The sequence below is a fragment of the Mytilus galloprovincialis genome, chromosome 6, assembly GCF_965363235.1.
Source record: "Mytilus galloprovincialis chromosome 6, xbMytGall1.hap1.1, whole genome shotgun sequence".
Classification (NCBI taxonomy): Eukaryota; Metazoa; Mollusca; class Bivalvia; order Mytilida; family Mytilidae; genus Mytilus; species Mytilus galloprovincialis.
This window is the reverse complement of record NC_134843.1, coordinates 62,746,782-62,874,197: the sequence shown is the minus strand read 5'-3', so window position 1 is coordinate 62,874,197 and position 127,416 is coordinate 62,746,782. Positions and strand designations below refer to the sequence as shown.

Sequence of the window (127,416 nt, the reverse complement as noted above, 5' to 3'; positions counted from 1 at the left end):
CATAAGAATATGATTAATTTATGATTAGCCCCCCCTTTTTATATTTTAAGTATTTAGAAATTTCAAGAATCCTATCCTTTAGGCACTTTTGTGATAGGTTGAATTCAGGCTTTTTATGGAAATGAAAATGTTCTATGATTTTTTACTGAAGAGAAGAACATTTGTGTAAGGGTATATTTTTTTTAATTGTGTGTTGAATATAAAATCTCTTATCGGCCATCAGGTTTAATTTTTTTGGGGTGGGGGGATGGCAACCTGCCTCACTACCTTATGTTTTATTTAAGAGGACATGCAAGCATTAAACATTTAGAGAGGTTTTTTTTGTTGTGTGGATTGCTTGATAGTATCTGAAGGCAATTTTTAAATGTAACCTTTTGGCTAAAAGGGGTACTCTACTGGAGACCCATTTGTTTTAACCAAAAATATGTTGAGCAAAGATTCTAAAAATAGAGTCGTTTCAGGAAACTAAGGCATTGTAACCAAGGGTCCGGAAACGGTCATATATGCCAGACATGACCGATTTGGAAACTCAAAAGTCCTAAATCATTTATTGAGATTTAGGTCAAATTTTATTTTTCAACAGAAATAATTTCGGTCATTTCGTTGAGATTGAGTTTCAAATCGCCATTTTAAACATATTTTTGTTTTGTTATCGATTTTATGTACTGCCACTCCAGTAAAGTGTTATAATCCTGAGGGCTCTCCTAATAGCTATATTACTGCCTCGGGGAACTATTGGCTAATGATCGCTAATCTCTTTACCTGTGTTTTTAATTCACACCTGGCTATTAATCACAAGCTCCGAACTAATATTATTAAGAAATTAAAATTCAATACCAACTGTCTTCATTATTTAATTACTTTTCAGCTAAGACAATTGTCAATTATGATTTAAAATTAAATTAAAACTTGATTTAATTTACGTAGAAAAAAGATTTTTTTCACTACTAACACACGTGCTTTGTTTACTATAATACGCATGCCTAAAATTCTCTTCCGCTGATTTGACACTAAATCGTAAATTTAAAATGATTTCTTGCTAAATAAAGCAAGTGCAACTATTTTCATTAATATTCTTACACTATTAAAGGTAAAATATTTAAAAAAAAACGATGTTTTCCTGTGAATTTGATAAACAAAACTAATCCCGGGAATAAGTCCGGAATTGTTCGTTTTAGTATTGTCGCATTACATCCGGTTTGAATTTCGACTTCAGAATCGAAAGAAACGTAAGCGATGACTGAGAAAATTACGATTTTGAGTCATTAAAATCATTTTATTCTTAAACTGTTGCCTTCCCTTAATTGCTCTTGATCGATTTTAGGAAAATGGTAGGATAAATCATGAAGTAAACGCGATGCAACAGTTAAACAAGTTCGTTGATGCTACGAGTAGGAGTATACTCATGCAGTAATGAGATTTTGACAATCTGTTTTTGAAAAGGGGCACCAACTTTTAAGTTATATGAAAATGACCGAAATTAGGTGAAAAAATTTCCGGATCCTTGATTGTAACATTAATTTATTTGTCGTTACTAACAATCTAGTTTGAATATTGATAACTATGTTCTTTAAAATGTTTGTTGACAAAAAATTAATGATGTTCTAAAAAAACGTTTTGAATAAAAGTTAAAACCTAACTGTGTGTTTTGTACCATGCCAACAAAAAAATTGAGAATGTTGGTACATTGTAATACTTTTCATGTGGTTGCACCAGCAAAAATAATTGCGAAATTTTTTTATACTTTATTCCCACTTCATCTTTATATGACTTTCTTTGTAAAATAGGCTTCATTGATCTAAATGTTTTAGCATTTGGTGAATTTTGAGTAATGAGAAATAAATCTGGAGTACAAGTCAACTAGGTACGGTAGTGTTTTATCTGAAGCAATTTTTCTCTTGTTTCCTGAAGCCATGCCTGTTTTTTGGAAGCCATGCACTTTTCTTCTAAAAAAAAAATAGACACCATGTGCTCTTTTGCGTTATTGGAATCAAGATCAGTCTAGTAGACGGTAACCTTTCAACAAAATATTACCTTAATAATAATCTTCAGATCTGCACAAAAACCATAAGAAAGGCAATAAATATTACATATAATAATTTCTTAATTGTGCCGAGTCCTGGCTAGTTGGAAAAAAAATGTTCTGAGATCCATTATGAGATCCTTGGCTTTAAAATCAATGATGCAAAATTCATCAACTTATTTTACAAATGGGGTTTATAGATATCAAGAATCAATATGGAACTTTTAACCAAGGATTTTTCAGGTAAAGAACACTACTGACACTGAGATATACTTCACTTGTCTGCAGAAAATAAAATAAAAAGATAATCTGTAGGAGTACAAAACACTGCCCATTTATTCCAAGTTTGACATTGGGGGCAGGGCAACAAAATAATCTTCAAACTGACATGTACTAAAAGTCATGCAACTTTAAAGAAAATATCATTGATCTATCACAAGTAATTCATTTCAAACTAACCCAAGCAGAAATCTTGCATTGAAATTCAGTCACTGGACTATCACCTATGAGGTAGGGCCTACAAATAGTAATCAAACTGATATGTACTGATACTAATGTGACTTTATACAAAATGACGTTGATTTACATGCATCACAAGGAATTCCTAGTACATTGAATTAGGCATAGGAGTAATAATTAAAAAAAAGCACTGCTGGAAAAGCACAACCTTAGCCTTGCTGTTCAGTATGAAAATTTCGCAATTTTTGTCACAGGTGAGGTGAAAATGGGAAGACTTCTAGACAACTGAACATTACAAAGTACAACTCAATAGCTGAATAATGAGCAATAATGACCTCCGACATTTTAAATTGAGAAATCAGGTATCATGGAAGTGTGATTTATTGCCTTTCACTTTGCTTCAGTTGTCATACTTAACACTCCTCTGACATCATAATTAAATTATATCTCAACATTAATTCATAAATAAGATCAGATAACTGTGACTAAACAAGATTTCAACTGGATACTGGTTGAGAGGGAAATATTTGAAAAAGAAAACCATGCTTTGATATATAATTGTTAACCTTAAACACATCGACTTGGATGGAAAGTTGTCTGGGAATGTCTTATTGGCACTCATACCACATCTTCTTATAAGTCTCCTACCGACTAAGCGGAAGTGGACTTTAGATTTGTACACAGTCTCACGGTTTGTCTTAAAAGAAACTTGTCCCTCTGTCTGTTCATCTGTCATTACAGCAAATCAGTTTTCCAAATTTTTTTCTTTGTGCTTGAGTATATAGATTTGATATTTCGTGTATTGTTTTATCAGGACATTACAGATCAAATTTTGAATTTTGTTCTGGTCTGATGATTTTGTGCAGTCATGGTCCTTGGACTTTAAAAAATTTAATTAAATAATCAGTTTTAAATAACCAGTTTTCCAAATTTTTTCTGTCATGCTTTGAAGATATAAAAAAGAAGATGTGGTATGATTGCCAAGATGTTGACTTGATACTGAATTTAAAAGTTTATACAATAAAAAATTAAAGATAGGTTAGCATGGTGTTCTAGTACAATGAATTTTTAACTGGTAGAGAACTATGCATTGTAATGCACTACGCTTAAGGTTGCACTTTATAAAAACAGCTGTTTCTCAAACCACGCCTCTTTAGGAGTGATATATAATATTCATAGATAATTAATTCTGTTTACATACTGGTTCCCAGATATGATCTCTATGTTTCATTTCGTAGAAACATAACTAAGGAATGTTACCAGTAAATAAGCATATGCATTTTAATCTAATTGAAATCTAAGGGAATCCTTAAGTCAAGGTTGGGGTTGTAAAGAATTTTAGTGTAAGTTTAAACTCTTAGAAGTTTGGGGCATGTAAATGTTGAATATATCTTCTTCTTCCGAATACGGGAGTAGACTCCTAGGTAGGAGTGTAAAACTTCCCGGAATATGCCGCACAGCCCTATATTTTGACCTTTGAAAAAAATAGTAGCGCATATATAAACTATCCATTCTAGGATATAATTTTTTCAAAACCTCATAGTAACAGTGGTACAGTTTAAGCCGTAAAAGGAGTTCAAATGGGAAATTGCATTGTAGATATTAACAGAAATGCAACCTGTAACAATAAAAGCGCTGTTCCATTGCTTTTTGGGTGAATTTTTTGTTTGTGTATTAACTGATTTTGTGTCATGGATGAATACTTCATATCCTTTGTTTTTCTATTGTATGATATACATTAAAAACTTATGAATATATTTTTTCTTATGATTCACAGGTCAAATGATGATACAAGTTTTGTCCAGGTCAATACATAGTGGAAAGTACATAAAGTATTATTTATTTATTTATTAAAATCTAAATTTGTCCTCCTCTTCAAAGTAAACATTGTATTTCTTCCACTTCCAAGTTGATCTTTGACTTCTCCTAGGATGGCCCTCTGGAAACTGATATTCTGATAACAAACCTATAAAATGAACAAAAAGATTTATTTTCCTATGTTTATAAAGCAATTTTTAAATTGTTGTATATCTTATTATATTAAAACAAATTTTACGTATGCACCACAGGATTTGTCTATGGATCAGGCCATACCCCTTTCATTTCATTTATTGTTAAGGATTATGTACCCTTGTGTTGATTCAATGCTAAACATATGGAAATTTTATAGAAAATTCACAGCCTTTACCCTTGTACTCTCATATTTGGCAATTAGATGACTGATAAATATAGGATTATTGCATGCAGTGCTAGCATTGATTTCCTTGAAACAAGTTTATTAATGTAGGTCATGTAGTTATTGGTTAAAACAAATAAAAATATGGACCAAATCAAGTACACCTTTTAGGGTGCACTCGCCTTTAGTGACTCAACACGAGGTATTTTGGAATTTACAGGTTGGTTAGAGCTTTTTGTAAAATATAAACACTAAAATTGAGAATGGAAATGGGGAATGTGCCAAAGAGACAACAACCCGACCATAGAAAAAAACAAAAGCAGAAGGTCACCAACAGGTCTTCAATGTAGCGAGAAATTCCCGCACCCGGAGGCGTTCTTCAACTGGCCCCTAAACAAATATATACTAGTTCAGTGATAATGAAACTAGCACATCATAGAAAAGCAAGTGAGTAATCTATGTTTCAAATTTTATAACAAAAATCTTGGTTTATTTGCCACAAAGTACTCTTTTTCTATTAAATGCAATGAAACAGTAAATAATAATGCTTTTCGTCACAAGTTTTCCCTTGGTATATGTACAAAATGGCCTATCTCTTTTATCATTATATCTGTAGCTTTGATACAATTGAAGTTTGAAAAGTGCGTACAAAAATGGCTACAGAAGGGGTCATAAACCTTAATATCCTTTTAACAGTTAAGATCCCCACCCCTAAACCATATATATCCTTTATTGTCATAACAAGAAATTTACAGTGTACCATAAATATAATTCTTATGTAAGCTTCCTGCTATCAAATGTCTCAATTTGGAAAGCTATGACTGAAACTGTGGATTAATTATTATTCATTAGAAAATTCTAAACAGAGAATGTAATTCATCATACCAAATAGAAAATACAGACACAAATGTAATTCTATCATATAAGTATATTTGAAATGTAAATGTGGATTAGTAGGTAATATGAATATCTAGCATATCAGCACTATTTCAACAAGATCTATGTCTGAAGATTTTGAGTAAAATTTTTACCACCTCATAATTTCATAAGATAATTATTTCTAAATATGTCTGCAATAGCTGATAAGTTTGTCCAAAATGCATTGTGTAGACATGGACTACACTGTCCATACCATAATTTTTTTATAGGCCTAATAGGTCATCAGAGGTTTGATCTCCAGCTACATGTAGGAAAGACCAAAAACTTTACAATTGGTGTCTGCTGCTTCTGCCAAGCATAGGTCATTTCAGGTGAACAAATATTTATTAGGCTATTAGTTATTCCTTTGAATTGTTTTACATTTGTGATTTTGGACCTTATATAGCTGACTATGAAGTTTGGGCTTTGTTCATTGTTAAAGGCCAGACAGTGACCTATACTAGCTGTTAATTTCTGTGTTATTTGGTCTCTTGTGGAGAGTTGTTTTGTTGGCAATCATACCCAATCTTCTTTGTTTATCTAATAATATATATGTACCTGCTCTATAAGCTTGTCGTACTAAGTTTTTAACTTCTCTATGCTGTTTATAACATAGTCCAGATATTTTCTTTGGTAACTGTTCTCCCTCTGGGGTCAGGAACTGTCTTAGTATTAACACATCCTAAATTGTAAAGACAGAATTATTAATAGTATCAAAACTATAATTTTACAAACATGTCTGTATGTGGTTTAAATAATTCCAAAAAATTACAGGATGATTATTTAGGGGAGGGGGGCAGGTTTCATCTGTTGCTGGGCCAGCTTTATATTTATTTTTGACAGGAACTTTCATCCTTTCTTTGGCAAGATAATTTGTTTCAGTTCTTTTTATGTCATGTACAATGTACTACAACCAGCAAGAAAATCAATCCCCAAAAATTCGTCTGGCTCCTCCCAGGAAATCGATTCATTCAATGGTTGTTCTCCCTATCACAACCTTTAATTGTTTAACAAAAGAAAAAAATATTTAATTAAGTTAATTTTATTAGTTCAAGTTATCTGTAGATGATTTTGATAACTTAGTAGTGTTTATAATATATATGACTGTGTGCCTTAATTTCTGGATTAAATAAGAATGCAACCATTATTGTCCTTAGAATACCCCCACAAATTCAAATATTGGAAAAGAAGTTTAACAAATCAAAGAGAACTTTGCTGTCACTGTTATGACTGTCAAGCTGCTGACCAAACACAAAGTCATTCATGGTATTAAAGTCATAAGAAACGAGTGACCGGTGAAAAATAAAGTTCTTCCAATTCTTGAACCAATGCATACAAACATCATAAACTTAGTCTTCTGTGCACGAATTTATCATTTTTTTTGTGTAAATTTTGTATAACCGTTAAATTTTTTTTTTCAATCGATCAGTGTTGTTTTGAAAATATGGCAGGTAATTAAAGTTCGTGTTTTGAAGCTGAAGTTTAACGATTGTCACTTGTTTGTCAACAATCGACAAAAAATAAACAAAAAAGCATGGAAATTGAGCACATGTTTAATATGTAAATTCAGATAATAGTTTATTTTAAGGACATCCATGTGTATTGTGATCACCGGATTTTAACGAGATGGGTCACACTGAGGTCACTTTGCATACGGAAAATATGTCGGGAGAATTGCTTCCTGGAATTAAAATAAAGTAAACTTCTTCTAAATATGAATAAATTAAAGAATTTTCTTCAGAAAAAAGTATATGTACATAAGTTTTATAATGAAAACTATCCATTGAGTTATAAAAAAACGTATGCATCCTTTTTTTTTTGATTTGAGGTTTCTTATGACTTTAATGGAGAAATGTGTGACTAAAATTTTTCAAATTTCATTGTATTGAAAACTTCACAGCAGATGTCTGACACATTACAGCTGATCACTGCCAAGCTTAACCAGATATGAAGTAATTCTGTTACACTAGTTGAGAAAAGTGCAATGGAAATATGTGTTGGTTGAATGCACAAACAAGGTGAATGAATTACAATACCTCACTCCTAGATTTGGATTTAAAGCTATGTGCCAATTTTTTACCTAAGTTTAATTGATTAAAGATCCAGTAACAACATGGCTGCTAAACAGACTGAAAACTATGGAAGTGTTCCTATTCACTGTCATAGGAGGATAATAGACTTTATAAACTAATTTTTTAATTATACAATGTATGAGGGCAAAATCTACTCACACTGAAAAATTGCATCTTTATTATTTGATTTGAAATTATTCAAGATAAATGAATAAGTTGAAAGGTTTACATCTTCTTTATTTAAAAGGCTAGTAACTTCCAAGGAAAGTTTTTCTATGTTATTACTTTGACATGCATGCAACTGCAACCTATTGTGTATGAACCAGGGGAAAAGTTTAGCAGGGGCCTAGAAGCCAATGCTACTGAACATTGGGTTGGGCCCATAAAACTTTTATGAAAAATTCAAAATGCCCATAGGGCTTTACCGGTAGCTAGTACATACATTTTCATATTGTGGTAGGTTGGACCCCTAGTCAGAACTATGAGTCTTATTTCCTGGTAACCATTGTAACTAACTAAACAGAATTCTCCCTATTTGTTCAAACATTTATTGAAGTTATACAGTACTTACTGTATATTTGAGTTTAGGATGTAAATCTAATCTACATAAGGGACAGGCTACTGCATTTCCTTCTACAGTTTGTGGTTTCAGGAGTTTACTGTGATCTACTGGAATTATGTTTCCTTCAATCTGTGAAAAGAGTTCAATTTTTTTTTAATTCATGGATCAATTTATATGCTTTATCTATTATACTGTCATGACTGTAGATTCATGGATATTTTATTTCATGGTTTTGCCAAAGAAGGCATATATATCTATAGAAAATTTCCAATTCTTAAATATCTGAATTCTTGGATCAACTGTACCGTCCCATGAAATCCAGAAAATTGTTATCTATAAATGTATAATAATGAATCCACAGTATTGATTCATTTCTAATCCTCAATATGTTTCCCACAAAAATGTTCTAAACCTTCAATATATGGAACATATGCCTTGTAGATTGTTCTTGTTGTGTTTTCTGTGTCAATTTCTCATAATTTCCAGATAAATCATTTTTACATTTACACTGAAAGAATAAACCATTTATAAATTAATTAGATTTGTTCTATTTATTAAATCTGTAAAGAATGTGGTATGAGCTTTCTTCATTGTTGAAGGCTGTACGGTGACCTATAGTTCATGTGTAGTTGTTAACTTCTGTGTCATTTTGGTCTCTTGTGGAGAGTTGTCTCATTTGCAATCATACCACATCTTCTTTTTATATTAAACAATTTTTCAACATGGTTTTACATGTTCCATTAACATGATTAACCATTGTAGAACTTTTATAAGCCACATGATAGCTATAGGCTATGAGGGATACATTGCACTCTTTCATTTTTCATCCCCAAGGCCTTTTAGCATCATGGTAATGCAATGCTATATTTCTTGAAAGTGATACTATCTGAATTGGTTTTCTTATAGATTGTGTTATTGATGTGATGCTATAATTTTTAGAAACAAGATGGTATCTCAAATTTCCTGTTAAGCAGGATGCTAAATGAAATATCTGGAGAGAACACTGACTTCTATGACCATTTTAATCATTTGTGCATTTATTTATTGTACATTCCCAAAAGGAATTCTATTAAATCATACTTACAACAGTGGTATTGCCCTCTGTTTTCTCTATAACTGTAATATGAAAAAATATATTTTTACTAACCATGCTAAAAATTAAAATTAAAAAGATAAATAGATTCTAATCCAGAACAAAGTAATACGGAAGATAGACCACTCCTGTATGTAATCAGTTCAAAAAAATAAAATTCATCAGCCATATTGTCAACCTTTTAGTATAATGTTACTGTACCTGTCCTTCTTTTTCAGAACTCTTATTTACATGTTCATCAAATGAGGAGACATGGTATGATTGCCATATATTCATAAACATTTAATCTAAAGAATCAGATATGAAAAATTACAATTCACTGTTTTAGTAGTTTACAAACTTTATGATGTTTATACATAATTCTCAGTGGCGGATCCAGAAATTTTCATAAGTGGGGGCCCACTGACTGACCTAAGAGGGGGACCGCTCCAGTCACGCTTTAGTGATTGGCGATATAAGCAACCAATTTTTTTCTCAAAAAGGGGGGACCCAGGATCCCTGGGCCCCCCTAAATCCGCCTCTGATTCTTTGTTTTTTTCTCACTTGTTTGTACATCATGTACATTGCAATGCTTTTTAATTTGATTATCATTTAATTTAAAGTTTACAACACGGTTCATACTTTTTGTACTAATTGGGAGAATTTTCTCATTTAATTCACAATTTCTTCCAGATTCAATGATTTTAAATTATAAAATCTGATGTAGATATGCATAGCCTACAAACATGACAAAGGCAGATACATGTATGATACGCCTCATACCTAATTTCGGTCATTTTGAGATAACTTAAAACATTTAAAAGTTGGTGCCCTTTCAAAAAAAAATTGTCAAAATCACATTACTGAGTATGCTCATACTCATAGCCTCAACGAACTTGCTGTTGCTTGAATCACATTTATTAAAAGGGATAGTAGCTACGATTTTGACAAAATTATGAACAAGTTTTAAAAATGAAATGATTTTAATGACTCAAAACGATAAATTTCTCAGACAAGGCTTACATTTCTTTCGATTTAGAAGACAAAATTGAAACCTGATGTTTTGGGAAATTCTAAAACAAGCAATTCTGGACTCATTTCCGAGTTAAGTCTTGTTTATCAAAATCGCAAGAAATCATTGGCTTTTTAATTTTTTACCTTTGATAGTGTTTGAATATGAATGATAATACTTGCACTTGCTTTTAAATAGCATGAAATTATTTTAAATTTACGATTTAGTGTCTAATCTGTAAAAGAGGATTTCGACATGTGTATACCATAGTAACAAAGCATGTGTGTTAGTAGTGACAAAATACTTTTTTCTACGTAAATTAAATCAAGTTTTAATTTAATTTTAAATCAGAATTGACAATTGTCTTAGCTTAAAAGTAATCTAATAACATGAATAAGGTAGACAGTTGTTATGGAATTTTAATTTCTAAATAATATTAGTTCTGACATGTCTGAGCTTGTGATCAATAGCCAGGTGTGAATTAAAATCACAGGTAAAGAGATTAGCCATCATTAGCCAATACTTCCCAGAGGCATTAATATAGTTATTAGGGCAGCAGTCCTTTTGCGCAAATTATTGTTTTTCAGAGGTATCATTTGCCCCAAATTTTGGTTTCCAAATATATCAATTGCGCCAATATTCGGAACTCATTTGCGCCAATTTACCTGTACACATATCTATCATAAGTATTAATGATTAGTATATATTTATTCTTATTTTTGGCTTTAAAAGTATCATAACTTATGTTCAGAGATATTTCACCATGAAGATGAGCATCCGGCTAGAAATGACTTAAAATGAATTGACAGTCTATGTATTGAGAGGGAAGAAAAACTGTTACTTTGCTGGTTATTTAATAAAAGATATGTCAAAGGAGAAGCAAATAGAAGCATTTGCTGATTATGTTTTAGTCACACAGGTTGATGACACAGTGCTTTGTTTCCACCATTTGTATGGGCTAAAACTCTCTACCGCAAGACGTACCAGTAAAGGGGCAGAAGCATTCCATGGGCATTATAATGAACTGTTTTATGCATTTCATCCTTCAATGTTTGTGTTTTTGGACAATAAAGTGAAGTTACAAGCTACTATCTACATTAAAGTACCCATGCAGCAGCAGTAAGAAGATATGTTTCAGAAAAGGAAACATTTGCCATGTAAACTGTCAGTTCCAAGTCCGAAAAAAGGAGCAGGGAAGTCATTTTTCTTCTGATTGGCGCAATCGTATGTTTAATTTTTTGCGCAAATGATACCATGTAATTTTAAAACAGGTGGCGCAAAAGTAGCATTGGAGAAAAAAAGTTGTGGCGCAAAAGGACGCATTTTTGGTGCAAACGGATTTTTCCCGTTATTAGAAGGGCCCTCAGGATTATAACACTTTACTGGAGTGGCAGTTTTATAACAGGAAAGGGATAACAAAACAAAAACAAATTCAAAATGGCGATTTAGAAACTCAATCTCAATGAAATGACCGAAATTATTTCTGTTGAAAAATAAAATTTGTCCTAAATCCCAATTCCACGTTTAGGACAAACACTTTCAGTTTTAGGACATGACTGACAAATATGACTGTTCCCGGACCCTTGTTCGATATATACATGTACATTTGTATGTCATCATGCCTAATGACGTTACATTTAGGACAGTAGGAGCCTTTAAAGAAAAATATTTCACTGTTTAACATTCACTATTTTATTCGAAAGAGATACAGAAATGATAAGAAATTTGCATAAATTAAAACATGGATACGTGTCCCTCTCGTACAGTGTGGAAACATGTGTCCCTCCAGAAGCAGTCTACACCTTCCCTGAACCATCATGAACAATTTGTTTACATTTATTTTAATTATCATATTTATGGTGTATCATAGAGGGAAAAAAATCAAAGACGAATAGGTAGGCTCCATAGTTTAAAAGGTATTAATGTCAAATACAGGGTCTCACTAATTAGCGACAACAAGCGTCAACAAGCGACAACAAGCGTCAACAAGCGTCAAGAAGCGACAACAAGAATTATTTTAGCGACAACAAGACTATTTAGCGACAAGAAAACATTTTTTTTTTATTAGATATAAAGAAATTTGTATTTAATGGTTTTTTTTAAATATACGAGCAGATATGTCTAATTAAAATGTTTTATTATATATATAGATAGACGAAGAAATGAAACATTTGTGAGGAAGAAAGAGATTGTGAACATTCACATTTCAATTTTCTTTTCCTCCTGTTTGATTTCAGTTCTTTGTATTTCACAATTTGTGTCAATATTTTCAGGACAATGATGCACAAATAATTCATTTTGAGAGCTTAATATATATTGCACGAAAAGAGTTTTAAAAAACAAATTATAAGATAAATAATATGCTCTAAAACACAAAGAAAAGTAATCTCATATGGGCTATTTCAAAAAAATGATGCCTTTCCTTTAAACCTTTGTCAGTCTCTTGTATGATACTATATCTGTAATGTTTTTAGGTCAGATAATGTATTATGATTAGTTGGTCCTAACTACCAAAGATAATAGCAGTATGTGCTCTGTTTAAAAAATATTGTCCAAAATTGTACCTCAAAATGTCAGGAGTGTAACGCTTTTAGTGTGACATTTAGAAGAAAGCATGTGCATTCATTGATGATATAGAATAAATAAGGGCAGATACAATACCAAACAATATCTTTCATCCAACTATTATATCTTGACTATGATTTCTTGTTCAATTCTTCCATATATTTACATTTTTATGAGCCTCATAAGGTAAGTCAAATAAGTTTGTGTAAAAAAAAAAAATGTTAGTAAAAGTCAATATGCTGCCAGAAAATGTCTTTGTAGGTGAAATAACATGTTTCTGTACATCTTGCACGGTTTATTTTTTTTGTTTAGTATCATAGCTTGGCACAGGTGCATCCAGTTGACCCTGAAGTTCTACTACTGGAATATTATGGTTACAATAAGAGGACTACCCAGGTCTGTCAGGAGTGTAACAACTGGGTTAAGATGTTGTTTTTTTTTAGAAACAATGTTGTTATAGTTGTTGTTTTTTCTTGAATTTCAGTGAACATTACCTGTTACAGTTTATCAGTAACAAACATGCCATTATTATGGCCTTCATTGCTTTTGTATGCTCAATACTTCAATGTCAGGAGTGTAACACAAAAAAATGCCTTATTTCAATCTTATTAACAAAGGTAAGTTATTGGAAGAAAAACAAGCTGACAATTATTATAAAATGACATTTCTACACCTCAGCTTAACACAGAATACAAGTCTACATCATTACTTTTGAAATTTTTGAACTAAAATTGCAATTGAACTAGCTTGTTTAAATGTGTTACAGTCCTGACATACAAGTATTGAGCATAAACAAGCAATAAAGGCCATAATAATGGCATGTTTGTTACTGAAAATACGCAACAGATGGTGTTCACACTCAAATTCCAGAAAAGAAAACCAATAATAACAACATTGTTTCTATAAAAAATAATATGAATGTTACACTTAAACATTTTAAATCGTTACACTCCTGACATTTTTGGGTACATTTTTGGACAATTTTTAATATACAGAGCACATACTGCTACCATCTTTGGTAGTATGAACAAACTTATCATAATACATTATCTGACATAAAAACAGAATATATATAGTATCAAACAAGAGACTGAACAAGGTTTAAAGGAAAGCCATCTTTTTTTTTAAATAGACAATTAGCAAAATTTGTAAATATGTAAGAAGTATATAATTTTTTTTAACCTGTTCTTAATTTGCACTAAAATAATATGTGAAATATAAAGACTCTACATGATTTCAGGTCAGTCTCAGGTTAAAATATGGTAGCAATAAATTATGGTCAGGAGTGTAACATTTGTTACACTCCTGACAAGTTTCTGATGTAGCTTATCTATAACAAAATTCTATTAAAATAATTGTAACATCTTTACAATGTAATGAGAAAGCCAATCTGTCTTGTAAAAGAAATTTTTCTGCACACTATTCACCAAAGATTCTTAAAAATTAAAGTGTAATTCTCATTAAACATGTTAAAAGTTTGCTCTTTGCTCAGAAATTAAAAAAATATGTAATCAAATATCTAATAAATTTATTTATTTGTGAGATTGTAAATTTAAAATAGATATCATTACTGATTTTCTAACATTCCATTAAAAAACAGTCTTACAGTTACTGAAAAAATATGTCAGGAGTGTAACAAAAGGATAAAAAACACCTGTTTGTATTTTTTAAATGAAGAAAACTTAGAATTGACTGAAGCAATTGTTGTGAAATTTTCAGAGGATGTAATTAGATCATATATGTTTGCTTCCTTATACTTTTTATATAAAATTAAAGCTTTTGCAAAGAGATATAAAAACTTTTGAAATAAGATATTAAAGAATACACTAAAAATTGGTGAAATTTACATATTTGAAAAAAAAAATGTTTATAAGTAAAAAAAAATTGCAGGAAAATCATTTAGTACCTTTATTGCAACAAACAAAAAAAAATACATTGATATTTATATTCTTATTTATGTTTGTCAGTTGATATTATAATTTTGTTGTTTCCTTTGAAAAGTGGATGAATTCTTATGAGTAAAATGTTGTTAAAATTTTTGTTTTTATTATTTTGCATTAACCCTTGGTAGTTTTGTAAACTTGAATGTCTCTGGATTAAAGAAAAATGATAGAAAAAAGATTACCAATGACTTAATTTTTTACCATGTTTGTCACACTTTGGCATCATTTTTTTTGAAATAGCCCATAATTTATAAAAAATACAATAATTAAACGTAATACTGGCTGTTATTCATAATAGATGATAAATTATTATGTAAATAATGTTTCATTTTTTTCTATCAATTTTAACTTTCTTGTCGCTAAAATTAAATTCTTTTGCATATTCTTTTAATATTTATTGCAATAATTAATTTTAATTAAAAAAAATGTTTTCTTGTCGCTAAATAGTTTCTTGTCGCTTGTTGTCGCTAAAATAATTCTTGTTGTCGCTTCTTGTCGCTTGTTGACGCTTGTTGTCGCTAAAATTCTTGTTGTCGCTAATTAGTGAGACCGCAAATACAAAATGAGCAGACAGTTCTCAGACTCTCAGTAGCCCTACAAATATTTGTACAAGTTCACTTGCTTTCTCTTCTGTGTTTAGTTGTTGACGTTGTAAAATGTCTGTAAGAGGAGATGCATGTATATCTTAACAATTGCTGAACTGGTCTAGAAATGCTGTATATTTGTTGAATGACATTCATTGTCATTTGAGGACAACAACAAGACAAAATCACTTTTCAATATTTCTTGTCGTGATCTCAATGCAACATAAAATGTGACCTGTTAACTTCGTTGTTCTAAACATTTAACTGACTCGATACCAATTTCTAATACAACTACAATCTTCGGTTCGTGTTCGTCCAGATTCCGTATTTACCCAGCAGTAAAACTCGATTTTTGATAAACGTTTACATTTAATAATATATCAATGTACAATAAAAGATATTATAAAAAAAGAAATGAATAGAATTGAATCGAATACACTTTTTCTTTCAAAAAAGTATACACAAAGATGTTGTTATTGCAACATATGTTGTTTTATTCATTAATCTCTACTTAGGTACAATGTAGTCCAAATAATTATGACGTCTGGTAAGGCTATTTGATTTTTTTTCTGGGACGCCTTCCTACGAAAAAATTAAAATAGCCTTGCCAGACGTCATAATTATTTGGACTAGGTACAATGTACCAGGTAAATTACCTGTGGAAATTAAAGAAAAATAATTATTTATATGAAATTTGATTAAGAATAATTTTGTTTATATAGTTGGAAAACACGTATTAAGTATTATAATTAAGTGTTCCGAATAAAGAATTTCTAGGAAAAAAAATCATTTTAAAGGAACAGATTGTAAAAAAACCCAGTATTCTTGATTTTTTTTTTTTAAGAATAACTTGATTATTAAAAGGCATTTAAAATAGATATAAGAAGATGTGGTGTGAGTACCAATGAGATAGCTCTCCATCCAAATAACAATTTAAAAGTCTAGAACAAACTGTTTAAAAGGAAACCGAGTTTAAGCATTTAATATATGGGTCATTTTCAAAAAATGTCGAATTTTGGAATTGAAAAATTTATTAAAAGTTACTTATCAAAACAACCCTCTACATAAGCAAATCAAAACAAACAGTACTGTAAGAACAACATATTAAAAGATGCAAATCTTGAAACATTTTTTGATCGGTGGTACAATATTTTGTCTATCCTGTTACCATTTTCAAAAGAAATTTTGGGTTATTGAGAAAAGGTTTAGATAAAATGTTAAGCTTGTTTTACGTTACCAATTAGATGGTTTTCAAGAGAATAAACTTATGTATATATTCATTCTGTAAAATAATAGATTATTTGCCAATTTTCTAGGTTGTACTGAAAAATGGCTCTAAAAATTGGTTTTCAAAGGTTGTAAAAATTACCACCAGTAATGCAAGTCTAAGATAGCAATTTATATTGTTCGGCCTTTTTTCACCCTTTCAAATAAACCCAACAAGTAAATCCCTCATAAGTTAATCTACTTTTCTCTTTATTTCGTTGGTAACAGGAACGTACGTTTCTGATATATATCACTATATATATAAAAGTCTATCCTGTTACCTTTTTGTCTATCCTGTTACTGATATCAATATTGTACCTGCAAATGCTTAATTGGGAAGATTAAGACGTTATAACCTTAAGATGAGTTCAAACAATGAAATATTTCATTCGTTTTCCACCTACATGTTAAGATAAAAAAATTTAACGACGTTTTTGTCTATAATTGTCTATCCTGTTACTGTAACCATAGCAACCATAGTAACAGGATAGACAACTGATTTCTTCGTTTTTGATTGCTGTTGTGAAGTAACTATACTCCCTTTGGTGAAGTGATTATGGTTTTCTATTGTGAATTTGGTTTCCAACACGTTATTGCACTTTTTACAACCATACTGTTAGTGTAATTAATCAAAATGGTTGGTAACAGCATAGACATGAAAAAAAGTACGCTCTATTTTTTTCACTAAATATCTTGAAATTTCTTTTCTCTACACTGTCGTTCAAGAAACGAGCCGTTTTAAATGTAAAGATTACTTTTCATTTTTGAAATCAACACTGACTAGTCTGATTCAATATTCATAGGGAGAATAATTTAACGACTGATTTAAGTAGCGGTAACAGGAAAGACATGAACCTCCTGTACGCTGATTGAATTTAGTTTGTAGATAATCTGTTACATACAATGATTAAGAAGCTACGATTGTTCGTTAGAATTATAATTAACGTTCTTAAAAAGTCCCTTTTGCAGATATCAAGGCGATCAGAAAATCGGAAAAAAAATCATTTGAAATGTGTTTTTCTGACAATGTACGCACACAAATACCCCAAAAATCGGACTTAAATGTAGTTTAATCTTATCAAAATAGATGTTATAGGTGTGTTTATTATTAATGTTCTGAATCACAAATCCGACAAGCTTTCATTTAAACCATTACAACTGAAATTTCCATTAGAAATAAAAAATTTAGCATAGGTGTACTGAAAATTCGACATTTTTTAAAAATGACCCATATAGTACCCAACAATTTCAACTTGAGCTTCAAAGATTTAATTGATTTCATTACTTGAATAAATAATGAGTTTTTTAAATAACAACACAAGGTCCACAACAAATCATTTAGAAGGTTGACATAGTAACTAAAGAAGTTAGTCAATGCACCACACCCAAACATCTTCAGCATGATGAAGTTGTTGAGACAAGAAAAAGCCTTCCGTGCTCTCACACGTAGTAATACAGAACTGGTGGTAAACATGGTTCGAGAAAGAGAAATTATACAGGGAAATAGATAACAGAGTTTGTGACGTCTTTTTTCTAAGGATGTTGGATATGTACAGCTTGATATTTTAGTCTGAGAAGCACGACATTTTTTATAAGTTGTTATTGGCTTTGAACTAGCCGACAGTAACTGCATTTCAGGGCCTTTTTAAGCTGACTATACGGTATGGAATTTGTTTATAGTTGAAGGCCATCCGGTGACCTATAGTTGTTAATTTCTGTGTAATTTTGGTCTCTTGTGGAGAGTAGTCGCATATGAAAACATACCACATTTTCTTATTTTTGTATTTAAACACTGAAAACAAGGTCACAGAATGATGAACTTGTGCCAATCTAGTATGTAGATGTTGCTTCTCATCTACCTAACATTGATTCAGGCTTTCAGTTTGTATTCACTCTTGTGTGTTTAATTAAGTGAAATCTATTACTGTAAAAGTGTTCTGAATTAATGCCAGTTTAATGTACTTTGGTGCTTTATTTCAATGAAAATGTAGTGTAACTCAAAATTTAGTGCTTTGTTTCAAAGAAAAATTACCACAATATATTTATATGTCAATTGATATCATTTACTTGTATATATATATATTAATGTGTTTTTTTTTCACCTAAATAATTTCAATGCCTATAAATTCATTTCGTATTTTTGAATATTAATTTTGCTTTTTAAATTGAAATTATTCGTTTTCTTTATTTTCAACAAGATTTACCTGGGTAGATTAAATTAAACTTGGTTTATTAGTTTAATCAAGGATTTGTATATACAAATCCTTGGTTTAATGTTGTTACAACAAATCCTACATATTCCCATTGTTTACATACAAATTCTGGGAACTCCTACATAAAATTTTACTATTTTACCTATAAAATTCAAAATGTAGGAATAGCCAGAATTAACCGTTCAGCCACATATAATCGGACAAATCCATGAAACAAACCGGGATATCACTTTGCTATGAATTAAACTAATGAATGGAGAAAAGGATTTGTGTAGTCCGATCTCTCAGAGTAAAACTGTCAAAAGTGTGTAAATCCAACAAAAGAGGTTTATTACAACGACATCGTCTTCGACATCTAACGCATGTTCCAGCGGATAGATATTTTATTTTTCAAGTTAAAACAAAAAAAATAATAAAATTTATAGTAAAATTAAAAATAACAATAAAAAATAACAATTTGGTTGAAACGGTATGGGGTTTACGCATTGTTGAAGGCCTTACGCATGTTGTCGCAGTGATAAACATACCACTTCTTCTTATTTGTATATCTTCTCAGTTAGAACATCTACTAGTTATTGAAATCATGTTATCACTGTGACAAAGTGTGATTTAAAAAAAATCAATCCCATAAAGTTTAATAGAGAAAAAAACGACAAGGAACTCTGGTAAAATCGGCCCCGAGTATGGTCATACACACTGTCGATACTTGATCATACTTATGTTAATTTTGGCATCGTGTTTTTACAAGTTCTAACTTTTCGTAGACATCTTTATACTAAAATCAGTTGAATGTGTTCTGAATGATATTTAAGTGTTGAAAACAACATTATTTGTTTAGTGGTTGTCATTGACTTTAGACTAGCATATCACTTAGATAATACTTTGTATCTTTTGTCTTTTTGTCCTGTTGTTATAGTTGTCACGTTTGTGTGATTTGTGTCGATCCGAAGAGTCATGCCTTTCCTGCCTTCATTTATACGCCTCTGTTTAATGTGTGCACGATGGATTAATGCTCTTACAAACATATTAACCACTACCACATTCTTTATCTAAATGACCGGCATGGATTTTTATTCAGTATTGAAGGCCGCGTATGCATGGTAACCTTTAGTTGCTTCCACCAACGTCCTATGTTTTCTGATGGATAGTTGACCCAATGGCAATATCTAATCATACCAAATGCTCTTATTTTTATAACAAGTTCAGGATAGCTATATTATAAAATGCAATTCTAAACAAATCAGCTATATACATGATTAAACGTTTGCATTTTTATAGTATAAAAAATGCCAATCTAATTAAAACCCGATCTCTCATCGCTCCTGTTTCTGATATGTCGCGTGGGCGCGACATATCAGAAACAGGAGCGATGAGAGATCGGTTTTTAATTAGATTGAAAAAATGCAAACGTTTAATCATATTAGCACACCAAATCAAGCAAAAAGATTAATATTTTGTATTTACAACCCTCCCCCCCCCAAAAAAAAAAACAAACCAACAACATTGGCAATCATACCACATCTTCTTTTTTTATATAAACTAAACTGAAACTAAAATCAAAATTACAACAAAAAAATAGCCAACAAAAAAAAACCCAAACAAAATAAAAACTAAAGAACCAAACAAAACAAAACAAGCGAATGGAAATACTAAAAGAGAACCTGCAAAGTGTGTGACTGATATCAACCAGAAATTATGGATTTGTATAACTTAAAGATCAGACTGAGTAAATTAACTAGTAGGATGTGAACATTCCTAATTTAGCCTTCCACGGCCGTGGAAATACACATCGGATCACGTTTGCCGAATACACATGCAAAAAATATGTAGCATAAAAGCATACGAAATTTCTTGTCCATAATAAAGCGATGATGAAAGGGTTAACAATATTATTCTATGTATATGGGCGTTTTTCAATAAAAGCGTAACTTTCAGACCTATAAAAAAAATGGAAAATCAACTTGTCTAAAATTTAATTTCAAGAGTTATTTTGAATACCTCTATAATAGACCTGTTTGTAAACAAAAAGTGCAATCTTAAATATTCTTTAAAATGATATTATTTTCATAATTTGTGTACTGTTTCGTAAAAGTCCCCTACGAAATTTCTTCTAAACACACATATTTTTTGCAATTTTAAATGTTTCCTATAGACATTCCAGTTTGTTTACTTTAAATACTAGGAAAATATCATTTTTCTGAATTGGAAAACCATGTTTATCGATAAAGATTAGACAGTACTTCACATATGAAGGTTCAACTCATGTTACGTAGTGGACATTTTGGTGCGTTTCGTAGTGGACAAAACCGTTTCGTAGTGGACAAAAAGTTTCGTAGTTGACATCAACCCTATTATATGTTAATAAAAACATAATAAAAATTACATGAAACTAGCCCTTGTTATTTGTTTTGCACGAATATAATTGAAAAAAGATTAAAAAAAGACTCCATGGTAGTGGTAGTGTCCACTACGAAACGTTTTTCTCCCATACTTGTTTCGTAGGGGACCGTTTCGTAAGGGACGTATTCGCATGTTTTATTTTTTCCCCACAATACCTATATTGCAATAGTAACAAGACTGATTGTATTCATCAAAGCATTTATCAAGCTGTACACTGATATTTTTTTCATAATTTTAAAACCAGATACTGAAGGAGATTTGACCCGTTTCGTAGGGGACATTATCAAAAATACGGTATCACTCTGGTCCATTTGATGTGCTCAATTTTTCTTACCAACAATTTAATTGCCGTTATAAAAGCATCACTTCTTTTGTAAGACCCTAATGTATATATCTCTTGCAAACAAAAAATTGATTTTATAAAACTGTTTATTGGCAAATTTTAATGACTACGTTTCGTAGTGGACATTTTGTGAGGGACACACCTTCTGAAATTAAAAAACCTATATTGAAATGTGTTTATTAGAATATGTTGGCTCTGAACATACTTTTGAATTATTAAAGAACTTATGTAAAGTAAAAACAACATTTATTTCTTCATTTTTTTACGATATTTTAGAGTATGAATGTTAAACAGGCGGTCCAGGGACATGCCATTTTGGTTGTTTTGGACCATTCAGGAGTCAATATCTTATCAATCCCTCCAAAAATAAACTGTTTCTTTGCTTAAAAATGTTAAATCTAATTCAATATACTGACTGCTCAAAAAATTACTTGCAAAGATAAAACACATTTTTTTTAAAGTGGATAGGACAAGAAAATACGTTTTTATTGAAAAACGCCCATATATGTTCTTTGCCACTCGCCAATATTGTAGAATAGAATATGATTCAAGACTTAAATTCCTTGTTATTAATTTTGTTTTGTTCATCATTTTTATGTTAACACTTTCTCTATATTTACTATTATAATAGTTTTTTTGCCAAAAAAAAATATAAAAAAGAAAATGGGTAAAACATTATCATTCAAGGGGAAACACTCGTATTAGAAGATAACTGACAATTTAGGTCATTTGACTTACTAAAAGATCTTTTCTTACCGACCACCCTTTTTCTGTTTAAATCTTTTCTTTATCTATAATATTTTAAGATAATAGGCAAAGATGAGAAAAGTGTAAAAAAATTGTCATTTAAAGTCAACAACTCTTAGAAGGGGTATTTGACATTTTTTGTCAAAGTTGACAAAACATGTACCTTTAGAGGTGTCACTAAGGCAACGTTAGGCCAGTGTGGGACTTGTGAAATATCTTTGCATTACCATCTATATATTACAGATTTTTAAAAAGCATTGGGCGTCCACCCACTAAATCCACCTTAGCAGTCCAAACGCTACAATAGCCAGAGAAATAAAATGAGAAACACCACAAAGTGAATTCGTTTAAATTTAACATTATAGACTTTTTAATACATTTTTTTTTTACTATATATCTTTTAATTAACACGAACATATCTGGCTTTATGATCTCATTTCATTAATAGTGAATAGTGTCACAACTTTCTTTGTTAATTTAATAAAGCTTAAGGCGCCTGTCTGGTAAACATAAACGAGAGTCCTTGTTGTCTATAAAATAAACAATAAGATGGAAAATAAATAACAGGAGTATTTCCTTTTAGGGAAATTCCAGGAAAAAATGGCGGGGGGAGGGTTACAACTATTTTATCTACTACCACCAGACATATTACTTATCTTTCTTTACTACAGAAGTGTATATGATTCCCTTTCTACAGCCCAAATGAAAAATATAAATCATTTGATGACCAACAATCCAATGCATTTTCCTGGAAAATCCCTGGTTAAAACTGAATGACTTCTTAATTTAAATAGATGATTATTTCCAGGAAAATGTGTATATATTTACAAACCGACTTTTACATTTATTTTAATAAATCCACTTTTAATAAGGAAATATTTTATTAAAGATACATTTATTTATGAATAGGAACACCTTTCTGTTTATTTTTGAAGACTGTGAATACATTTTGTGCTAACACTTAAGGACTTAATATGAACATTACCGATACCACACATAACATCACAGTGTCAGAATGGAACGATGAAATAGTAACAAGCTTAATACCAAACATTATCATAACTTTTGTTTATTTGGTTCTTGGGATATGTGGAAACATCCTTGTTTTGTTGGTCTATACATTTCAGATTAAGAAGCGATCAGATGAAAGATATTTCATTCCTATTTTAGCTGTATTTGACCTAATAGCAACATTCTATATCGGATCATATGATGTATTTCAGTGTTTACACCAAGTTAACTTTTCAAACGATATAATATGTAAGGCAGCACAATACTTTGTAGGACTAAATACTTTCATGCCAATCATAATTTTGATTATTATTGCATTTCAACGGTATGTCAAAATATGTATGCCTCTGAAACAAGCAATGACACTTTCGATGAAAAAAGCTTTATTGTCATTTGCAATATTGCTTTCTATATTGTTTGCGTTACCATTGCCTTTTGTATACGGCGTGATTCCTTTCAAGAGTACAGACAAGACAATCACAGGAATGCGATGTGGAAGGATTAAGAAGGGGCGTGTTCTAATAAGAATTGTATACGCCGCTGTACTTGGCATTTTTGCGATTGTTATAGTAACAACACTTATCGTGTTGTATTCTAGAATTGGATACGTTGTGTTCCGAATTTTCAAAACTAATAAACAAACTAGTACTAGAAGTCAGAACGAGGACACAGAACAAGAAAAACAAGATGGTAACAGCAAGGAGGAAAACACAATGGAAACCACCGCTGACGAACAAATTCTAGAAGTTAAGCAGAATAGTGAGGAGCAATGCTATGTTAAAAGTCCTGCTATGCCGATTTCTGGATCTCAAAAAAGAACAATAAATAATCGTCGGATTTCATATAAACTGACATTCATGTTTTTCGTTATTACTGTAGTATTTATACTCAGTTATATACCGAAAATAATACTAATGATTATCGAAGGGATATACAAAGACTTTTGGGAAACGTTACCAACCAGCACAAGATCTGGTGCCATGTTTGTTAACCACATATTCATTGTAAATAACATTGCAAACCCTTACATCTATGCTTTCATGGACAAGAAGTTTCGCGATGAGACAAAAACGTTTTTAAAACGTGCATTTAGCAAGATACAATGTATGTAATTTATAACTCTCAAGAATTAAATTGATACAGAATTTAAAAAAAAAGTTTGGTAAAGTATGTGATATGAATATAAGAAACGTGTATGTAAATTCACATGTCAACAATGACTTAAAGTATGAATACAAACAATTTCCCTGTTATGGTATGTTATATACAATATATTAAGTTAATAATAATAGTGAAAAACATTGCTAAAGATGAAAACAACACGCAATAAATTGTATGCATCTGAAACGCTTTTAAACTATGGATTTATCTTCATTAGGAACACTTAAAGCTATTTTTTTTAAAAGCTAAGGATGTACATGTATTAGAACATAAACATTTGTAGCGCTATATAAAACTAAAAAACTAGCCAGTAGACATATCCATTATCCATTTTGCATGAGAGAGTTGAAACCTTAGTTTCTAATTATTTCTATATACATAAACGAACACTTTTCGAAGTTAAGTCAGAGACAGTTTATTCACAAAACAATTTTTTTGTTGTCATCTAACATTTACTATTTTCCCAGTGATTTAGTCACTATATGGTTAACCCGTTATCACTAATTCCATTTTTACCTAAACTAGTACATCATGTCATGTACATGGTAGACAATTTTAAATTTAAATCAAATACGTTTTAGTTATCTTAAAAGCTTCTAAGTGCGTCGCTGTATCATACTTATAACTAAGATGTTGTTATTTAAGTGACATGTGTTATTTATTTCATTTTTACAGAGACCTATAAGCGCGGTATTATAAGCCTGTCTTAGTCTTTTCGACTCAATAAAAGAGGGGCGAAAGATACCCGGGGGACATTCAAACTCATAGATCAAAAATTAGCTAGCAACACCATGACTAAAAAAGAATAAGAAAAACAAATATTTGTACACAAGAAACAACATAGAAAACTAAAGACTAATGAAACACGAACCCCAACAAAAACTAGGGGTGATCTGAGGTGGTCCGGAAGGGTAAGCAGATCCTGTTCCATATGTGATACCTGTCGTGATGCTTATGTTATTACAAACCCGTTAAATAGTCTAGTTCCGTAGGTTACATTCGTGAAAAGGGAACGGGATTATAGTTACAACATTAGGAACATATCCGATATCATCTGTGAAACGGATATTCCAAAACGGTTAACCACCTTGATTATTAAGACATCTCGGTGTTGACATGAATATCAATTATATGGTCATTTTTATAAATTTCCTGTTACAAAGCTTTGAATTTTTTGAAAGACTAAGGATTTTTTTATCCCAGGAAAAGATTACCTTAGCCGTATATGGCACAGTTTTTCGGAATTTGGGTCATTAATGCTCTTCCGGTTTGTACTTGTTTGGCTTTATAACTTTTTTGATCTGAGCGTCACTGATGAGTCTTACGCGCGTCTGGTGTATTACATTATAATCCTGGTACCTTTGATAACTATCAACCAACTCATGATGGCGTCCGTAAAATTTACAAAGGGAGGATTTCAACTTCACCTTTTGGAACTCTTGGTATAACAGCTTCCTTGTGAGCAGCAACTCTCTATTAAAGAAACCATGATAGGAAATACGATCCCGGGAATATCGTATCAATTGGGAGATACCCCTGCATTTATTCCTTCACAATCCTTTTACTTACTTTTTATCAGATGACTCCTTAATTTTATATCATTGTCACAAAAATTCAAAGGACAAATTCGGGAGTACCATCTGGTGTAGGCGTACAAAATGTTTCCGGTTTTATTTTTAATCCACTATTCATTTGGTTTCATAAGATATAGATGTATGCTGACAAAATTCGTGAAGATCATTTGCATTTATAATCATTCTAGTGTTGGTGTATATGCACACATAGTCAGATGAACACTTACGAACTTTATCATTTTAGTCCCTCCTTTTATTCACTTATTTGATGCAACATTGTAAACCAAGGTAAAGCATTACAGACCAGATTGCTTATTGACCGATGGTCGGATCTGATCTTGAATACCCAAACTGTATTTGTTGTCTGTTTTTAATATTTTCTCCATTTCCCGGACATTTACCTAGTTCTGTATCGCATTCTGGCAGAGGTAATTTTGGCCATGGTGAATCTTTTAAATATGGAAGTTTTTGTACAATAGAATTGATTTTTGGATAGCTGAAGAAAAATATAGCCCTCCAAGTGCAAGAAGTGGGTTTATATGAACATCAAGATTTTTTTAGCATGTTTTATTGGCCATTTTCTGTTCTACAGTCCGTATTTTCACATCCGTACCACTCATAAACTATAGCAGTGTTTTTCAACAGAGATTTGACCATCGAACCCTTCAATTCAATGCAATGGAAAAATGGTCTGAAATTCAGATGCTTTTTATGGACCTCTTGACAAATAAATGTCTATGGTTTAAAGTAAGGTATTACTCTTTTGGATTCTAATTGTACTTTGGACCAACCTATTTAAACATTTGTGACATATTCATCCCCCCTTTTTATAATATTTTCTATCAAATAAATGCAGATTGTTGCCATGGTTACACTAAAAAAAGAGAGATTATTTTTACTATTATAACTATTGGAAATGAAATCTATTGAAGATGCTGTTTCCTTGTATATGCACATATATGACACAAACACAAAGCCTCAATATGTGAGAAAGCAAGAGAAAGAGGGAAATTAAAAATTATAGGTGTGTTTTCCCTTACTGCGTATTGCAACCTTAATTATAGAATCTTTCAAACAAATGATAAAATATTTTAAATAAATATGAATAGAAGTGATCTGTTCTTTAAATATATTTTACAATAATAATTAACAAATCCACAGAACACGTTAAGGTGGTACCTAACACTATAGGGAGATATAGTAAAAAGAACATGAAGCTTCTCAGTGATCAAAATTGGTGTATGTCATACTAGCTGCTATATAACCAGTGAATTGTTTTTGATAAAATGGTTGGTTCAAAACTTTTGAAATTTTTATATTTTTGTTAAAGGGTCAAAGTAAATACTTTGTCAAAATTTTATGAAAATTAAACGAGCCAAATTAATTTTTACAAAAGTGTTGGGTACCACCTTAATATGGTATTCATAGAAAATTTAAGGTTGATAGAGGACAAGAAACAAAGCTATCTCACTTGTCTGCAATATATTCATAGCATTTGTATGCAATTTGCAGATTTTTGTCGGAAAAGGAGAGACACAAAATCGATTATAAATACAAAACACTGATACATATAGTGTTGAAGAATGATAAAACAATCTTTTGCACGAGTCACATTATATAAACAATGAGAAAACATAATATGTACTTAAAACGGATTTTGATATATATAACGACCTAGTTTTAAAGAGTTTTCAGGAATTCAAATCTATTTTTATTTGTTGGCAAGTATATATTTTATCAGGAAATAAATCTTCGATAAAACAAACAGTCACCGAAAAAAAACCAATCCTTTCTCTTACATTTTTTAGGTCAGTCGATCGAAAATAAACAGCTGCGCCATGAGCGCATGATACGCCCTTCGTCTTGTGTGAGAAGTTTAATGCAATAATCATAAATAGTTTCTGCGATACGGCGCGACATGAGAAAAAAACCCCTTATTTTTTACAAAAAACTCAATAACTCTAAAATAAAATTATTAATCGTCACCAAAAACTATACAGATCTTTAGATTGATATAATTAAGAAATGTGTAGTTTTAAGCAATAGTAATGAATGGTTTTTAAGATACGATGCAACATGTGAAAACCCTCTTATAAAAAAATAATAATAATCAATAACTCCAAAATAAAATTTTGAATCATAACCAAAAAGTATACAGATCTTTACATAAATATAATTAAGAAGTGGGTCAAGTTTTAAGCAATAGTCATAAATTGTTTATGAGATATGGCGCGACATGTGAAAACCCAGCCCCCCCTTTTTTTTTTACAAAAAACTCAATAACTCTAAAATAAGATTTTGAATCATCACCAAAAAGTATACAGATCTTTGGATTAATATAATTAAGAAGTGTGTGAAGTTTAAAGCAAAAATCAGAAATTGTTTTTGAGATACAGCGAGACATGTGAAAAATACAAACCCCTTGTTTAAGTTGTAAAGTCCCGTAACTCAAAAAGTTTAAATCCTATTATCACCAAAAAGTATACAGATCATCATACGAACCAACTATGTTAAGTTTCGTGAAATTTGGATAATCGGTTCTCAAGTTACGGTGCGACATGTGAACGCCGGACAGACAGACAGACAGACAGACAGATAGACATTTGTATACGATAATACGTCCCGTCAAATTTTTGACGGGCGTATAAAAATTATGATCTTACGATAAGCTATCGTATATCTATAGATGACAGACAATATCTGAAAACATTGTCAAACCAAAAGCAACACTCAGTCGAAAGAAACGTATAACATTTGGGGATCCATAATTTCATTAAAAAAGTTATAGATGATCAAATGTGTAACATTAACAATACTCTCTCCCTCATAATGGAAGGGGCGCTGTCCCTTCTAAATCCCCCACCAAAAATGTGTGTAACTGATTTTATTCTGATCTGTTGTTTGTCTTTTGTCTTTTTCGTATTTTGCATTGCCCTGGCGTAATTTATGACATATTATTGAAGTGAATTTTCCTTTAGTATCTTTCGCCTCTCTTTAATAATATATATTTTCTTTAAAAAAGAAAGAGAAGACAATTATAAAATGTTTAATAATCACAACACCTGAATAAAACTACAAATGTTAATATCTGAAAAATTATAAATACATATAAAATATCAAGAAAAAATTATCACATGGACGGAATAAAACAAATGTAACCAAATTAAATGGACGGACGAAATTTATCGTTTTAAAATGCCACTTTAAAAGTAATGTTCGAAAGTGTGAAAAATGTTATGTAACAGATTTGAATTATACATTTCTAACTTATGTTAACTCAAACAATAGTTTGAAGAACATTTGTAAAATATAAATAATAACACAAGTTTCTAATGAAACAGTCCATGATGTACAAATGGCGTCACTAAAATTGTGCGCCATGGTATAGCCATTAGGAACAATACACTCTATAAAGTTCCGATAGTGAGAAAAAAAGGCATAAACTAAAACAACAGAATTGCGATCGATGTTGCAATCGTTCCCTTATCATCCATCATTAGAAAAGATAGAAAATCTTTGAAGACCAAAATCCGAAATGAAATATATATAGTGTAATGTGTCAGGTTTTCACTATTTTCAAGTAAGGAGAAAATAGTTTAATGAAAATTGACAAAATTTAGAATATTCTAAAACCAACGAAAAGGTCTAACTTACACGCCTTGGATACAATTTTCTGATTTGTAAGGTGTTGAACACGTGAGAGAATGGGACAAACTCAAGCATACTTTAGAAAAATTGAAATTTAACACACCGTAAGAAAGGGTTGTCAAATATCTGAAATCTTACCCCGGCGTGTTAAATACAAATACATTAACATCAGTTAATACAAATAACTATAAACAAATCTCAAATATGGACAAATATTTTGATGGTATTCCATTGTTTTTTTTAAGATCCGTCAAAAGATATCGGTTTCATTATTTGATGTCTCTTATAGAGATTGTCATAGCACATAAGGAAGTTATGAAAATACTTTCAATTATAATAGCTCCGTTTTATGTCACAATTTAAGTTTTAATAAAGTAGCTAATATTCAAGACTCCGATCTACATTTTCAAAATTCATCATGTGAATCGTCCATAGCATCGAACGATTCTTTCTTTGGTTTCCTTTTCTTCCTTCTCCGTCTTTTCTTCTTCACCTCAGCATATTCTGTATACCCTATAGGAGGTAATGCCTGTCTGCCGGGTGTACCACTTCCAGATGGCTTAGAAATCAAAGGCACATTTTTGAATGTTGAAGCATACATATTCAGTTCTTCCCCATGAAAAGGCGTTTTACCGACCTCTTTGTCATCTGGTTCAATCCTGTATTGAATATTTTAGAATGCTAAATTGTTAAATACAATAACATGAATAATGGATGCATTGATATCTTGTTATAACGTTAATGCTGACGATGGTGAATTATTGGATATTTGTGTTTAAAGGTTATATGTTAATGTGAGCCAAAATTTGTTCTTGTGATAAAAGTTCCAGTGGAACTAATATCACATGAAATATGTTCTGGGAGAACTTTTTTCACAGATGATTTTTATATAATTTGTTCCATCGCCATAAAATAAGTTTCACCACTTACCTGGTGAAATAACTTATTTCAAATAAGTACAGAGATGGTGAAATTTGTTCCGTACCTAATGAAATAAGTTCCAGGTGTAGACGAAACGCGCGTCTGGCGTACTAAATTATAATCCTGGTACTTTTGATAACTAATTATAATATTTGTTCCTTACCTGGTGAAATAAGTTCTGGGTTTGTGAGATTTAAGAGATAACTGTATTGTATTTGAAGTTGTAAGGACGTCCATCGGTAGTTTTACTGTCGCAAATTTAGTTAACCTGGCGACGCGTAAAAACAGAAAAGTTATGGCTTCCTTTCAAAAGAGAAAATACGGCACAAATCCGAATTTTGAGCAAATATACAAAATTTCGACCTCGTTTAACTCAAAAAGTAGCACATGAAGGTACATTTTTTATTACATATTTGATTTAATCAGGTAAAAATAGTCTGCAAATTTTCATCAACTTAAATACAGGATCAAAACCGTATCGTATGCCCTTAAATCAATCCTCTTATAAGATGTCATGAACTTACACTGGCTGATCAGAGGTCTCGTAAGGACGCCATGATTTAACTCTAAAATGTTCTTCTGGAACTGGACTAGTACTACAAAATATCAAACAATAAACTAAACTATAAGAATGTTAACAGTTATGAAGGACTAACCCCAAATGGTAAGTCATAAGGCAGTGGCGGATCCAGGGGGGGGGGGTTCCGGGGGTGCGCACCCCCCTTTATTTTTGCCGATCAATGCATTTGTATCGGGACATATGTTTTGCACCCCCCCCCCTTTGCCCTCCAGGGCCTGGGTTAGCACCCCCCTTTCGAAAATTCCTGCATCCGCCCCTGCAAGGTTTTCATTTTCATATTTCAAAACAAATGATTCAATTTGAAAAAAACTAGTATTATGACAAGACACCAATTGCAGGACCGACCACTAGTCTTTCTGAGATAACCGAAATCACATATGATCACAGAAAGTTTAGGGCGCCAAATACGTTAAAAATGATAAAGTACAGAACAACAAATAGATCTGGATGGAATTGCATATTGTGGTCAGATTAACAGTCAAAACTTAAATTGTGTTCTACAATTACAAATTAAAAAAAAATGATTGATAAATAAATAAAGAATGTAAGACCTTCTTCTAATATAAACGAAAACCAATATATCATAGAATACTTCCGGACGCCTCTAATTTTTGGTTATCAGTATTCTTTGATTCACGACAATTCTTTTAATTAACATATATCTTTATGAGCTGCATGTTACAAATATCAATTTGTTAGTAAATAAAGTTATAACAACTATAATAACAAAATAACACGTTTTAGTTTAAATTAAATAATAACAATGTTTCACCTCGCAATCAAGCCACCAGCATTACTTTTGTTGCCAATTTTATTGATTCTTTTTGTTTGTATATAACAACAAAACGCTAGATATAAGGCAGACAGAACTATTCCAGGAATAAGCGCCACTCCTGTTAAGCCTACAGTAGCTCCTGAAATGTAGCAAAATGAAAAAAAAAAAGAAATAAATAAATATTAACTGTGGCTAACTTGTCTATAAAACTGATTTACACAATTACTGATGAGGTAACTGGTTGCTAATTTTGATTTGTATGAATAATCTATATTCATATTTTGTTGTGATTGACCATTTTCTGAAAGCGAAGATGTTTTTCTGAATAATAGTGGTTATCTGTGTTTACATCATCATAGTACAGTATATTTCATTGACTAAGAATTTTCTTTTCCTCTTTTGAAAATCTGATAAGTAAGAAGCAGATATAAACAATATAAAAGCAGTATCCACACGATAGGAATAAAAAATAAATATTGCAATATTTTACCCTAGATCATCCAATTTAGAGACAAAAATTATCGAAATGTGCATCTGGTGCAATATAGTTGGTACCGTTAATATTAAAATTACAAGTTACCGTCTCGAAGTAATGGTCCAATAACTCTACGATTTAAGACAATGGGTTGAATGTGCATGTATGCTATCTCACAATTATAATGAATATTTCTTGTCACCAGATAAATAGTTCCCATTTCAAATTTCCTTTCTATTATGGAGCTGGACAATTTTTTATGAATGAAAAGTACATTCGAAATTACGTTAAAAGATGTTTAATTACACTCTCCCATTGCAATTGATTGGTCCTTATTTAACAAATCCTGCTTTTGACGTTCATTAATCACGTAGATGTGAAAAGGTAAAGTCCCGATGAACTCCATTTACAACAAAAACACAACAAGGCTACTATTTTATCAGTTTATGATCTATTAAAATACGTTTTTGACAGCACCCTTATTTCATCCTAATATCAGCACAACATCAAGAAGGATGAAATAAAATATGACAAGCGATTCTCAATAAGAAAAATACTAATCAAGTTAAAAACAATCCTTCTTATTTAGATTATTATTACATGAAAATCATACTAAGAACCGAACAACTGTGTTTTGTGGTAATAAGTAATGTGTCTAAGTTTCAGTCTTGCATCAAATTTAACCTTTGAGATGAATCGTGTGATACCGCAATGCATCATAAAATTCATACTGCTGACCCTTGCAGGACACAGACGTATACTCCCTTTGTTTTCATTGGGCGGTTTGCTCAATTTTTTTTTCTGTGTTTTATGGTCTGACCTCTTCTTGGACAGTTCGTGTGTTTAGTCATTGTAATGTCTTTTGTCATAAAATAAAACGCTCATCAACCAGAAGATTGTCGTCACTCATTTACAAAGTAAAAAAAGCCATGATAAATATTTTGCAAAACATGTCGCTTAAGTCTGGTTATACATTTAAAACACAAATATATGGTATGAGCAAAATTGCAGAATTTATTGGCGACCTACAATCAAAACATATACAAAAATTCTCATTAAGATCATCATAATTCAATTTTAGACTTAAAGTACCTGTTACGTCATCTGCACAATTTGTAACAGTCACTATTCCAGCAAGAGCACATGATGTTACAACTGACATGAAGATCTCTATTGCTATGATGAAAATTTTCTCTGAGATTTTCCACTGTCTGACGTTACCTTAGTTTTTAAAATAAAATAATTTGTTAGAATAAAGATTTGATACAGACTATTTTCTCACAAGGTAGAACAAGTAAACAAATTGTTTATAAATAATTCTTACCTTAACATTCTGAAATACTGCTACAAAGTTGATTAAAAAATTAGCGCACATTTTATTATCATTTATAAGTTTTACGGGGCGCTAGGTTTGAGATAGATATCACATCTAAAATATGATTTTTTTGTTCAATCATTAAGGAAATAATTATTCGTTTTAGCAGCCAGTAGGGGTCATTTTTGTCAAAATAAACTAAGAAACATTAAATATGAATTATTCACTTGCAAGTGAATAATTCGACCTCATTGCATCCGTATTCATGTGAACTTTAATTTAACCCATCAGGTAGAGACTGATAACGCATGAGTTTCGCGTGTTGAACTATCTAAAGGGAACAAAATATACAATATATCAGCACGTGCGGTCTGGAGATCGTGTGCGTTTAATTGAATGACATGTTACTCAAGGGTAAAGACTTGGCAGTCAGGGTTCCGTGGTACTTTTTGATAAAAATATTTTTCCAGTGACAGAAAGGTTTTACAGAAACAATCTTAATTGTGAGTTTGTTTATTATGTTCACAATAATTTCATAATGATTGAATTTTCACTCATAAAATTATGTGAGTTATAAATATCATAACTTTGACCGTTATAAATGAGAAATATACTAAAAACATGCATCCAAGACCGGTGAATACTTACCAACAAAAGAACTCATTCTGTCTGGTACAAAGGTGCATATAAGGATGGAACAGGCGGTTAACAGCCCTATACCGATGCATGCAAACATCATCAAAAAGCTAAATGTTTTTACACAAGACAGAATATTAGTTTCACTTGTTGACTGGCCTGTTCCTGGCTCACCAGGAAAACCTGTTGAAAAATAATCAAAATATTAAAGCATGATAAGCCCTCAACAGAAAAGTAAGATAAAAGTAATCCAAATTGTATAAGGAAAGATGTAATTATGTACATGTTATTCTGTTACAAGTATGTCAAACCGAAAACATGGTATGATGAATGGTTTAATAAACAGTTTTAAATTAACCGTAACTTTGAAAAATCATAACTCATTACAATATTTGGTTCCGTTTAAGTCATCTTGTATTTTTATATCTTTTATTTCGTAATTGTTTTTTCCAACGATGTTTATGTACTCTGTTATCTGTTTGATTACGTATTGGATGTTCTAATATGAGTATCATTCTAATATATTAGTCTACTAGGGAATTGATACCACTGCTGACCTGTACAAACGCTTTTAATACATTTCGACTAATAGCAGAATGATACTATATTAATCTAAATGATATTGTTCCCGATAGTTTAAGTTTAAAAACAATGTAAGTTAAACTATCACCGCTTCGAGAGAGAAGAAATAGTATGTTTCATTCTCTCTCCCTGAAAGCTTTTTCATCCGACCATTCCATAAACTATACTTATGTATGTAGACGTTGCTGCCATTCTTGCAAATGCAGCTAATTAGAGCGCCCGGAAATTTGATATCATGCTTAATGTGAATATACTGTGCCTTGCGATGCGTTTTCGCATCCATCTTTTCACAAAGTTCAGCTTCAATTTTACAAAATACTTCTAAAGAGTGTATCATTAGAGAACAAAATGTTCGTCGTCTTATTTCAAATAGATAAATGAAGTTGTCACTTTGAGTATAATTGTCTGGTACTAAATGACTTTTTAAACATATATAAACAGTAAAAATCTAACCGTGTCGACCTGAAATAAACGTTTACCTAATTCTTTAACAACAAGTTCTATTGAGCGGCCTCTTCCAACACCAAGAATATTTACAGCAAAGCAGGTATAACTGCCACTGTCACCTACTGCTGCCTCGCGGATTGTCAAAGATGGCGAGTCTGCTGTGCTGCCACTGTACCGGTCTGTGAAGCTAAAGGGTTGCAAGATCTTTAACTGCCCAGTCTTAATAAACTGCCAATAAACAATTGTTGCATAGCTTTTCTCAGTAACAGGACATTCTAGTTTTACAATATCACCTGCTGTGTGTTGCAGAGTAGAACTGGTACTAAATATCAAAGGTAAATCTGGAATAAGAATCTTAATATGAATCATTATAAACTACATTAAAATAAAACATTACAATTATGAATTACTATAATAATTAAAACAATATAAATGGAATAATTCATGTGAATATACTATGCAATGAGATGCGTTGACTGGGTGTATTATGCCCATGTTTTGTCATCAAACTCTTACTTCATTGTAAAATCAAACAGTTTTCGTCTATTTCCTTATTTCTGCATATTTGATGTTTGATATTGAGTGTATATGGATGTACATCTAATTATCTGTCTGTTTGAACCACATATTTTTTGAATACTTTTGGCGAAAAAACGATCCTTTCACATATTTAGGAAAACCACTATCAAAAAACAATAATTTACCAAGAACAAATGAAATCATGTTCTGTACAAGCTCAATTCGCCGGTTCAGAATGTAATGCATCCTGGGTAATATTTTCAAAAGCGTACACCAAAGCGTTTTGATTGGTTTAAAACGTTATAAACAATGGAAATTCAACCAATGACGTAACGTTATTTTCACTTTGGGGTACGAACAATGAAATTACCCATGATGCTTTAGATTCTGAAACGGCCAATTATACGCCACTTGTTTTCCATTCGTTTGATGTATTTGAGATGTTTGATTTTACCATTTGATAAAGGACTTTCATTGAATAAATTAAAAAGCTTTATGTTTTATAGCATAGATAGCTGAGTGGCTCATGCAACTTTTATGCAATAATGTTACAGGAGCAGGGATTCGTGTAAATTTGCAGATCAAACATTGTTGAACTGAATGTAAGACATATTATATATAGTTAACCCAAACAAATCCAATTATCTGATTGTAAATTTTGTCATGATTGTCTTTTTGTTTGTTGTTGATCTCATACCCTTCAAAATCTTCAAACACAGACGCAAAACAAATAAAATACATCTTCACCACCAGTAAAATAGACAATTTTACCTCTAATTTTTGCAACAATATCTACAAAGACTGCAGCACTTGAACCAGAACCTATATCATTGACAGCTACGCATGTATATTGCCCCTCATCTGAAAATTCTGCATAGGTAATAGTCAAAGATGGGACAAAAAGCGAACTTCCGCTATACCTGTCATCAGTACTATTTCCATGTAAAGTTTTTATCACCCCTGATGAATTGTGTATCCAGTAAACATTATTTATTTTAATAGTTGATTCAACGATACATTCTATGGTAAAAGAGTCTTCATTTTCGACGATGTAAGATGGTTTTAGAATAACAACGCTTGGAACATCAGACACTGCAAAAATATATAATGTTTGATATAAAATCCGTGAGCTTAATAAAGTAAACAGAACAATAACATCTTTTATCATGGTTCCCACTGTCTATGGTAAAAGAGTCTTCATTTTCGACGATGTAAGATGGTTTTAGAATAACATCTTTTATCATGGTTCCCACTGTCTATATCACTTTACTCAGCCCTTCATCAAATTGCATATCAGAGCTTTGTGGCGTTAAATAAGTTTTTTCTACCTAGCTTTGACCCTAAACTTATTAAGTCCTCTACCAGTTTGTGGGTCAAACAAAGAAAAAAACCCACTTGTTTTCTATCATGAAAATACATATAATACAATAATAAACATGGACAAATCAGTTATACAATAATCATTTTGTAAAATATGAAGCCTTTGGAACTCGTTTGCTGAGCACACTGTTTCATATTCATCAGTATAATTACATATTAATAGTTCAATACATGTAACTATAACGTACACACGAGAATAATATGCAACTCAATATTTTTGAACATATTTCATATACCATTGAAGGTTGACAAAAAGCCCAATAATTATTTGATGAATCGACATGCTTTCAACATTTAAGGGCATCGCAAACTCGATATGTTCCAAAGTTACGTATTAGATACGAAAATTGACATGAACTCAATTTTGTGCATATAAGATCGTGCAGTACATAAACTTACTTAGGTAAATTACACCATAATTGGTATCTTTTTGGATTTTTCAAATATTAAAATCTTTAACCAGCAGAGAATGAAAAATCATATTTACTAAAGACGTGAGTTTATTGATAATTATAATTAGTTAGCTTATGTAATTTTCAGGGTTGACCAAGGATATTATGTGTTTATTATGTTTAAGCGGGCACCTACCGCAGTATATTTCCTGCTGTGTGGAAACAGTGGTCGTTCCATTAGAACATATATCCATCGATGACAACAGGGAACCAGATCTTTGACCTACAGTACTGGTTTCAGAGCCGCAGTTTAGTGTACTAGTATATGTAAATAATGACCGTGCTGTAATTCTGTTTTCAAGCAGAATTCTGCATAAATCTCTGTCAGTTTTACCAACGGTATTGAACTGTGTTCGAACTGTGAAAACAGTGTCTATCTGTAGGTTGAAAAAAACCCAAAAATGTCGAGTAAGATGTCATCAGAGATATACTTGTTCTGTGTACCACAAATATGGTTACATTTATAAGTGTGTATGTGTGAATGTGGATGTTCAACGTAGTGAAAAAAATAACTGGTAACTCAACCAAAATGATATCTTATCAAGCGATGATTTCAATAATTCAAATTACTAAATAAAGTAAAAATCATTATATTCCTTTGTCAAGTTAATTTTTTAAAAAACCTGTGGATTGGTAAACTAATTCCACACTATGAAATGTAAAATGTTATAAATTTATTAACTACACTTCAGTGAGCGATAACTGAAGGTAAACATACTATTACAACCATAGACGGGTGTCAATCAAATATATTCTAAATTGTAATTTTTATGACTGTAGAGTAGAAATCAATTTAATCTGAAACTATCAACGATCTACAATTCATATAAAATGGAAAATTATTGGCATGAAAAAACCATTAGGCTTTCAACTCTTTTTCCATAAGATTATTCTATAAAAGAAAACACTTAACTGTTTTAAACGGTAAATGACTTATATCTATACTTAAAGTGCTCTATGCATTGTTTTGTGTATTCTTGGTTGTCTGTTGATATTGTTTCTCTTTCACAATGACGTTGTCGTTTTGGTTTTTGACTTATGAGTTTAAATTTACCTTTTATCTTAAGAACACCTCCTAAAACAAAATATTCCCATACCTTATATCAAGTAACTTTGATCTATTTGAATGCGTAAACATTTGACGTTAATATCCATAAAACAATGTATTGAAGGACAACATCCCATTTCGCATTACTTACTGTAAATCCAGATGTTTGTGATTGCATGTCAGCTATCTCCAATATAATACCAGTTTTAAAGATACTATTGTGACATACATTCGTAGCCTCTTGTCCAAAAGCAGATTTTAAGTTTTCCAATATTTGCTCGTGACTTGTAAGGCAATATTTCGCAATAGCACTCAAATTGTACCTCACTTGAAGTCTATATTCTGTTATGGGTAAAAAATATGCTACAAAAAGAATAGAATATAATAAATTAGGCTTTGAAGAATGACACCAACAGTAATGCAAATTTAAAAAAAATAATCTAATAGTATAACAGTTCTCAGATTATTGTTATTTTATATTTTTACGTCTTCCATTTTTTTCCCTAGTTAAATTATGATTGTACAGATTTAAGCAACAATGTCTCGACATCCTCAAAATTAAACCGGTTAGATGATGATTAATATCTGTAGAATACATAGTAAGCAAACAAATTCGGATTTCATTCATACATTTCAATATATAATAATACTTCAAATATCCTATTGTGACACAAATATTTGTCTGTTTACAAGTATATGGCACATTCTGGAACTCAATTATTATAGAATTGTTTGAGAAAAAAATGATGGCAATTTAAAAATTTGAAAGAACATCAAGTTGTCGATCATTGACAATCAGTGTCCAGTTTACAATAATACATGCTTACATATACCTTTATTAATGCTAATAACTATGTATTTCTTTTAGCGAACGATACCTTTGATACAAACAGATATTATTCTAAAAGCGCTTGTCATGAATGCATATTGACCCTATTGACAATCTCGTTTTCGAAAGTGGTAGTAAGTCTGTCTGTGTTTAGAGATAGTCGATCGACATATAAATAATAATTTGATGTCATATGTTACAAAATACCTTATTCCGATCTAATTGTTTTTTCATGTTACCTAAACAGCCTTTTGGTGGAAGGGGTGGACTCCATACATTATTTTCACACCGGAAGTTCACTGTTAAATTTCCATCTCTTGTCACATATCCACCATCACACAAAACAGTGCAGAAAAGAAATGAGTTATCGCTACATGTCACATCACCGTTACTGATCATGGGAAACACACTAGATGTGCAGATTTCTTCTGTGAAAAGTAGAACAATGTAATATGATAATTTTTTCTTTGCGTGTTTCAGATATAGATATCATGGATCACCAGGAACTGTCTGAATACAAAAAATTGCTATTTGTCAAATTGTCTAAACCATCTAGAATATCAAATTAAAATTCCGTTATAAAAATGCGTGTGTTTGTTACAAGTTGTTGAGTTTTTAAGGGCACTGTTTTTTTTTTAATATTTCTGTTAAGATTTCAAAGGGGTTCGACTATTTACATTACTGCAATAGTAAAATGTTCAGTTTTTACTATTCATGCATTCATTTGCTAAGGAAATAGATCTATGGTCTGTGTATAGAATAATACATCTGTATGACCACATGACAAATATTAAAAAGGTTGGAAGAGACTTATGTCGAAATGTCATAAACACAAATTATGTAACCATTACCTGTTATGCATTTACCCTGTAGTTAAATTACACTTTTAACTTTGATATGCATTATACATTTCTATTTATTTTGAGAGACTGGACACTTTAAACATCTAAATGACATTAAGTTATGTGTCTATCAGAACTTCGATCATTGTCTATAATTTTGATAACCAACAATCGTTTTGCAAATTCGGATTTGCTAAATATATATAGAAGGCACATAAACAACGAAGTGTATCAAAATGAACAACCGAATTAAATTGAACACAATTCATGCTAGAGTTATATTTTAGGAACGGAGAACCTTAAAAAACACAGAAAATCGAAGTATATAAATATTTGGTTGATATCTAGGGAATACAGATTCTAGTAGTAGAATATAATAAAAACAATCCTGCAATAATTTAATATATTCTTTAATACTTCAGTTGGAAAGACAAATAATTTAGTTTACATTTCTTGTTAGCTAGATTATGTACCATTTCTAGACCAAACGCAGATACATTCGATGATAATATTGAAACAGCGAGCTAATATATGGTTATGTTTTTTATTACTATCAATAACAATATATTGTGTTAAGACGACATTGATGCAGAATAGTTGGTTTGCCACTATTATTTGATAGCTTTACAATAAAAAACAAACCTCCTGTGACATTCAGATGAATGGGGTAACTTTTCCCTGTACCAACCAAGTTTGTCGCCGTACAAATATACCAACCACCATCTATTGCTTCAAGATTGTACAGTGTCAGTGAGTGTTGCGACAATGTTCCTCCGCTGTACCATTTATTTGACAATCCTGTTGTGTTTCGTTCCCATGCTACGGAGATAACATCTGGGGAACCGGATGCATTACAGTTCAATGTTATGTTATCGGCGATTGATACATGATATACAGTTGATGATACATAAACGCTAGGAACACCTATAAAGGAAAACAAGAGAAATATTTGTAACTTTCAACATTATCAACTGGCATGCTGCACGTCAATGTAAAACTTGGTAAAATCGTTTCCTGTGCATTGGAATCGATAATATGAATGTATATTACTACTTCTGGTTTATCAAATTTGCTGGTAAAATGCAAAGTTCAGAGGACACTATTTATTCTGTTGCCATGACTGTTTATATGTTTTATGACATTTTCGAGGAAACTACTAGTGGCTTTTGACACCAAGAACATTAAAGATACCAATTTTGTTGCACCAGACGCGCATTTTGAAAAAAATGTCTCTTCATATATAGTTAGTGATACATCAAAATTTATTCAACACAAGTTCAGTATAATAACTTAGAATAGGTAAATACAAAAACATACCTCCAGTGACCGTTAGGGTAGTGACATTACTTCCAGTCCCAAGAAAATTTGTTCCTATACACACATATTTGCCATTATCTTCAAAGTTAATATTCAATAACGTCAGTGATGGTTTAACAATTGTTCCTCCATTGTACTTCGTATGTAAAGAATCGATGTCTTGTAAAGATCCAGAGGCATCAGTTTTCCATGCAACAGCAGTTAGGTTTGGAACTGAAGTTATTTCACATTCCAAGGTAACGTTTTCACCGTAAAGGACGGACAGGGTTGGGTGAATCCGAATTATTGGGGTTCCTAAATCAAAAAGATTGACGTTTAGTTTGAAATATATATATATATATATATTAATGGAATCCATTTTTTAACATATAGCTCCTACCGTTGTTTACGTTTTTATAAATATCTGACTTTTAAATGATTTTTTTAGCGTTTATAAGTTAGTCTAAAAACGCACTTTTGACAATCAAGGTTTATCAAATGATTTCATTTAGGTTAACGACATCACTTTCTTCCGGTTTTGTTTTGTTCGAATTAAGAAATACTGTGAAAAGTAAGAATTCAATTAGTGATGAATCAATTTGTAATATTGCTTAGTTTTAATTAACTATTTATAAAAATCATATACTGATAATGGGACTTTTTCTCTGTTGCACGGTCTCATTGACACATTCCCCATTTCCATTCTCAATTTTATCAATCTAATTGATGAAAATATAACTTCGTAAAGGATTCAGATGAAAAACAGGACACAATCCTTGAAAAGCATGCTCTTTTACATGTTTTAAATATTTTGTATCCAAACTAGGTTATATGTGACACTAAGGGAATAACATTTACAAAGCAACAATTATAGACCCTTTATTAATAATAAATGCTTCTCCGTACTTATACTTCGTTTCAAATTCTTGAGAATTACTTATAAAAAAAATATATAAACTACATGTAAGCAAAATAATAAAGGAGCTTTTACCTCCGATGACATGTAGTACTATAGATGCTCCAATTGTAGTACCAGCATCATTTGTTGATCTACACAAATAAACTCCCTTATCACTCAGATCCACTTTATTTATTTGCAAGGAGAACGTGGAATTACCACTAATTTGAAATTTGTTTCCATCAGTGACAACGTTTTGGAATGTACCAGTTGAATTTCTTGTCCAGGTTGATGTTATAACAGGAGGATAGGCAAATACTGAACACTGAAGTTTAACAGTATCACCTGCTATGACATCGTATTTATCTTGTAAATTGGTAATAACAGGTTTATCTGTAAACAAAGAAAAACAAATAGTCACGACGTCCTTTGAATCTTCTAATTTGACGACGAGTTCAAAGAGTTTAAGACCATTCGTTCAACATTTTAATCACACAAATAGATGTCAAACTCATCTTTTGTATGGTAATTGGTTCCTTTTAAGAGATTTAAACTTCATGTATATAATCCCTTTTGAAAAATAAAAATATTATGCTATATATGTTTAGAAGTACTAAAGATTTTCTAATCAAAGAATATATTATCGTAGCTGTTTTGGCAACACCTTTCGGAATTTCGAGTCATTAATGCTCTTCAACTCTAACTTTATTAAATCTTAAAATATTTTGATTACAGCCTTAATGACGAGTCTATTGTAGACGTAACGTTGGTCCGGTGTTCCATTTCGTAATCCTGGTATTTGTTTAGTTTGCTTACATAGAGATACTAAAATGCAACCGAAAATCTCAAATTTTCTATCTGTTTTGTTTTTTTATTGAACTAAGACTTCTAGTCTTATAGGTTTATCAACTTACTCGCTGTTACATTTAAATAAACAGGAGCACTAGACGCTGTTCCAGCCAGATTAGTACCAGTGCATATGTACGATCCTTCATCTGCAGTTTGTGCCACCATTATAGTAAGCGAGGGCATATTAGGTAACGAACCACTGAAATCTGGAGTCGTTGCATCAATCGTCTTTAAATTTCCACTATCGTTACGGTACCATATCACTTCTGTGACTGTTGGAACACCAGATATCATACATTGTAACATTATGCTACTACCAAACTGTACTGTATAATATTGTAAACTGACACTCACAACTAGTAAATCTGCAAAATCAAGATAGAGCCAAAATAACGCAGGAAAATTTAAAATGAATTGACAACTCAAACTATATCAAAATTTGCAAATCAGATCGTTAACTCATCTTGTTTTACAAGTACTGTCAGCAAAAGAAATGTAAAGATAATAAAAAAAAATACAATTTGTGTCACGTAGAACATGCCTTGGGAGAGATTGCATATCAAAATAGTTGTTTCATCAAGTCAAATCTCCCTTATACATGTTACTACATATTTTTACATATATGATCCATACAGAGTATTTCAAAATACTATATCGGTTATTTTGGTAATATTCAAAATGTATTTGGAAGCCAATTATTGTATTGGTGATTCTTGGTAAAAGACAGGCCAGTTGTTCATGTTTTTAGCTTATCGTTTATCATGTTTTTAACAGAACTCCGTAAATTTAACATGAGGAATATTTATTTGCATTATCAAACAATATGTGCATAACACATTGTGAAGGATAACGCTATATGTAACAATATGTCGTTTTGGTCTAAGTTTGAATATATGGGAACTTCGTCAAAAACCTTCGAGTAAAAACCCAAAATGACTAGTATTAATAACATTGGTGATTTTTAGATTGTTGTTATTGACATATCAAAATTTATTCTCATACTCATACAGTTAATTTTGCATGCTGTCTCCAATTTGATTAAGAAATAAAAGAATGTTACCTCCTAGCACAGATAGTGTTGAAATGTTACTATTTCCTCTTCCAGCGAAGCTTGTTGCTGTGCATATATATTCACCGCTATCACTAAACCGGGCACCAGTTAAAACTAAATTCGGATTAGATACTGTACTACCATGGTAAATTTCATTATCAATGATTACATCTACAAACGGGTTTCCAATTTTTTTCTGCCATTTAACATTCGATACTAAAAGGTCTGACGTAATGCTACACTCTAATGTTACATTATTACCAAGTATAACAGCGTATGAGCTTTTCGATATTTCTACAATAGGTAAATCTAAAACAAAGAAAAATACTGATAAGTGAACATAAAAGGAATTGTCAGGAATAATATTAAAACGGGTATAGTTTATCGCTCTTCAACCTCTTCATTGTATTCAGTGCTATGAACGTTTTGATTATATAGACGTTTTTATTGATTAATCATTATCATGACAAAGATAACGTTTCAAAATGAACCTTCTGTGCATTAAATCAGCTACAACATATCACAATTGATTGTTCGAAAAAAAAAGCACAACATTAAACAAATGCTTAACGTGTAGGCCTAGCAACTAGCATTTTACAAAATGAGTAACAGTGTACTCTTTCTCTCTAGTTCCTTTAGGATTAGGAACTTTCCGAGTTGATTTTCCCCTGAGTTCAGTATTTTTGTGAGTTTACTTTTAAGTCATAGTACTTTGCTGCAAAGAACTTTCTAAATACACGGAAAACCTCTTGGAACATATCGATAACGATCGGATCATAAACTGCCAACAAGCATACAGAAATTACGAACGGTACAGAAGTCGTTGAGATGGGGTTTCAAATATTATTCATTATGGCTAATTGCAAACGCTTAATACGGCATGATTTCGAAAAAAATATTTCAATGAACGTGTTAAAGTAAAATCTTCATTATATAAGAATGTAAAAAATCTCAACTAAAACATGATTTTACTCATAATGTTTAGTATATTAGGCGTATCAATAACATTTTAACTATCGAATCGAAATGTAAGTATAACACAAATGTTCAACAATAATTACTATCTGGTTTCTCTTCCGGAATATATTTTCAAAATAATATGTATGGTATATTTACTTCACGTTATTAAAGTTCTGTACGTACCTTGAACTGTTGTAACGACGGATAACATCATGTTTGGTCCACTACCAACTCCGATTTCATTCATGGCAGAACATTTGTACATTCCGATGTCATCAAAAGTAACATCATTGATGGTCAATGACGCTTTCTGCGTTGTACCTCCTGTATACCGACTGTCATTAGTCTGAATGGCTACTTGTTCGGTTTTGCCATATGGAGTAAACAGCCAGTAGATGGAACGAACAGGAAGATTAGATTTTATATCACAATACAATGTCACGTTGCTCCCAACTTCAATTGTGTATTGTGTGTCAGTGCTACCTACTTGTGGAATTTCGGATACTTGAAATAGATATATGCAAATATATATTTTTATATTTAATTCTTGTTAATGCACTTGATCAAACAATGATAATTCAGTATGTAATAGTATATTCAATCCACCATTTTCTACATAAGAACATGCCTGTACCAAGTCAGGAATATGACTGTTGTTAATCATTCGTTTAATGTGTTAAGTTACTTTGAGCTTTTGATTTTTCTCATTTGATTAGGAACTTTCTGTTGTGAATTTTCTCCGGAGTTCCGTATTTATGTGATTTCACTTTTTTTCTTTCAAACCAAGGAACAGTAAAATTTATATATGATTAATAAACAACATTCGTCTAATTTAAATAGATTATTGCATTTCTTGTCGTAAATCATTCTTTTAAATGTTCAAGATGTAATATCTATTCTAGTGTACAATATTTGTATTTCCCGGGTATTATTTCAGGATGATTGATTTATCTCTTTTTTGTTTAAGTACTGCTGTTTGTAAAAGATGATTCATACTTTATTCGAAACGTCCTGAACTGTATATTTACTGTTGATAAATGATTAAACCCCTTCCACACCTTTCTTATACGAGGAAAACACATATTCACAACTACTATCCCCAAATAAAGAAAATGTTTCAATAGTCGAAAGCACTAATGATAATAATTTGAACCCACATTTGTACTCCTTATACTAGTATATTAGCTGATCTCAAATCATCTAAAAATCATTCATTTATGTGTTTCTATGCATTACTCATGTTGTTTGTTTGGTACATAGATGAATACATTTTTGATGCATGAACTGTTAATTCTTATATAAGATAAATAAAGTGTTAATTCTGGCACCAATCAAAGCAGTAAATATTTTTCAAACTATACGCAATGTTATAAGTAAAGCTACACGTCATATTATTTTTAGAATTGCTGTTTGTAGTAATAGTTCTTTTAAATTTTATTTTACCATAACGTACAAATGTCCATTGTGAATATATGCAGACAAATATGAAGACCGCAGTTTGACATATAATGGTTTACCTTTGCAAATTTTAATTTTGTTGCCAATTTGTCTTGTGTTTACAAAAATTCGTTTTATTAATAAAGGTGTCAACATAAAAATTTGATGAATATGTTCTGCACAGGCGGTCAGCTATATTTTACTGCAACCGGAAGAAAAGTGAAATGAATGGACCGAACATCACTAGTAAATAAATTTTGAAATAATACGGTCATTTTGAACCAAACACTTTTAAAAGGCTGGTCAATAGATTATTAAATTATTCTCGGTCTTTTATTCAGCTAATTTTCAGACCTATCTGCTACAGTTATTCAAAAATTGTTCAAACAATTCGCTTGTGGTCAATTACGTTGACATAAGTCTATGTTCAGACTCTTCAATATATGATATTTGTATTCAACATCAAACTGATAACTATTGAACAGTCATTAATTAACCAATAACAAAATATTTTAACAGCAATAAATTTACTGCAGTGGATAAGTCTTAAAATGGACTTCACTTGATGATTTTAAGATCAAAATGACCGTTTTAGACTATAAGTCATTTTTCAAATGTATCCATAAATTTTAAAACAGTGAACAAGAAAAGAATTCTCTAGATAGACAAGATAGAAAATGATTGGCTCAAACGTCATACCAAAATAAAAATTCAAAAACTTACTGCATATATTTGTTCCATCAATGAGTGAAAAGCCAACAGGACATATCGACTCTTTGCTAACTACAATTCCGTCTGTTTTTGTGATGGTAGATTCTTCATTGTCACATTGTAAGCTACTACCGTAGACGAAGAAGTCACTTTTCTTAATATTGTTATCTATCAACAGTCCACATGCATCAGTTGTTGTCTTTGGTGTTGACGTGTCGCCGACAACAATGAAATATGTTGTTGTGATCTAGAACATAAAAATATTATGGCATTTGGTAAACTTTATAACATAAGAGTTTGGCCGTTATGATTTAAGTATAAGTACTGTGTAAAATAAAGATCAAATCAAAGATAGCATAAGTTTTGTGACGAGAAATTATGAGGTGGCTAAATATACATGTTGTCAATTTAGACGTCTCAATTTAATTTTAATTTACTAAGTTAGTACAAATTACCGATTGAGGATAACATCTAAATCACGAAGGTAACATTTATTCTGTCATATCTATATAGTTCATAACACTTAATTGGTTTAGCTAACGTCTAGAATAAAACGTATTGCAGGATAAGAACATATTTAGGCATGTACCAATGTGATAGTATACACAGCTACTTTAGTAAAAGTAATTTTGATGTACAGTTCTAAAGATGCATATCAAATGTACATCTGTAAAGCTGTATCTAAACTGTACACCTGTAAAGCTGTATATCAACTGTACATCTCTAAAACTGTATATAAACTGTAGAGCTGTAAAGCTGTATATAAACTACATCTATAAAGCTGTATATGAACTGTGCATCTGTAAAGCTGTATATAAACTGTACATATGTAGAACTGTATATTAACTGTGGATATATATCGTATCACACAAGATGCAGTGGTAGAATTTATATGTTTATCTTATATAGTTTTAAAAATATGCAGTTAATGTACATTTTTACAGAGTTGCAGTTTATATACAGCTTTACAATTGTACAGTTTATATACAGTTTTACAGAAGTACAGTTTATGTCGTAATTACAATCCCCTTCCCTTTCATGAATGTGACCTACCGAATTAAACTATTTACCGGATTTGTTATCACATTAGCAACTCGACGGGTGCCACATGTGGAGCAGGATCTGCTTACCCTTCCGGAGCACCTGAGATCACCCCTAGTTTTTGGTGGGGTTCGTGTTGTTTATTCTTTAGTTTTCTATGTTGTGTCATGTGTACTATTTTTTGTCTGTTTGTCTTTTTCATTTTAAGCCATGGCGTTGTCACTTTATTTTCGATTTATGAGTTTGACTGTGCCTTTGGTATCTTTCGTCCCTCTTTTATATACAGCTTAACAGATGTACAGTTTATATGCATCTTTACAGATCTACAGTTTATATACAGCTTTACAGCTGTACAGTTAATTTACAGCAATACATATGCACATTTGATACGCATCTTTAGAACTGTACATCAAGATTACTTGTACTAAAGTAGCTGTGTCAGAGTTTTTGGACCACAAACAGAGCAAGACAATACAATAAATATTTTGAACTGTTCAATAACAATAACTAAACAGTACTTTACTGCATCCGAAGAGCATCCAATCATCTGTCTTAACAAATGGTATCCCCTTATCTCTATCGATATATAAACCTTACATCAAAACTAGACGTCGTTGAATTGGTGCTGTTAATTGCTATTGGTCCAACTGTTACAAACTCGTTATTACAATATACTGAAATCTGCTGAATGATTGTATCATAGTTATTAATAATGGCTTGATTGTGTGCCGTCTTGCAGAATAATGCAATACCAGTTGATCTGTATTTAATGTTTACTACAAGAGTGTAAGTAGATGGAGCTGTTTCTACAAAATCACAATAAATTATGTTAGAACATAGACATATACTTTTTCTTATTTAAAAGACATGTAGAAAGTTTCTTTTCCATAATTACAACGTTACAAAATATTATGGTAAATTCTTGATAAGGTATCATTTTATGTACAATAAATAAATTACGTGTACCATACATGTCCTATTATTTATCTCGATGAAATTCAATATTACCCTTTTAAAACTAACAAAATAGATAAAATAAGCAAAAATAGTCCAACTGTTATCGTCATTTAAATAACTTTTTTTTCACAGAACAGTCTCTTGTGACATTGTTCACAACGTACCTAGACATGTTGGCATAGGCAGAGGTGGTACCCATTGGTTTCGTCCTGTGCATTTATATATTTTGCTGTCACTACCATCTCTGAACATAAAGCCACTGTTACACTTGATTTCACAAGTACCGGTATTATTGGTAAACGTGCAATCTATAACAGAATGGCTTACATCTGGAACATACTTCGTACATTCTGAAACGAGACAAAATAGATCATTGATTACATTCAAGATATTTTCAAGTTTATTTGAAGATAAAGTATTTGAGTCTGTCAGTGTCCACCATCAACTAATATACAACAGTATGATTTATGTCGTGTGTTAAGCGGCAATAAACCGAATTCAATGTCACTTCTGTCTATAAACTTTTATCGAAATATGATTGTATATGAGGATAAAGTATATTTAGCGACACGACGCTTCTATTTCCACTGCATAACTATGCATTATATACATTTGTATCAACGACAATACTGAATGAATATATAATTAAAAATCTACTCTACACTTAGAGATTGTCTTAATACCCCCGGTTCTACACCCAAGGGATGTAAGCTTCTAGTGATCGTTTGTTTTCTCGTCTGATTTGTTTTACATAAAATTTGTCAACTGTGGGCCTTTAATAGCTGGCTTTGCTATATAGGTTTGCGCAACGATCTGCTTTCTTCTATAGCATTAAGTCGCTGGTGAATAGTTGTCGCATTGTCAATTCTGTCACATCTTGCTGAATTTATATAGGTGCAGAGTGCATATGATACTGACATTATTCTCAGTAACATTCCAAAATATTGGACTGTCACTGGAAAATGAGTGCATGATGAATAGAGGCAGAACTATTGCCTCGCAACGAGTCACTAATTTTCCGCTGCTTTTCGCAACCCATGCTTCTACATTTTTAAACGCACAAAGAGAAATAGTGGCTCTTTACATACACAAAGTCTTCTAAATTCAGCATCCGTTTTAAGCCGACACTTTTAACTGATACAAACTAGTAAACAAGAGGCTGTCACAACGACAGCAAACCGGATTTATTAACATTTTTTTGTGTCCTGGCAATATCACAAGAACCATAACTGATGAACGGTGAAAGTGAAAATCTTCAATATCAAATTTGACCTGCATTTTGTCTTCAGTATCAGCATATTAAAATTTGAAAGAGCTTAGGTTGAATGGTAAATGAGTAAATGCAACAACATGAATGGAAATGCCATTTTTTTATCTTTCAAGAACCATAACTCCTGAACGGTAAAAGTCAAAATCGACATTATTGAACTTGACTTCCATTTTGTCATCAGTAACAACATATTAAAATTTGAAAAGCTTTTGTTGAACAGTTCATGAGTAAATGCATGGACACGACTGGAAACGCCATTTTTCAATCTTTCAAGAACCATAACTCCTGAACGGTAAAAGTAAAAATCGTCATTCTTGAACTGGACCTCCATTTTATCATCAGTAACAACATATTAAAATTTTGGAAGCTTTGATTGAACAGTTCATGCATAAATGCACGGACACGACTGGAAACGCCATTTTTCAATCTTTCAAGAACCATAACTCCTGAACGGTAAAAGTTAAAATCGTCATTCTTAAACTTGACCTCCATTTTTTCATCAGTAACAACATATTAAAATTTGGGAAGCTTTGGTTGAACAGTTCATGTGTAAATGCACGGACACGACTGGAAACGCCATTTTTCAATCTTTCAAGAACCATAACTCCTGAACGGTAAACGTCAAAATCGTCATTCTTGAACTTGACCTTCATTTAGTTGTCAGTGACAACATATTACAATTTTAAGAGCTTTGGATGAACGGTTCATGAGTAAATGCACGGACAACATTTGGTTGCCGCCCGACCGCCAGCCCGACCGCCCCCCGTTAATCCCCAAATCAATAACCGACATTTTTGTCACAAAAATCCGGTTAAAAAGCATTTCTTTGTCAACTTGAATACGTATCATACCATTTTCTATATTCTTACTTACTTTCATCAACATTTAATTGTATTGGTACACCGCGAGTTGTCCCAGCTAAGTTTGTTGCAGTACATGTATACAAGCCTGCATCATTCAATGCTGCGCTTACAATTGCTAAAGACGATTCTAATGCAGTTTGGTATCTTATCATGTTCTGAATATTATTATTAGCTGTAAGGTTTAAATGCCAAGATACGGATTGGACATCCGGGATACCAGAAGTATTACATTGCAAGGTAACATTGTCGTCTTCTACTACGTCATATAATGTTGAACTCACAGATACAGCAGGCGGATCTGTAAAATAGACCAAATTAAAACAATATTCTAGTATCATTTCAAACATTACCTACAAACTCTAAGGCACCTCCATTAATTACCAAGTAGAGTCAGATTCTAACAAAGATAAACGTATACAGAAAATGCCTGTACCCAGTCAGGAATACGACAGTAGTTATCCATTCGTTTAATGTGTTTGAGCTTTCGATTTTACTTGTTAAGTTTTTGTCAATTCTACAAGTTAACAAAATGACTACTGTATATAAATCACACAAAATGTAAAATTCTGAATTAAGCAAATATGTAATTTATCAAGTGGCTTACCTCCAATAACATGTAGGATCGTCAAATTGCTTTTACCTTCCCCAACAAAGTTATCAACAACACAGATGTATTCTCCGTCATCTTCAAATTTTACAAAGCTTATTGTTAAAGATGGGTTGGCTAAACTACTACCACTGAACCTAACACCTTCTATTGTTATTGGTGTAAATTCTCCAGTAACTATACGTTGCCAAGAAACCTTCGTTGGTGGTGGATGTGAGCTTATCTCGCAGGCAATTGTTACATTTTCTCCAAGAATAACGTCGTATGAACTCTCTAGTATAGTTATCATCGGTATGTCTGAACAGAATAAATTGAAATAATGATATAAACAATAAACAAATAATGAAACAATATTCTGAAGACATAACTTACTGTTTCTACAAAAAGAAAATGCCTGTACCAAGTCAGGAATATGACATTTGTTACCTATTCCTTTGATGTGCATGTTTGAGCTTTTGATTTTGCCATTTCATTAGGGACTTTCTGTTTTGAATTTTCCTCGGAGTTAAGATTTTACTTTATTTTACTTTTTACCACCAACACATATTTTAATATATAATTTTGCTACTGCGTGTTATTTGAAATATAGTATGTCTCTGTTAATTAACAGTAAATACTCATGTTCCTTAAGTATTTAGAAATACCTATTATATAGAAGCTAAGCTTTTAATCTAATGATCATATCATTATACAAATATACCAATCAGTTGTGGATAATTACTTTCAATTTACCTTTTTCTTCCTTTTATAGACGTTTTAACCGAGTCCGTTCCGTTGAGCGTGATAATATTACACCTCTGTCCCATGTTAGGAGAGGGTTTGGTGCTCGCAAACATATCTACCCCGCCACATTCTGCATGTGCCAGTACCCAGCGAGGAGCCTGTTGTTCAGTGGTTGTCGTTGGTTCCAGTCTGTTATATTTGTTTTTATCATATTTTATTATAATTTAGGCCGTTAGTTTTCTTAATAAGTTGTTTCATTTGTTTCATGTCGCCCAACTACACTTTTTTATATTCTTTTATAGCCAAATATGTGGTATTGGGTTTACTTATTGTTGAATACCGTACGTTTGACTATTATTGCGTATGTTTACATCCACTTCATTTAAACTTTGGTGGATAGTTGTCTCATTGGCAATCATACCACATGTTTTTATTTTCATATTATCAGTAACTTTGAAAAACTTTCAAGAAGGAATTGAAATGTGCAACATACAACTTACCTCCGGTAATATTAACATAAATATGATCACTAGTTCCAATACCAACTAAATTTTCTGCAGTACAAGTGAACCAGCCTGCGTCGTCATTTTCTAAATGCAAAATGGTCAGTGATGGATCATCAACAGTTCCACCACTATATTTCACTTGATCAATTCCAATATCTGTTGTTTCATTGGTTGAACCTTTTTGCCACACAACACTTGTAACATTTGGTGTCGCACTTATATTACATGCAATTGTGATATTACTTGTGACTATTACGTCGTATGAAGACTTTAGCACATGGATGGTTGGAATATCTGAAGAAAAAAAACCAAGCAGCCATTCTTTAAATTACTGAATGGTGTTTTGAAGAAATTTGATGTGTTTAATGTTTAGGCAGGGTAAGTTTTAAATAGTGTGTCAATATTCATACTACCTTAAATATATATTATTTTCATCACATCTTTTCAGCGCAGTAATATTTAAAAAGAAATGTTAAAAACGACTGGGACTTCATATCAACCAAATCTCAATTCAACTCAAAACTATACCATAGAAAAAAAATAGATAGAGAAAAAAATATCAATTCAGTAGAGACAAGGAATTATGGTATCATCAATTGATAAAGAAACCTTTGTTAAATATACCTCCTATGACTATCAAACTTGTAAAGTTGCTGTAGCCAGTTCCGACTTGATTCGTTGCACTACATCGATATAAGCCTTGATGTGTAAAGTTAACACGTGTCAAAAATAAAGACGGCTGCAATACGGTTCCACCCTTTACACTTATTTCATCAGTATCAACATCGGCCAGGGATCCAGTCGTATTATGTTGCCAAAGGACTGATATATAGATTGGGTGAGATGAGATGAAACACTCCATAGTAACATTGCTACCATAAATCACAGTATATTCGTATGATCCTATTCTGACATGTGGCTCATCTGAAATGTAAACAGTAATGAATTATTTGACAAAAGGTATGAAAATGGCCTGTAGTGGACAATGCATGGTAACATCTGTATCGTATCCTGTATATAGATCGTCAACAACCAGAGGGCCGATATTTCATGTTATTATTACCTTAAGTATTTAAATATGATATTTCTGGTATTTGTCTTGGCATCCGATGTAAGTTTCGATATGACATCTGTACGTAGGAATATGATAGTTGTTATCCATCTGTCCAATGTGTTTGAGCTTTTGATAGGGACTTTCTGTTTTGAATTTTCTTCGGAGTTCAGTATTTTGATTATTTTACTTTTTTCTATCACAGATTAACAAATCTATGATAAAGTAAACAAAAAACTTTCAATGTTTTTTATCATCATAAGTAATGTTTCTTTTTTCATCGCCACCGTTGAAATGCATTTGCAAAAAAAACCATGTTTATTTAATTGGTTACAACCATATGTTCCATATAATCTCACTGTTAATGTAAGTTGGTTCTGAATGAAATAAAAGTAATAATTCTTGACTTTAATAGAATATAAATTAGTCAAAATATGACTTGTATTAATTGCTGAATTTTATTTGCAGCTCCATATTGTGCAAATCAATAACATATAGTTATAGAGATGTTAACTTTCGCGATCCTATCGATCTGTTTAAGTTCATCACAATATACTATTACCTCCTGAAATATTGAGGTATACAGGTTCGCTGTAGTTACTACCCGCCAAGTTTGTACTAAAACATGTATACCAGCCTTCATCCGTGTCCTCAACATTATAAATTGTGAGCGATGGTGATGTTAGGATTCCCCCGTCATACTTTACGCCATTAGACTGAATATACGCCATTCCCGAAGTTTCATTGCGCAGCCAAGAAACATAATGCGGCGCAGGTACTCCACTAACGTTACAGTTCATTGTTAGATTAGTTCCAAGTATAATTGAATACAAGTGTGGTGAAGCATTAACAGTCGGTGGATCTGTAAAGAACAAGCCGATATTAAAGATAACAGACTTAAAGTTACAATGTAACATAAAAAAACCCATTCAAAAACAAACAATTCAAGATCAGCATGTCAATAAAGCAAAGTTACAGAAAAGAAAAATATCAACCTGAAAATATAGATATAACATTAACATGTACCATTGCTGGCCAAATGTTTTCCTAAAAATCGAAAAAAGAGAAGGATTACTTTTGAAACCTTTTTATGAAGATTAACCTGCGATTCCGATGCACGAAATGTGTAAGGAATTAGTTTTATTTTCAGTCTTAACTATAAAAAGTCGAGTTATCGGTCCAACTTGATGTTCCACTTTTTCAACCCTTTAGAACCACTTTAATTTTAAAATTACCAAATGAATTTACCTCATGTTAATATCTTTTCGCTGTTTTATTTCCGAACCCGAACCCTCAGTTTTATGTTGTGTCAACTTTTGTATTACTATTATGTAACGGACTACAAAGAGTGAATTCATAATTTTTAGATTGGAAATGGAAATGGGGAATGTGTCAAAGTCAAAACAAACCGACCAAAACGCCAGACAACAGCCGAAAGACACCAATGGGCCTTCAACACAGCGAGAAAATCCCGCACCAATCTGTTAGATTCTGGTCTATTGTGTGATACTTATATGATCATACCTCCAACAACTTGTACGGTAACAGGAGAGCTGGATCCTGTACCAAGATAATTAACAACAGCGCATATGTATTCTCCAGTTTCGCCAAAACTTATATTGAAGATCGATAGTGATGGTTCTAGTGTTGTACTCCCACAATATTTATCCTTGTCTAAGTTGATATCAATGAAATTTCCTGAATCATTGTATTTCCATTGTACACTTGTCGCTGGTGGATCGGAACTGTAGTTACATTTGATGGTAACATTATTACCTAGTACTGGTGTATATGATTCCTTGGTGATCTGTACAGTTGGTTTATCTAAACAATAAAGTACTAGTATATACAATCATAACAATTCATGTACACGAAAACCCACACCGTATAGTCGGCTATAAAAAGTGCCCGAAATGAAAAATGTGAAAAACAAGTCAAGCAATTGTAAGAACGTACGTATATGAATGTATGTACATAATACATATTTGGCTAACATTCACAAATTCACATCTTGGTAGGTCGTATATGATTATTAAACAAAGATAAATTCATATGTAACAATGCATTATACTCATATGTTAAGGTATCTTAACCTATTAATTGAGAAAAAAAAAAATGCAGTCGTTTTTTATTCATTGATTTTTGATTTTTTTCTGCATTTTTCTGAAGACGGCAATGCAATGCCTATCGAGTTCTCACGTCACGTGAAACAACAATCAATAAAGCTACCATTCGATCAATCAATCGTCTGGTGTATATATGAGGGGGTCATGTATACATTTAAAAGAAAAATCATTTTAAAAGTCCATATTAAACTTCCCAAAATACTAAAACTTATCTATTTGATGTTAAATTGGTAGCAAATATAAATTATTTGATTGTATTTGATCAAACATAATCAGTGGATGCTAACTACAGAGAGTTTATAACTTATAATTGATTCAAAAATATTTATATTCTAATGATCCCAATTTCAATGCAAACTTTATCGTCTACAAGTTTATATTGCATAATACAAATTTAATCTTACCTCCCAATACATGCAGTGATGTAGGCGAACTCCTTCCAATACCTGCAGCGTTAGTAGCCGTACAAGTGTATACTCCATCATCGGCCAAATCAGCAAACAGAATAGTCAATGAAGGTGATGATGTAGAACTTCCCTGGAATTCTTGATCATCGGGTGAAATAAGTTCAATCATTCCGGAAATATTTCGTGTCCATTCAACCACATGTACAGATGGGAAAGCAGAAACAGAGCAGTTGATTGTGACATTATTGCCAGCAGTGACATAGTAATTAGGTTCAGGAATTTGGACATCAGGAATATCTGAAAACAATTACAGTGTAATGATATTCATTTTTAGATAGTAGTAACGAAATGGCATACCTACTTTGATATGCTGTAAAACAATCGTTTGGTGAACACTGCTCTTACTTCGAATAGAGAGGCGAAAAATACCAAAGGGACATTCAAACTCGTCGTTAAAAAAAATGACAACAGCATGGCAAAAAAAATAATCGAAAAAGACAAAAAACAAACAACAATATACAAAGCACAACATATAGAAAACTAAAGACAGAACAACACAAACCCTGACAAGAAACCGGAGGTCATATCAGGTGTTCTGGAGGGATAAGCTTAATAAGAAGATGCCAAATTATTTCAAACCTAAAGATGAATGGAGAAGGTATTGCATTTTGGTGTTATGGAATTTCTTCGTACGACAGTATGCTCTTTATTCAAAGACTGTGTGGCTTTTTGGTATGTTTTATTTCATTATCACAGTCGAAATAGAGAAGATTGAATCAACGGACCATTCACGAATATGAATCATGCTCTTTGTTAGCAAACTAAACATAAAAAACGAAAAGGTTTGTTGTTCACCTGTTTTAAGGTAAATATGTCACTTAGAAGAAACATTTGAATGATTGAATATCTGAAACAGTTTTATATGTTTGATTGGCATATTAATTTTTAAAAATTTTCATGACCAGAACATAAGTAGTTTTGAAAGTTCTTAATCTACTTATTGGATATTATTGAATATTTGTATTGTGTCATTTGTGTTCGCTTACGTTTCTATGAATTATAATAGCACTTTCTGTGATTTTTGATTTTGATAGTATCTCATAGTTTAGAACATGCATAATTGTTACTTGGATGGAGACTTGTCTCATTGGCATTCATACAACATCTTCATATATATCTACATGTATTATATATAAATATTTGGATAACAATATAACGGAATACAATGCAAGCTTATAAGGAAAATGTCCATTCTAAGATAAATAAGTAGATCACCTTCTACTCTTGCTATCACATTTAATTGTGTATCCGGACTTCTACCAGTTCCAACATAGTTGACAGCATGACAAGAATATGTCCCAGCATCAGCATAGGTAACATTCCGAATGATTAAACTAGGCATTTCTTTCGTAGCACTACTGTATTTATCACTGAACGATGCAGCTGTCAAATTTTTGTTGTCTTGCTGCCAATACAGACCGGTAACTTGTGTTCCGAACAACAGTTCACAATTTAAAGTAACATCCTGGCTGATATTTGCAGTATATGTAAAGGATTCCACTCCAAGTACAGGTGTGTCAATTACTGAAATAAAATGCATGAGAACTAATATTCTAACTAACATACATGTACATATGTACGTACGCGCCTACCAACCATCCAATATAGAATTCTTTATGATTTTCAATTTACATGATTTTAGCCTGTCAAAATACATGTAAAAATAAGTAAGGGAATAGAAGGAGAAGAATGACGGAGTAATAAAATCTAAAACAACAAACTTTTATGTATCACAAATTTCCATAGGGATTCTATTATTATACCTGTTAAAAAGGTCCTGTTTAGTAATGAATTAATTGATAACATGATACCTAATTTACATACACAGAAAATATAATTAACAAATTAAAATTGACCGCCATAAAATGACAAGTTATAGTCGAGATGAGATAAAAAAAAAAAAAAACCTCAAAAATTTGTATTTCCTATCAGGATTAAAAGAAAGGATTTGAGATGGAGTCATAAGATTCTCAACATCAATATTTTTGAACACATTCAAGTATAAAAACATATGAGTTACCTCCCGTTCAACACATCGTGTCTTGTTCCTACTACAAGCATGTATCAACAGAATGAATAAAAAAAATCAATATTTTTCAACGAACAAAAACATCCAAATGTCAGCTGTCCCTAGTTAAAAAAAACCACAATAGGCGCTATGACTCGTGAGTGGATCAGTTGAGTCATACCATTGTGCAATAATTACTATTTTATCAGACAAGACACACAATTGAAATGGTCTTACATGTATTCGTGTTCACACGTCTGACAGTGTCCACTTACACAAGTTGTACCAGTGAACCCTATAGACAAATGAGCAGATCATCAGATTACATCATACCCAAACCTAACTTACTCTACATTTATTTCTGGGTACTATTTGTTACAATAGTTTATTTCTACAATTAATTTTTTATTATATTAATTCAAAAAATGAGCCTCTGGTTTGTCTCAAATTCATACACTTTCAAAAATTTGAAGGCGGAAATTTTATTGGCAGATGAAATAATTACAATATCATCGTAGGGAAAGCCTTTAAACAGGATATGGAATCAATCAAATTGATTTATTCACTAGACATACCACAGTAATCGTCTCCATTGCTGTCCACTACAAGTACATGTAGTTCTGGACAGCTGCTGATATCGGAGTTCACACTGGCTGAAGTCTTGTTTATACTAGATGTACCAGTGCTGCACACCAGAGTGTCACTATAAACCAACAGATTCCGAGAATTAACGTTCAATTCTAAAAGCAGGGAACATGCATCTTTGTTTGATTCTGTTGTAAATGTATCTCCTATCTCTATGTAAAATACAGTTGTTATCTGAAAAAAAGTTTTATATTGAAATTTACTGCTTCTTCTGCTGCTGTACTAATGATCATCATGGTGAATAATTTTGTGGAATCCTTAACATTAAGGTAGCACAATACAAAGATTTTTTTTACTTCCAATCACTAACCTTTGAAATGCTGTAACTTTCTTATGAATGCATAGAAAATAAATAAAGAGGTATATATAGATAGATAAAAGATTTATCTTTTAAATGAATGCAATATTTTTATTATGCAATCATTATGTAATCAATTATTATGTAATTAGTGGCAAAATCTGGGTACGTTCACTTGAATGAATTTAGCTCTATCATCTCTTTAACTATACTAAAAATTTTAACGAAATCTTGATCAACACATTTTGGGCTTCAAAAGGGTGTCTCAGATTGTCTCTATGGTATTCCATTCTCTCACAAATCTCTAATTAGTGTAAACATCCTAACCACATAAAAGAAGATAATGATTAATTAGGTGTAAAATTTGTTCTATACATTCTATCTAAAATCTGAGACACCCTTTTGTAGATAATGGCCATAGGAACAACATATAATAAAATCAACCCTCTAGGGATACCTATGCAGAAGCTAATTTCATTTGAAAGTGGAAATTTGGTGAAAAATATTTTAGACACAGTTAACATTATAATTGGTTACATAATTAAAGCATAATACTAACATTGCATTTATTTGAAAGAGTAATCTGTTAGCTATCCAAAACTACCACTTTTATAAATTTTCAAGCTTTATTAAGAAAGTTACAGCATTTTAAAACTTGGAAGTTGGAGTTATAAAATCTTTGTATTGTGCTACCTTAAACCTAACACATCAAGAACTTTTTTGGACATTTTCTTTTTTTTAATTTGTTTTAGAAAAAGGAGAAAGGAGGAAAAGTTTTAAATGCATAATACGCACTTTGATGTATATATATATATATAAAATACACAATAGCTTTCATGTAATAACTTACTATAATCCATGTCAGTCGGTAAATGATTTCCTAAACTAGTACACATTATTGTTTGGGGTCAGTTGAAGCCCGCCACCGCATGTGAAACTTTCTCGCTGCTATTGTTCTGGACTATTTTCTGCAAATTGGTCTGGCTGGTGTCTCTTTGACACATTTCCCCATTATCATTCTATTATATCTCATATACTGGATGTTTTCAGTTGTTCTGGGTATAATATACTTCCGTTTGTATAAATAGTAAAAAAATACTTACAACGAAACTGCTTGTTCGTGACTCGGTCCTGTTGATAGAGATATCCCCTACACTGACTAATACATTGTTGCAATAAAATGAAACTTGTTGCTCTAATGTATTACGGTTGTCCTCCAAGGCTTTCCGATGAGCATCCAGGCAGTACAAGGCTATTTCAGTTGTTTTGTACTCTACATCAAACCTCATCCAGAATGTGGCAGGTGTTCGATCTATTAAAGCAATACATACTCTTTATCGCAAAAAGAAATTTCTATGTCAATTTTCAGCAGTTGAAGACTAGGATCAACTTTACAGTAAACAAGTTTTCAAGTTTCAGTTAGGTGTCTAGTTTTAATGGTGACAGTATCAACATCATCGCTCAATTCGATTTTTTTTCGTTTTACTTCAGAACTCGTATTCGAAACTTGTTGGTCCTTTATCGACCTTCAGATGTGTTTAACTCCGGAATTAACGATCCCTCTCCCCAAACGTTCAAAACATTGATAACCGTATAAATGGTAGTTGATATCATCGAATCAATATAGTTATTGAAATAAATAAATGAAATCCATCAAGATAATAATAACTGGTAACTTCACTACGGAGTCTAAGTGCTACTGTGTGTATAAAGAATCTTGTCAACCATAGAATACCATCGTCCAAAGTCAGAAGTACATAGAATACCATCGTCCCAAGTCAGAAGTACATAGAATACCATCGTCCCAAGTCAGAAGTACATAGAATACCATCGTCCCAAGTCAGAAGTACATAGAATACCATCGTCCCAAGTCAGAAGTACATAGAATACCATCGTCCCAAGTCAGAAGCCTGTTATTTAGCAGTTGTCATATGTTTCTGTGCATCGTATTTTGTTTTTCGTCCATTATTTTGTACATCAATTAGGACGCTTGAATTGTTTTGAATTTATCATTTCGGGGCCTTTCAAAGCTGACTATGCTGTATGGATTTTGCTCATTGTTGAAGGCTGTACGGAGATCTTAGTTGTTACATGTACTTTTTGTGTCATTCTGTGGTGAAAAGTTGTTTAATTAGCAATCATATATTTGTAGCATATCTTTTTTTTTTTTTTTTTTTATATATATCGTAAAAACTATTATAGTCTCAATGCTATGTTTGTACAGTACGAGAAGGAACTTCGTCCTTCTAATCGATGCACGATAAGTTGAAATGGTACAATAAATAAACATTTTCACTCAGACAAAGGTAATAGTATTACCTAGACAACCGTTTCCTGGAACTGGGGGAGACCAAATATCATCATCAATACATTCGTATGTCTTTGTAGAATTTCCATCGTAGTACAGCTGATTGTGTACACATGACTCAGTACACGCCCTTGTTTGATTTGTGCAAACTGTATTGGTCTTAATTTGGTCTGGAAACGTCTCCACACAACAAAGAACTAAAATATGAAAATGATTACATTAGTAAATGCTCTTTCCATGTAGATATGCCACTTTTATGGTATATATTACATTGTGTGTAAGTGTATTATATAGTGTACATAAAATTATGTACATGTAGCTTATATTTTTTAAAGACGTTTGTATGTTTTTCCGAACATATAAAACAATACGAGATATACCTATGATTTGATTTTTATTCTGTGTGATTCGGCAATAAAATGATTTATACAATACATTTAGATGTGCCGGTATTTTAACGTGCATTTTCACAAGGTAACAGTTATGTCTTCCAAATACAACGTGTTTTACGGAGCGGCAGCAAGTACCAATATTAAAGTGTTTCGTTTTATCCGACTGGGGACAGAAACCACCACATTTTGCTCTCGTTGTGAGTAAGATACAACGAGATGCCCTTAGTGGTTTCTTTTCAGAAAAAAAATCATCTACTCTGTGTTATTTAGATTGCATTCGCGTAAAGACATTTATTTTGAAATAAAATTGTTTGAAACGATTATTTGTTAATATGTAGATGGACTTTATTTATTTGTATTAGAATGATGTCCTCTGGACCTATAGACATACAAACTATATCTGTTGTCTTACATTTTTGTACATGTATCGTTTCAAATTGTGTGAACTATCTAGAATTGCATATCTATTGTATATACCTTGATATCCCAATAGCTGTATTGCTACTAATACAAATGACATCACCATTTCATTTCATATTTTCAGCTTTGGTTACTTTATCATGCGATGGTAGTACTACTCCATTTAAGAAAACAATTATTTGATGCAGTGATCAATCCAAACCTTGTAGACGCTGTAATAAGCAAAATCAAATTATCTGAATCTGATCTTTAAACGAATTTTGAATATTTTAAAAGAATGATATACTTGATTTGTGTTTGCATGAATTCCAGTGGCAAGTATTTCAGTCACATTCATGATAACATTTACACGAACATAAAACACTGTAGGTACATTTGTGCACTGCGATGCTGCTAGGTCCAGGTTATCTATTTTCGTTACCCTAGCAAACTCTTCTGGTATGAGCAATTTGGGAGTTGGAATAGTCAACAATGCTTTAAGTTATGAAGATTTGCATGCAACCAAGGAGATAATTCTTGTTAAAAAGCACACGTCCTTTACGCCTGTCCCTTTAAATGAGGACCTTTAACATTACTGTTGTAGTATAAACATTTTTTGATGCTGTTTACACAGCTACTTTTGCATAGGTACTATTTCTGTACTAAAAAAATGCAGTACTGGAAATTTACTTTTAATATTTAGTACTATTTCTTTACTTTAAAACTATTGTAATATTTAGGTACTTGTATTTTACAGTACTTGATTTGTAATAAATATTTTGGTACAGAAATAATACAATATTCCATGTTTGAAAATCATAACTTTGACAGATTTTAAATAGAAAGACTTTCAAAATGCTGAAAATGTAACGGTAGTAACCAAAAATCTGTCTTACCTAAATTTCAAATACAAATAAAGTACTGTAAAATAAAGGTACCTTAATATTACAATAATTTTAGAGTAACAAAATAGTACTGAATATTAAAAGTAGATTTCCAGTACTACAAATTTTTAGTACAGAAATAGTACCTATGCAAAAGTAGCTGTGAATATGAATTTAAAAAAAATAGATGTGGTACGTATGATTGCCTATGAGACAACTCCCCACAAGAAACCAAAATGACACAGAAATTAACAACTATAGGTAACCGTATGGCCTTCAACAATGAGCGAATTCCATACCGCATAGTCAGCTATAAAAGGCCCCGAAATGACAATGTAAAACAATTCAAACGAGAAAACTAACGGCCTACTCTATGTGTAGAAATTGAACGCAAAACACATATGTAACACATAAACAAACGACAACCACTGAATTACATGCTCGTGACTTGGGACAGGTTCATAAATACAGAATGTGGCGGGGTTAATCATATTAGCGGGATCACAGCCCTTCCCCTATCTGTGACAGTGGTATAACAGTACAACGTAAGAATGAACTATAAAAATCAGTTGAAAAGGCTTAACTCATCAGATGGATAAAATACAAGTGGACGTAGCTGTTTATATAGTTCATCAAAAATGAATAACTTTTGGTAGGGATTTAAGTTTTGAACCCTAGAGAAATCATTCTTTGCACAATTTCAACACAGAAGTACAAGCGTTAACTTGGATATACAACTTTATCTATCGAGACTTTCCCCCGCCAATTTTGGAAAGTCTTACAATTTAAATTGGGTGGGATGCATAAATACACAGCCACGTCCGGTCTAGACGTCACGCCAATGTCATGTGTAGAAAGAATGATTCCCTCCTTAGTTGTATGTTGAAAACCTCTGCAGCTATAATGTGAACCTTGACCCTAATCACAAACCTCTAATGCCCCCCCCTTTTATGCTCTAGCTGTGATTCATTTGCGGACCTTGATATAAGTTATCCAATTGGTATTTTATAAGTCTCCAGTCAGTAATTAGGAACACATGATGAATATCCTAATAGCGTTATCAAGACTTCAATGATTTCAATACGTACTAAACATGACGTATTGAAATCTAATCATTAACATACAAACATGGATATATTTTCTGTTGATACTTATAATATAGTATTGTCGGAATAGGTGCTATTCTCTGACCGCTTATGACGTCTTTGTACTAGTACTTGCTCTGAAGGGGGTATAATGAGTGATATCTTAGTTTGAGAAAGCATGGTTTATTTATTTGCTATGACTGTGCTTTGAACTATATTTCAGTAACTTAATGTACTCTTAGATCGGTACTTGCGTCATGTTTATATGTTTTTGTGCTATGCAACGATTTGATAATTCTTGCACTCTCCGACATATAGTTTTGACTTCTTTTGTGTTGTTAACATGCTACAGACAGATAAACGGATGGGTGGTAAGTCTGGGGAAAGTGGCCACAAAACTCCTTTACCCACCATAGTATGTATAAGTGTACAAGTCTTTGTTTAATGTCTATTTTAAATGCTGTTGGATAAATCAGATCGCTATTTTGTTGTTTTCTGTTTCAAACTTACTTAAACGATATGAAGACCGTACGGGGACCTCTATGTGTTTAAATGTTGTCCATTTGCCTTTAAAAATATAGTTGTCACATTGGCAATACTAGCATTATCTGTCCTTATTTTAGACTAACTGTTAGACTGTATCACACATAGGAAAAGAATTTCAGAATAAATCGTTGAAGAATATCTGATTTCACGCCTATTTCGGTTGCTGTTTTAAAGTGTTTTGTAGTCTTTTTTCCGAGTTGAAAATAATTGTACGGTTTGCCAATAATTTTAGTAAAACTAGATGTGAGGTAAACATACATGTACATTAATGAACCAGCAACCATACAACACTAACTAAATCGAAATATATCTACAGGTCATTATACGGTCTTGAGCATTATACAATAATTGTCTTTTTCGTAAACAACTGAAACAGATTCTAATTAGTACTTGTAGTACTGTAATTTTCCTTAAATGCAACGCTAATGAGACCATAGACACAGGTAATTGAGAAAGTGCATGTTTGGTGATGCTTTATGTGCCCACCGTCATCGTTCTATGCTGACTTATATTGGATAAATAAACGAATCCTGTCATTCGTTTATGGTTATTATTCTCAGATTTACATTTGACCAATTTTGCAATTAAATAAAAAAAATCATTTAGTTTAATCAAATTTTATTGAAAAGCAAAATTAAAAACAAAAGCAAAAGGCATTTAACACAAACTATGATTACAACATTTGAGAAGTCCTTTCCTGATAAAATAAAATCACAAAAATATCAAATTATAACGAAAACATGATATGAAAGTATGTTCTACAAATTCAAAAGGAAACTAAACTAGAGGCTCTAAAGAGCATGTGTCGCTCACATTGGTCTATGTGCATATTAAACAAAGGACACAAATGGATTCATGACAAAATTGTATTTTGGTGATGGTGATGTGTTTGAAGTTCTTACTTTACTGAACGATTTTGCTTCTTACAATTATATCTATCATGAACTTTGCCCATTAGTAACAGAGAACTATATTTGGTAAAAATTTACATAAATTTACCAAATTAATGAAAATTGTTAAAAATTGACTATAAAGGGCAATAACTCCTTAAGGGGTCAATTGACCATTTAGGTCATGTTGACTTATTTGTAGATCTTACTTTGCTGAACATTATTGCTGTTTACAGTTTATCGCTATCTATAATAGTATTCAAGATAACCAAAAACGGCAAAATTTCTTTAAAAATTACCAATTGGAGGGCAGCAACCCAACAACAAGTTGTCCAATTCATCTAAAAAATTCAGGGCAGATAGATATTGACTTGATTAACAATTTAACTTCTTGTAAGATTTGCTCTAGATGCTTTGGTTTCATAGTTATAAGCAAAAAACTGCATTTTACCCCTATGTTCTATTTTTAGCCGTGGCGGCCATCTTGGTTGAATGGCCAGGTCATCGGACACATTTTTCAAACTAGATACCCCAAAGATGATTGTGGCCTAGTAGTTTCAGTGGAGATTTTGTAAAAGATTACTTAGATTTATGAAAAATGGTTAAAGATTGACTATAAAGGGCAATAACTCCTAAAGGGGTCAACTGACCATTTTGGTCATGTTGACTTATTTGTAGATCTTACTTTGCTGAACATTATTGCTGTTTACAATTTATCTCTATCTATAATAATATTCAAGATAATAACCAAAAACAGCAAAATTTCCTCAAAATTACCAATTCAGGGGCAGCAACCCAACAACCGATTGACCGATTCATCTGAAAATTTCAGGGCAGATAGTTCTTGACCTGATAAACATTTTTATCCCGTCAGATTTCCTCAAAATGCTTTGGTTTTTGAGTTATAAGCCAAAAACTGCATTTTACCCCTATGTTCTATTTTTAGCGGTGGCGGCCATCTTGGTTGGTTGACCAGGTCACGCCACACATTTTTTAAACTAGATACCCCAAAGATGATTGTGGCCAAGTTTGGATTAATTTGGCCAAGTAGTTTCAGAGGAGAAGATTTTTGTAAAAGATTACTTTAATTTACGAAAAATGGTTAAAAATTGACTATAAAGGGCAATAACTCCTAAACGGGTCAACTGACCATTTTGGTCATGTTGACTTATTTGTAGATCTTACTTTGCTGAACATTATTGCTGTTTACAGTTTATCTCTATCTATAATAATATTCAAGATAATAACCAAAAACAGCAAAATTTCCTCAAAATTACCAATTCAGGGGCAGCAACCCAACAACCGATTGACCGATTCATCTGAAAATTTTAGGGCAGATAGATCTTGACCTGATAAACATTTTTATCCCATGTCAGATTTCCTCAAAATGCTTTGGTTTTTGAGTTATAAGCCAAAAACTGCATTTTACCCCTTTGTTCTATTTTTAGCCGTGGCGGCCATCTTGGTTGGTTGACCAGGTCACGCCACACATTTTTTAAACTAGATACCCCAATGATGATTGTGGCCAAGTTTGGTTTGATTTGGCCCAGTAGTTTCAGAGGAGAAGATTTTTGTAAAAGTTAACGACGACGGACGACGACGACGACGACGGACGACGACGGACGACGACGGACGACGGACGCCAAGTGATGAGAAAAGCTCACTTGGACCTTCGGGCCAGGTGAGCTAAAAAATAATTTGAAATATAATATATAAGTAGACTTGAGTGATGTGAGTTAGTGCAAATTCAAGTGTTCTGAATCTTTTGATTCCGGTACAGAACTAAAAAAAAATATTGGCTTAAATGTAAGATACAGAGAAGTAAATATTTGTGTACTCCACAATACAAAATACCCAAATGGTTTCATTTTCAGATATATAAAAGAGAAAAAGATGAGGTTTAAAGAATAGAAATAGAATGGACAAAGGTGCAGAATAAATGGCAAAAAAATTAGGATAGAGAATAATGAGAGGATGGACAGATTCCTCCCTCTTTTTCCATTTCCTTCTCATCATACTCCTGCTTTCCTCCCCCTTAGACCCAAACACAAATAATATTTTTTTTTGTCTCGAGAATATCCAACGGCCATTTTTACACCCCTCTTCCACTGGTTTCCGCCACCGACTCGTGCTTTTCGCCGTCCTATGTTCCCGTAACCCCTCGTGATAGGATGATTAAATAAAACTTATAGAATAAATGGTGTAAAAAATACGAATAAAGAAAAGAATGTCCCCACATCCAACCCCTTACAAAATTATAAGGTCATTTGTATTTAGTGATTGAAACTGGATGCTGTTTAACAATGAGCTATAAATAGTTATTCATATTTGAAAATATTAAAAACAGTGTTTAAATTGATCAATCATGCAATATGTAATTTGCATATTCTATGTTTATTTGTTAACTAAAAATTCGTGAATAATGAACTAAAACTGAAACCACTTCATATTTATAGATCGGAAAGTGATATATTTTTTCACCGTTTTGATTTTATCTCTCTATTTTCCCCAGTAAGTTATATTTCCTTTGAGCAGTTGCTTACCATATTGATGAGAGCAAGCTTTTACAAATAGAAACCGATCTATATCTAGTGGTGTTTCGCGAATGCGTGGTAGTGTCATTTCAAGTTGAAAGGGAAACAAAGATGACAAAACACTTAACAAACGGAAAGTTGACAACTTATAGTATCAAGCACTTACGTACCTACTAATCTCTCATCTTCAGCTTATTTCCGGAAATCGATATTTTCTTTCAATAAATTCTACTTCCTTCTTTCGGGTTACAACATGAATTGTATCACAACTAGTAATTATAGAGATCGTTTTACAGATATTCGACTTTAAATATACTGAACAAAGAAATAAAAGACGACTGTATTTATAAATATATTCAATGAACACACGCTATTTCAAACTACAATTGTCATTTGTTTCTATAAAGGTAGAAGGGGGTGCAGGTCTACATTAAAATCCATTGATTTTTTTTTAATGATTTGCCAAAATGTATTTTAAATCTTGCTAGTTATTAATTATTTTATAATAAGTAAGGATTTCGGGGCCTTTTATCAACCTACAGATTATGAAAAATTGTCAAAATTTAAATAGATTGTTCATGGAGAAGTTTGAATTTTGAAATAAAATATAAGGAGATAGATATTATAATGAGCTTTCAGAAAATAAAAAAGAAAATTGGAGTCACGGGACTCGTTTTCTTTTTACAAAATAAAATATGTGAATTTATTACACATTCCTTTATAAAAGTTACATTATTCTAGTTCCCTTATATGTCAACGTTAAAGAAGAAAAACCCCTTATTTGCTACTCTGTATTCGTAAAAAAACAGTCATTAAAATATGATAAAACTCATAATTATCATTATTTATGTGAAAAGTCTAACAAATTAATTCCATTCGTACATCAACATCTGCACATTTCATTAAAAATCTAGGCCGATAGTTTTCTGCTATTTAACAATCCCAGAAGGGGGAAGTGAGTTCAAACCTGATCTACTTTAAGATCGTTTAAAGATATTTCCCTAAAAACTTGGCAGTGTATTTGTATGAACTCTTTTTTAAATTTTGTTTCTCACAATTGCGTTTTATCCGCTCTTTAGAAAAATAAAACTGGGAGAGAGGATTATAAAATACATAAGTCGGATTAAGCGACTCTTTTATATGGCGTAACGAAAAAATTAAAACTTTGAAAGGGGAACCTAAAACATTATGACAAAAGAAAAACAAAGGCATACAACATTCTACAAAATATAATTATAAAACAAACAAAAATAAAAATGATGCATGCAAAAAAAAAAAAAAAAATAAAAACAAAAACAAAAACGAAAACAAACAATCAAAACGAGTCAATGGTTTAGTCGGCGAGTATAACTTATTAACGTTTGAACAGGCACTCGTGTATGAAAATATCAGTTTAATTTGCAATGATATGTAAATTTAAATTACTACAAACAAATACAATATTGTAACAACGAAGGATAATGAAAAAAAAATGGCGTTACGGATTTTAAATTAAAGTGGTGTAATAAAACTGATTAGAATGTAAATGTATCATGGGAAATATTCGTTAAAATGTTGACAGATTAAAATTGATGAGGCCCCTCATGGGGGGGGGTCCTAGTAATCACATAATCACCATTTTTTTGCCAATATAATCACATAATCATTAAATATTTGCTTATCTTTAGTAATCAAATAATCATAAACTAAAAATACAGTCCTAGGTAATCAAATAATCATGAAATATTTGGCTTAATAATCAAATAATCATTAAAAAAACGGCCAAGTAATCACATAATCAAAAACCCCATGAGGGCCCTCATTGATAAAGGATATTTTGTAATGGAACAATATTTTGACGATTTAATAGAATATCTTATAAATAATATGGAATTATGTTTGGTGGATTGTAAAAACTGACGTATATTTAGTTTCGTTCAAGTTCATAGACTTGAAACTGAAATGAAGCGCATTTCCTTATTAGATTTAAATTAAATGATCAACACTTTTGTATAAGAATAGTTTGTAAATTGATATGAGGATAACATGTATTTATTGAGTTTTTTGTAATTTAAGTTCATTAACTTATTCCGAACCTTGACATGAATCAAATTTGGACTTTTGATTCTATCTATCGCATACGAAGTTTTAAATCTATGCAAGACACATAGATGCAGGATTTTCCCGCTACATGTTGAGGACCCATTGATGGCCTTCGACTTTATTCTGCTTTTTTGTCGAGTTGTTGTCTTTTTAATACATTCCGCATTTCCATTCTAAATTTAACAATGTAATAAATGAATATTTATCAAGCAAGGAAAGCTATATACAACGTAGTAACACATTGAAATAGCTCATTACCACAATAAAAAAACAACATGTGAATAAAAAAAGTGCAATTTAAAAACAAAATCAAAACATTCTTGACATGACAGTAACTACTCTTTCTATGTCTTGATAAACTAGAGGCTTAAGAATCTTTGTCGCTCACCTTGGTCTATGTGCATACATGTATTAAACAAATTAAAGGACACAGATGGATTCCTGACAAAATTGTGTTTTGATGATGGTGATGTGTTTGTAGATCTTACTTTACTGAACATTCTTGCTACTTACAATTTTCTCTATCTATAATAAACTTGGCCCTTTAGTTACACAGAGGAAAATATTTTGTAAAAATTTACAAAACTTTTTAAAATTAATGAAAATTGTTAAAAATTGACTATAAAGGGCAATAACTCTATGAGGGGGTCAACTGACCATTTAGGTCATGTTGACTTATTTGTATATCTTACTTTGCTGAACATTATTGCTGTTGACAGTTTATCTCTATCTATACTAATATTCAAGATAATGACCAAAAACAGATTTTTTTTTTAAATTACCAATTGTGGGGGAGCAACCCAACAACCCATTGTTCAATTCATCTAAAAATTTCAGAGACGATAAATATTGACTAGATAAATAATTTAACCCCGTTTCAGATTTGCTCTAAATGCTTTGGTTTCAGAGTTATAAGCCAAAATCTACATTTTACCCCTATATTCTTTTTTTAGCAATGGCGGTCATCTTGGTTGGTTGGCCGGGTCAACGGACACATTTTTATAACTAGATACTCCAATAATGATTGTGGCTAAGTTTGGTAAAATTTGGCCCAGTAGTTTCAGAGGAGAAGATTTTTGTAAAAGGTAACAGACGACGACGGACGACGGACGCAAAGTGATGAGAAAAGCTCAATTGGCCCTTAGGGCCAGGTGAGCTAAAAATGACAATGATGTTCCCTGTTACATACACTCGTTAGCTTAAATTCTCTCACACTGAAATGAGTGTTTGTATGACTTTTAAAAATATTTAAAAAATCAAAACGGACCCTGCAGACCTTCCAGTTTATTTCTCGGTTTTTATAGTTACGCATGACTGATATTAAAGCAATATTTCACCTAAAATATGAACTTCTCGGGTATTTAGCAGGGGGTGATCCAGTCATTTTAAAAAGGGTTAGGGCTTCCCAACCCGGGATAAAGCGGGTGTTCTTAATATATGTCCACATCCAAAGTCATTGCTCGGCAAATGTGGAAGGTTTCAACTCCAGGACATTATCTTTTATTTCTTTATTTTTGCTGTCAATTGTTCCACATCTGTTTCTACGTTAGTTCTCCATTATTCTCATTTCAATTAAGTAAACCCCATCTACATCTCCTTACATTTTTGTGAATGTACAAGTAATACACGCTAAATGTATATTCAAGCATGTTTAAAACAATACTTAAGTAAAACAAAATCAGTTTTAAACAGGTTATTGATCTGAAAATTAGAAATTACTCAGATTTAAGTAATTCATTCCCATGTTAATCTTTTTTGTCTAAATATATATAAAACGGTAAAAACTTAATGACTAATTCTTATGATAACCTTTTTGTCTTAAAATATGAAAAACGGGACAATTTTATTTTTCTCTTTTAATTTTGTTTAATAACGAATGCGTTTCATCCGCTCTTTTAAACAAAAATAAAACTTAAAGAAGAGATAGTAAAACACACAAGTCGGATTTAAACGACAATATTATGGCGAAATGAAAAACCAAAACATACAACATTCTACAAAATATATCAATAAACAATAATGTGCAATGATATGTTAATTTACATTGCTACATACAAATACAATATTACAATGAACAATGAAAAAAAATAGCGTTACGGATTTTTAAGGTGGTGTGATGTAACTGATTATAATGTAAATGTATCATGGGAAATATTCGTTAAAATTTTGTAAGATTTGAATTGATAAAGAGTATTTTGTAATTATTCATATTAAAATAACTATTTAAAAGATAAATAATATGCAATCATGTTTAATATATGGTACAAAATATTGTATAATATCTAAATTCGTTCAAGGTCATAGACTTGAAACTGAAACACATTTCCTTCTTTAGTTTAAATAAACAACACTCTTGCATTAGAATAGTTTGTGAAATGATCTGACGGTATTTTTTTGGGTCGAGTTCCAGGGTACTTTTAGTTCATTAACCTACTAGTATTTCGAAATTTGACATAAATCGAATTTGGACATTTCTTTTTTCCTTTTGAAGAAAAAGTCCTAAATATATGCAAGACACAATTCAACATATTCATCAGGACAGTAAAACTGTATGCACAAAACAGAAGCAAATTCAAATAATTGATAACAACAATTAAAAAATAAACACCATGTAAATGAATAAACATCAAAAAGCTGTGCTGTGCCAAAAAAGAAAAAAAGAAAAGCAAAACATCTTTTATATTATATGACAGAAGTGCACTCTCTTCATCTCTTGATGACAAATTAATCAAGGTGTGTGGACTTTTATTCTAACTTGTCAGATTAAATGCATTCTCTCCAGTTCTGTAATGAGTGTTTGTTTGACTTTCAAAAAATATTCTAAATAAAAAATGACCCTACAAACCTTCATGTTTTATTTCTAGTTTTTATAGTTACGACATGAATGACATACAAGCTATATTCTCATCTAAAAAAATAACTTCGAGTATTTAGAGTTACCATGATCTGACTTTTTGAAAAAAAAACCATGTACTTACAATGAGGATATGGATGGGGGTATATTCATTTCATATGTATTCTCACAACTTTTTATATGTTAGTTCTCTATTATTCTCTTAACCTATCAACCCCATCTAGATCCCTTTACATTTTTACGAATATGTAAGTGATACACTTCAAAATGTTAAGATATATTTCTATATTTAAACATGTTTAAAACAATACTTGAGTAAAACAAAACCAGTTCTAAAGATAGTATTGATTTGAACTTTCTGGTAACGAAAATTAAAAATGACCCCTATGTAAGTAACTCGTTCCCATCTAAATTTTTATGTCCAAAATATATGATAAACGGGACAACTTTAGTAACTCATTCCCGTGTAACCTTCATTTTTTTAATATATAATAAACTGGACAGCTTTGGTAACTCATTCCCACGGTAAATGTATGTCTAAATGTATGATAAACGGGAAAACTGTACTCTTCACTTTTTATTTTGTTTCTTAACGATTGCGTTTCATTCGCTCTTTAAAAAGAAATTGAAACTAGGAGAGGTGACAATGACACACACAAGTCAGACTTGAACGACACTGTTATGGCAAAATACAAATACTAAAAACATTCTACAAAAAAACCCATATCAATTTACAAAACAAAAATAAAGATTATGCAATATGGAAAAATAAAATAAAACATAAAAAAAGAGGTGTGTTGTGTTATAGAATATCTATGTTTCAACGATTAAAGGAATATTTTATGATTAATTATTTTTGGTGGTTTGTAAACAATTATGTATGTCTACATTCGTTCCAGGTCATTAGCTTGAAACGAAACTGAAACAAATGTCCTCATTAATTTTAAATAATCAACACTCTTGCAATAAAATAGTTTGTAAATTGATCTGAGGGTATATTTCATTGATTGAGGTCAAGTGTGTTTTAAGGGGAGTCACTTAGACCCTGTTCACACTAGCATTTTTTTTTATCGATCTAATTTGAATCGATCTAAATAAAACCAGTTAGCGTTCACATTATCTTTAATCATATCGATCTCTATTGGTCTAATATGAACCACTGCGTTCACACTACAATTAAAAACGCAATCGATCTAACCTTTTTGCCCGTAAAACTGTAAACACTGTGTATAAATAGAACTGATTTATCAAATTCATGTGCTGTTACACTGATACACACACTTGGGAAAAAAAATTGGATAAAGTTATTGTTTCTCTTGTTATTGCAGTTTTCTTTAATTTTGAAAATAATAACTGTAGCAACGAAGTTACAATACGACGCCGGAAATACTGCAGTTCCTGCAAAGAAAAAAAATCAACATAAGAAAAGAAGACACAGATTTCGCAAATCTATGCTATGGCGAAGACAACATGTTTACAGTTTGTTTTAAAGGTCTTTTAACAGAGAAATATGGGTTAAACAACGAACCTCTGAGATAGTTTTGTCGCTATACATGCGCATACGTTATTTTCGATTCAATCGTACTAGTTTAAACCGATCTCTGCGTTCACATCTAATGTAAGATCGGTTTACTTTAGATCGATTCAAACTAAACTACCTCTTTTGGTGTTTTAGTTTGGACCGATTCAAGATCGATTCAATGTGTTCACATTAGCCCTTAAACCGATCTAAAGTGAATCGGTCTAGTTTAAATCGATAAAAATGTCCTAGTGTGAACGGTGTCATACTTCTAATTTCACATGAATTGAATTTGGTCTTTTGATTTTCCGTTCGAAGAAAAAGTCCAAAATCTTTACACGATACAATGCATTAATCGAACAATCATCAGGTCAGGAAAACTATATATACAGTATAGGAACACATATAAATGGTTGGTAATCCCAATTAAAAAATTAACATCAAAAAGTAGTATCGCGCATAATTAAAACAAAAAGCAAAACACATTTTTACATGACAGTAGTACATTCTTAACAAAATGAATAAGGTTTACACTTTAACTTAAAATCTAGATTAAACTCTCGCTCTCTCTCTCTCAATGAAGTTAGTGTGCGTAAGACATTTAAAAATATCTTAAGGTGGTATGGGAGTCTAAAATAAAAATGATAGAATTTGTTCATACCTTGCCAAAACGTAGTATCTATTGATACATGTTGAAAAATATAATAAAAGTGATAGGTCACCGTGCATTTTCTCCAGCTACAGGACGGGACAAAATGACACATTTTATATGGATTATACAGGAAAAAACACCATTTTGTGATTAGAAACTAAACAAAATGATACAATTGTTAAATACTTCAGGAAAAGATAGCTTTCAGACATTGCTTTTAGAATATCAAAAGAAAAGATAGGGTCACCGTACGTTTTTTCCTGCTAAAATACAAAATGGGAAAATTCCATGTAGAATCCTTCAGAAAATGCACTGTTTTAGAGTAACCTCCCCTTAAAATGCCAATTTAATTTTTTTTCTTTACACCAAAAATAATTGACATTTGCAAAACTATTAATATTTATAAGTTATATTCTTATAAATTGGTTCTTATAAATGAAAATTCACATTAAATATCTGCATTACTGCATCAAATTTTGCTAACCTGACGGAAAATCTGGACCTTTGTTTCTCTGTCTTTTACAATCCAAGATGGACACCCATACCACCTTAAATAAAAAGAATGATCCTGGAGAAATAGACCTTTCTTTTTTTACAGCTGTTTTTTTAATTTAATTCCGACATGACTTACGTACAAGCAATGTTCTCATTTGAAAGAAGAACTTTGGGTATAATCAGCTTGATCGGTCTTTTTGAAAAACTTGGCATGAAGGTATGAAAGTGTGTGTATTCATTTTTGTATTCATAATTTTTAGACTATTAAACTCTATTCATTTGGTTTGCTGTCAATGTTTTTAAATTTTTATATGTGAGTTCTCTATCATACTATTTTCTGTTCACCCAATCCATATCTTCTTAATACATTGTGTTTGTAAAAATCATACACATCAAAACTCTTAATATTTCTACATCTAAAAATGTTAAATACAAAAACAATATCTTTTAAAGAGGTCATTCGTCTGCAGTTTCTGGTAATGGATCAGCTGTCCTTGTGAAATCTATATCAACATAGTTTGTCCTGTTTTCAGCTCCAATGATAACACGTTTATTTTTTGGCTTCCTGGCGAAGGATACTTCTATGTATGTTAAACCATCCTTATTTTTTCTCTAAAAATAAAAGTTGAAATAACTTATCAGATGAACGTATAAATTAGGTCCTTGATAATGTTGATACTTGATAAATATTCTACTGCATTTGTCAAGTCATGAGTGCGTACTTAAAATAACACTTCATTTTTAAAGTTAAAATTACAACTCATTTTAATAGTAAAAAAAATACACAAAATAAACTATAATTTAAATTGTTAATCTCAGTTTTTTGTTATGGGTTGTATAGGATAAACTTACATTTTTCTAATTGAGAACACGTTAAAATAATAGAATTAGTTAAAATTCAATAAGATAATCATTTGCCATAAAATCTCCATAAATATTAAGTAAAAATAAGGGTCACGGGTTTAATTGCCAATTCTACAAATCTCAAGAAGAGTCCAAATGACACAGAAATTATGTCTTTCTGCAAGTGTGTGCTACATGTAGGATGTATAAATCGTAGTTGTCTCATCAAAATATGGCCATAAAATGTTCTTACTTTTTAGGCATATTTGTATGCTATAAACTATTGTTCAAGTATTATCATTTTTCTACACGTTTTATCCGATTCATTTACAAAAGAAAGAAAAACGGTATAGAAAAAACATATATAAAGTTAAACACACCCGTCCAGATGGCTTTGTTCTCGATGGTTGACGTATAAGCAAATCTGCATCGCCTTGATTTGCATAAGTAGTGTCATCCTCTGTAAAATTTATCTCTGAAAAAATTTACCAAAAACAATTAAATGTTAATTATAGGTGCATGGTAAGTAGAACATATGTGTAGCATGACAATGAGAAGACAACCTAATAAGAAAAGGTCATCGAAAGCAAGTAGACGTTATGGTTTTGTTCAATTTTGACGAAAATTTTGCCGATCAAAGAAATACTACATCAATGCCAGACATAGCATTCTAAGCATATCATATAGGTAGACACACTCTAGCGCAGTCATGACGGGTGCCCATATGGAGCAGAATATGGTTACATTTCTGAGGCATCCCGGGTTTTGATTGGGGTCGTGGTGCTCAGGGTTTTTTTTGCAATGGCGTTGTCAGCTTTTTTTTCGGCTTATGAGATTAATATTCCTATGATACCTTTTGCCTCCTTTTTATCATTTGGGGTCTATTTTAATTAATTAAAATGTGCATCCAATGCCAGACATATTATTCAGAAAACTAATAAAAGAACAAGCTGTGAGGAGACACACTCAATCGCACTCATAAAACATGTTAAACCCCGCCGCAGTTTGACATCTTTACCAAGTCAGAAATCTATAGACTAAAATTGGTTAGTTTTGTGTGGTTTGTAAAATTTGGTTCATGTGTATGTTTCGGAGTCAAACGTCGCGTTCACTTCAGTGAACCATTATGCAATATTCTTCAGGGACCAGCTGAAGCCGGCATATAGACTCGGGATTTTCTCGCTGCGTTGAAGACCCATTGGTAGTCTTGGTCTGTTTTCTTCTCTTTGTTCGTTGTTTTATTTCTGTAACACATTCCTCGTTTCCATTATCTATTCTATAAGTTTTTAAGGAAAATGAAAATTGACCAAACTATTGATTTTCATCGTTCAATATCTACACACCAATACTACACGATAAATTATCTTGATCTTTCAATATCTGAGCCTATGGAGCTAACGGTTTCATAACTGATCCTAACGATTAGCACGCTAGTTTGACAGATTAATCATCGTCAATTAGGGTGAAATTTTGTCACTTATGATAGCATGGTATTTTATTTGATTTAAATTCAACATTAACAAAATGTAAATAGCTTACTTCTATTTGATTTGTCTACAACTGCATATTCATCATTTGCTGTTTCAATTTCGTCTTCTAAAATACAAAAAAAAGTAAATCGAAGTAATATGCCTATCCCCCTCCCTTCTTCCTAAATGAATGAAAAAAAAAAAAATATTTTGTTCCGGCGCATGTTTATATTTCTGTCACAAGTCATGCATCTCATCTGATTGAGGAGTTGTCTTATATACAATTTATGGATAAAATCAGCTAAGACCCATAGAAACAATACGTGATACAAAACTTATGCGGGATTTTCTCGCTGTATTGAAGAACCATTTGTACCAAATATGATATGAAAAACTAAGACCGTCTTTGAAGTACTGTTATTTTTAACCCCAAAGTAGTTGTAATAAGGAAGAAATCATTAAAGACAATAAGCATTTACGCTTTCCATAGAACTGAAAATATGAAAACTTTTTGAAAAAAACCTTCGAATATAAATGTTTTGTATGCATGACGCGTGTTTCTTCTGCATACGACTCATACAAAACTCACCAGTGACAATCGAATCAACAGGTTAAACGTTACTTAAATAGAATATTTAAAAGTGACTTACCCTTGTAATGTACCTTTTTAGATTTGGATTTGGGTTTAACAACAGAAGCATATTCTGCATTGGCAGGTTCATTAGACAAGTTAGCATCTTCGTTTTCTACATGAGAAAAAAAAATAATACATAATACAGCGTTTCTAACCTTAAAAACATAAAAATATGTAATGTAATCAGGTATAATCGTCCTTTTCAAATATCAAGTGGCTATCTCTAAAAATAACTATTACACGCCAACCAGTAATTTTGTTGATGTGATTTTCAGCGTTAAAACTTGTTTGCTTCATATTCTCTCTGTTCTATAAAACAAAACTCGGTAGAATCTTGAATTAGAATAGCCAACTCATTTTTTTCAGAAATACAATTTCATATTTCAAAAGGATTCGTCGGTACCTTATGGAAAATATGTCAAAAATTGCTCGGACAGCTGAAGATCAAATAAAGACCAAATGGTCTGATACTCATTATTATTTTTCGTTTTGTATGAATATAGCAAAGTCTCAGCATAATCTTTATTTGTTAAATTATTACATGTTATGATATGTATAAAGTATGAAAAGATAATAGAATGTAATAGTTGTAGGACACCTTTTTAACTTCAACATCTTCAATAACTAATATTCAACATTAGCCTGGACTTTGATTTGATTTGATTAGTAATATTTCTTTCCTTTTCTTGCGCAATGACTTTGTTTAGAAAGAAGGTTCTGACAATTGCGTCACAAATTCTCCATCCTATATTGGTTTTAAAAAATCAACATACCCAATTATAAGCATCTCGGCAATACTTAGATTTGACTTTTTTAAATTTGGTATGTATGCTAATATTATTTCAAGTTCACTTCTAAAACTATGTAGATAAATCAGTACAATCCGACAGTTCAACTAGAGTCGATCAATAAATAACGTATATAAGCAGGACTGTTTGCACAACTGATATATACAAGTGCTGTTTGAAAATTTTAAATATAAAAGTTACAGTTATTTAACATTGATATTTACCCGTGTTTCTCCGTTTGAATTTCTGTTGTACCTTATCAACTGCTGCATACAACACATTGCTTTCTGTTGGTTCTAAAATAAAATTTAAGTAATTATAATATATTTTTGTACAAAAACATTGTAGACATACAAGAGCGTAGAAAACAGACGCAGAAAATGAACGGAACTAGAGGATATTGTAGATGGTTAAGAGGTTAGATGAGAATTTCACCATCTTAACTGTGCAATTTCATCTAGTAATTTGGAGTGACAAGAGAATTGTTGAAACCTATGACCTGTTCTAGTACCAAATGCATGCCTTGTGCAGGCTGTCCAAGGTTAGGGGAGCGCCTAGGCACCTTAACATTTGTTTTATACTATGACACCACTGTCCTAGGTTAGGGTAAATCTGGATTCTTAAAGCTAGTTTAACCCTTTGACATTCCATAACAGTGGTTGTCGTTGGTTACTGTATATTATATTAGTTTTTCGTTCATTATTAAGTCAGGTCCTTAGTCACGTCATTTGAATTGTTTTGAATATGTTATTTCGAGCTTTTTACAGCTAATTATGCGTACGGGGTTTGTTCATTATTAAAGGCCATACAGTGAGCAATAATTGTCTTGAAATTGCTATGTCGGTTGGTCTCTTGTGAAGAGTTTTCTAATTCACAATCATTGTGCATCTTCTTATGTTTATATTCACATAAATAATTAAACTCTGCTACGTGGCATATGCCTCATGCAAGTTAAAATCCTCGTCAGTGTTTGGTCTTGTATTTCTATGCTAACTTGTTATTGTCCTTAGAATTATATTCTGTGGGTGTTGATAATCCCAGAAAAATTAAATATAGTAAAGTCTAGTAACATACCACTTGCGCTGCCTTTATTTCTTTTGTTGAAAACCAAATATACAGTAATAACTATCAAAAGAATAACTGCAATACTGCACCCAATACCAATAAATATCGGTGTCATGGAGGCTGATTTTGATGGTGATTTAACGGTAGGTTCCACTGAAATATAGGCGGAAAAGGGAATAACAAAAGTTAAGTTGTACATACAAGTATAAATCATTACTATTCTGTTATTCTATCAATATCGTAATACAAAAATAACCTGAATGCATGCTTTGATGATAAGCATTATAATATCAATAAGCAGATGTGGTATGAGTACCAACATGGCCAAAAAGAAACATCTCCATACAAGTCATAATGTATAAAAAGCTAACAATTATAGGAAAATGTGCGACCTTCAACACGGAACCGTGGTTAACACCAAACAGCAACCTATAAATGCCCCAAAAATTACTTGAAAAACGAGATAGTATTAACAGACGTCAAGAAATAAATTCTGGAAAGTAAGATTTAATTAGTTATCAAAGGTACCAAGATTACAATTTAGTACGCCAGATGCACGTTTCGTCCTCATAAGACTCATCAGTGACGCTCAAATCAAAATATTTATAAAGCCAAATAAGTTCAAAATTTAAGACTATAAAAATATGGAATCAATTGAATAGATAGACGAATGACCCAATTTTTGTTGATAAACGAGCTACGAATATGACAGAAAGTTATTGCAACCAACAACAAAGACTGTTTTACATGCTCTTGATGTAAGTCAGACAAATACAGAATGTTACAGAGTTAAATGTTTGAGCTTTTGTTTTTGCCTTTAAATTTGATTACGGTCTTTCCATTTTAACTTTTCCTCGGAGTCCAGTATTTTAGTAATTGTATATTTCAGCAATCTCGGGCATTTGTGTAAAAGCCATTCAAGAAAACTAACGTTACATTTTTCGTAGTAAGGGCTTGACTCGGTATGCAAAAAAGCTATACAAAAAGTACAATAAACTATAATAAGTAATAATTTGAAAGTAATCCCAGTTTTTGAAATCTCAAAAAAGTAGCCAGTTTTAACAAATAAGTTTATGTGTTACATATTTGTTTTTCGTTCATTTTTTTACATAGATAATACCGTCAGTTTTCTCGTTTGAATTGTCTTATCGGGGTCTTTTATAGCTGACTGTGCAGTATGGGCGTTGCTCATTGTTGAAGGCCGTACGGTGACCTATAGTTGTTAATGTCTGTGTCATTTTGGTCTTTTGTGCATAGTTGTCTCATTGGCAATCGTACCACATCTTCTTTTTTATAAGTTAACGATATTTTAAAGCCTTGGTACCTATTATTAAGTATCAGTAAAGTTCTTTTTTCTACAGAGAAGCGTCTAGTTTAACAAATGATATTAGTATTAATATTGATTGTTATCGTAATGTCACAAAACCACAAAATTAAAATGGTTTGAATAAACCTGTGTGATTTATGAAACTTCTCATTTCAGAAGTAAACAAAAAGGATGTCATTGAATTCTCAAATACTCCAGTATCTATCAGTAGAATGGATTACGGATTAATAAAGTGATACTCGACTAATAGGTTTTTGTCAGTACATGGCCTTTTTCATAAAACGTATTTTCTTGTGAACACGTGCATCCAACTTATAATAGTCATTACAGATTTTTAACAATTAAATAAGTTACCTGGTGTGTTTGTGCTTAGTGCATGTACACGCTTAATATCCATTATATATATTTCGTTTAGAAGAAAATATAGCAGTCACGATATATATTCCTGGATAAGGACTATACACAAGAAAATGCTTCCTAGGTCGTCACTTCTGATTAAGTTTTTTCGTTGACAGTACGGTAATTGAAAAAAAATACCCCGAGGTGCCCATCCCCAACTTCTCCACGAAAGAATAAAACTCGGAGATTTATGTAACTTAGGTTTGCTGTTTCATTGACTTTAATGTGTATTGATATAAATAACTATTTTTGCGAGAAAAAAAGAAAACGCAGCTAATTATTACCTGGAAGAATAAAACAGCCTAGTATCAACATAAAACTTAAGCAAACAAATATATGAGTTTACCTTCTGTTTTTAATTCAAGTGATGCATTCCTGTTTCCATATTTGTTTGTTGACAAAACCATAACGTGGTACAAAGTGTCAGGTTTAAGCTGATCCAATATGTAATATACCTTACTCCCCGTTTTAGTGTCACTAGTTTGAACAATCTTCGTGTCCTCGTCACTATCTGTAGTTTTATACTGGATGGAAAACCTTTGTTCATGTCCACCATTGAATCCAACAATCCAGGATAAATTAGCTGATCTAAATGTTGTTGTTTCAACCGAGAAATTAAATGGTGCTTCTGGCTTATCTGAAATTAAGTTTGCAACTTTTATCTATGGACTTATCTTATGAAAAGAGAAATCAACTGTATTAATTTACGCTATTCAAAATCACCAAATTAAAATACTTTTATTGATCTAAAAATGTTTTGATAAAATATTTTACTCAAAGGTAGATTCAAAAGGTGAAAAAAGCAGCTTCAGGTAAAGGATAATTTATATCTTTTTAGAGATCAAATCAAATCCTAAATGTACATCTGGTGGGTTAGTATCAGTATTTTTTGCCCAGTTTTGACAGACAACACATATTACAATGCTGTTTAACATACAGAAGTGCCTAGGATTGTCAAGAGTTTGTGTGATTATATTGTTTAGCCTAATCAAAGGTCCTTGCGCAGTGTTTTGCAGACGAAATATTTGTATTTTGTTGTTCAATGTTTGGAAACTTCTGTTGTCATTTTTTTTTGAATTTAGATTTATTAACAACTTGACACAATCTTCCTCGTCTTTATGTTAAGACATTTGTATTCACGTTTTTTAAAATTGCAAAAAGACTTTTTGTTATTCACATTGAAAATAATTTTTTTTTTCGTGAAATCAAATTACTAATAGATAAACAAAAAATAGCTAAGTTACTTAATTTTCAAATTGAAGCTACATATTTAAATTGACAAAGGATATTATAAGCCAAACAACAGGTTTTTAAAGATAAGGAAATATAATCTCCCATCGCCAGAGCCTAAGGTAGGATAATGACCATCATTTAAAGGAAAATATTAAACTGCAACAACATAGGAAATGATCAATAGAGTCTTAAAATATCATGCTAAGGTTCTAACACTACAAAAGTCAAAAAGTCTGAAAAGACCAGTTTTTGTCTGAATTTGCATGAATTTGATTTGTCTAAATAATTTTAAAAAAAATTTGACATTGTATGAATTTGTCTCATAAGGTTCTTGATTTTTCTTGACAAGTGTCTTGACAGTATGAACATTGTCTTGAAATTTCTCGACACTTGCTGTATCATCTGATAAGAGTCTGGATTAGTCTCGACCAATTCTTGACTGTCTTAAATTTGTCTCGATCTGTCTTGACATATTCTTGACATTCTTAATAATGTCTCGATCTGTCTTGACACATTCTTGACATTCTTAATAATGTCTGAATATGTCTTGACATTTTCTTGACATTCTAAATAATGTCTGAATATGTCACGACACATTCTTGACAGTCTTAAATATGTCTTGACACTATCTCAACAGTATAAATTTCGCCTAAAAATGTGAACAGACTTATTCTGCACTGTTTGTGACATTCTTTTGCTGTTATATACTTATTATGGCTAAACTAAACTTTGAAGAATCAAGGATTAATTTTGTGTAGTTAGATACCCTTTTGGTGGAACTTAGTTGGAATACCCTGAATAATCCCCCATGTAGTTTGATTTTTATTAAACGTTTAATTAATTGTTTTCACTTGGAATATAAGTTGAAGTTGCTGACAAACAGCATTTAGATTTTTGCCATTCGCAAAACTGCCAGTCAATTCATCTTTTGGGTTTGTGTGGCTAAAATAAGAGGGGTGTACTTTCGTAAAGGTCGAAGAATTAGTTCCCATCTTGATTCAAAAACCTTGTTCATTTTTTAGGACAACCAAATAAACATTTTTTATTCCAATATGAGTGTTGAATTTTATAAATTTTTAACAAAAATAAATATTTTTTATAACTGACCTTTCGGAAAAGAAAAAAATGTTAAGATCTATATTATGCATGTCTGTTTGGTATCCATTACATAAGACCAATGATTTCTATAGAAAATGGACCCATTATAAATACATTTTTTTATTATTCCTGAGGTAGATAAAAATTTTCTTTTAATCTTTGGGAAATATTCAATTTTCAATTCATTGTTTTCATCAAAATGATGATTTTCATTTTCGTCTATGAACAAACTTTTTAAATTGTAGTGGCATGGTCGGTCAATTGATAAGTTGTATGGCTTATTACAGGTAAAGCAGTAATTTCTATTTGACAGTTGCGTGTACTCTGGGAGTGTGGAATACCTTAATTTTATGTGGAACATCCTGTCCATGTGTAATACTTAATATATATTCCAACAGATGACGTTACACAATTTTTCTTCTGTTAAATGAATGATTTGTATATTATCATAATTTGCTATTAATATATAAACCACATTTTGGTACAATAATGTTTTACCATATAAACAGTCAAGCTCTGACTGAGATAATTTGTAGTTATTTGATGTTTTACCTATGATATAAGTTGAGAGGGCCTTAAACACGATTTGGTTTGCGTGTTATTTTGTGAATGGTATTATTATGGTTAATGCAAAATGAAAGAGTTCCCCAAAAAAGTTTCTTATGCATGTGATGTGCACATTTTAACATCGTAAAGAATGTCAAACGAACTAACAAAAACAGAAATATTGATAATAATGAAAATAATAAAAACGTATTATTATAATCCTTAAGAAATTATTGATAATAATAATAATAACAATAATAATAATACTAGTAGTATAATTGAAAATAAAGGTTATCTTTGCAATCGACTGTTCGACATATAACTAACAATCAAACATTAAGCAATCACCAGTTTAGACGTGCCAAACAATATAATAATAATAATAATAATAATAATAATAATAATAATAATAATAATAATAATAATAATAATAATGATAATAACTATAATGATTATTATAGGTTGTAGTAGAAGTAAAAATTAAAGTAGTTACGGTAGTATTCTATGAAGCAGTTGTATTTTTTATTTGAATAACAATCGTAAGTTCAGAATAATAGAAATGAATTCTCAGCATGTATATGCTGCTTACTTATGATGTGATATTTTTACCATTTATATGTACATAACTTGTATAATCAAGTGCGAATTGTATTGATACAAAAAAATTTATTACCTTCGGGTTGTAAAGTGATATTTTCCACAATACATCCTAATGGATTGCAAATATTTATTCCGTGTAAACCAAAATCATCTTCCGAAGTTATTCGTATAGTGGAACTGATGTTATGTTTGTAATCGTATTTGTCTTTTAGGACCGTCCATACGTATTTAGGCATACGAAGCCACGTTACATTTGGTGCCGGAAATGATACCACATTCATTACTATGTTTACATCGGTGTTGACCTTTGTACCTATTTTGAGTTCTGTTTTAACATCCCGAGGTTTACCTGCAATACATATTTTAATTGTTAACAGACCAATTTCTCATAAAATGTTAGATTAAACATTTATTGTTTTATTCGAATACCTCATATCGTTTTTTATTGCACGATTTTCAGAACTTTTTTTGAAAATCGTTTCATCTTCTTTATATGAAAAGTGAAGCTCAGAAGCATAATTGAAATGTAATTTACCGTATTAACATTCAAGATTTTAACACTAGTAAACGAATAATGTAGTTTTATCGGTCAAATACAACTTCTGAATAGTGTAAATAGAGACTTACGTATCTTAATTGGCTTCAAGTGAATTGTCTGAACAGTACTAACATTACCACAGCGGATAAGTTACATATTTGGACTGAAAGACTGAAAATGACTAAAATTTATTTGTCCAGTCATTCAGTGATGAGATGAAAATTGGTTTACTAGTGGAGGTATCTTAATGTCACCTGTTTGTCAGTATTTGCGTTGACTATAGGAATCATAAAAACAATTGTCATAATTTTAAGGGATGTAATATATGTTTACTTAATTGTCTATATTTTTACATTTTGTGAAAAAAAAGTCAGTTAAAATGGCCTTCATTCAATTTTCATATTGGTATTTGATGTATCTAGCCAATTACTTAATATGCATAAAAGTAGATGCGAGATATACGTAAGCGCGACATAACTCCAACAAAAAAGATAAGATATTACATTTGGCAACAACTGACGATATTCCTGACTAAAGACAGACATGTGTCAGAGCTGAAATAGGTTTCTGAGATCTCAATTAGCACCTGTTTCTCTTTTCCATACTATGTAAAATCAACATGAGTTCAGCTTTTCAATTGTGAAATACCCATTTCCAGGAAGCAACATTCCAGTCATGCCGGCATATGGAGAATAAATCGTCCAAATGATACAATATCCGAGACCTTGCGTTTTCGTTAATGATTTTCTCGATAAAGGGTTGCTTCTTACAAGGAAGCAATTGAACCAAGGGTTCTAAGTATCAAAGTTGGAGTCATATCTTCAAATATTATCAGATAACATCACTAATTGGTTAATCGCTAGGCAATAGTTTTGTCACAGAAAACTCCGGATCTGTTCCAATTGTCGGTTCCAAAGTCCCGTCCTCTTTCCCTTGATTTTTACATCACCGAATAAGATTCATGACAAAATGTGTATTTACTATGAGTTACCCAATTGATGCCACTACATTTAACAGAGCAGGATTTGCTTAACTTCAGAAGCACAGGAGATGATCCTGTTAAATGTTGAGGTTCGTGTTGTTCGGATTTTAGTTGTTTTTGTATGAATTGTTTTTTAAACTTATTTGTCTGTTTTACGTCTTTCGTTTTTTACTTAAGTGTTGTCATTTGTTCTCGACTTTTAAGTTTGGAATGTGCCTTAGTATCACCCACCTCTTTTTTTCTAAAAATCCTTATTTTGTTTTATTAACAACACGTTCATTAAAGAATATAAATGAAAATCAATATTATATAAGCACTAGATTACAATAAAGATACAATGAATAACAAAAACTATTAAAAGAAAAGTGCTAATTATACTGTTTTTTAAAATAGGTACTAAAAGCAAGTTCACAATTACTAAACCTGCTAGAAAAAAAAAAACATACTGTCATATACATTTAAAGTTATATGAAACGAGTGACCGGTGAAAAATAATGTTAATTCAATTATTGAACCAATGCATATAGATATCATAACGTTTGTCTTCTGTGCACGATTTTATCATTTTTTCGCATAAATTTTGTGTAATCATCAAAACATATTGCAATCGGTCAGTATTGTTATGAAAATATGGCAACTTATTAATGGTCATGTATTGAAGCCGAAGATAAACGATTGCCACCCGTTTGTACACAATTAACAAAGAAGCATGGATATTCAGGTAAGCACGTGTAAAACAGGTACCCTAACATATAGTTCATCTTGATGACGGAGCGATGTTTACGTTTGATTAACGATTCGCACTTGCGTATGGCGTATTGCAATCACCAGTAAAAAAAGTAAACTTCTTCTAAATTTAGACAAATTATAGAATTTTCTGGAGAAAAAAGTATATGTACATAAGTTTTATAACATCATCTAGCCATTAAGTTATAAAAAACATTTGCATATTTTTTCACAAACAGAAGAGGATGACCTTATTTTGAATACCTAAAACAAATTATCACGAAAAAAAACAAAAGAAGCATTTTTGTATTGAACTAAAACAAGTGAATTTATATTAAAAAAACATGGATAGACATTATACAACAACGGTATACGTATAACCTTGTCAATTAGTATATCAAGCCAATAAGACAACTTTAAATGACAATTCCGAAATGTGTTAGCTTCATAAACCATATAATTATAAAACGCTGGATGCGAAATATTACTTTTTATTAATGATACTTCCATAGTATATTTCTGTATAGGTGATGAATTTTAGCAGGATTTGACCATTTCTATATCCCTGCCTTTAAACCCTTTTAGTGGTAAAAATTTAAAGGAAATTAGAATATGAGACTCACTCTATTTAGACATCACTCCCAAGGGAATACTAATTAACAATTTCTTCTGTTTTAATAAAAATTTATATATGATATTACCATTTGAAATTCTAATATCAAGGATACTATAAAAGTTCAGACATTTATTGTTGTATCAGATCATTTTTTCCACTTCAATTAAGAGTCAAATATTAAGTCACTTAGAATGGTTTATCGTTACGGAAATAACCTCCATTTGCCAGCCGAAACTTTTGGACCACTTTCCATCAAACACACTCTTTCCAGTAACAATCCACGTCAACACCCTTTCAATCCGATCGAACTGCCTTGCAATCATTATATTTTGTGTTAATTGCTTATTTGTCTCGTCCTTGGAAAACATGTTTTTTGCACTTGACATTGAATAAGCAACAATCGCTGTAAGTCTCATGATATTTTCAAAATTGATATTTTCCTTGCAAAAAAGTCACTTTTCTAGATTAAACATGTCTATACAAACTAAATATGATAAACAAAATGATGTCCCATATAGATAAAAGAAGTTGCATATTATGTCATTTTTACTTGTTTTATATAGAAATTATATTTTCTTGATTATAATACATTTTCTACCCTGTAAAGTAATTATGCACTTGTCAATGATGAGTTTTAGAAAAAGTTTTCAATTCTTATAGATATTTGGAGATCCTTGTTAATATATTTTTTTGCTGTAACTATTTAACAACACTTACACTTGATCTCCAAGTTGACTGTTTTCCTGTCTCCATACGCTATCCCATTACTAGCGTGTATCGTAAAGTTTCCAGAATTTTCACATTTAAGAGAAGGTAGTTTTGTTGTGAAATCATCAGACCATTTGGTATAAAGTAATGTTGGAAACTTCATCAAAGAGGAGTTTATTACTATTTGCGGATCTGGGTTACTTTTAATACGCAGTGTAATTGTTAGATGATTGCCTTCATTGAAACTATATTTTGTATGTCTTCCCGATCCATATGTTTCGTTTTTATCACTTAGCCAAAGTGACTCAATTTTTGGAGAATCTGAAACGAAATAAACAATACTTCATAACAATGAACAGCTTCAAATACAATACAGTTATCTCTATTCTAATGCAAAACAAGTTCATAATTAAATTTCAATCATTATTTTAGTGTACAATCTTCATTAAAGAAAATTCCGCGAACAGATGTTATCTTCTTTGGTCCCAACACTAGACGACGTCATAGGTATGCTTCCGGCGTCAAACATAAACACCGGGCGTTTTCTGGTTTCTGTGCCGCTTCAAAATATAATAAAATTTGATAAAAAAAAAGGATTTTTAGGTGCAACATGTGAGTTTTATGGCTTATTATTGTAGAAATTACCTTTCAATACATTCAGCAATTCAAAATGTCGGCTACCTAAGTTACAGACCAGGAGATAGAGAATTTTATGCTCTTCCAATCAGAACCATTGATACAAACTAATTGCATTAGAATCACATACTGTCCGCGTGGATGTAAAACACGCGTACCAAACATTGTGCCTCATTCACATTTATATTGTGACATTCTACAAACTATTTGAAAATGGATATTTTTTAACATTACATGACATAAACACAAAAAAAAAAATAACAATAAACGCCATCAACCCTTGCCAAAAAACAACCACAATTATGTTTAAATTAATCCTTCTTCAATCTTTTCAAATAAACTATTCAAAAGTCATTGTTCAGCAAAATACGACCTGTTTAAAATTGCACGAAGCTTTTAACTGTCTCGTGCATACTAAATTCTATGTTATGTCATTTTTGGGTTACATCATCAAATGCATCAAAATTTCGAAACATTTTTCACTTTTTACCCGAAAGAAAATTCATAAAAATACGTTGTTGGTGGACGGTTAAATCGTAAAGTAAGGTAAATTGAACCTGCGTTTTATTACATTAAAGTGTTTTTGCATTCTAATTCAAAACCGGATACTTTAATCTATAATTTTCCTTGTGTATTTAGATTTCTCTGTAAAGCACACTGTGTTACAATAAATCGTTTGGGCCTCGGTGGCCGATCTGTCTAAGTAGTTACTACTGTAAACACTAGCCAGTCAACACTGAGGTTGTGAGTTCGAACCCCGTTCGTGCGGTTGCACTCGACTCCAACCTTAATTGACTAGGATTGTCAGTTTTCCTATCGAAGGTCGGTGGTTTTCTCCGGGCATTCCGGCTTTCTCCACAAATAAAAACATGCTGTGCTTAAAAGTTGCGTTACAACAATAAAAATCAAATCAATAAATCGTTAATTCCTAATTCGTAATATTTCAATTGAATTGAGGTGTGCTGGAAAATAAGGTCAAGCATAGCTCGCTATCTGTCACGTTATTAACTAGAGGCTCTAAGGAGCCTGTGTCGCTCACATGATATTTACAATTAATGCATGGAATAATGAAACCGTTATACTTTTGCTCTAGTTTCAGAGATACTAGTAACTGCTTTTTCCCCTACGTTCTATTTTAGCCATATATGCCATGTTGTTTGGCAGGCAGAGTCATCGGACACATTTGTAAACTAAACACCGTAATGCTTATTTGTGGCCGAATTTGGTTAAATTTGTCCTAGTTGTTTTAGGAGAAGACTTTCGTAAAAATTAATAAAAATTTACGAAAATTGTTAATTTTGACTTTAAAGGACAATAACTCGTTATGGTGTCAATTGACCATTTTGGTCATGTTTACTTATTTGTAGATTTTACTTTTCTGAACGTTATTGTTGTTTACAAATTATCGCTATCTATAATAATATTCAAATAATAAAACAAAAAACAAAAAAAAAATCCTTAAAATCAAAAACCAATTGTTCTGAGAACAATTGAAAGTCTTTCGACATCAAACAAATTTTGATAAGAAGATAGTTTGTTCATACTAATGCGATCAATAATGGTTTAATTATATTTTTGAGTGATGTAAGGGAGATAATATGCTACTCCCGGTGAAATGAATGTCACTTCTGGTCTCATATGATAGCTTCTTTCACACTGATTCCAAAAATATAAAGTTTCTATATACTTTTGTATGTAGAATGGGAGATAATTGAACACTTCCGGTTTGTTGGAAGTCATTTTTAGTCTTCAGTGATCAGTTAGTGTATCTACATGACAAAATATATGAATTCTGAGTACTTTTATATGAAAAATTAGCAAAAAGGCTACTTGAGGTTTTCTCAAGGTCACTACCTGTAGTAATTTTTCAAAGTCATATATCACCTAACCTTTGTACAAGGTCAAATGGCTTTATATTGAACTTAGTTGAAGTTATAATCAAATAACCTCATATCAAGTTACTTCAGAGGCTCCTATAAGATGACATTAAATTGTATCAGACTAAATGTAGCATATCTTTATTACAATTAATCAAACATTTTGCACTTGTTCTTTTATATGTAACTTTTAAAGTGTCGGAGGAAATGCAAATACAAGCAACAGTTACAATTGAGAACTTGGCCTTGACCTTTGACATTGACCTAATTTTCTAAGTTAGGACCTAGGGGCCTCAAATAAAAATATCCCAGGCTGATACGGTTAACGGTTGATGAGTTGAAAAGACATACCGACAAATTTATTGTGTAAGGGTAGATAACTCCTATAAAATTTCATCGAATCGCTTCGATCCAAATTAGCCAAACATTTCTGAGGATGTAACGAACAATGTGTAAAAGGAACTTTGTCGTTATCTTTTTTTGTTACGAAGGAGATGCACACAGACGACAAACAGCTAATAGGGAGATAACCCTTACAAAGAAAATGGTTCACCTTAGCAGGGTGAAATTTAAAAGCACATAAACTATACGATACCATATGAGAAATATCTAAGTGACATATTGCGAAACAAACATTTATGGCAAGAACATAATCTGGCGGAAGAATTTTTTTTTAATAAAAAACCATTGGTTCAGAGAACAATTGAAAGTCTTTCCACATCAAAGAAATTTTGATAAAATAGTTTTTTATTATTTATACTGATGCGATAAATAATGGTTTAATTATATTAATGAGTGATATAAGGGAGATAATATGCTACTTCCGGTGAAATGAATGTAACTTCCGGTCTCATATGATAGCTTTTTTCACACAGATTCCAAACATATATAGTTTCTATATACTTTTGTATTTATAATGGGAGATAATTGGCCACTTCCGGTTTGTTGGAAGTCATTTTTAGTCTTCAGTTATCAGTTTATGTATCTATATGACAAAATATATGTATTCTGAGTACTTTTCTACAAAAAAAATTGCAAAAAAGGCTACTTGAGGTTTTCTCAAGGTCACTTCCGATAGTCATTGTTTGAGGTCATTTGTCACCTAACCCTTTCTACAAGGTCAAATGCCTTTATTGTGAACTTAGTTATAATCAAATAACCTCATATCAAGACATTTCAGGGGCACCAACTCCTATAAGATGCCATTAAATTCTATAAGACTAAACGTAGCATATCTTTATTAAAAATTTTTTAATAATAATCAGAACAAAAACAATAAGTCTTTCCACAGAAAAGTGGAAAGACTTAATAATCAGAAGAAATACAATAAGACTTTTCACAAAAAAGTGAAAAGACTTAATAATAATCAGAATAAATACAAAGGGTCTTTCCACAAAAAAGTGGAAAGACCTAGTAATCAGAAGAAAAACAATAAGTCTTTCCACAGAAAAGTGGAAAGACTTAATAATCAGAACAAATACAATAAGTCTTTCCACAGAAAAGTTGAAAGACTTAATAATAAAAATAATCAGAACTATTACAATAAGTCTTTCCACAGAAAAGTGGAAAGACTTAATTACTAATTCAGAGGCAGCAACGTAACAACAGTTTGTCTGATTCGTTTGAAAACTTCAGGATAAATATATATCTTAACCTGATGAACATTTTGATGCACGTCAAAGGAGTAGGTCCGGTAAGGACCGATTTTGGCCTCAAATTTCAGTTTCATCTGACGAAAGATTTTGACCTCTTTTAAACACTTAAGTGTCTATTTCATATGATGCAATTAATTTATGTGAAAGATTTTAACTTATTAAGTCATTAAAAACGATCCGATTCAGGCTCAAATATGAGAAATCTACCAAATATGCGAAAAAATTTCACTTTTTAGATGGTTTTTGTCAATATTTTGGATGAACACGAATGCGGCCACTTTCGTTTTACACGGAACCCGTCTTAAATTTAACTAAAATGCTGGAATTGTGAAGATTTCAGTAATTTAGCATGAATTAATGGTGCTAGTTCTCAATATATGTGCATTGTATTGTCAAAAAGAGCCCATATTTATGTAACAGAACCTTTCTACTATCCAATAAATGACTAAAAGTTTACATTTTAACAATTTTGTAAAACTGCTATATTTTGGGGCCAAAAAGGGGTCTTACTGGACCTACTCCTTTGCTCTAAATGCATAATATTCAGATATATAAGCCAAAAGCTGCATGTTATCCCTATGTTTTACTTTTAGCTCTGTCGGCCATGTTGGTTTGCAGGTGGGTTCATCGGATACATTTTTGAATAAGATACCCTAATAATTATTGTGACCGAGTTTGGTTAAATTTGTCTCAGTAGTTTCAGAATAGAAGATTTTTGTAAGATTACAAATATTTACAAACAATTGATAAAAAATTATTATTAAGGACAAAATCATTTTTTTTTTTATCTAATATAAGATTTCGCTATATTTTTCAATAAATGAACTTTATCTTATACTTAATAGAAAAATGAAATAAAAAAATGGGGTCACCGTTCATTTACGCTCACAATCTGCCTTCGAAAGAAGCATACGTTTTTGTTAATGTCCTTTTTCTGTTGAATTAATAGGAGAAATAGCGGTAATATCGAAAAAAAAAACTAAATTACAGAAATCGCTCAAATTTTATTTATTTATGTACAACTTATTCGAAAACAACAATAAAAAATATAGGTCACCGATGAGTTAAAAAGGGTATTTCAATTTTAATGCCAAAAAAATGGCATTTTTTGCACCAAAGGGAGATTATTTGGAGCTTTTTCAATGATATCTACATTTTAAAAGTCACCTGGGGCCAACACAAATAGATTTTTTGGAATGATTTTTGTACCATATGATAAAGTAACAACTACTAAAGGTAATAAATAAAAACAATTATGAAAAATAAATGTTTGATTTTATTCTAAAAATCTTATATACGCGAGCCTCCTTAAGAGGTCAATTGACCATTTTGACCTTGTTGATTTATTTGTAGATCTTACTTTGCTGAACATTATTGCTGTTAATAGTTTATCTGTATCTATAATAAATTCACCATAGATATAAGGATTGAAATTTTATATGTACGCCGAACGCGCGTTTCGTCTACAAAACACTCATCAGTGACGCTCGAATCAAAACAATATTCAAGATAATAACCAAAAACGGCAAAATTTCCTTAACATTACCAATTCAGGTGCAGCAACTCATCAACGTTTTGTCCGATTCGTCTGAAAACAACGACGACGGACGACGGACGCAAAGTGCTGAAAAATGCTCACTTGGCCCTTCGGGCCATGCGTGCTAAAAAGGACATTTTTAAATGTTTTATTCTCATTTAGTCGTGTAAACTGAAACATTCAGATGATAAACCTTTATACACTTCACTTTTTGTATTGGAGTAAATCAGCTAATATACTCATCTTTCCCTAACATATCAATGTGGTACTTAATATGCTATGTTTTCTATTGTCTACCATAGACCAGCATATACTAATGAAGTTTGTTTTGTTCATTGATTGAGTGGCAAATAGTCCATTTCAAATTCCTATACTACACAGCTTCACCTATTAGTATTTCATGCCATTTTGACACACAACTCAAACAGCCTTATGCCATCACTATCTTTATTTAGAATAAATCATAAAAATTATGTAATAATAAAATTGAGTATGGAAATGGGGAATGTGTCAAAGAGACAACAACCCGACCATAGAAAAAACAACAGCAGAAGTTCACATACAGGTCTTCAATGTAGCGAGAAATTCCCGCACCCGGAGGCGTCCTTCAGCTGGCCCCTAAACAAATATATACTAGTTCAGTGATAATGAACGCCATTCTTATTTCCAAATTGTACACAAGAAACTAAAATTAAAAAAATACAAGACTAACAAAAGATAGAGGCTCCTGACTTGGGACAGGCGCAAAAATGCGGCGGTGTTAAACATGTTTATGAGATTTCAACCCTCCCCCTATACCTCTAGCCAATGTAGAAAAGTAAACGCATAACTATACGCACATTTAAAATTCAGTTCAAGAGAAGTCCGAGTCTGATGTCAGAAGATGTAACCAAAAAAAAAATAAACAAAATGACAATAATACATAAATAACAACAGACTACTAGCAGTTAACTGACATGCCAGCTCCAGACTTCAATTAAACTGATTGAAAGATTATGATTTCATCATATGAATATCAGGCACAATCCTTCCTGTTAGGGGTTTAGTATCATACCATCATTACATATATGAGAAGAACATAACCCGTATCATGCCAACAATTGGTTGTTTAATAAATGTGTTTAGTTCCAATGCAAAGACTCTATAAGTGAATCAATATTAACGCCAAAATATGCAATATTTAATGACCTGACAAAAGTATCGTAATTATATCCCTTCTTAATAAGTCTATTTCAAGGTTTTGTTGGTTTCTGAGTTGAATACTGACATTTTTGTGCTTTATAAAGAATATTTCCATAAAAAATTGGATGTGAAATACCTGAACGTATAAGAAGTCTGCATGTTGAGCTATATTTACGAATGATGTCCTTATACCGATGATAAAATTTAGTAAATGTTTTGACTAGTTTGTGATATCGAAAACCCTGGTGTAATAATTTTTCAGTAATACATAAATTTCTCTCGTTAAAATCTAAAACATTGTTACATACACGAGCGAATCGTACAAGTTGAGATATATAAACACCGTAAGATGGTGAAAAGGGAACGTCACCATCTAAAAATGGATAATTAACGATAAGAAATGAAAAATAATCTCTTTTATCATAAATTTTAGTATTAAACTTTCCGTTTGTGATATAGATATCAAGATCGAGGAAAGGGCAGTGGTCATTGTTAGTATTAGCTTTATTTAAAGTAAGTTCAACAGGATAAATTGCTGTAGTATACATACTGAAGTCGGCATTATTGAGAGCCAAAATATCATTCAAATATCTAAAAGTATTATTAAACCCTGCATTTGTTTTAATTTGTTTACATTATTGCTTTATACAAAACTTTATTTTTGTGACTGATGACCATAAGCGAATCATTGACGAATTCTTTTCAACATATGAGCTCATGCAATATTGATCATGCACTGTATTTCCCTTTTTGGAGTTGAATTTGTGGGCGCTTACTACAGTCACAGCCTTATCATAAATCATCAGATTAAATAAGCAGAAGGAACGTTTCATGTATGATATTAATTTAATTATTTTACCCATGTAATAGTGTAGAGAGTGAGGAGTTCAATGGAGAGTGACAATCGAAACGTAACTTTGAATCTTCAATGAATGGCTTTTAAGAGAAATCACAAGTCTTTGTGAATCTTTGAAATTAAAAGTCATGTTGATGTTAGTTCAAAATAAACCATTTTAAATCTTCATTCCATATCAACGCAACGCAACAAATTGAACATGACAATATGGAATATCTTTTGTAAATATTTTAAAATATTTTATAATGACTATGTAGTACAGTTTAGATTTCGTTAAAAATGAAAATCATTCGTTTTTATCACTATCACGCAAGACGATGTTCTAATGCTTTCTATAAAAACTGTAATCTGTCTAAGTTTTCTAAGTTGTATTTTAGAGTATTTAGTTCGGACGTTTGTGATGTAGATATTTTAAATGTTAATACTTACATTGTACATTCACTGATATATCTGTTCTTAGACGACGTGTTCTATTTAAAGGATGAACTACTAAACAACGGTATATCCCGGCCTGATTCTCCTTTATATTTGCTACAACTAGAGTTTCATTGGAAAGGACAAAATTTCCTGTTCTGTTAAGTCTCCATTCGAATAAGCATTTCGGATTACAGGTTGCAGTACAATTGATAGGGCCTAATATATTTCCTTTTGTAACATTGAGAGCTGTGTGTCCAGGTTCCAGCATAACATTGTCCGGACCATCTACATCAATTAAATAAATATGATACAAACCATAAAGAAATTCAATCAAAAAGATAAGGAGTATTAAACTTAAAGAAGAAGTAAAAGCAGGACAGACTACACATGACAAAAAAGCAAAACACTAAGATACAGTTAACGAATAGATATATACAAATAAAAAACAATACTGAGCAACAAATAGAACTGCGTCATAACGCGGGCGGGAACTTTGTTATTTTAGAAGGGTTGCACATTGATGAACGTGTACATGGTATAAATATTCTAGTAGATACTAGTAGTTGAATGATTGTCCTTTGAACATGGTAACTGCTTTAAATATATAATATATATGCTACCTATCATTATAACGGAAAATATCTAATATAAATTTCAAAGTAAAACAACAATATTTATTTATGTATGAAGAATGAAGAAATTTTGGATATAAATATATTTATTAAAGGTATTAAGTCACATGACGTTGTAACGGTCAAGTGATTGTTTACTATAAACACGTGTGTGTGTTGATATCAAGCACATGGTGTGTGTTTACGTTCAATTTGATTGGATGGCATATACCCGTATTGCCGGTTTTACGAGTATGCCCTTATGATTTTCGTGAAAAGCATGATTAAGTATTACTTAAGGGGTTAGTTCGAGAAAATTAAGTTATTCGAAGTTTGCCTATAGTTCAACATAGCAGCATTCGTTATTATGTTTACCCACCCACCCACCCTTTTATGAGATGGTTATCGTTAATGGGAGTATATGCATATATTACATTATATCAGAGACATATAATACAATGTATTAAATGTCTCTGATTATATTAATATGAATTTTTCCTCTTTTGTAGATAGTTTTTGATTGTGTTACTGTTACTGTATAATACTGTGCTATTGTATGATTGGATTGGTAGTGTGCCTGAATTTAAAGTGAAGGACTTTAGTTTGAGAATCATATTGAATGTAAAGTTAATATTAAAGGCTGCTACAGCTGTAGGCACACTTATCCTATTTATGTGTTGTTTTATTTATTAAATAATTTGTATTCGTTTGAGTTGGCGAACTAGAATATAATAGTTTATTCTTATTACTATTATTATGTTTCATTTTATAATAATTCATCATTGTCTTAATTTGTCAAATTCTGATACACTAAATAAAGGCAGTATTGTTTAATATATACGCACTTTCCATTTTGTGCAAAATGTATGCTGGTTGGTACGTAAACATTAACAAAGCTATTTTAGAGACTTCAATATGTAAGAGCAATATTCATTGTATTGTAGAATAGACAAGTCCAGTATAGATAATGAGTGCATCAGTTAAATGACTCCCTTGTATATCAACTGCCAAGCAAGGAACGATTCTCTTAAACCCGGCAATCAAATGCAGGACTTCAGGAAAATTTGGAGAGCCGAAAATTTTGCTTCGGAAATAAGTCATGTCTATCACCTTACAACTGATGTCAAAGATTTATATATCATATAATACTTACAATAAGGATCCAAAGTAACAGCATCACTCTTGATAGAAGCTTTCTGAAGGTCATCAGTTGCCTGACATGATATAACTTTTCCTTCATCCGACATAGTAAGTGTGTGTATTGTTAACTTATTATTGACAGTTACTCCTCGAGGTTTTCCATTAAACTGATATGTCAGGTGGGAAGTCCTATATCCTGCAGGCCACCGTTGTATCGTTGACTGACATGTAAAGGTAATGTTATCACCGACAAATGGATGCTCAGCGTTAAGGGTTAAAGTTGGTTTCAGTGGTTTAGCTTAATAATATATGAACAGATTAAATTAATTATTTTTAATTAAAATTTTATATGGAGGTTACCTTTTCACCATAGACCAGATGGCAAGGATGCTAGCAACTAAAGTTCATCGAATGCACTTCGACAATGATCAAATCCAGTATCCCAAAGCAAGCTATAAAAGGTCCCTATATGACAAAATGTAAATAATGCAAAAAAGGGTCAACCAACGGCCTGATTTCAGAACAAAACAACAACAAACAAACAAACAAACAAACAAACAAAAAACCCACAAACAAAAGTATGAAATGCAGTAGCAAAAGACAACAATTTCATTGCAGACTCCTTATTTGCTGCAGAACATAAAAATGTGACGGTGTTAAATATATTCAGTGATATTTTTGAACGCCCATCTCTCATCTTACTTAGGACTGTTAATTGCCGGCATAACATACGACAAAACTATAAAACAATTGAACGGGCTACATTTATGTAAATTTTCTCATCCTTTAAAATGAGCTATTTCAAAGTATCGAAAATAATGCATGGATCGTATCTACAATTTACGAATTCTGAAAAAAAAAGCATCACCATAAACATATGATGTGTTATCCAAAGTCCAACAAACTTCCGATAAAATCATCAAAGATTTCAGGCTTACATTTGTAAATTGTTTTACACTAAAGACTAATCATTGACGCTCTAACAAAAAAGAGGTAAAAAGGGCAAACGAAGAACGAAGGTCTAGAGCAATGAAGACCCAACAAAACAGACCAAATCTTTGTATCTATACAATAATTTATTAATGGTTTTGAGTAATTTGTTGTCACGAAGTCCCCGACTTAATTATTTACCCGTGATACAAATATTGATTTCATTGAAATATTGAATATCACTTCATTCACGGGCTTACTAAAAGAGTTGGAATATATAAAAACTTTCAATAAAGATGAAAAATAACAAGAGGAACTGAAGACTCGTCCGTTATATCTTAGATTTAGTATAGTTTGTCTTTGCATGAAATTATATCTTAATTTAGGGAAAGCTATTCGGAATCGTGTAGTAGTTATTTCATGTTTATATGTTTGATATTTTCCCATATAGTTGGATATTGAGTAATTCTTGTTATCTTTTTTATGTATTTTCAAAAAGCATTCAATGATTGGTGAATTAAACTTTAACCAATTGCTCCAACAAAATAAGGCTATGACAGTAAGTGAAGGTAAACAGCGGAAATGACAAATACTTCATCGGTTGACTCACTCCTGCGTATATATAATATGTCGTCGATTAGTTAATAATGCATTTTTTCACCCTATTACATTAGACGTGCACTTTTGTAAATAAAGTTTAAAACACTGTCCAAATCTTCCATGATGTATGAAATGGTCAAGGTACGAAATGGCTTTTGGCAGGGTTCGAAAAAGGGGGGGGGGTTCTGGGGGTACGAAATTGTTAAGGTACGCATTGACTGTAATAAATATAAGGTATCCTTTATTAAGACTTCTATATGTTTCAGTTCTTCTGAAAACCATACAACATTTGTACGTGTGTACAAATATCTCCCTGTGCTTATTTGAATTGTACATAGCAACAAAAAAACACACAACTAAAAATGCATTGTCGAACTAGCAACAATAACAAACAATATGCTCGGTATTACGTAATTAAGCAAATGAAGTCAAAACCGTTGATCGTACATTGTCCTTTATGAAAAGAAAAAGAATACAGCTCATAAAATCTTAGTTTTCCAGAAGTCTCATCAGAAAATTTGAATGATATTATTACTTGTATTTTGCGAGGTCCTTTTGTATTAAAAAAAGACAAACAAAAAACAACGGATGAAAAAAACCCAATATTTATCTTAATAACTAGTACAATGCATGTGAATATGACGCTTGTAGTCTTTACTGATACTCAAATATAATTAGGTCTTTCCACTTTTCTGTGGAAAGACCTATTGTTTTTCTTCTGATTATTATTTTTCTTTCTTCCGCCAAATTTTGTTCTTGGGATAAACATTTGTTTCGCAATATGTTGCTTAGATATTTGGTATATGATATCGAACAGTTTATGCGCTTTTGAAATTTACCCTGCGTAACCGAATACTTTTCTTTGTAGGAGTTATCTCCCCAAACACTGTTTTCCTTGTGTCCACAACGCCTTCGCAACCGTAAAAGATTACGACAAATTTATTTTATAAAATTGCTCGTTATATCCTTCGCATGATTTGTCCAATTTCGACCGAAGCAATATGAACGCTCCATATGAGAGTTATTTCCCTTTTTGTATATGAAATTTTGAAATGTATTTTAAACTGGAACACCATAAGTGATAGAGACCTAGGATCTTTTGATTTGAGGTCCTTGGTCCAAAAAAATGAAAATTAGGTCAAGGTCAAAGGTCAAGGTCATATTCTAAATTTTGATTTTGGCTTATTTTCACTCATTTTCATTAACCTTATAAGATATCGACAAATTATTTTTACTAAATTGTTAGTTGCGACATGTCGTAACATAATAATTTTGGTTGAAAGGGTGCGTAGACAATAAATGGGAGTTTTAGCCCCTATCATATCTAAAACAAGTGAAACTGCGAGCTACTGCTCACTGATGATACCCCCGCCGCAAGTGGACAATATTAATAGTGTAAAAATATGCAAGTGTTCGGTAAACAGGAAGTTGTCGAGTGATGAATCTGAAAACGCATCACACGGTATAGCTGACTTATAAAAATCTTGAAACCAAATTTCAGAAATCCTTGTATTGTAGTTCCTGAGAAAAATGTGACGAAAATTTTTAACTTGGTTATCATGTGTAAAATCATACAAGTGTTCGGTAAACAGGAAGTAGTCGAGTGATGAATCTGAAAACGCATCACACGGTATAGCTGACTTATATAAATCCTGAAACCAAATTTCAGAAATCCTTGTATTGTAGTTCCTCAGAAAAATGTGACGAAAATTTTCAACTTGGCTATCATGTGTAAAATCATACAAGTGTTCGGTAAACAGGAAGTTGTCGAGTGATGAATCTGAAAACGCATCACACGGTATAGCTGACTTATATAAATCCTGAAACCAAATTTCAGAAATCCTTGTATTGTAGTTCCTGAGAAAAATGTGACGAAAATTTTCAACTTGGCTATCATGTGTTAAATCAGACAAGTGTTCGGTAAACAGGAAGTTGGCAAGTGATGAATCTGAAAACGCATCACACGGTATGGCTGACATATATAAATGTTGATACCAAATTACAGAAAGGGTGGATGTGTAGTTCCTGAGAAAAATGTGACGAAAGTTTCATGGGACGGACTGACGGACGGACGGACGGACGGACAGACAGAGGTAAAACAGTATACCCCCCCTTTTTTAAAGCAGGGGTATAATTATGCGTAAAGTAATATAACTTATTAACCATACATATTAGAGACCTAGGGTCTTTTGATTTGAGATCCTCAGTTTGTGACCTTGAAATTGAGGTCAAGGTCATAGGTAAATTTGACGTTCTAGATTATGACCTTTGCTTAAAATTCATATCTATACATCATAAAGCCATAGGAACTGACATTTTAGACTGATTTTTAATATTTTAATATCAAAAAAGATATTTACTGGTGGAAAGGTCTTCAATTGTTCTCTGAACAATTGGTTTTTAATTTGAAATTATTTTCTTGCTTTACATAGAAATAAGGAGATGTGGTATAATTGTCAGTAAGACAACTTTCAACCGGAGTGCAACTAAATTGGATGTAAGCAATTTAAGGAAATTGTTCGTCCTTCAAATATAGCAAAAATCCGTACCGTATAGTTGTCTATAAAAGGCCCTGACACATGATAAAATGTGAAACAATTCAAATAAGAAAACAAAAAGCCTACTTTATTGACCAAAAACCACTTATGACAGAAACGAACCAAGGCAAACCGTTAAACTACAGACTCCTTACTCGGAACGGGCACATAAATAGTATGACGAGCGTTCAATCCTCAATCTAATCAGCGATGGAAGTGGTGTAAAAATAAAAATCACAAAAATACTGAACTCCGAGGAAAATTCATAACGGAAAATCCATAATCAAATGGCAAAATCAAAAGCTCAAACACATCAAACGAATATATTACAACTGTCATATTCCTGACTTGGTACAGCACAACAGCACAACATAGAAAAACATGTAAAAATCAGTGGTAATTCGCTTATCTCAAAAGATCGGTTCGAGGAACAAACGCAACTAACATAAAAACAATAGACATCGCCATAGGAGTACTCGCAGTTTCTGACAGCTAGTTAAAAAGTTAAAAAACTACTTAAATTGATTATGTTCTCCCTGAATTAACTTTCAATCAGTACACATCAAACGGATTTATCGTAATGAAATTCTCATAAATCTGCATATTTAGCAACATATATTTAGTAATGTTATATTTTTTTCAAAATAAAAATCAATGTTAACACCAATAAAACAACCTGCAAACCACTACAGACTAAGACATAGCCAGCAAGCTGTGATATATACACACCGTTAGAAGAAGCCAAAAAGGTAAAGTTAAAAATCAGAAACGATAAAATATTTGTCGTTAATGTAAGTTCGTATAAAAATTAGGCGATTTGGAATTTGATTGTTTAAAGCAAAAAAAAAATAAAAAATAGCAAGGTGACGAATAGCGTTTCTAAATTGATTAATCAAATGTTATTCGATCGGATATTTTCTGACTTTGACCATAAACTGCGATTCATTTTAATACAGTTCCAAGGTTGCTATTAATTGGGTGCAAGTTGTCCCCGTAGGAATATCAATCACATGTCGATAAACGTTATTTCCAAAACGTACATTAAAGTTCGATAACTATATAAAAATAAAAGATTGGATAAGAAATCCCGTCTTATATTATTATTTTACGAGAAACGTAATACTTTCACAAAAGATGCAATAGAAGAAATTACCCAACCATATGACACTTCTTAAGAACAGGCATTCTTTTGAAAACACCACCTTTAAAAATAATAGAGTTAACCAAAATCTGGACACATAATGTTGAACACACAGAGAGAAAAAGATATTTTGGATGCACCAGCTACGTACTTTTGAACTGGATGGTCACAATAAAAGAGATTACAAAGTTATCATCAACTAAAGCAATAATTCTTGAACTTTATTGAATTCACACAATATAATAGGATCTTTTTTGTAAGAAACGTATGATGAGCTTAAAAAATATCTTCATATTGAAAATATATATTTATTACATACCTGTTACAACTAACAAACTGCACCCATCCACAGGTTTATTATGTCCTTTCGTGATGTAAAGCCCAGCATCTGTCTCGTTCACATTGATAATGGTGATATTGATTTTCTGGAAATCCGTTGACAACTTGTCATATTTGTATTTGGTAGATTGAGTATTAGGAATTATACTGCCTTCGACATTATATATATTTATCAACGACGACGGCGTAAAAACACCGAACCAGTCCGTGTAACCTGTCGTCCATGCTAAAGCAACATCTTCATTGGTGTTAGCATTAACCGCATTGTCTGAAAATATAATATCCATGTTGATATTGCAATGATACAATCAAAAATGACAATCGATACACGAAAGTTACAAATTTAAAAAAAAAAATAGAAATAAGTAGAAAAAGAAAATAATATGATAACACTCCATACACTTGTTTAAACCTCTAAATATCACTAGTCATTTGTCCGTTATGAACTTAAAAATTCATATTTTGAAATTATCATCAAACGTTACCATATATCTTTTCAACTATGATATCACCAGTCAGCTTTTTTAACATCTCGCTAATTGTATAATGCACAGCTTTGTATTTATGTTATATGATGTTTTGCTCAACTGTTACTTACATTGACGTAAATCTTGTAAAATTTAAACAAAAATGTCAAATGCTGAACTAGTTGATTAATTCTAATATATCATAGAATTAACATATTTATTGGTGCCGTATTATCAGTTGAAATATATCTTTATATATTTGGTTTCGTTCGTAGAGAAATTCATAACAATATAAACCTAATAGAGATGTCCTGGCTTGTGACATGCAATCATTTAAAATAGGTTATTATTTGAGGTATACTACTTTTTCAATTAGCAATAGAACATGATTCAAATTAGATTTTCTTCTATCAAAATCTCTTTACAAATAACTCAACTTTTAGAAAACATTATTGAGATTGGTCAGAATCTAATACTTAGATAAAGTAAAACATCTATTCTATTAGCTATCAAAACCGGGCTTCAAAATTATTGTGAAACTGCCTATTCTTGTGGTGTGTTTAGATTTTTACAGTACATACAATCTAAGACTTTCATCTTGCAATAGTATTAAAACATTTGACTTTACTACAATTTACACATGTATTTCCCATTCCTTACTAAAATACAACTTGAAAGATTTGGTATTGCTTTGTTTCTTAAAAAGGAATGGTCAACGAAGATACAAGTATATTGTCTTAAGAAGGGACAAATCCTACGTCCTAAAGAATCACTCGGATTCAAACAAAAATTTCTCTGAAACTGACATTATCAAGATGCTTTATTTATGTTAAGAATTGCACATGAGGTGTTCCCGCTACCGCCCTCCATGTACACGACGTCACCGTTGTTGTGACGTTAGCTTTTCAGAGTTCAATACAAGTATCATTGCAAGCAGACGTTCTTATTTCTAAGCCTTAATTTGTGTCCGAAACAACCACTCTACGATATTGGTACCGAGACCAGGATGAATCTGAAGCTACGTTCGATACGAGCAGGACATAGAAGTGCAGTTTCCAGACTGATAAAGAAATTTGAAGACGTTCAACAGGAAGAAGATGGAACAGTATGGAAGTTTATACCGAAACGTGCACCATGGAACGGTGGTTGGTGGGAAAGATTAATAGGTTTGACAAAAAACTGTATTAAAAAAGTTTTAGGAAAGGCATTTGTGAATTTACGTGTACTTGAAACTATCGTCACAGAAGTGGAAGCTATTCGATCGTCCGTTGACGTACCTATCATCTGATCCATCGGATAATGAACCATTGACACCATCACATTTACTCTACGGAAGAAGAATTACGATTTTACCGTACACCGGAACTTTAGATGGAAACATTGAAAATTCAAAAAACTTAACACACGCATCAGCTAATAATTGTTACAGATTCAAAATCATATCATTGACAATTTCTGGACAAGGTGGAAACGTGAATACCTTACATCACTTAGAGAACAACATCGAACTAAAGGAGTGGACAAACAGAACATTAATATTGGAGAGGTAGTTCTAATACATAATGAAACTTCAAGAACAACTTGGAATGTAGGGATCATCGACAAATTGATTCAAGGACGAGATGGGTTTAGCAGATCAGCTATTTTACGGACTAAAAATGGTCAAACGTCTAGACCTATTAGCAAGTTATATCCTCTAGAACTAACATCTAATGAATACACAGGACCGTGTGATGAAATACTACCCGCCAGACGAGCGAAGACCGATGCAAAGGAAAAGATAAAGATGTGGACCAAATGAGACTATCGTATAATTTTATGGACTGTTTACTGTTCGTGCTTTATTACAGAAATAATTTTATTTTATTCGTGCTCATGATCAAAGACAGTTAAAGCTATTCAAAATTTTCAGAGACAGTAATTCAAAGTGAAATTTTTATAATTTATTTTCATTTTATTGTAATTAAATTCATTTGCAGGCCCCCAGAATGTTAAAAATTGCACATGAGGTGTTCCCGCTACCGCTCTCCATGTACACGACGTCACCGTTGTTGTGACGTTAGCTTTTCAGAGTTCAATACAAGTATCATTGCAAGCAGACGTTCTTATTTCTAAGCCTTAATTTGTGTCCGATACAACCACTCTACGATAATTTATGATGAACCACATATTTGTTACGATTGGACGTGTTTTTAAACAGACTATCGGCATTCGCATGGAAACCAAGTTTGCTCCTCTTTTTGCCTAATTGTTCTTTTATTATTATAAGGCTGACTTCATACAGGAACTTCTTAGGAAGAAAGATAAGAAGTTAACAATATCCTTTAACTTTTACCTTCCGCTATATAGATGATGTTCTCTCACTAAAAATTGGTGACTATGTTAAACGCATCTTTCCAATTGAATTAGAGATAAATGATACAAGAGATACAGTTAACCCTCTGAGTCCCAAGCGGACATATGGGTCATTTTCAAAAAATGTCGAATTTTGAAATTGAAAAAAATATTAAAAGTTACTTATTCAAACAACCCTCTACATAAACAAATCAAAACAAACAGTACTTTAAGAACAACATATTAAAAGATGCAATCTTAATGATGTCATACAAGAATATGTTGAAACATTTTTTGATCGGTGGTACATTATTTTGTCTATCCTGTTACCATTTTCAAAAGAAATTTTGGGTTATTAAGAAAAGGTTTAGATAAAATGTTAAGCTTGTTTTAAGTAGACAATTAGATGGGTTTCAAGAGAATAAACTTCTATATATATTCATTCTGTAATATGATAGATTATTTGCCAATTTTCCAGGTTGTACTGAAAAATGCCTCTAAAAATTGGTTTTCAAAGGTTGTAAAAATTACCACCAGTAATGCAAGTCTAAGATAGCAATTTATATTGTTCGGCATTTTTTCACCCTTTCAAATAAACCCAACATCAAGTAAATCCCTCATAAGTTAGTTTACTTTTCTCCATATTTCATTGGTAACAGGAACGTACGTTTCTGATATATTACTATATAAAAGTCTATCCTGTTACCTTTTTGTCTATCCTGTTACCGATATCAGTATTGCACCTGCGAATGCTTAATTGGGAAGATTAAGACGTTATAACCTTAAGATTACTTCAAAAAACGAAATATTTCATTCGTTTTGCACCTATATGTTAAGATAAAAAAATTAACAACGTTTTTGTCTACAATTGTCTATCCTGTTACTGTAACCATAGTAACCATAGTAACAGGATAGACATAACAGGATAGACAAATTTCTTCGTTTTTGATTGCTGTTGTGAAATAACTACTCCCTTTGGTGAAGTGATTATGTTTTTCTATTGTGAATTTGGTTTCCAACACGTTATTGCACTTTTTACAAGTATACTGTTGGTGTATTTAATCAAAATTGGTGGTAACAGCATAGACATGAAAAAAAGTACGCTATATTTTTTTCACTAAATGTCTTGAAATTTCTTTTCTCTACACTGTCGTTCAAGAAACGAGGCGTTTTAAATGTAAAGATTACTTTGTACTTTTGAGATCAACACTGACTGATTCAATATTCATAGGGAGAATAATTTAACGGCTGATTTAAGTAGCGGTAACAGGAAAGACATGAACCTCCTGTACGCAGATTCGATTTAGTTTGTAGATAATATGTTACATACAATGATATAGAAGCTACGATTTTTCGTTAAAGTAATATTTAACGTTCTTAAAAAGTCCCTTTTGCAGATATCAAGCCGATCAGAAAATCGCAAAAAAATCATTTGAAATGTGATTTTCTGACACTGTACGCAGACAAATACCACCAAAATGGGTCTTAAATGCAGTTTAATCTTATCAAAATAGATGTCAGGTGTGTTTATTATTAATGTTCTGAATCACAAATCTGACAAGCTTTCATTTAAACCATTACAACTGAAATTTCCATTAGAAATAAAAAAGTTAGCATGGGTGTACTGAAAATTCGACATTTTTTGAAAACGACCCATATACGTCCACCACCGACGGTGCACCGACCGAGTCCCAAGAGGACATATATGTCCATTTAAGATTTACGTTTTCTTTAGTATTTGAAATCTATGTAAATAATGGATCAAATTCGATCGATAAACAATAATTTCAAAGCTTATAATGCACAGAAGTATTTATACTACACATCCTATACAATACGGTGATTAGATGCACTTTTATGGCCCTTTGTATTTAGACATTTCTCAGTTGTAGCGTTAATATTTTGCTTTCGAGAAAATAAAATAGTTAGTGTATATTTGTCGTTAAAACATAATAAGTTATATAACATATTTATTTATAAACTGTGTCTTATTTGCAGGAATATATATATATATTGAATGTGGATTGAATAAATTTGTTTGGAAACAGAAGAAAATGGTTTTCATACAGCGTCGAAATGACGTCATTTTGAAGTTTACTTTGTGACGTCAAAAATTAATACCATAACGTTGTGTGGAGCACCTGTCTGTGCATAGTACTATGAAATGTGTAAATTTATACTTTAAAACTTTTTTGCACACATAATTGTTTAGTTTGAACTTGTCTATTATATCGTGTAACATAATGTATATTATTTTCTAAAATATTGTGCGTATTGAACAATTTTATATAGGATTTATAATCAGTATCAGTTTCAGTTTCACTACGTTTTCTTTCATAATAATTAAATAAAATTCGAAAGTACAAATCTTCACAGATCTTCTGAAATAACTTAGGTTAGGTATATGCTTGTTTATGTCTTGCTCCATAAAAAATGTAGAAGCACCAAAGGAATTTGTGTTTATTCACACTTAAAAAGTATACAAATACATTGCAATAAATTATTCCATTTATTTCTACCGGCTCATGTTTTCCAATAAATTTTGGTTGGCCCATTTTAAGCTTGCAAGGCTTATTTAACATGTCCTTCAAAGTAACAGAAAATCATACCATATATATGTTATCAATTCCCTTGATCGCCCACTAAGATCTCTTTTTGTCTTCTTGAAATTGCGGAATTTTTTCCCGTGTTTTAACTTGTATATTATATATGAAAATAGTTTGTACGAGGGAATATTCAAAATGTCGGATCAAAGTGATTTTGAAGATGAAGGCTCTGAAATGAGCATCCTTGGTGATGTCGACTTTGAGAGTTCTGATTCCGACTCAAATTCAAACAACAATGCAGACTCAACTGATTCTGAGGATGAGTCTGATGTGCCTGTAGTGAGGGGCCCCTGGGTTACTATAAATGATCCGCAAACTTATGAGCATCCGTTAGAAATTGTTCCATTTGAACAACGCATAGGCCCAATAAATCCTCCACCAATCAACAGTCACCCGATTGAATATTTTGACCGCCTTGCATCTGACCCTGCGACAGGAGGGTCACTTATTAATATATTGGTTACAGAAACTAACCGCTATGCCGGTCAATATATACAGCAGGCCGAAAATCCAAAACCCTGGGAAAATGTCAATGCCTTAGAAATGAGAGCTTTTTTAGGTCTATTTTTGAGTATGGGCCTGGTCAAAAAGCCTAGCTTAAGGTCATACTGGAATACTTCTCTTGACACATGGATAACAAATACTCCTGCATTTAAGTCTGTGATGCCCAGGAACAGATTTCAAAATCTTCTAAGATTTTTGCACTGCAACAACAATGAGGAAGAAGTCCCACGTGGTCAAGAGGGGCACGACCATGCTCACAAGATAAGACCAGTACTTGACCTTTTAAACAATACTTTCAAGGACAATTATGAGCTTGCCAGAGATATAACTGTTGACGAATCCATGGTTGGGTTTAAAGGCCGTCACCACTTAGTTCAGTATATGCCTGGAAAAAAAAGTCATAGATGGGGACCAAAATGGCATGTTTTAGCAGAGGGCGACACTGGGTAATGTCCTGAAAATATAAATGTATTCGACGGGGGCTGGGGGAGTATTATGGTGATACGAAAATAAAATGATAAAATGTTCAACATGTATACGAAAACTAAGAACAAAATAGTAATTGCTAAAATATATGGCACCCTGAACATGCATGCATACGCATAAACCAACATACTGATACAAAATAAAAAAATAAAAAAATAAAAATCACTCATACGTACACATAGTACAGACTAACATATATATACATCTTTTTTCATTCGATAGTTCATTTCATTCATATTGAAACGGGCAAATTTAACATATTTACTGTACCTAAATAAAACGGTATTTGAGATTTCTTACTGAAAAAATACAAGCCACAAATCTTTTACATAATGTGCATAAATAAACACTATTTTTCAATCGTTTATTTACTGTCTTGAACTATTATTATTCAGGTATGTGAATACACTTAGTCTGTATTGTGGTAAAGGTGGAGCACGTAGTCAACATGGCTCTGGATTCGATTTAGTTACAGATTTGGTGAATCCTTTTTATAATAAATGGCACCATGTTTTAGTAGATAATGCCTTTTGTAGTCCACATTTATGCCACTACCTCCTTGAAAGAAACACGTATATCACTGGTACAGTACGGGTTCACAGGAAAGGCATGCCATCTTCGTTTAAACGAATCCGTGTTCCAAAAGGAGAACGTGAGGTGCGGCAGCAAGGACAATTGATGGCCATGAAATATGGCGATAGAAAGCAGGTCACTTTTCTGTCAACGTTGTCTGATCCTAGGTGTGTTTCGTATATATATATATATATCAAAATCGGTTCAGATTACTTTTCGAAAACAAAAGTTTAGTCCCAATACAAATGAAAATAGACCAAAGCTTTTTCTTATACTGTTTAACGTGATTTTGTCTAGTACGTGTCCATCAAGTATACGTTTCATATAAAAATAAGAAGATGTGGTATGATTGCCAATGAGACAACTTTTCACAAGAGACAAAATGACAGAAACTAATAGCTATAGATCACCGTACGATATCTAATAACGAGCAAACCCCATATCGCATAGCCAGCTATAAAACATTTTTTATTTATTCTATGATCGGTCGGAGTATTAAAGAAACAAATTGTATCTCTTAAATTAAGCAAAAAACACTCTGTGTATATTGAAGTCAGGGTTTCATTTAAATGAATATTTATAAAAATATTTTAATAAATTTTTACGGATAAAGTTTTAGCTTACAGAAATCGTCTTGTTGTGGTTTAGTATGCTAGATTTGATATTTTGTTAAATCTATTTGTTAGAATTATTCCAACAACTAACGCAAGAGGAGTCAGGAGGGAGGTCCAAACAGTTGTTAATCTGTACAATAAGAAGATGGGTGGAGTCGATCTAGGTGATCAACATATTCAGTCCTATGACCCAGATGTACGATCTCTAAAAATGTGGAAGAAGCTTCTCATCAACATGATTTTGAGAGTAATTGGTACGGAAAAGATGCCATGTATTGAATTATTCTCATTCTCAGTCCTTTCTAAATCAATGTTTATTAGTGGATCATAACACAATATGAACACTGATAATAGAAATTGAAAAATAGTCCCCGACAGTTTTATTTGAACTTTTTATTTATATATAAACGTATAGTAACTGATTAATATATATATATTGGATAACATACATGTATCTTCTTATCTTTCTATTTGTGTGTGTGTGGGGGAGAAAATCAAATGTAAAATACTAGATTTTTACGATACACATAAAAATATTTCAGTGATTGATTTTTTTTCAGCCAATGCATACCTCATATACAAACAAGTAAACAGACTGAATCGACATAAGTTATCAAAACTTCAATTTTGGACGAGTGTTTGCACAGAATTGATAGGGGAATGCAGAAACCCAAACAATGAAAGAGGGCGGCCATCAATGTCAGCAATACCCCTACGAATGACAGGAAAACACTATCCATACTTCTGGCAAGGTGTGTTGGTTTTTTTTTTATTCATTAACAACATAATTGTATAATATAAAAGAACATTAAAATAAAAGCTTGATATCTAAAAAGGTAATACATACATTAAGTAGATCATAACGGCTTTATCAAAATCCACGACGGTAAAATTATTTTCAGTTAACTTCAGTTATTTCAAAACGTTTCATGTGTTATGAATACTATTTTTGATATTTTTGTAGGTTCAAAAAGAAAACTATGCAGAGTGTGCAAAAAGAAAACAAGATCAAACTGCCCTACCTGCTGTGTTGCTCTATGCATTGGTGACTGTTTCCGCCGGTTTCACTCCATCAGATATTTTTAATGAACACATGCCGCGCATCATACATATTTGTCACTTAACGCACTTTGTGGAATGATTACATTGAAATGATGTAAAATTGAATACAACTGTCAATCATTAAAGGTGTCTCTGATATTCTTATATCCAAAACAGTTTTCCTTTTGTAAATTGAATCATTTTTCACTTTGCAATGTTCATTTTACTGCAGATCATTTTTCATAACGTTCGCATGTTGACAAGTACCTGTTTCATTGCAATGTCGACGTTAAACACATTAACGTCATAAGTATCACTATTCTAATGACGTCAAACCCATAAACGTTACAGTTTAAAAATAAAAACAACATTGTAATCTTTTAAGCTATATTTGTTAATCATTGTTATACCACTTTTAGAATGAACTGTGGCCTAATGAATATGCATTCTGTTCACAAAAACTGTCAAAAACAGGTATATTTGCTTGAAAAAAATAGTTTTTTGAGGTGTGAAATCAAAAGTAATTTGGGACTCAGAGGGTTAAGTCTGCCTCATTATATCTTGACTTACATCTAGAAATTGACAATGAGGGTTGGTTGTAAACAAAACTTTTTTTCCATTTTTATTTACTCATGATTATGTAGCTACATTACAGCAGCGCCTGCATGCTAAGTATATTATCTCCGAATTGATACGATATTCCAGGGCTTGTATTTCCTATCGTAATTTCCTTTTTTTATTTTATTATTTTGAACACGAATTGGAAATCATACCACATATTCGTATCACTATAAATGTATCAAAATTTAAAGAAAAGTTTTAAATTAAATACATCGAACAGCCTGGATAGGAACATCTAAAGTATACAGTCATGAATAAAATACAACGAATATCCTAAAAGGAACGTTCAATATAAATAGTCGTGAACAAACTCGATAAACCTGTAGATATGATATCTACGGGAATAATCTTACAATGGTTCTTACTTGGTACTTGTACCCTAGCGATTTCAGATAATTTTGGCGGGATTTTACCAAGTAAGAAAACTAAAAAAATGGTATATGCATATTTAGCACCATCCCTCCCGTTAGGGGCTTAGTATCATACCATCATAAATTATATGAGAAGAACACATCATGCCAGCAGCTGGTTTTAGAATAAATGTTTTATTTCCGATGCAAAGAATCTATAAGTGAAATATTAGATTGAAGTACGCATATAAATTCGGAAGGGCCCTCTAATTATTTATTCTATAAATATATACATATTGATGTTTACAAATAGTATAAATATACCATTGAACAATAGTAATCACAGAAATTAGGCAGTTATTAACGAAAATATTAGAACCGAACCTAAAAAAATAAGAAACAGAAAAAACAAACATGTAAAAATATAGCTAATAGCGCACACCATCCACAGATTACAACACCTGAATGAAAAATACAGGTATGCAAAGATATATTACAGTTAAGAAGGAATTTTATGGTGGTAATTAGTAAGCATGCACCAGGTAAAAATGTGTGTTGATTTGGATTTGTCATTCGTTAAGCATCAATGTGTTATGAAAATGAATATGACAAATAAAATATGATATGAATAGATATGAGAAATGTGGTATGAGTGCCAATGAGACAACTCTCCATCCGAGTCACAATTTATATAAAAGTAAACCACGATAGGTCAAAGTACATGCTTCAACACAGAGCCTTGGCTGACACCGAATAGCAAGCTATAAAGGGCCCCAAACAATTCTAGTGTAAAAAAAAAAACGGAAAAAACAACGGTATAATCTATATAAAAAAACAGAAACGAGAAACACTTATGAACCACACCAACACACGACAACTACTGAACATCAGCATATCATAGAAAAGAATAACAGTAGTAAACACAAGAAATATTTCAAGTGATGACATTAGCGTCGGTGCAACCATCATCTACACAGAAAAGGGAACAAGACGATTACAGTGTATCACTGATGGAGAATATTTACGGAGACAGATACATTTTACAGTATACATAGCAAAACATTTCACAGCATTGACATATTTTTGGCATTTTTAAACATTTCTATTAAAAAAAGGATATAAAGTGAAAATGTGTAAACACCATTAATCATGTGTCTTTCTTAAAAAATTAAGGCTGAAAATTAATTGCGTCATAGTATAGTTATCAAAGGTACCAGGATTATAATTTAGCTAGTACGCCAGACGCGCGTTTCGTCTACATCAGACTCATCAGTGACGCTCATATCAAAATATTAAGCCAATAAAATGGTTTTGTTTTTAGGTGTGGCGATATTTATGTTGGGGCACATACATCCTTTATAACATTATATCAACTTGAGCATAGTTAACATAATAACACATCACTATTTAACTCAGATTGTTTTTGTATAACTTGCTAATCGTTTGACTTTAAAAAGCTTACCTATGCTTTGTTATACCAAAGTATGAGAGCTTTAAAACTTCTTACGAATCAAAAATAAGTGCACAATCACTTGCTATTGAAACGGGGTGATACACAGTTTACATAAAGCACTAGCAACTGAAAGTTTCTGTAAATTTTGCGGAGATAACGTAGAATATTGTGCGCATTTCCTTTTATAATGTCCCCAATATAAAAACCTTCGGGAGAATTTACGTTGAAGTTTTCAAAAATTGGTTAAAGTTAAAGTTAATGTTATCAAATCAGTATCATATTTAATTATTCAAAATAAAATTGCTGATGCCAACCAAATTTGTAAATATATGAGATAAGCATTTGAATATAAAAAAAAGGAGATGTCAGATGTGGTATGATTGGCAATAAGACAACTATCCACCAAAGTTCAAATGAAGTGGATGTAAGTACATTGTAATTACAGGCAACCGTACGGTCATTAACAATGAGAAAACCACAATTTAAAGTTCAAAACAATGCTTAGTGTCAGTTAGTCTACCATAAATAATGGAAGAACTATACAAAAAATAGACTTGTAGTTGTAGATACAGCATATAATGAATTTTCTCTTTTTTTGCATTATGTTTTATTTACATTATTTGTCATGTTGTATATATGTCATGTTTGTTGAAGTACACTTGGAATACGCAATGCGATCTTTTTTTATAGGTGCTTTATCCAATGAAATATTTTATTTGATCTAAGATGACCAACCGAAAATAAGTACAGCTGTAAATCTGACTTGAAATTTTGTAAAGTATAGTGCTGTTTTGCAAAAACTGAACGTTTTCTTCAAAACACTGCAAAGTGCTTGACTAATTGAATAGCGCGAAACTTCCTTAGGACGTGACGTGATCATCATTATGACGTTACGTCATGTCATATAAATAACGTTATTTTTTGAAAAAAAATAAACATCTATACTTTATGTTTGGTAATTCTTCAATTATTTGAGTTAACATGCTGTTATACAAGACTAAATAACAATTTACTGTTTTTGGTATTTTTTTACTGAAATTGACCCGTTTCTGGACAATGTTTTGAAATTTAGCTACGCACTAAGAGGGTTAATAAGTCTGTTTAAATGTTTTGTTATCTTTTGAGTGAATGTCGTCGTTTTTATCCTTTTTAAAGAATTTTACTATAAAAAATCAAACGTATAACATGTCTGCTTGTTGATGTATATTTAACTGTTATTTGTAAAGGCTGTGAAAAGACTCCGGCCTATTTTTGGTATGTTTTGTGTCTTCATTAGGCACACAGTAGCTGTCCACATTGTTGGATTGTTAGTGGAAATTGCGACTCTTTTCTTACGTGATAATTTAATGTATTTTAAAATACAGGTATATAAGTTAAATTTGTTTCAGAAATCATAATTTCTTTATAAAAAAAAACCAAGAATTTAGTTTATATATATATATATATAGTAGCCCTTATCAATTTATGTATTATTGTCATTTTGTTAAGTTTCTTTTGTGACCTATTCTGACATCGAACTCGGACTTCTTTTTAACTGAGTTTTACTGAGTTTTTGTTGCTGTGTGTTTGTTTGATAGAGGTAAAGCGGGAGGGTTGAGAATTTTTGATTAATCCGCGCAAATGTAATGACTTTACAACAGGTCAATTTCGCGTAAACATACGACGAATTCGCGCAAAGTTAACGCGCCGATTCCAAGAGTCTCCTGCCCTCTGTTCTATTGACTTTGTTTATAAAAAGGAACCAAGCGTATTTACATAAGTGTACGATCTATATATATATGGTTTGAAATATTCGTCTTGTCGACAATGTCAGTTATATCTTAATACTTCATTTTATTTCAATTATGAAAATATTTTGTCTAAATAAGACTAGTTATCTAGTTTTGTTGTATTTAATGTGGATCGTGTTGCACAAATCTTAGTTTTCTATGTTGTGTTACGTGTATGTAAACTGTAATTTGGTCGTTTTTGGTTTTTGACATATGATCGACAGTTCGTTGACCACTTATAAGTTCTAATATCCCTCTGGGATATTTCGCCTTTCTTTTGCAATTATTAAGTTAGGTTGCTGGGTTTTATTCATCATTCAATAATAATATACATGAAAATGTTGCATCGATCAACAAGAAAGTTTTCTTCGAATGATTGAAATTCAAATTCATATTGCAGAACATTTATTAAGAAGGGATAATATATGCATTTTAGGACAACATGTGCGAATAAACACATGCAGTTATGTGTTTAGATGGAATGGAACAATATTTGATACATATATTATATAAAGAATATTGGAAATAACCGTTGTTAAACAACAAAGCCATAGTGATATGCAAGACAAACCGTTTACATTTTAAGCAGCAAACGGGGTGTGCTTCGAAGTTTTTTTCCAAGCAACCTGTTATTATCTCAATATATTTACGTTTTAAATTTAAAAAAAGTACTTTTACGTTACTTTATTAGGCTGCTTTATTTATTGACAGCGTGTAACACGGAAGTTACGGACATCCGCTTCCCCCCCCAGCGGTGTAAGGCTTTCTTTATCATTGAATTGAAATTAAAATAAAGACCCTAAGGATATGAATTTGTTGACATGACTTGCACATCGAAAAACTTATTATACTTTTCGGATATTTTGACTGCTTTAATTGTTGAAAGCGTACTGATTAGAAAGTCGTTCATTCATTTTTTTTTAGTCAACATGGTTCCTTACCAATCAAGTACTGAGCATTCTATAAAAAAGACACAAAAAAGCATCTTCTGTAATAACCATAGACTCCAATGAATTCGTGTTTGCAGAAGTTAGGGCTGTATTGAAATTATAAAGAAATAGTAATCTGTTGTTATTTGTACTAAATGCCTACGGCTTGCTTCCATCACTTTCACGTAAGTTTTACACGTGTTCCAACCAATTTTCGTTCTTTGTAGCAATAATGAATAGAAAACAAATGTATGAGGTTCCATTTTTAATAAACTCTCATGAACAGTCTCGTGTAAGAAGATGGGACACAGGATTATTTTTGACTAATAAGGCGACAATAAATGAACATTGTGGTTTTTTTTAAATCCTAGTTCGCTTTTCTTTTGTTTTGGAAAAATAAGTATGATCCGTTAGGTATAAGGGAAGCATTGCCACTTCTTTTCATAATATTTCTTTGTTCCGATTCAAAGGTCCTGGCAAAGATAAAGGAAGGTGGTAACAAAACATATTTTCTTGTACATGTACATTGCTTCACCTATACAAGGGTATTGATCAGGGGTGGAGGGAGGAGGGGATCTACACATGGGTATTGATCGGGGGTGGAGGGAGGAGGGGTCTACACAAGGGTATTGATCGGGGTTGGAGGGAGGAGGGGGTCTAAACAAGGGTATGATCGGGGTGGAGGGAGGAGGGGGTCTACACAAGGGTATTGATCGGGGTGGAGGGAGGAGGGGTCTACACAAGGGTATTGATCAGGGTTGGTGGGAGGAGGGGGTCTACACAAGGGTATTGATCGGGGTGGAGGGAGGAGGGGTCTACACAAAGGTATTGATCAGGGTTGCAGTGAGGAGGGGGTCTACACAAGGGTATTGATCGGGGGTGGAGGGAGGAGGGGGTCTACACAAGGGTATTGATCAGGGATGGAGGAAGGAGGGGGTTTACACAAGGGTATTGATCGGGGTGGAGGGAGGAGGGGGTCTACACAAGGGTATTGATCAGGGGTGGAGGGAGGAGGGGATCTACACAAGGATATTGATCAGGGGTGGAGTGAGGAGGGGGTCTACACAAAGGTATTGATCGGGGTTGGAGGGAGGAGGGGGTCTTAACAAGGGTATTGATCAGGGTTGCAGTGAGGAGGGGGTCTACACAATGGTATTGATCAGGGTTGGAGTGAGGAGGGGGTCTACACAAGGGTATTGATCAGGGTTGGAGTGAGGAAGGGGTCTACACAAGGGTATTGATTGGGGGTGGAGGAAGGAGAGGGTCTACACAAGAGTATTGATCAGGGTTGGAGTGAGGAGGGGGTCTACACAAGGGTATTGATCGGGGTGGAGGGAGGAGAGGGTCTACACAAGGGTATTGATCAGGGGTGGAGGGAGGAGGGGGTCTACACAAGGGTATTGATCGGGTAGGAGGGAGGAGGGGGTCTACACAAGGGTATTGATCAGGGTTGGAGGGAGGAGGGGGTCTACACAAGGGTATTGATCAGGGGTGGAGGGATGAGGGGGTCTACACAAGGTATTGATCAGGGTTGGAGGGAGGAGGGGTCTTCATTTTTGTTTTCCTGATTTATTTTTTGCTCATTTTTCTAATATTTAGAAACAATGGATATTCTGTAACTTGACTATTCTATTCTGGACATTGTACTCTCCGGTAATAATTAAGTGTATGTTTACACTAGTCTTTAACTTTAGCAGTTATTCTTTATATTTAATGTTATCTTCTATATCTTTTGACAGGTTTTCTCTATTCTTTTTTTTTTTTTAATTATTTTATATCTAAACCCGCTATCTCGGTTTCCAAATCCTTAATCTCAGATTTCACATCCGTAATCTTGGAATAATAATCCTTAATATCGGTTTCCAAAAAGTGATTAAAGAAGTTCGCTGACCATGACGTTTTTGACTTTTGTCAGATACTGAATTCTCTGATTTTACCCATCTTGTGCAAATAAATAATTTCATGCTTAATATCCCATTTTTTGTCATAATTTGATTACGTATAGCACAAAAGACTTTTAGATCTTATAAAATCGTTATAGCTTTTTCATAACTTTTGTAGGAAAAAATCGTTAATTTCAAAGGTATGAAAAATCTAGAAAGAATCGTTCCCAAAAATATTTTCAGGAGCTAAAAATAACACAAAATCAGAGATATATATTATCTCCATTTTTGTCTATCAATAAATGACGGACTTCAACTTTTTAGATAGTTAGTTATTTTGAAACAGAGCAGCGAACATCCTTAACTAATAGATAATCCATGTTGTTTTTTTTTCAAACGAGAGGGTGTTTCTCTGCTCCAATCTCACCGGAGGGCGCGCGCGCGACATCTAGATCCAGTATAATATTTATGCATATCTTTGCTAGCCTTGGACTTTATAAAGTAGAAATTTATTTGTCAAAATATTATCGGTGTAATTCGTGTATTAATATATTATTGCGCAGAGTAACTGTAATATTATAGCCATATTTCAGTTCCTATAACTATTTTAGAGATAATAAAATAGGTTAACCTATTTATTAAGTAAAAAGTAAACTAATTATTTTAATTATTTTCACTGGTATATAACAGTATATGGTGCAAAATATCAATATAAATTAAACAATAGTACAAATAAGTTTGTTTATTAAAAGTGTCGACGCAGGGACGTACATGTAAATCGTAAAACAGAACCTGTTCGTCAGAAATTTCGACACATGGAAATTGCACATTTGATTATTATAACGTATTAACTGGCACACATTTATCACAGGCCAGGTGATAAAAAGCCTCATCACATATTTTAAATTCATCATAGTAGGTTCCCCAGAAGTTATGAAAGAATTGTTAAATCATGTGTTAAAAAAATTGCCCAGACAGACCTTGGGTTTGAAGGCTTCGTATTATATGATTCATTACGTTTAATAAAAACAATTTGTATGTAAGAACCTCGAGAAAGTAGAAATAGTTAGTATTTATAACGTAGAACATGCTTTGATTTGATTTGATATGACTTTTTGGAGGAAACAGACTCGTTTCATATAATAAAAAAATGACACCCACCAAAAATGCTTAGAAATGGTAGTCACGTGACATCTTTTGTCGTCTGAAGAAATGGGTTTAAACATAAATCCAGATAATAGGTTTATCGGGTCGTATTAGTGTATTTCGCATAATATATATATAGTAGCAAGTGATTTCAATCTGTGTTTCATCAGCAAGCTGGAAGATGACTTGATAAGTTCGGGTCAAACCTAACAACGCATCATGACATCGCTGATATGCCAGGGTCAAAGTTGTTAAGGCTTGGACAACGTATGTGACGTCATAAAGCAGCGATATGCAATTTTATTTTAAAAGGGCTGAGCAGAGGATGCAGACAGTGAAACGACCGATAAGAAAAATAATCCCTAAAAAAAAGACCCAAGGATAAAATGCCTGCATAAAAGTCTATACAATCTGTTTTAACTGTAAAACTATTACTTATACTGTCAGCAAACGGGACTCCTTTGTACATGCATTTAAATTGCTGCTGTGAAATTCAGTATTCAGACAATGAATATTTGAGACTTTTTACTTTCAGTCATATCAATGTTAAAGGTAAAAAAAAACTGCTGGAGTGAAAGGATATGAGTATCATTTCATGAAACAAACAAGTACACGAACAACAAAAAGCAAAGGAAGCAAATAAACAACGCTTACATTGTTCTTCATCTTAATAAAAAGTCACTCAGAGGCTTAGTTTAGTTAACTTCTTATTTATCGCCTTTTTGCGACAACAGAACCTTGACATTTCACATTTGTGACGTTACAAAGTTAAGTTCCTCTCTGTAGAACAGTGCTTTCCCACCGTCTTTATTTTCACCCAGACCAATTTAGCCATATAATAAGGAAAAGCAATGTAAGAGTAATGTTATAAAAAAGTATAGCTTTTGTTTTATCTTTGTCAATATAAAACAATGCATGTACAAATAAGAATAAATAAAAACTCCACCAGCCAATTCTTTGAACTCCTCCGTGTTGTAAAGTATTATATGTGTCAGATAAAATGTCGTGTTTTGATAGGCAAGGAGAGATTTTTTTACGTTATTATCCATATAGTTTTTTATTTGTATGCCCCACTTATGGGCATTATGTTTTCTGGTCTGTGCGTCCGTTCGTCCGTTCGTCCCGCTTCGGGTTAAAGTTTTTGGTCAAAGTAGTTTTTTTATGAAGTTGTAGTCAAATCAACTTAAAACTTAGTAAACATGTTCCCTATGATATGCTCTTTCTAATTTTAATGTTAAATTTTATCCCATTTTCACGGTCCACTAAACATACAAAATGATAGTGCGGATGGGGAATCTGTGTACTTGGGACACATTCTTGTTCTTAATCATTTTTTAAAATTATTGTTTTTCTTGATCACTTATGGCACAAAAATTAAGAAATGTTTGAAATATGAATTTGAAAAAACATGTTTGCATGTAAACCTGATTATCTTATTAAACATCTCCATTTCGAATGAAAGTAAAGATTATTGGATTATTGGTTCCATTATAAAACAGGTATACATGTAATATGTATTTGAATACAATATCACAATACAAGTATATCGTGTAACATTTGTGTACCTTTACAAAACATACTTAAATAGTCAATCGCGGCATTTGAGCCCAACAGATAGTATGCAGTAATTTATTAAATAAAGCATGAATTGGGAATAATTATATTTCGCATAATCAAGTATAACATTTATTGTTTCTATGATACAAGAATTGCATTATAAAGTGCACTTTAACTTACAAATTTGAGACAAAATCTTACTAAACATTAAAAAAAAACCCAATTTTATGGGGAAAAATGAGAAAATATTTTAGTTCAATACAGTAAAAAAATGCTTCCGAAAGTATGACATTTATTATCATGCAATTTCTGATTAATGGCATTATACATGTACATCCAAAACGGAAAAGACAACTTGTAAAATAAGATTGTCACAAAATGATTTTAAAACATATCCATGACCGAACTGATTTATTAATTATATCCTGCATCAGATAAATCTGAATGAACTTTTATTTTAATTCTTTCAAAATTACAGGCTTAATTTATCAATTTTAGACTCTACTATCATGGAAAGAAGTATCGGAAAGTATTTTTATGCATTTACAAGCAGGAAAAGATATTAATGTTATTCATGATTTTTAAAGATTCAATGGGAACGTCATGTTCCTTGAAATGATTGTAGATCTTATGATATGATTACCATGTTACCATGGTATCCAATCTAAATACAAGTTTTTATTTATAATTAAACATGCTTGTGAGACAGCATACTTTAACATGTTTAAGTTCTTTCTTTTTTTTACAATTTTTATTAGTAGTTCCTTCAACACAGAGCCTTGGATCGCACCGAGTAAGAAGCTAACAAGGGCCCCAAATGACTAGTATAAAACCAGTAGTTTAATCTATATAAAAACGAGACACGTGAAACACTGTTAAACCACATCAACAAACGACAACCACTGAACAACATGCTCCTGACTTAGGACAATACGCAAACAAATGCAGCGGGTTTAAACGGTTTAACAGGTGCCAACTTCCAACTTAACCTGAAGTTATGGTGCAACAATACAATATAGAAATACACACGTAAACATATCATTTGAAATGGCTTAACTGAATTAAAAACACATATAAACATAACTAAGTGAACATACTTCGAACCATACACATGATTGATAGATCGTTGCTTTCTAATAGTTATCAATGGTAAATTGTACCAGCCGAGGATTATAATGTAATACGGAAGTGCTGACTACTAGGCTGGTGATACCCTCGGGGACGGAACGTCCACCAGCAGTGAAATTACGACGATCCCAATATGGCGACGGCAGAAATAGGTAAAATCTTTTCAGTAATTTTTACATCGCGATGACCTTGAGGTCATTCCGATGTATTGCTATCGCCTAGATTTCCATTATGTAAATTAGTTTTGGTTTGTAACCGATCTATAATCATGATAAATACGCGCACATAAACGAGTGCAAAATAAAGTTCCTTATCGTTTAATATAAATATATCTCTTCAGTGAATACTGATAAAATTATTTTTGTTTACAACATAAATTAATAATAATAATGATTCATTTGACATCGTGCTATTATTGAGGAAGGATATCTGTAACAGTTATCCGAAATATCTAATATTTGTTCATTTTATGGTTATTATATGGCGATGTTGTACCATTTCTGACTTGTTATATATTATATTTTGTAGTGTAAAGTATCATTACATGATCCATCGCCCTGTAAGATTAATCGTTGACTATTTATTCAGTAATTTATATATACATATTTATTCCATAATGGTATTATTTTAGTAGGTTTCTCTATATGAATTGGATTTTGAATAAAAAAGCATATTCACCTGAGAAAGTGTTATTCACCGCGCTAAACGTCACGCGCTTTTACATGCAACGTTATGGTAAAATGTTTCATGTACAATTTGATTTTGGTATATGTTTGGCATTAAATACAGTTTCTTTTCTCGGAATATGGAATAAAACAATTACTGTCTTTTGTTTCGGTAAATATGGGGTTTAATTGACTTTTGAAAAACTGATATTCACTTCGGCCGTCGGCCTCAGTGAATATCAGTTTTTCAAAAGTCAATAAAACCGCATATTTACCTCATCAAAAGACAGTAATTGTATAATATTAATTAAATGAAATAGTAAAATAAGTAAGTTAACAGTTCCATTCTATCGATTTCATCCTTCCATTGGGACTCTTCAGTTATCCTGAAGAATCCCAATGGAAGGATGAAATCGATAGAATGGAACTGTTAACTTACTTATTTTACTATTTTATTTAATGAATATATATATCTGCACATTTGGAAATCATTTTTTACGCCTATATTATAGGTTTATTGCATGAATATTTGGGAATATTGTCCCGAGTAGAATTTTATATTGCACGAGCTTGCGAGTGCAATATATGTTTTACGAGGGACAAGATTCCCCAATATTCATGCAATAACCCTTTTATTGTATAGCAATATAATATTTGAAAGTAAAAAACTAAGATTTTGTCGTTGATGACGTCATGAATTTTGATGATTTATTGCACTAGTGCAATATTAGAATTTATTGCACGCTAACTTTTGGTTACTTTCTGTTGGAAATATTATATTGCTATACAATAAATATATATATATATATATAGCTAACGACAAAACATTTTCATATTATTAATTTATGATCTAAACAAAAATATTTGTATAAGTATCCATTGAAGAGATGTATTTTTAACAACCGATAAGGAATGCTATTTTGCACTCGTTAATATCCGCGTAGTTATCATGTTTATAGATCGGTTAAAAACCCAAAACGAATATTATGTAATGGAAATCTAGGCGATAGCAATACACCGGAATGCCCTCACGGTCATCCGCTGTAATTAGATCACTTCTAACCTCTCATTAGAACTGTCAGAATATTCTGTCATAGAACTGTTCTAACCTGTCCTAGAACAGTTCTAGCTAGAACAGTTCTACCCTAGAACTGTTCTAGGTAGAACTGTCAGGATCAGTTCTAGGTAGAACTGACTAAATCAGTTCTAGTTAGAACTGTCAGAATCAGTTCTAGGGTAGAACTGTCTAAAACTGTTCTAGGTAGAACTGACCAAATCAGTTCTAACCGTAGAACTGTCAGCAGAA

The 127,416-nt window shown here is 31.9% G+C and overlaps 4 protein-coding genes and 1 long non-coding RNA gene across 5 annotated transcripts; 2 read left to right on the top strand and 3 right to left on the bottom strand.

Annotated features, from left to right (window-relative positions):
• Positions 1 to 4,310: 4,310 nt before the first annotated feature.
• Positions 4,311 to 15,618, bottom strand: LOC143080065 (large ribosomal subunit protein mL66-like). The gene is made up of 5 exons (XM_076255724.1): positions 15,425 to 15,618; positions 9,295 to 9,326; positions 8,220 to 8,339; positions 6,135 to 6,258; positions 4,311 to 4,448 (listed from the first exon to the last, which is right to left on the bottom strand). The coding sequence occupies exons 1-5, from the start codon at positions 15,546 to 15,548 to the stop codon at positions 4,333 to 4,335; spliced, it is 516 nt and encodes a 171-aa protein (XP_076111839.1). The 5' UTR covers positions 15,549 to 15,618; the 3' UTR covers positions 4,311 to 4,332.
• A 7,621-nt stretch (positions 15,619 to 23,239) lies between these two features.
• On the top strand, positions 23,240 to 24,711 carry LOC143078248 (cholecystokinin receptor-like). Its single transcript, XM_076253168.1, has one exon. The coding sequence runs from the start codon at positions 23,330 to 23,332 to the stop codon at positions 24,476 to 24,478; it is 1,149 nt and encodes a 382-aa protein (XP_076109283.1). The 5' UTR covers positions 23,240 to 23,329; the 3' UTR covers positions 24,479 to 24,711.
• Positions 24,712 to 29,152: 4,441 nt separating this feature from the next.
• On the bottom strand, positions 29,153 to 73,371 carry LOC143080061 (hemicentin-1-like). The gene is made up of 32 exons (XM_076255719.1): positions 69,523 to 73,371; positions 63,492 to 63,646; positions 62,634 to 62,819; positions 61,418 to 61,626; positions 59,947 to 60,190; positions 58,579 to 58,887; positions 57,301 to 57,600; positions 56,295 to 56,594; positions 55,333 to 55,632; positions 54,344 to 54,643; positions 53,714 to 54,013; positions 52,488 to 52,787; positions 51,894 to 52,181; positions 49,915 to 50,100; positions 49,391 to 49,599; positions 47,765 to 47,999; positions 45,788 to 46,108; positions 44,654 to 44,953; positions 43,659 to 43,958; positions 42,838 to 43,137; positions 41,868 to 42,161; positions 41,193 to 41,474; positions 39,948 to 40,136; positions 39,031 to 39,242; positions 37,968 to 38,208; positions 36,771 to 37,091; positions 35,513 to 35,821; positions 34,464 to 34,634; positions 33,593 to 33,721; positions 32,023 to 32,164; positions 31,195 to 31,266; positions 29,153 to 30,408 (listed from the first exon to the last, which is right to left on the bottom strand). The coding sequence occupies exons 2-32, from the start codon at positions 63,538 to 63,540 to the stop codon at positions 30,156 to 30,158; spliced, it is 7,551 nt and encodes a 2,516-aa protein (XP_076111834.1). The 5' UTR covers positions 63,541 to 63,646; positions 69,523 to 73,371; the 3' UTR covers positions 29,153 to 30,155.
• A 3,590-nt stretch (positions 73,372 to 76,961) lies between these two features.
• On the bottom strand, positions 76,962 to 100,848 carry LOC143080063 (nephrin-like). The gene is made up of 11 exons (XM_076255720.1): positions 100,451 to 100,848; positions 98,699 to 98,971; positions 90,536 to 90,847; positions 87,030 to 87,305; positions 83,826 to 84,116; positions 81,763 to 81,906; positions 80,913 to 80,984; positions 79,917 to 80,012; positions 79,337 to 79,393; positions 78,178 to 78,272; positions 76,962 to 77,566 (listed from the first exon to the last, which is right to left on the bottom strand). Exons 1-11 carry the CDS (start codon positions 100,542 to 100,544, stop codon positions 77,411 to 77,413), a joined length of 1,866 nt encoding a protein of 621 aa, XP_076111835.1. The 5' UTR covers positions 100,545 to 100,848; the 3' UTR covers positions 76,962 to 77,410.
• A 9,621-nt stretch (positions 100,849 to 110,469) lies between these two features.
• Positions 110,470 to 114,939, top strand: LOC143080059 (uncharacterized). Its single transcript, XR_012979611.1, has 5 exons — positions 110,470 to 110,953; positions 112,777 to 113,121; positions 113,641 to 113,822; positions 114,129 to 114,320; positions 114,533 to 114,939. It is a non-coding gene; the product is annotated as an uncharacterized LOC143080059 (long non-coding RNA).
• Positions 114,940 to 127,416: the final 12,477 nt, after the last annotated feature.

Bases quoted from the DNA above. Each gene is read 5' to 3' on its own strand.
- LOC143080065 (XM_076255724.1), bottom strand. From the start codon at position 15,548: ATGACAATGAATGTCATTCAACAAATATACAGCATTTCTAGACCAGTT. The intron at 6,259-8,219 runs GTAAGTACTGTA...TTTACAATTTAG, and splicing joins ATCCTAAACTCAAATATACA to GATGTGTTAATACTAAGACA. The intron at 4,449-6,134 runs GTACATATATAT...TTCATTTTATAG, and splicing joins ACGACAAGCTTATAGAGCAG to GTTTGTTATCAGAATATCAG.
- LOC143078248 (XM_076253168.1), top strand. From the start codon at position 23,330: ATGAACATTACCGATACCACACATAACATCACAGTGTCAGAATGGAAC.
- LOC143080061 (XM_076255719.1), bottom strand. From the start codon at position 63,540: ATGGTGATGTCATTTGTATTAGTAGCAATACAGCTATTGGGATATCAA. The intron at 41,475-41,867 runs GTATGTTTTTGT...TTTCCTTTATAG, and splicing joins TACCCTAACGGTCACTGGAG to GTGTTCCTAGCGTTTATGTA. The intron at 30,409-31,194 runs GTAAGTTCATGA...TATTCAATACAG, and splicing joins GAGACCTCTGATCAGCCAGT to GATTGAACCAGATGACAAAG.
- LOC143080063 (XM_076255720.1), bottom strand. From the start codon at position 100,544: ATGTCGGATGAAGGAAAAGTTATATCATGTCAGGCAACTGATGACCTT. The intron at 79,394-79,916 runs GTAAGTCACTTT...TTTGTATTTTAG, and splicing joins TAAAAAGGTACATTACAAGG to AAGACGAAATTGAAACAGCA. The intron at 77,567-78,177 runs GTGTGTTTAACT...TTTTATTTTTAG, and splicing joins GAACAAAGCCATCTGGACGG to AGAAAAAATAAGGATGGTTT.